General features: G+C 34.9%; 8 protein-coding genes, 1 long non-coding RNA gene, 2 other non-coding genes and 3 pseudogenes across 17 annotated transcripts; 6 read left to right on the forward strand and 8 right to left on the reverse strand.

Annotated features, from left to right (window-relative positions):
- Positions 1–10,424: 10,424 nt before the first annotated feature.
- On the reverse strand, positions 10,425–14,023 carry LOC132619008 (pentatricopeptide repeat-containing protein At3g20730-like). Of its 2 annotated transcripts, none has more exons than XM_060333996.1 (3): positions 11,898–14,023; positions 11,314–11,579; positions 10,425–11,003 (listed from the first exon to the last, which is right to left on the reverse strand). In XM_060333996.1, the coding sequence occupies exon 1, from the start codon at positions 13,821–13,823 to the stop codon at positions 12,033–12,035; it is 1,791 nt and encodes a 596-aa protein (XP_060189979.1). In that variant the 5' UTR covers positions 13,824–14,023; the 3' UTR covers positions 10,425–11,003; positions 11,314–11,579; positions 11,898–12,032. The 2 variants fall into 2 exon arrangements, with proteins under 2 accessions (XP_060189979.1, XP_060189980.1); XM_060333997.1 differs by having other exon boundaries at positions 11,299–11,579.
- Positions 14,024–24,401: 10,378 nt separating this feature from the next.
- On the forward strand, positions 24,402–42,945 carry LOC132620451 (probable serine/threonine-protein kinase SIS8). Of its 3 annotated transcripts, none has more exons than XM_060335128.1 (17): positions 24,404–24,676; positions 26,573–26,966; positions 28,722–28,925; positions 30,583–30,774; positions 30,963–31,222; positions 31,417–31,536; positions 31,694–31,783; positions 34,308–34,403; positions 35,459–35,545; positions 35,870–35,984; positions 36,346–36,631; positions 40,996–41,119; positions 41,208–41,227; positions 41,326–41,482; positions 42,085–42,373; positions 42,499–42,571; positions 42,696–42,945. In XM_060335128.1, exons 2-17 carry the CDS (start codon positions 26,718–26,720, stop codon positions 42,776–42,778), a joined length of 2,445 nt encoding a protein of 814 aa, XP_060191111.1. In that variant the 5' UTR covers positions 24,404–24,676; positions 26,573–26,717; the 3' UTR covers positions 42,779–42,945. The 3 variants fall into 3 exon arrangements, with proteins under 3 accessions (XP_060191112.1, XP_060191111.1, XP_060191110.1); XM_060335127.1 differs by having other exon boundaries at positions 24,404–24,628; XM_060335129.1 differs by lacking the exons at positions 42,499–42,571; positions 42,696–42,945 and having other exon boundaries at positions 24,402–24,628; positions 42,042–42,266.
- A 21-nt stretch (positions 42,946–42,966) lies between these two features.
- LOC132620452 (F-box/LRR-repeat MAX2 homolog A-like) lies at positions 42,967–45,743 on the reverse strand (annotated as a pseudogene).
- A 157-nt stretch (positions 45,744–45,900) lies between these two features.
- Positions 45,901–47,044, forward strand: LOC132620453 (pelargonidin 3-O-(6-caffeoylglucoside) 5-O-(6-O-malonylglucoside) 4'''-malonyltransferase-like). The gene has a single exon (XM_060335130.1). The coding sequence runs from the start codon at positions 46,457–46,459 to the stop codon at positions 46,964–46,966; it is 510 nt and encodes a 169-aa protein (XP_060191113.1). The 5' UTR covers positions 45,901–46,456; the 3' UTR covers positions 46,967–47,044.
- A 1,140-nt stretch (positions 47,045–48,184) lies between these two features.
- LOC132616990 (cytochrome P450 CYP72A219-like) lies at positions 48,185–70,750 on the reverse strand (annotated as a pseudogene).
- LOC132616991 (cytochrome P450 CYP72A219-like) lies at positions 61,447–67,617 on the reverse strand (annotated as a pseudogene).
- A 1,419-nt stretch (positions 70,751–72,169) lies between the features above and the next one.
- Positions 72,170–72,934, reverse strand: LOC132619436 (cytochrome P450 CYP72A219-like). The gene is made up of 2 exons (XM_060334343.1): positions 72,727–72,934; positions 72,170–72,594 (listed from the first exon to the last, which is right to left on the reverse strand). The coding sequence occupies exons 1-2, from the start codon at positions 72,932–72,934 to the stop codon at positions 72,170–72,172; spliced, it is 633 nt and encodes a 210-aa protein (XP_060190326.1).
- A 9,680-nt stretch (positions 72,935–82,614) lies between these two features.
- LOC132617478 (protein PATRONUS 2-like) lies at positions 82,615–85,900 on the forward strand. Of its 3 annotated transcripts, none has more exons than XM_060332482.1 (5): positions 82,615–82,768; positions 83,910–84,002; positions 84,333–84,614; positions 85,375–85,418; positions 85,527–85,900. In XM_060332482.1, the coding sequence occupies exons 2-5, from the start codon at positions 83,936–83,938 to the stop codon at positions 85,710–85,712; spliced, it is 579 nt and encodes a 192-aa protein (XP_060188465.1). In that variant the 5' UTR covers positions 82,615–82,768; positions 83,910–83,935; the 3' UTR covers positions 85,713–85,900. The 3 variants fall into 3 exon arrangements, with proteins under 3 accessions (XP_060188465.1, XP_060188463.1, XP_060188464.1); XM_060332480.1 differs by having other exon boundaries at positions 82,616–82,768; positions 84,330–84,614; XM_060332481.1 differs by lacking the exon at positions 82,615–82,768 and adding an exon at positions 82,848–82,951 and having other exon boundaries at positions 84,330–84,614.
- An 11,946-nt stretch (positions 85,901–97,846) lies between these two features.
- Positions 97,847–100,638, forward strand: LOC132619136 (trihelix transcription factor ASIL2-like). The gene is made up of 2 exons (XM_060334090.1): positions 97,847–98,977; positions 100,319–100,638. Coding segments are annotated over exons 1-2 (1,059 nt in total). The 5' UTR covers positions 97,847–97,919; the 3' UTR covers positions 100,320–100,638.
- A 2,207-nt stretch (positions 100,639–102,845) lies between these two features.
- On the reverse strand, positions 102,846–103,062 carry LOC132620735 (small nucleolar RNA U3). The gene has a single exon (XR_009575167.1). It is a non-coding gene; the product is annotated as a small nucleolar RNA U3 (small nucleolar RNA).
- Positions 103,063–108,861: 5,799 nt separating this feature from the next.
- Positions 108,862–111,650, forward strand: LOC132618334 (uncharacterized). The gene is made up of 3 exons (XR_009574061.1): positions 108,862–108,977; positions 109,641–110,000; positions 111,331–111,650. It is a non-coding gene; the product is annotated as an uncharacterized LOC132618334 (long non-coding RNA).
- Positions 111,651–113,822: 2,172 nt separating this feature from the next.
- Positions 113,823–113,896, reverse strand: TRNAT-AGU (transfer RNA threonine (anticodon AGU)). Its single transcript has one exon. It is a non-coding gene; the product is annotated as a tRNA-Thr (tRNA).
- Positions 113,897–115,302: 1,406 nt separating this feature from the next.
- On the forward strand, positions 115,303–115,732 carry LOC132617067 (zinc finger A20 and AN1 domain-containing stress-associated protein 6-like). Its single transcript, XM_060331954.1, has one exon. It carries the CDS (start codon positions 115,319–115,321, stop codon positions 115,730–115,732), a length of 414 nt encoding a protein of 137 aa, XP_060187937.1. The 5' UTR covers positions 115,303–115,318.
- Positions 115,733–119,939: 4,207 nt separating this feature from the next.
- LOC132617341 (proteasome subunit alpha type-2-B) lies at positions 119,940–127,583 on the reverse strand. Of its 2 annotated transcripts, none has more exons than XM_060332332.1 (12): positions 127,434–127,583; positions 126,784–126,855; positions 126,620–126,696; positions 125,894–125,958; positions 125,228–125,274; positions 123,574–123,649; positions 123,147–123,214; positions 122,012–122,081; positions 121,677–121,762; positions 120,753–120,815; positions 120,402–120,467; positions 119,940–120,321 (listed from the first exon to the last, which is right to left on the reverse strand). In XM_060332332.1, the coding sequence occupies exons 2-12, from the start codon at positions 126,822–126,824 to the stop codon at positions 120,273–120,275; spliced, it is 708 nt and encodes a 235-aa protein (XP_060188315.1). In that variant the 5' UTR covers positions 126,825–126,855; positions 127,434–127,583; the 3' UTR covers positions 119,940–120,272. The 2 variants fall into 2 exon arrangements, with proteins under 2 accessions (XP_060188315.1, XP_060188316.1); XM_060332333.1 differs by lacking the exon at positions 127,434–127,583 and adding an exon at positions 127,309–127,388.
- Positions 127,584–144,179: the final 16,596 nt, after the last annotated feature.

The raw sequence follows: 144,179 nt of genomic DNA on the forward strand, positions 1-144,179 counted from the left end.
AAAAAAAAAATCTTTAGAAAAAAGAGTTTCTAAAAATGAGGAATATAATTTTCTTGCTGGTGTAGGGAAGAAAGTTTCATAAATACCCTTTCACTCTAATTTTCTCGGGTGATTCGCACAAACGGCCCTCAAATTTGTTTTTTTTCTCAGGTGGTCTTTAATTTTTTCCCCTCAAATTTGTGGTCTTTAATTTTTTCCCCTCAAATTTGTGGTCTTGAATTTTCACGCTTATCACTTTTTGCGCAGCATAAATTTATTTTTCATTCCCCCCACTTATGTCGGACATAGTAAAATTTTCAAAATTCAACATAAAAATAATAAAAAATACATCAAATTCCTCAAAAACATGCACTGTCACGCCCCGAACCATGGCCTGGGCGTAACACGGCACTCGGGCCTTGCTTGCATGTGTCCGAGCGAACCTCATAGCTTGCTTGTCAACATGGGCATCAAAACAACATAATCTATATGATGCAATTTAAATAAATCATGAAAATATAATTTGCGGAATAAAGTCTTGAAATTATCTCATAGCATGAAATATCATGAAAACACAATAGTTTGCAAACATAAAAGCATAACTGACTCTGTGAACTAACATCTGTCTATGAAACCTCTAAAACATGTCTGAATACTAACTACCAGGACATGGCCCTGGACTACCATAAGCTGAATACTAATGCAGACTCCATATTGAACCCCGAGAGAAGTGGGGCTCACCAATAAGCTGATATCTGAAGTGATCCTACTGCGCAGCTGTATGCTCCTGAAAACCGGTATCTGCACCGTGAAGTGCAGGCCCCGGGCAAAAGGGACGTTAGTACATAGTGAATAGTACTAGTATGTAAAACCTGCTGAAATGAAGAACATGGCACAACATAGATATAGGATATGAACTGAAACTGAATGTAACTTGAACATGAACATGAAACGTGAGTGAAGTCTTAAAACAGTAATCAATAGAAATACTTGTATGTAAAACTACTTGTAACGTGGGGAATGCTATAATATAACCGATAACATGGTCTGGTACTTGCGTCCTACCAGCAGAACACTCACAACCTTGCCAGGGTTATGAGATTTAAGTAATAATAAGCATGTAAGGATCCAAACTGGATAATGAAGGTGTTGTCTCCTTGCTGACAACCCTTATCCTACGGTGGCTACGTAAGTGTCACACCCTAACCGTACTAGTGTGTGATGGGCACCCGACCCCATATCCGGAGCCGAGCGAACCCACAGACTCTCATTACACACATAATTTCTTCGGACTCTGAAATCAAATAAAAGTGAAATACATAGTAAGCTTTCAAAATCTTTCTTTCATCGATGTTTTCAAATCAGACAAAACCTGTAATCATATAGAGTTTATCACATAATACGGAATGACATATCGGCTGATGGAGCCGCTTACAAAACCGACAACCAATACCCACGACTCTGTCTGCAAAGTCTCTAACATCAATCCAGAAAGCATATCATACAAACTCAGACTCAGCAACACTCCAGGAACAAATGGAGCTTGCCATCTCCGCTGGGACATCTTCTATAATGGCTTCAACTCATCTGGGTGTACCTGCGCGGCATGAAACGCAGCCCCCGAAGAAGAGGGGGTCAGTACGGAATATGTACTGAGTATATAAAGCATGAAATACAGAAAACAGAACTATAATCGAACAACAGTACAAGAGTGAGTACATTATCCAGATTACCAAAGCGCTTAGTTTCCAATCACAAATCGTGTATGCAGAGGTCATATGTCAGAAATAGTGCAGATCCAGAATATCAGAATGGTTGTCTCCGAGACACAGATCATATATGTCGAAATCATATGTCAGAAGAAGTACGGATCCAGAATATCAAAATGTTGGTTTTCCGGACATAGATCATGTATACCGAATTCATATGTCAGAAGAAGTACAGAAGGTACAGAACGCCGAAATGCTTACTTTCCAGACACAGATCATACATGTCAGAATTATATGTCGTATACATGCTTATAACAGATCCCGACCCTTTCGTGAGGGACGCGGTGAACAGAATCATATAACAGATCCCGGCCCTCTAATAAGGGACGCGGTGGACAGAATCATAATATGCCAGAATCATATATCATATATGCAAATAACGTGCCCCGGCCCTCCAAGGAGGGACGCGGTAAATCATATATCATGTAAGCATATAACAGAGCCCGGCCCTATGATAAGGGATGCGGTATAACAGAATCATCATATGCCAAAATCATATGTTATATATGCAGGTAACAGAACCCGGCCCTCTAGTGCGGGACGCGGTGGACAGAATCATCATGTGTCATCCTGGCCATCACTCCCAACTCATGATGATATAGATATGCATATAACAGATCACGGCCCGCCTATGAGGGACGCGGTGAACAATGCAGTGGAGGGCGCACGATAACATGTCCTGGCCCGGGACTCAGTGAATCATACCGTGGAGTATGCACGAGAACATAACATGCCCTGGCCCGGGACTCAGTGAAAGATACATTGAGTCATGCACGAGCAGAGTCGTGAGAAACCATATGCATACAAATCAAGACTCGATAGATACGTACACTTACCGACATCTGAAGGCTCAGAAACAAGTTTCGGGTCAATCGGACTAAGTATGCGAAAGTTATAAGCGTTTGAAGTACAGAACCTTCTACAAACGTTTCAGAAGCCATTTTTTGGAAAATCAAAGCCATAATCGTGTCAAGTACCTTTCGAATATCGTTATGGATCAAATCAAATGGGGCTTTTGGGACCTTGTATACATATCAAATTACATCACAGACTCGATGGAATAATCGAACGAACTATCATTTGAGAATCAAGACATTTGTCATATCAAATATCCTCCGAACGCCACTCGGAAACATATCAAACATCATAAGCACATCAAGAGCCATAGGGATCGTAGTCATATATCAAACCGATCCGAGATCATATACCAAAGTTAGGGACATTGATACTTACGGAATTCTTTTAGGAACATAAACTCTTTGAACGTTTCAGAAGCTTTCTTTGAAGGATCAAAACAATAGTCATATCAGGAGCTTTTTTTTTTTAATCTCATTATGGATCAAATCAGATAGGTCTTTTGGAACCATACATACGTATCAGAATATAGCAGACTGTTTTCAAAGTCGAGCACATCAATTCTTACAGAACTCTTTTAAGAACGTATCAAAAGTGCATACGAATCATAAACAAGCTCGGAACCACAGAATAGAGTAATCCCAATGTACATATCAATATCATACCTTACTTGGCTCTAGGACATTCCAAAGAAAGAAAGGGTAAGTCTTACATAACTGTGCCACGCCTTATTAGCTACGCCTATTTTATCCCAACCTTGCTAATCTACATACAAAAGAATTCACATAATCATTAGATTCATCGACATATACTCGTCTTAGTCTTTCAAATGAGTTCATTTATATTCTACCGAAATTTCGGCAGCACTTCCCCTGTAAATACACCATCCCCGAGAATCTAACTCGGCCAATTTATCAACAACAATCCGAGAATTCAACTCGGCCACATTATCAACAACAATACCAACAATCGTATTTCCAACTTCAACAATTGTTTCAAAATACATTCTAACATGATTCAAGAACACTTTAAACAATTCCCACAATATTCAAACAACCCAATTATCATACTACTTCATCCGAAACCCTCCAAATTCCACAAGAACAATTACAACACATTTCTTCTCTTCCAAGCTCATGAACTATTTTTACAACTCTCACATTAGCAATATCATTCATACAAATATAAGAAACCATACTAATATCACCTTAACTTCTTCCATAATCCACAAACGATTACAACTTCATTTTCAACCATTACATCCTCATTTTACATCATAGAATCTACCACAACAACAATTAAAATACTAAGTTAAATCAATTCATTTGTTCTACATAACACCACCATATTCGGCCATAACATCAACACACACATGTACCATGAATTCCATCCATTTCTACATACTTCAACATACATAAATCATCCATAACACAAGTAAAAGAAGATTGAACATATACCTTTCTCCACACATCCTTTTGCTCGGCTAGGGTTATGGATTGCTCAAATGGGTGCTTTGCTTGTCCCAACAACTACTCCATGTTAACAAGGACCTTCCAATTAGTTAAAATGCTAAAGGAAAATATTTTTTTCTTGAACACCTTCCACATGGACAAATTCGGCCAGCCTCTTGGCCGAATGCCCTTCATGCTTCTTTCTTTTCTTTCTTTCTTGTTCCTTGAGTTGGAAGAATAATATGTCTTATTTTGTCCACCTCTCTCTCTATATATATACTTAGCCCCCTCCAATTGCAAAGTGGACACATGCCCTCCTTCTTGGCTTAAATTAATTTGTCCAACAAAAGGGATGGGACCCACATACACACACACGCTCTCACGGCCAACTTGGCCTTTTTCTTGAATCTTCTTGAACTTTGTGAAATTCCCGTTTTACCCCTAGCCTTTCCATAGTATTACCATGAACCATTTCGCGAATTTCTCTTTTTACCCTTAGCCTTTCTCAACATTTTCATACTAATAAACAACTTGTATATTAAAATAGTGTTGGAACATAGTCTTGCACTTAGCCTACCACGACCACCTTCAAATATTCGAATGTATAAAATACGGGATATAACACTAAGCAATTCCCAAAACATGAACATAATATAGTTGGCTAAGAAGCCCATGATTTTCGTGAAATAACTTGTAAATAACTTGTAATCATGATTTCACGAAATAACTTGTAACTTGGTTTCATGAAATATCTTGTAATATGGTTTCATGTGATAACTTGTCATAGTCTTGCAAACATGTTCTTGATTCATGAGTAATAACAATAGTTCATAATTATATATATATAATTGACTTGAAAACATGCTTGTAACTTGCTACGTAAAATCATAAAGTTTCATATAAACATAATGAGAATACATGAGGAAGAATTCATGATTCATGGATTAAGCTAGGGTTCCTAATAACCGTAATGGAAGATTAGGAATACAATAACGAATATAGATACAAAATTCATGTACATAAATACATAAATACGGGCTACCAATATGTTGGGTTTAATGCCCTAGGGTTTGAACTTCATGGATATCAAGAAACTGAGCATGGGGAAGAACGTAGAGATTCCCACATGTGGATGGAAGTTCTACATACCTTAATTGCTCCAAAACTTGAATTAAAGACTTGAGCTTTGAAGAAGATTTCCAAAATCTTGAATTCTTGAACCTTGAGATGGGTTTTCTTGAAAACCCTAATTTTAGAATGATAATTTCTTGTTTAGATTACAAGGATAGGTATTAGAATTGAGTTGGAATAATTAGGGTAGGTTTACCTTGGTGTTCTTGATGATGGAAGAGGGTAGGAAGTAGTTCTAGGGCTTAAAGGAATGAAAAATAATGATTTGAACTGGTATGGACGAATATATACTGTCCTGGGAAAATGCAGTTTACGTCCAGCACTGTGCTGGCCGTATTTTCAGTTTACGGATCGTAAACTGCAATACGGGTCGTATTTTGCAATACGGACTGCACTGCGTCTGTTCAGTAAAATGGTCATAACTCTTTTCACAGATGTCCGTTTGACCCCCATAATATACCGTTGGAAAGGTATTTCAAAGATCTACAACTTTCATCAAGGAAGTTTTCCCAAATTCCAAATACATTTTGAAATACGGACCGTAAATCAAAATACGGTCCGTTTTTAACCATGTGACATCAAAATGCCAAATTCCAGAATGTTCAGAAATTCTTGGTTTCAGTTTACGACTTGGTTTACGGCACGTAAATTGAAATACGTCCACTGTTCATGGGCGTAAACCACTATCTCACAACTGAACAGGAAATTCCAATTCCCACATTCTTTATCTGATTTTCCAAGTCTAGGATCATGGTTAAAGCTTACGTTAAAAGTACGAGGTGTTACATGCACGAAAAAGGATAAATAGCATATGCCCCAAAAGGTATAATTCCGATTGTATGCTACATCAAATTCTAAAACTATTACAAGCATAATTTAATTCCTATAAAACCTATGTCGAGAGAGGCAAAAGTTTAGTTTCTGAAAATAAATGACCCGCAAGGACAAAAATAAAAAATCGTAGATACAAAAGGGCAAAAACTAAGAGGGTGTTTGGATTGACTTTTTAAAAGTAGTATATAAGCTAAAAGTCATAAGATGAGAATACCTAATTTTTAGCTTTTGACTTATTTTTATATTTTTTTAGCCTAAAAGTAAGTGCTTAAAAGTAGGGTTGTTCACGGTTTTGGGTAAAACCAAAACCAAACCGATATTTGATTAGGTTTGGTTTGATTTGGTTTTAAATTGTAAAAACCGATAATATTTGGTTTGGTTATGATTCTATTAAAAAATAACCGAACCAAACCGATAAATTATATACATAAATTTTATAATTATTTATATGTATAATATTAGTTTTTCATAAATAATTATAAATATTTGATACCTTTTAATCATTAATTTGATTTTTGGTCTACTTATTTCACATGATTGTTTAAGGCCCATGTTTTTAAGAATATGTCCAAGTCCATGTCTTTTAAGTCTTTTAACTCTTTAAGTGTTAAGTGTAAATCTACTAACAAAAGCTCACGTTAGAGTCTAATGTCTTTAACTTAAATTTTTAGCCTTTCTTTATCAGCCATTTGATTTTAGGTTGTTTCTTTTTTTTTTTCGAATTTATACCTTTCTTTTTTCTTGTCTGAATGGGTCCTAAACTTCTAATATTTTTCATATGAAAAGGACAGAGGTTGTAGAGTTGGAGTTTCCTATAGAAGATACTTCAGTAACATCAGAATTTGCTGCAACTCAAGCACATGGTAATGCCCTAATACTTCTTCCATGAGTAATCCTCCTAAAAAGCAGAAAAGAACAACTTTTTGTAGTCGAGACCCTAGCCTTGGGGATAATAATAGAAAAACATATGAAGTTTGGAATCATTACACAAAGTTTTTTCAATAAAATGGGAGAATTAAGGGCAAAATGCAAGTACTGCCCCAAAGTTTGGGATCATTACACAAAGTTTTTTTATTTCATATGTTTTCATTTTAATTTTAGGTAGTCTTTATGTTTAATTAATATGTATATTTGTAACAACAACTAAAAGCTCCTATGCTCTACCTTATTTCCAGGTATGTGTATTAAGATGACAAAAATGGTGCAGCCACTACTAAGTTAGTTTTTTGCTCTTATGTAATAGTTTAGCAACTTTGAGTAATTTGAGTACTACACTATCACTAATAGTAAAAATGTTTGTATGATGTATGTTTCACCTTAAATTATAAATAAAAATTATCGTTTGAACAAAAAAAAAGACATGTCTTTTTCAACTTTTTAATGTTTTACTGATAAGTCTCATGGCTGCTATTCATAAATCGAAAAATCGAACCAAACCGATAATAACCAAACCGGTGGTTATTATTTGATTTGATTTGGTTATGGTTTTAGACATTTAAAAACCGACTAAATTAGTTTGGTTATGATTTTAATCAATAACCAACCCAAACCGAACTATGAACAACCCTACTTAGGAGCACTTTTCATCATTCCAAAAAATTATAAAAACTAGAAAAAAGCTTAAAAGCGGATAAGCACTTAAAATAAGTCAATCCAAACACGCTCAAAAGACCAGTGCATTTGAAGGACAATCGGTGCAGAAACTTCAACTGTCTCCTTTTACCCCCAACAGGCCAACACCCCACCCCTTATATAATTGGTCGTCTATTTAAGAAGTGATTAAGGTTTTTCCCATGATATACTATTGCTTTTTATCCTTTTGGGACAATAACTTCATCTCCAAATTTTTTTGCATGTTTAAAATGTCTCTTTCTTGCTAAAGTGCCAATAATTTCCCTCATATAACCGTACAGGTGACATAAAATAAAGCTGTGGGCTCCAAAAAAAGGTTCAACGAAAGGAAATTTTAGGGGAAGATATTCTTTACTTTTTTGTCTTATACTCCGATGGAGACAGGTGAAATTCATAATTTAAATTAACATTAACACACCAAATATTCTATCATAACGAATACGGATTTTATTTTGGCGAACGAGACGACCATGTCTTTTGTCAGTTGAAAAAACTACAGAAGTAAAAACATAAACATAGACAATAACAAATTGGTAGGTCCGATGGAAAATTACACTTCATCGCAGTAGTGAATTGTTTTGTGATGAAATGTATGTAAAACAGAGGAAATAGCCTACTTAATTATTCGACGATCAAGCGTCGGCAAGAGGGTTCCTTCGTTGGTAAGGATGGCAAGTAATGCGGTGCGGGTTCTGTAGGCGTTTGGACAACGAGATGAAACCAGGTTTCAACATGCATTTCGTCTCATGATTTCGAATCATGGTTTGAAATTCCAAATCATTCAAAAAGGCATGATTTTGAGTTTCAAACCATGGTTTTAAAAAATTTAAATATAAAACTTGACTCATAAGTTTATATTTTGTAAAAAAAAATCATAAGTTGTAGTTATTTTTAATAATTCCAACCATAACAACCTTTATTTATGTCTACCATGTGGGAGGATTATATTAAAGAGTAGTTACATTACTATTCATGTTAAATTTTCTTTTTTATTGAACTAAAGTTTGAACAATTGATATTGTATTTTTTAGAAAGGCCTTCTAGTAGAGTATTAATTTTGTTATGAACTATGACTTACTCATTTGGTAAGATTGTATAAGAATTGAGAATATTTTAATAATTTTCACAGCTTGTGGGGTTTTTATGTCTATTAGAAAAAATACAACTTAAGAAATCCAAATTGCATGTTCAAACATGATTTCAAATTATGGTTTCATCTCATAGTTTCAAACCATGTCCAACCGGCTGCTTAACTAGGGCAGAGCCGGGTATGGGCAATGAGGTTCATCCGAGCCCCTTCAACAGAAAATTACATTGTTTATACATAGTTAAATATATTTTTTATGTATATACGTATGTTTACTTTTTCATATTTTGAAAAATTCTGCCGCCGCCACTGGCCTTAACCCCCCCCCCCCTATTAGTAGAAAGAGAAGCTTTATAAAGCTTTTGCAATCCTTATACTCAGCCTCAAATTATTTGTCATTTTTAAAAGTTCAAGACAAAATTAATAAAAAATAAATGATTTTCATTTAATGCTCGGTAATAATTGTTCTCGAAGACCACACGTCTTAATAGAGTAAATATTTAATGAAGAGATTATATCTTAAGACATAAATAAGGGTAAAATAGTTTTAAAAAATCTCCTAAGTGAGTATTTTCTTAAGAGACATATAAAAAAATCAGTACAAATAATTTGAGGTACGGGGACTTTGACTTTTGGGATATTATTTTTGAACTCTCTTCATTTTGTTATCCATTCTTGAACTCTCTTCATTTTGTTATCCATTCTTCTGACTACTGGGGATACTCCGGTGTTTGAACTTTGAAATATACCAATATTACATAAGGTTGACATAGCACTGTGAAATCACTTCGCATAGCATTGCCTTGTGTTGTCAAGAGAGTTTCACCAAAGTTATTTCAGCTTTAAAAAGTTGAGATACCAGTTTTTCAACGAGGTACACCATGCAAGTTTGCATAGAATTGTCCTGTCTTTTCAAGATTGTTTAACAATCAGATGCTGAGAAAGCAGATTATCTTAATTATAAAGTGTTCAGATTTAACATCTAGTAATCGGGTGTTTGTTTGCACTTATTGAAAGTCTGACTTTAGGTTATTAAGTCCATTTGTTTGTATTAAAATCTAAGCACTTATTGGGTCTGAATAGATCTTAATCGTTAAAATCTTAAATCTAGTCTTAAGAGGTATTCTTGTATGAATTTTTTTTTTTACCACAAGCTCCACCCCAATTCCAACCCCAACCCCAACCCCACCACCCACTCTCCACCCCAACCCACCCCCACCCCAACCCTCAACCCCACCCTAACACCCACCCTCCCCTCAACCCCACCCACCTTCCACTCCAACCCCCCCTCCCAATCACCCCCACCCGACCAACCCCAATCCCACCCCACACCAACCACCCCGCTCCCCACCACCCACCTCACACCACCCACCCCCACCCCCACCCCCACCCCACCCCCACTCTCACTCCCCACTACCCTCACCTCCCACCACCAACCCCACTCCACACCACGCCCACCACCAACGCCACCCCCACTACCCTTCACCCCAACCACCCACCCCTCCACCTCCACTCACCACCCACCACGACTACAAATCATCTTCACCATTACTAGTGGATATAAGTGTTTCATTTTTTATCAAATAATATTTTATTTTATTTTATCTATTTTCTAATATTTAGTTATTTTTTATTTGAATTGTATATTTATTATATTTAAATTAATACATTATGCATCTTCAGATGTTGAAAAACAAACAGTCTTAATCATTCAGTATTCAGACCTAGAGACAACATCTTAATCATTCAGATGTGCATTCAGATTCAGACGTCTTAACCTTAATGAAAACAAATAAAACCTTAAGAATACTTACTGTCAAAAGTTTAGTCAACTTGCTTATACAGTACCTTTTATCCCTTGTGCATTTCTTTGTTTCACCGAAAATTAAATCTAGCTTCTTAAAAATTGTTCTCAGAAATCGACTCAAACTGATCTCGGCATCCAAAAATGTATTGAGAGTGAAATCTACTTTCTAGATCCAGCTTTCCCTGATTGGAAACAGTAATCCCCTCAGAAACAATCTACTCTGTGTCACGGCACAATAAATACAGCATCCTTTCATCCATTTGCCTGAAACCTCAACCAATTGTTCGTATTTAAATGGACTGTATTTCTCCTTATATGTACAGGAAAATGTTTTACGATCAATAGCTTCTGGTCTGGCTCAGTGGATCACATCACCAGCCTTGACAAACCGTCCCTTCACACACCTTCTCACGTCGGTCCTTGCCTTGTGAGGAACATATCTCTCTCGCTTCTCGAATCTATAAAAAGGAAAGTTTCAAAAAAGGAGAAACGAGAAAAGCAAAAAGCCTACAACCAAGAGATCTTCTTGAACCATGGTCTACATAACCTACATGGCCAAGATATCTTAATCAGTTTAAAATGCAGCACATAATGGTAGGAAAAGTTTATTGGGATTGAGTGTTGGATAGAAGGAATTGAAATTAGATGAGGAAAATTTGAGGACGAATAAAATGCCTAAACTCCACGAAATTCGGGTTGTGTGTGCCAAACCAGGGAGTGCATAATCACTAACTAGCTTTTTGATGTACTTACTAAAAGAAAACGTACTGTTGTGTCTTCTTCTTTTCCTTGTAGCGCAATACAGCATTGCTCCTGCTAGTTAATGGCGTTGAATTTTCAGGACACCTGGTGACTCTCCCATGAGAAGCATTGAGGAGGCTCCACAGTCTTGATCATCTCCAGCGCTGCTCTCTCCAGTGACTTAGTAGCATATGGCTCCCAATAAGTGTCTTATACGTGCACCAGGTTGCTGTCTATCAATCCATTTCCAGTGCATTCAAATTTCAAAGTTTCAATTGCCCCCATAGGTCCACCTGCAAGATAGCTTAACACTCATTATCCTCATTAGCAATCTTTCAAATAACCTTTTTCTAGCTTAAATCTAGCCAACATCATCTAAAAGCTAGAAAATCCATAATTATAGAAGCAGTTTTTACTTTGTCAGAAAAGAAAAATCTACTTATAGGAGCAGATAACAGCTACATAATCTACAACCTATAGGAGCCACTAAAAGAACAATCTATTCCTATTTTTTTCTTCCTTTTCTCCATTTTCTTTCTTGGTAGATTTTTCTTTAAAACGAATTGCACATAAATAGGGGGAAATGCAAAAAGGGGAAAGAACCTTGGTACCTTATGAATATCCATAGCTGCATTGCATCATCGCTGCATGCTGAAACTACTATCAAAACTCACATTCAAAAAATACTTCCCAAAAATCTAGGTAGTATGAAACATTACAAGGAAGATCTGGATTAATTTTACGTATCAGCCAGTAGGAATAAGGGCTACCATATCATTGCCAGAATGAAAAAGGCTGTAACCAGGATCTTTTGGTAACCTTCTAGTTTGAACCACATCTCGTGCATTCCAAGCAATATCCCACAAGCCAGCTCCAGAATACATACTTGCTAGAACCACATAGCTAATGGCATTCGTAGGTTCGATATTGCATAAATGCTTGGCTGCTACCTCTCCAAGGTGCATATTTCCATATATGCTACATGCCCCAAGGACTGAACCCCAAAGAGAGGCACTGGGCTTTATATTAATCCTGCAAATCAAATCATATGATTCATCCAAACAGCCGCTGCGCGCAAAAAGGTCCACAAGGCAAGAGTAATGCTCATCTCTTGGAACAATTTTATATTTTCTAACCATCATAGTGAAACATTCCCATCCTTCAGCAGTCAACCCATTATGGCTACAAGCAAACAGGAGAGACAAGAATGTTACATCATTTGGCTCAAAACCTTCACACTCCATCTTCTTAAAATATGAAACTGCATAGACTCCTTGACCATGCGCGCCATATGCAGAGATCATTGACGTCCATGATATTACATTTTTCTCTGTCATGTGATGAAAAACAATGTTGGCATCTTCAATTTCTCCTGTTTTTGCATACATATCAACCAAAGCATTACTCATAGCCACATCAACATTGCTCTGATATTTTATGGCAATAGCATGTAGCTGTCTCCCCAAAGACAGTGACGCTGTATTGGCACATATGTTGATCATAGAGCATAAAATAATGCTATCGATTTCCCTATGATCCCGATGTAATTGACAAAAGAGTTGCAGACACTCACTGCTATTTTTACCTTCACGTGCATATCCAGTAATTAGGGCAGTGCATGAAATCCTGTCTTTGTTTTGCATCTTCTTATATACATAATTTGCATTGGCCAAGTTTCCACATTTCACATAGGCATCAACTAATGATCCACTAATAATACTATACGACTCATAACCAAGTCGAATAATACATCCATGTATCATACTTACTTTCGCTAGTCCACCACACTTGCCATCTCCTACAGACGCTTTGAGAACACTTCCCAATGTGAAGCAATCAGGGAGTATACCTTGTCTGAACATCCAACGAAACAATAAAACCGCATCAATATCATAACCTCGAAAAGCATATCCAGAAATCATGACATTCCAAGAAACCAAATCTCTCTCTGACATCGACTCAAAAACACGAAAAGCATCCTCCATATCTCCACATTTGGCGTTAAAATCAACCAACGCACTCTGAACATACAAATTATCCACAAACCTACTCTTCTGAACACACCCTTGTATTTGTTTTCCTAATTTCATACACGACAAACTAGTACACACCCTCAAGACACTTCCATAAGTAAACTGATTCCCCCTCATACCTTCCCTACGCATATCAACAAACACATTAATCGCTTCTTGTGAATACCCATTACGAGAATACCCCGATAAAAGTGAAGTCCATGAAACCACATTCCTTTCAGGCATTTTATCAAACACTTTGCGTGCAGACACCATGTCATCAAACATTGTATAGAAAATGATCAATTTGGTTCCCAAATGAACATTTGAAGGAAACCCACTAGTTATAATATGGGAATGAACCAAACGACCTTGTTTATGAGCCTTTAGATCAATACAAAGCTGAATTATATTTGAGTAAATAGTATAATCTGCTTTGATGGGGTTGTTAAAAGCAAGTATTAAAGCTTCTGTAAGCCTTTTAGCGTTCAAGTTCACTAAATTTCTATACGTTATATTCATCATTCTTTTGCATGGATAACTTTTTGCTTTCTGCACAGAAGAAACCGCTATAGTAGATGAATTAAAATTGAAGAAAGAGAAGAATCACTTACATTGTGCTTAAGGCACAAGTATTACTAGTTGTGTGAGAGAATCAAATTTCTTAATATTTTTTCACTGTAACCATAGATTCCGCTGGCCAGATTCAACTGACGTGAAAAGGAGCTTTGTTTTACGGTGGTTGATTGACTTTAGAATTTTTAGATGTCTATTTTAAGTCCTTTTAATATAATCATAAGCATTTTAGTCCCTTAAATTTGCTAAAGTAAAACACTTTTAGTCCAACTAACCTAATGAATTTAAAAATTGCTGTAACTGCAACTACCAAAAAGGTACTGCTAAAAACACAACACTATGAGTCCGGTTGGATTAGCCGAAAAAAGTGCTTTTAATTATAAGTGTTTAAAGTATTTTTTAAGTGCTGAAAGTTATTTTATAAATAAGCAATTACGTTGTTGGAGAAAAGTGCTTAAAGGAGTTTTAGAGGTAAGGGTAATATTGAAATTAACAGAAAATATAAAGAATAAAGTTGTTAGTCAAATCAAAATGACTTTTAAGAGAAAAAAAATAAGTTGGAGTTGAGCAACTTCTTGATTTTGGCTTATTTTAAGTACTTTTTAACTTAATTTAAATTATTTTCTATTTTATCAAACACTCAAATAAGTTAAAAATAACTTATAAGCTGGACCAGCTTATAAGCTAATCCAAACGGGCTCTATTTGATCGGAAAAAACCAACTAGCTCTCATACCAATCAAAAAACCCGACCGAACATGCAAAAATTTAGGAACTTAGGCTACGGCTTAAATATGAGTTTTGAAATCAACTATTTGTGCATTTCATCCTTGAAAATCCATATTAAAAAAATAGTTAAGGTTAATCGTTTTAAAATCAACTTCAGACTCGCGAAGCTAAAGTTTTTAAAACTTCAACATGTAGATCCAAGCCTAACTTCATATATGGACGTCTAAACTTTTTTTACTGCAAATCTGTATATCTAAAAGTTTTTATCAACTTCATTTGAAGCAGCTCAGCATGTAAAAAGTTACTATAAATTTTGAGTATGCCTTTAAATGGTGATCCTCAAACCGGCTATCTTTCTGCAAAATACATCACTTTTACGTCTTTTATATTTTATGTCAAATCTCAATCTTTTTGACAGATGTTATCCTACATCGCTTTGCTCCTTTTTTAAAAAGAAATTATGTTAATGACATTTAAGATTAACATTTAAGAAAATATATTATATTATGTATATATGTAATAGACAGATACCGTTAATAATGCAAATCTATATATATAATAAAGTTAGGCATAGATAAAGTGATGTGACACCTCTCTAGGATCACCTTTGCTATTTATCTTTTTTCTCAAATTTTTGACATTTTTCTCTTCATTTCTCTATTTTACAAAATAAAATAAAATATTAAAGGCTTCATCCCTCCACCCATAATAAAGACTCACTCACCATTTAATAACATTATTTGTCATCATTTTCCCTATAATTATTGTGATTACTTTGTATTAAATTTATTAGTAAATGCAATGAACCACCCCTCATTCTACTCATTCAATTCAATTTGAAGGATGCAAAAATCACAAAAAACAGACAACCGTTTCCTATGGAGAAGTAGCAACGTGCAAAAGCCTCCTCAAATTTTACATTGTACTACTAGAAAGTCTAAAAGTCTTAATTTGAAAATCCAAAGGTCACTATAAGAAACGTTCATTGGTATTAATATTAACATTTAATAACTAATGATAAAAGAAATAAGAAAAACGGCACTTCACAACACCATAATGGTGATATATATCTATATAAAAGGGTCTTGGATGTTTGTTTTTGGGTATTCAAATTAAAATATGCGTAAGTTTTGGTGCACCATTGCTCCTCTTTCTGCATGTGTATATATCATATGTAATTTATCCGTTATATGCTGGATTCTTGAATTCTCATATTAGGTTGTAATGCTGAATTTTACTGCTCTGGATATTTTACTTCCTCAAACCTATGATTGTCTTCAAAAAAATTTTTGTTTCTTTCTTTTCCTTTTAGTTTCTATAAACAAAATTGTGTCTTTAGTTACTGGAATTGTGTATTCTTATCAATAAAAAATTAACAACTATATGACTTATTGTTAGGAGGAGGTTGAGAAGTTGAGAAGAGGTTAGAGTCAATTTGTGAGTCGCGAGTGGGAGATTATTGAGGAGTCCCAACAACTCTATCTCTTTACCTTTCCTATTTTTCTATTTTAATATTTCTGTTGTTTGAGTGTAGTTCCTTTGTTGGATTTGTTAATGCTTAGATTATTTGTGATTTAACGTTGCTGATGAATATTTGTATGATTTTAGTGATTTTGCAATTGCAAGAGTTTGGAAGAATTCATCATCAATTGCGTCATGTATGTTGACCTATTTGTCTTTTTTCCCCTTGTGATCTCCCTACGTATTTTGTTTATTCTGTTACTTTTTTTCCTTTTTTGTGTTTTTTCACTATTTCTTTAGATGACGAAATTAGTTATGTAGATTTATAGACTGGTTCTTGGATATAGAGTATTTCAAAATTGTTGAGAAGAACAAGTAAAGATTGAATAGCTCAACTTATGGTGCAAATATTGTTTGGTCGTGTATTCAGATTGCAGAAGATCAGAATATGTTAGTGTATTTCGTCGGAAAAGAGTGATTCAACTCCTAAGAATAACAAAGCAGATCAAGATCATTTAAAACTCTCATGTGTAAGCGTTTCTTGAGAATGCTTATGTAATAATTCAATATTCTTGGAGTTCCTAATTGAGATACGTGTGACAGCGCCAAATATTTTATCAAGAGCAATACTCTTATATGTAATCATTGGTTGGAGTTCCTTGTGACATGCCTGGCAAATTTTATAACTCAAACATATATCTATATATGATATCACTATAAGTTTCACTTTTAGATGGAAATATATTTTCATCTCATCCCAATTTCTTATCATTTGGGTCATGATCTTATTGTTTAATGAAATATTTTTAATATCTTATATATGAATCTTGGACTTTTTTGTTATTCTTTGATATTCGAATATTACAAAAAGATTATTGGTAAATTAAAAATTATTGTGTCTTTTATGACCGCGAGAAGTACGGACAAATTCCCTAGTTAAATATCAATTAGAGACAGGGAAAAATACCTTATGACTTCTACATGCCCAATTGGCCAATTCAAAATCACATACAAATTGAGTTGAACAGTAGACCAACAGCACTTACACAAAAAGATGCACATGCCATTTTATATAATCATTCCAGCATATTGGCAATTCCAAAAAGTAGATCATATTATGATCCTATTCATCACATGAAGGAGGAATGGCCAAGCCAGCCCCTATCATTCAGTGGATTAAGATATTTATCTTTCGAGTATGTCGCGACATATTCGAATTCCATTGTGGATATATAATGCATCAATTAGAAGTTGATTTATTTAGTTTAATTGTCATTTCTTAGGATTTCATTATATCCAAGAAAAAGAAATCAAAACTCATTCTTACTGAAAAATAGAGGAAAACCCCCTAATAAGAGAACTTTAAGAAAACCTCAAGAACAATTAAATAGAACGAATAAGTTAAATTACTTTAACTAAAACATTTAATTTTGGTTAAATCAATGACTATTTTTTATACTTTTATCAACTCAGATGAATATTTTTGTTAAATCAGTGGCTAAGGAATGGATAAGAGGTTTGAAATTCTCTCAGACTTTCCGTAATGACACTCTAGGACCAATATGCTACAATTCAAATTGCATCGGTAAAAATTTATTCGCGTGTGTCTCTACTGAATCATAAGTACTACTACTTTATTATGGTTAAGTAAAAACTCAAGGTTAGAATATGAGTATCATGTATTCTTTCAATTCGTAGTGTTACGAGTTTGAATTTTAACCTATTCAGTTGGTATTCTCCGTTCATCTACTTACTACCTAGAATTTATAGAAAAATATTTGAAAATGAATCTGGAAATTTTAAAAAATATGTTAGTTAGACCTATTTTTAATCAACACAGACTTTGAGCAAGTTGAGTCAATATTTATTTTTCTATACAAATTCTTTTAACTCGTTTAAATTTGACCTTAGCTTATTTGTGTATATTCCTACTGATGATCGCCAACTTGACGTCATATATATGACTTGGACTTGTTTGTTCTAAGAACAAACAATTAATCTTCGTGAAGAAATTATTAAACATGTTTGCATTAAAAAATAATTTATTTTCAAGGTATCTTGGTTTACCTAATGATCCTTGCTTTGCACTCAACTCTCTAATTTATTTTCATATCCTTTTTATCCCAAATTAAAGTTAAATTTTGAAGGAAATGAAATACATTTTGGATTCCGACATTTTTTGGAATTGGAATCTAACTAATTAGACTAGAAGAGAAAAGATTGTATATTTCCTTCATTACAACCAATAATTCAGTAGGAACTATGTGACATATCCAGATACTTGCTGGTTACTACACTCAGAGAAAACATGGTTTAGAAAATTGCATGTTATATCAGTCCAAAATAAGTAGGTGACGAAAATGATTGAAACCATAATAAGGACTAGACGGCGTATGCCCGTGTTGTGCACGGACCCAACACTTTGGATTATCGTGTATCTATGTGTATGTAGTTGTGTTAGGATAGTGATAATATATATATTTTATATTGCTAATAAACATACATAAGTTTGCACTGTTTATATATATACTATGTTCAAAACACAATTAATATAACATTATATTTTGTGCTCCGTATTCAAAACTTTATTATATTAATGTTTGCTACAAATACAAAGTTGGCAAAAATTTATTAATACTTTTTAAAAGAGAAGACTTGTTTAAAAGGAAACTATTTTCCTCACTTTGAGATAAAACAATAGCAATATTTAAGCATCAGTTGATACTTTGAATTTTAATTAGATTAATTTAAACGTGTAAAATATTCTATTGTTAATGTATGTAGATTGGACTTAAACAATACTTATTATTTTTTTATCAAATTTTGATTTGGATAATTCTAATTCAAATTATTAAATTAATTTTACATGTTTAAACGAAACAAAGTAGAAATTTGATTTTCTATTTAAACGAAGAACTACTATTTTTTAATTTTTGGTAAATATTCTTGGTTTAGCTCATTTTACTTGTCATATTGTCTTTTGCACGGTTTTTTAAGAAAACGTCAATTAAAATTATAATTTGACTAATTTACCTTATTGATTGTTTGATCTCTATTTAATATTATTTTTTATTTTACGACATTAATATCCTTTCACATTTATTAGAGTAAGAATAAAAATAAAAAAGTAATTAAATTCTATCTTATTTTAAAATATAAATATTTTATGCTACGAATACAAAGTTGGCAAAAATTTATTAATACTTTTTAAAAGAGAAGAATTGTTTAAAAGGAAATTATTTTCCTCTCTTTGAGATAAAACAATAGCAATATTTAAGTATCAGTTGATACTTTGAATTTTAATTCGATTAATTTAAAGTTGTAAAATATTCTATTGTTAATGTATGTAGATTGGACCTAAACAATACTTATTATTTTTTATCAAATTTTGATTTGGATAATTCTAATTCAAATTATTAAATTAATTTTACATGTTTAAAACGAAACAAAGTAGAAATTTGATTTTCTATTTAAACGAAGAACTACTATTTTTTAATTTTTGGTAAATATTCTTGGTTTAGCTCATTTTACTTGTCATGTTGTCTTTTGCACAATTTTTTAAGGAAACGTCAATTAGAATTAGAATTTGACTAATTTACCTTATTAATTATTTGATCTCCATTTAATATTATTTTTTCTTTTATGACATAAATCTCTTTTCACATTTATTAGAGTAAGAATAAAAATAAAAAAGTAATTAAATTCTATCTTATTTTAAAATATAAATATTTTAAGTATATTTATTTTAGTAAACATAACAAATAAATGACATGGCGGAATAGCAAATACAACAGTTAAATATCTAGATTAGATCTCAGGCTAATATAAGAAAAGAAATAAAATTGTATGGTTTGACTACTTAACCTTTTGAAGAAAAACAATAATAGGAGGTCCATATTTTTTGTTGTACAATAATTTCATTTACTCCCATTAATGGGTTGATACACATGTGGAAATGAATCCACCATTATTGACTTAATGAGATACTTTGGGAATTACATGAATATTGTTTGATTTTTTAATATGGGGTGCACTTTTTTTTATATTGCTTGATTTTTTTAATATGGGGTCCATTTTTTTTTTTACATGAGTTTGGAGATGATGGGGTCAATTTTTTCTTTAATATTGCTTGGTGTTTTTAGTATGAGGCCCACCTTATAATATATATATTTTTTTAAGATGACTGACGACGAAGCAACCCATGCTTCTATATAGCAGTAAAGTAATATGTTATGTCATATGAGGTACTCTTTCTGGAAATACCATTTGCACATTTAATTTGCACCTATTACTATTGGATGAACAATTATTTCCTTTCGTCTTTTGCAGGAAGAACTAGTAGATATATCCAAACAAGAGTAGGTAAATTAAAGAAACAGGTATTTTTCTCAAACTTTGCATTTCCTTTCCACATTTGGGTATGAAATAAACAGTTTTGCTGAAATTATTAGTGGTACATGTATGGCACGAGGCTATATCAGTTATTCGTTTTTTTAAGTTACATCAAAGGAGGGAAGGAGAAAAGATAAAGGAAATGCTTATGGGTCCAAGTAGCTATTGAATTCATTGATAGTTTTGGGGTACAGGGTTAGAAATTCAATGGATATATATTTAGTAAATTTCTTACCACCTATATATAGAAGTTTTAAGTCCAAACTATTAAATTCGGCTGAACCTGTAACTTTTAGTGTGCATCTGCCTTAGGCTACCACTAATTGGTTTGAATCATCCCCTCAGCTGAATAAAATAGAGAGTTAGATCAAATGAGTTAGCTCTCAAACCCATTGTAAATTTGTTTGAAAGCGTAAAAATGAAGGGAAAAAGATTCTTTTTCTTTTAAATTTGGCCTGTTAGTTTTCTTCCTAGGCTGGATCAAGGAATACTCCAGTTTTCACTTTGAACAAAACAAAGCAAATTTGTTGCTATTCCGTTTTTGTTTAAAAATTGTGTTATATAGAATGACAATAACATTCGTTACTATGCTTTTACATTTTTTGATATGTCGTTTTAATCTACTTTCTTCTTGAAATTGCAATTGGCTTATAAGTTGTACTAATTCCACAACATAAACATGCACTCGTAAATTGCATAGTGTGGATTGGACCCAGTCAAATAGAGGCAGCCTTTCCTTGATCTCGAAAGGCAAAATTGACTTGAGCACTGTTTGGTGAAGATCGAGGATTACTTTTCACGTTTTTCTAAAAGAAAATACTGACTTAAGCCTGATTTGGCTTCTTGTTCACGTCGGTCCATGATTTAGCAAAGTTTGTTTCCTAAGTCATAGCCACTTGGCAGAACTTGACAAATAATCATTTTCGACCGTTAATCAAATTTAGTTAACGTTTTAAAATTATTCAATATTTAGCCATTTTTTATTGTGATATTTTTGGCAAAAATATCTGTAATTTAAATATGAATAAATTCAGGAACATTTATCATTTTGAACTCCATGAATCGTTCTTGGAATTCAAATTGTTTAAGGTTTGAAACTCCGGCAAATTGTCATACTTAGCCCCCGTTTGGCCATAAAAATTATTTACTTTATTCCGGATTTTTTTTTCCACTTTTTTTCGAAATCAGCGTTTGACCATGAGAATCCGAATAGTTGAAGTTGTATTCTGGAATACCAAAAACTCAATATTTTTTTTTTTTTTTAAATTCGCTTTTTTCACTTTTTTACAACTATAATTTCAAAAACTATGGCCAAATACAACTCCAACTTCAAAATTCCAAACTAAAAAGTAAAAATGTTTTTGGTATCTATGGACAAACGGAGCCTTAGATTGTAAAACTTTGAACTCCGCGTTCCATTTCTAATGTATGAATTGATAAATGCTTAAACTCCATGAACTGTTCATGAAATGTGAAACTTCAGCAATTTTCAGTGTGAAAGCTAGAACTTTATGAATCGTTCCTTGAGCACAACTTTTCAAAGCTTCCCACTCTAGCACCATGTGTTGGAGTTGTTTAGCTAGGAGTATTTTCGACTAAAATTTTGTCTTTGCGTTAAGAAATGACTATTTCCCAATTACATTTGAAATGATGGCTAAACTTTGATTGCCGAGAAAAAAATTGTCAAGTTCACCTAATTTTTGTCACTGGTGGGCGTCTGGACATTATTTGGTTGAGACTTGAAATTTTGGAAAAAGTAGTAGGCGTTTGGCCATGATAATCAATATTTTTTACTTTATTTGGAATTTTGAAGTTAGAGTTGTGTTTGGTTATATTTTTTGCAAAATAAATTTGATTGTGTGAATGTATTGAAAGTGAAAAAGTGAAAAGCAAGGTTTTAGGTGTTTTTCAAATTCCAAACACAACTTCAAGTTGTAGTTGTTGGAATTTTCATGGCCAAACGCTGATTTTCAAATAAAGTGAAATAAATTTTCAGAAAAAAATGAAAAATTCTCATGGCCAAACAGGTTCGTAGTATATCAAGTTAGGTGAAAATGACCATTTGAAGGTTGAACTTGCGTTATAACACAAAAACGAAGTTGTATAGTGAGTCGAAATTTGAAAAACTTTGAACACCTGATATTTCAAACTCCAAATTATATTTTTAAGTTTGAAATTACAACAACATATTAATTTGACAAATAAAAACTCACTTATTTGAAATATCATTTTAAATATTTCAAATTTTCTTAATGTCCAAACATTTCCTTAATATCCACCACTTTATATGACGATAGTTAATGGCTCATGTAGAAGGAATTTTTACAAGTTAAACATTTAAACAGACAAAAGGTATTCGTAATGATTTTTGTAACCTTTAACATGTATACTGTAATGTAGTTTAAGGTAAGGGATTTTTAATATAGAAAAATTTCAATTCTGTTGGATATAAACTACAAGTGTATAAAAATGATGATACAGAGAAAATACGATTGAAACAAAAGATTAGACCATATCTAACCTCGTATTTTCAGTTCTTATCAATTTTTTTTTAGCATTTACTCCTCGACAGCAATGCACGACTCTATTCTTTAATACCTCAACTTAAATTGATGTGAAATAAAGTTAGACTAGGTTGGTGTGATTTAATTCAACACTGTAATCCTTTTGTGCCAGCTGAGAGAGAGGCTGAATAATAAATAATGCTCCCTCTATTTCAATTTATTTAAACACATTTCTTTTTTAATTCATATCAAAATGAACGATCTTTTTCCTAATTTGAAAATAAATTCATTTTATGAATGATTTACAACCATACAAATTTTCAAAGCTTATTTTGAACTACAAATTTTAAAATTTTTTCCTCTTTCTTAAATATTGTGTGCAGTTAAATAGGTTCATATAAATTGAAACGGAGAGAGTAAAAAAGAGAAACTGTGTGTGTTAAAGTTTAAAAGGATTCACGCGGATGAAGATGTGGATGTTGGTAAGCCACCCCCCACTTTGCCAGCTGCCTTGTCGGAGTTTAACAGCCAAACTTCCCACGCACGTGACTCACACCTCTTTTCTCCTTCAAATCAGATACTTTTTTCTTCTTTTTCTTTATTCATTATGTTGTACTATATTCCTACGAACTAGATCTATAGGAGAATGGTATATATTCATTTATTTTTAATCAATATTTTTGAATTGGAGTCTTAATTTGAAAATTATCTTTGTTAGGGAGTATTTATTCTCAATGTGGAATTTTACGACATGCTTCCGTATTTAGTCGAGTCTCAGTATTGATATCAGTAAAATAAATGAGAAACTACAAAAATATATACTTCCATCGTTTCAATTTGATTGTTTGGTTTTAATTTCGCAAAGTATATAATAAAGCAAAAACGACTCCTGAATCTTATTATTTTAAATTAATGATATGTCGAAACAAAATATCATTTAATGTTGTTGTCTTAAACATGTTATGTGGAACGATATAATTAAGAAGTTTTTTTTAAAAAAAAGAGACATTCTTTTTGAAACATATTAATAAGAAAAATAAGACAAACAAATTAAAACAGAGAGAGTGCAATAATGTACATTCCTTCATTTTTGAAATTATGGAATTTAATTCCCAATTTCCTTGACTATTGAACTTTTACGACGTCCTTTTAAATTTAGTCGGACCTCAATATGAATATCGGATATAAAATGAGAAACAAAAAATAAACGTGTTGTATATTCCTTCATTTCCCGAAATTATGGAATTTTAATTCCCAATTGCGATGACCATTGACTAAAACCAACTCTCTTTGCGGCTGCCGAATCTTGTACAATACGCTTCACTACTTGTACCTCATTGCTTTCGCAAGATAGATCACAAGTTCAAGAAATCAATGTATATAAATAAAATAAATACGAAATAAAACGCCATCGCTCTCTTGGTGGATGCATCAAAATTGTAACAATTACTAATACGAACACATAGACGGACCCAAAAATATAATCAAACACAATCCCCGCCTCTCTCTCTCTCTCCCCTCTTCTTCACTTTCTCTCTCTAGAATTTGGTAACTTTCGATTGAGACAATATAAAGCTTAATCTTCAAGAGATGTAGGATTTAAAATGCGATAATCGCTTGTTTAGTGAAGTAACTCCAGATTCATTTTTTTCTAAGATCTACTCTGCTGGTAATTAAACTCTCCGATCACATTAATCATCAATTCTAGATTTGATAGGTATTATTTGCATGCGTTTTTGTTAAAATTCAGCTTGTTGATTATCTAATTGTCGATGTTATCTTGCTTACGTGTCCTCCGTGAGTTGTTATGAGGAGTTCTGATTAAATTGTCCTGTTTAGTCTAGTTAACGGTCAATGTTCTAATTAAATTGTTATGTTAAGTCTAGTCAGCGGTCAATGTTCTAATTAGATTGTTATGTTAAGTCTAGTGAATGGTCAATGTTCTAATTAGATTGTTATGTTAAGTCTAGTGAATGGTCAATGTTCTAATTAAATTGTTATGTTAAGCTGAATTTTGACTGCACTAGAGTTCATGAGAGATGAATTGCGAATAAATTTATCTGTTTCTTAGGCAGTTAGAATCTAGAAGATATCGAGCTTATTGTGAATTAATATTGCGTTGTGTAGTGTAGTTTGATGTGATTTGGGTAGTACATTTTTTTAGTTTTGATGCTTTTGAAGAAATTCATTTGTCGGTAAAGTAGGGTTGGTTTGGGAAATAATTAGTAATGTTTGTAATTCTACTCATGAAAGTTGAATTGCGAATCTGTTGCTTTGGCAGTTAGAACCTAGAAGATATCGAACTTTTTTTGAATTATGATTGTGATTTCGATGTGATTTGGGTAGTGCATTTGTTAGTTTTGGTGCTTTTGAGGAAATTCATTTGTCGGTAAAGTAGGGTTGGTTTGGGAAATAAATGTAGTGTTTGTAATTCTACTCATGAAAGTTGAATTGCGAATCTGTTGCTTTGGCAGTTAGAACCTAGAAGATATCGAACTTTTTTTGAATTAAGATTGTGATTTCGATGTGATTTGGGTAGTGCATTTGTTAGTTTTGGTGCTTTTGAGGAAATTCATTTGTCGGTAAAGTAGGGTTGGTTTGGGAAATAAATGTAGTGTTTGTAATTCTACTCATGAAAGTTGAATTGCGAATCTGTTGCTTTGGCTGTTAGAACCTAGAAGATATCGAACTTTTTTTGAATTAATATTGTGTAGTATAGTGTATTTCGATGTGATTTGGGCAGTACATTTGTTAGTTTTGATGCTTCTGAGGAAATATATTCGTCAGTAAAGTAGGGTTGGTTTGAGAAATAAATGGTATGTTTGTAATTCTACTCATGAAGGTCTATTCTATAGGCTTAATGCGTATAATGTTTCTTTTCTTTCATCTGAGCTGGTGTAAAACTATTTGACAAACGGAAAAACTCGGCACATTTTGAGGGTTAACCATAGTGCATTGGACTTTAAACTTTGCGTACCGGAGGAGCAATCTGATGCAATCTCTTAGCAGTGGGATTTCGTATATCTTGTTTTTATGTTGATCATTTTTCTAATGCACTGTACTTTTCCAGTTTAGATAGTTAAACACAACAATAATCTAAGTTAAATCCAGATAGAGATCATTGAACTTCATCTTTGGTTAATGTGCCCACTGCCTACAACTTCTCATAGGTGGAGTTCTAGTTCCAGTAGCGGTGAAAAACACAAATAAAAGGCACTAGCATCGCTGTATATTATTGTGGTGTGAGGAGATCAGGAGACAAATTGAAAAGACCATTTTGGAAGCCAAAGGCTCAAGCAGCTTTGTAAAGCTGTAGTGTCGCTATCTACTTTCATCAGTATAAAGTGGTAGTGTTAATCTTTTCAGATGTCATCCTTGTTAGTTGTCTGATTCTTGAAATAGAGATTGTTTATCTACTTTGGTTATTTCCCTTATTTCTATTCTTTTGGAAGCGGCAGAAGTTCCCATACTTTGGTGGTCCTTAAGTAGTTTTCGCTGCTGTTCCTGATCGTTTTCCTTTATGAGTCATCTTAGTACCTTTTAAAGTAATCATATAGATCCATCTGTTTTTAGAAGCATGTTTGCGCTCATTCAAACATTTTTTACTTTGCAGATCTTACGGCATCCAGCTTGGGCAGGTTGGAGGAGGACAAGCTCGTTAATAATGATAGTTTGTCTAAAAATAAACTGTGAGATGAATAAGCTCTTTTATGGGGTAGCAGTGTCAAGGAGATGGTATTGCAATTAAACTTACTGACATGGAAGAGACACGAGATGAAGTTGGGCCTTCAGAGCAGAGGTCCCCAGGGGCTGCATGGTGGCCTTCAGATTTCGTTGAAAAGTTTGGATCTGTTAACCTTGATAGTAAAGAAGAAAATATGAGGAAAAAGGAACTAAGTGAAAATGAAGTATATGATAGGCTTCCATGTCAGACTGCTTCACAGATTCTCTGGAAAACTGGAACACTGTCAGAACCAATTCCAAATGGTTTCTACTCTGTTGTTGCTGTGAGCACCATAAATTCTTCCTTTTGTTTCTATTCGTCATTGCTTGTTATGGCTTTGATTTTATTTTAATAATATATATACCTTTTCATGTCTGCAACACCTATAGCAGAGGATGTAGTGTTGCCGTCAGTTTCTTTTTGCTTCCTTGAGAAAGGTAGTCTATATTCGTTTTTTCCTCTTCCAGACAATATTAGTTTAGGATGGGTAGAAAGCAGAAGTATCTCCAGTATAAGTCTCAAAAACAGGAAACAAAAAGAAAGAAGAAGAGAAATCATGCATTTGAACCTTTGTTTTTTGTAAATGGCAAAAGTCTAATTTGAAAATTGGGAGTTTTTTAATCCCACAGTATAATTTTTCCCATATTATCTTTCTTGACTTTATGTTGTTATTCAGGATGCTTGTAGCTTGATTTTATTATAATTTTCACTCTATGGTTCCCCTTCCTCTCTAGGGTATGCGTTAGCCTTCCTTTCCTTTCATATCTACAACTCCTATAGCAAAGGATGTAATGTTGCCGTCAGTTTCTTTTTGCTTCTTGAGAAAGGTAGTCTATATCCGTTTTTTTCTCTTTCAGAATCCCGACAGTGTTAGGGTAGGATGGGGAGAAAGCAGAAATATCTTCAGTATAAGTCTTAAAAACAGAGAAAGAAAAGAAAGAAGCAGAGAAATCATGCATTTGAACCTTTGTTTGTCCTAAATGTCAAAAATCTAATTTGAAAACTTGGGAGTTCTGTTATCCCACAGTATAATTTTTCTCATATTCTCTTTCTTGACTTTACGTTGTTATTCTGGATGTTTGTAGCTTGATTTTATTATAATTTCACTCTTTTTTCCGTACTTGTAGACAAATTATGTAGTATTGGAATGAAATGGGCTAGACTAGAACACATTGAGTCAACATTCATTATGGTCGTTATTCATTTGAAAATAAAAAGCCGTTCCAAAACCATGAGTGAGATTGTCATCTCATCCAGTCATACCTTATATGCATAATGAGAATAGTTCTGGAATATAAAAGATTCAAAGATGAGAATATTCTCATTATGAATTCACAAAAACTAGTGGATTTACTAGAAAATCTCTACCCAAACTTCCCGGCAAGATATCTTTTGCAACTAGATATAAATAACGAACACAGAGGATTAATGTAGCCAATCCCAACTAGTTTGGGGTTGAGGTGGTGCAGTTGTTTATTTGTTTTTTATACTCCGCATGACGATATCTGATGCTATAAATGTAGAAATGCCAATTTTGACCTCCTATTAACATGTATTTATCCTCATGTTGGAACTGATGTATGTACTTGCATGAGTGAGAAACATTTGGTACCTCAGTGTTATCACTTCAGAATCTAGATTCTATATTCTTTAATAAGTAAAGCATCTATATTCTGTATTTCCACATGACTATGATCTTCTTGAGGTTTTGGATGGCCATAGTTTTTAGCTGTCTGGCGATCGACATTTTTAAGCAGCATATTTTGGGTTTCCTGTAAACCCCTTTTTTTTTTTTTTTGGGGGGGGGGGGGGGGGGGGGAGGGGGGAGATGGTAACATCTTTGTATATTGATATATAGACTACACAAAATGTGTGTAGTCACCCATAATATTTTCCTGTAAACTTCTGTGACTGACACATTTCTCATAGTCAGTTGTTCAGATTTTGTATCTCCTAATGTTGATGCTGGTATGTAATTTTGACTAGCACTTGCTTTGATTTTATTTGAATGCTTTTTTCTTTGTCCTTTTTGGCTCAGGAGAAAAGGCTCAAAGAGCTTTTTGAAGATATTCCCACTTTTGATGAACTTCAGGCACTGGAGCTGGAGGGTTTAAGAGCAGATATTATACTCGTGGATGCTGAGAAAGACAAGAAACTTTCTAAGCTAAAGCAACTGATTGTTGCACTAGTGAAAGGTTTAAGCTCAAATCCTGCAGCTACTATAAAAAAGATAGCTGGATTGGTGAGTTTTTCATATTTCCTTACTTTTTCTTCACTGTGCTATAAAATGACACAATATTTTTCCTTTCCTTTATTTTTCTGTTTGTTTCTATGTCAATTTACTTGGTTTCTTTATGGGGATGTTTCTTGAGTGGCCGTCCTGTGAATTTGTCTCTGGTTTTCTAGGTTGCACAGAGATTATTAGAACATATTCTGGCGATTATTGTTTTGTTGCTGCAGTTCTGTCCAGAACTTTTTCTTTCCCTAAGAGCCCCCTATGTTATGTTTATTTTCCAATACACTCACAGCAATCTGCCATATGATTTGACGGATTATTAATAGCTTAGGTCTAACTCCTGAAATTACGTCTAGACCTCTTTAACTTTTTTGTTGATCTCATGAGACATTTCTTTAAATATATTTTCAGTAGTTCTGATAACATCCTCAGTTTTTTTTAATGCTGAAATTCCAACCAATACTTTACAAATCACTGAATCAACAAATAGTGAAGTGTTCAAGTCTCTACGTATGAAAGCAAAATCGTAGAAGGGGAAGATATCGATCTATCCTGTGGGCTGTTTAGCTACCTCATAATTTTTTCTTCTTCTTCTTCTTCAAGTTTAGTACCCAAAAATCGGCTCACGTATCTTTTGTTGGGATAAACTTAATTGGTGATTTAAACTTACATAAAATTATACAGTTCCATTTATCATTCTACCTGCTAAATTTTAACTCGCCTTATTAAATTTCAGCCCCAGTGCCTTCGCGTTTCCTTCAATCTTGACTACGTTGTCACTTATATTTTGCAATAAGATCCCCTTTCTTTCCTTGTCAAAGAAAATTCTTCTTTCTTTAATAACATTACAGTATGAAGATCCTCTCACTTAGTTACCAAAAGATAAGTAAATAATCTGTGTTACTGTTCTTTCTGATTTCAGTGGGTTAGCTGACCTGATATTTATGTAGAATTATCCCAAGTAATTCTATTGGTGATTTAAACTTACATAAAATTATACAGTTCCATTTATCATTCTACCTGCTAATTTTTAACTCGCCTTATTAAATTTCAGCCCCAGTGCCTTCGCGTTTCCTTCAATCTTGACTACGTTGTCACTTATATTTTGCAATAAGATCCCCTTTCTTTCCTTGTCAAAGAAAATTCTTCTTTCTTTAATAACATTACAGTATGAAGATCCTCTCACTTAGTTACCAAAAGATAAGTAAATAATCTGTGTTACTGTTCTTTCTGATTTCAGTGGGTTAGCTGACCTGATATTTATGTAGAATTATCCCAAGTAATTCTATTTGTAAAGAGCATGAATTTCTTCTGTTCGATTAACTTGTGAGTTGTTATGATGGGTAAACTACTATAAGATTTACTTCTCATTTGAAGGAGAATATTTGGTCTTGGCTTGTTTTTTAGGAGAAGAGTTCAATATGTGTTGCTTACTGTTAAATGAATATGTGGGTCCATGGATTGCATCTTAGATTTTTTGTCAGAGACAAAGGACGAAGTCGATATTAAGCATCTTCCATGGACATATCTTATAAAAAAGGGTGATGACAAAGGACGAAGTCGATATTAAGCATCTTCCATGGACATATCTTATAAAAAAGGGTGATGTTATGCATCTTCCATGTTATCATTTTATCTGTTGTTTGTATGACTCCTTACATAGGTGTCTGATGTTTACAAACGATCAAACTCTGAACTAAGTCCTGCTAAAGCTGCTCTTGAGGAAAGCTCACACATTTCTGATATCCGAGGCATCCAGATGTTGGGTCAAATAAAGCATGGCTCATGCCGTTCTCGAGCAATATTATTCAAAGTATTGGCGGATACTGTAGGTCTTGAAAGTTGGCTTGTTGTGGTAAGCTTTGCTTTGAAGGAAAAAAAATAAAATTTAGTTCCCTCGTTTTTGTGAATGAATTCCATTTCTGACCTCTAAACTCTACTGAAAAATGTTCCACTGCTAGTGTTTATGAATTCTCACTTTATTTTCTTTTGCCATATTTTTCGTGAAATTTAACTTATAATATTTTTATATTTCCTAATTAGGGGTTACCAACTGAAGGAGCTTATGAATGTGTAGACTCATATAGACATATGTCTGTTATAGTTGTGTTAAATTCTGTGGAACTGCTTGTCGACCTTATACGTTTTCCTGGTCAACTTATTCCTCGATCAACGAAGGCTATTTTCATGACCCACATATCTGCTGCTGGAGAGAGTGATTCTGCAGAAAATGATTCCTGTGATTCACCATTGGAGCCTAACAGTCCTCTTTGTGGGTTTTCAGAGAGAATTGATCCTGAGAGGTTAGATAGAAATCTTTCTCACTTTGTATTTGATATTGTATAAGTTTAATTGCTATAATCCTTTTCATCTTTTCTGTTGCATTATCATTGTCGACACGTTGTAATCTGCAGGAAGTTCGTTTTTTGCTGGTGAAGATCCAGTTTCATGTCTTCTTTTCCCTAATTCATTTTTAATTTATCTTTTCTTTCTACAGTTCCGAGAAAGATGATGCCCTTCAATGCCAGAGGAGACTAGAAGCATCTTCAAATGCTGCAGGTCCTTCATTGAGGAATATGATGTTGCGGTCTAGCACTTCAATTGACAGAAAATTGAGGTATTATTTAGCACCTAAAAAACCATGCTTTTACAAAATAATATTGACATTTCATTGGATCCTGTTTGAGCAAAGAAAATTCGGAACGTTCATCTGTTTCTTTACTCGTTCTGTTCTGTGGATCTTATTGTCTATTGGATCTATTTCTGTGTATCAGTTTCTCGCACAGTGAACCCAATATTGCTACTGCAGCTTGGAGGAGGAGCCGGAGGAAAGTTATTACTGAACAAAGGACTGCGAGTTCAAGGTTTGCTTTTCTATGGCCACAACTCCTATTCAATTGACTTTTCCTTACATATCCAATAAAGCTCTTTATTAGTTTTCCAATTTTTGATGCGACAAGAACACACTCGAGATCAATCAGTTTTCCGATCTTTACAATTAACTAATTGAAAATTAAAATCTCTTGAAGTCCTCTGATTGTAGTTTTTCCTTGCACCTCTGTCTCACTGTGTTTCTGCTGTGACTGTTGGAGATGTGTATATAATGGACATGCGAATGGATGTTCTATTTCTAGCAGGTTTTCTGGTAAAGTTATTTTTAAATTTTGATTAGAACTTAATGAACAAAAAAAATGTCCTTGCACAAGCATGTGTGACATGTGGGTAGTCAGACTGATGTTGTAGGGCAAGCAATGTTTTGCTTAAAATGAAGTCAATTTATAATGCTGGGTAACTCAGACTGTAGAGGTTGATGCGCCTTTGAAACATGGTATTTGAGGTCTTTGTGTTCTGAGATCATGTATACAATGTGCGTTTATATTGGCGAATTTTCAAGTGTCTAAAAAATACTTGGCTTTCATTACACAGTGCTGAATCCTTAGTTAAAAATCAGAAGTTTATATGGTGATGCAATAGTGTGGCTTTTTGGAAATGATCCTGAAAATGGAGAGCAAACATGTGTATGTGCAATTTCACCGTACTTAGATACTGGAAAGTGATAAATCAAATTTACTAGCTTTCTGGATTGATCTAAAAGCAGCTCGTTGAGCACTTATACTCAAGGGAAAGTTCTACAAAGTGGTGGTTAGACCGACTATATTGTATGGGGCGGAGTGTTGGCCAATTAAGATCTCTCACGTTCAAAAGATGAAAGTTGCAGAGATGAGAATGTAGAAATGGATATGTGGGCACACTAAGAGTGACAGGATTAGGAATGAGGCTATCCGGGACAAGGTGGGAGTGGTCTCGGTGGAAGACAAGATGTGGGAAGCGAGACTGAGATGGTTTGGGCATGTGAAGAGGAGAGACACAGATGCCCCAGTGCGGAGGTGTGAGAGGTTGGCCATGGATGGTTTCAGAAGAGGTAGGGGTAGGCCGAAGAAGTATTGGGGAGAGGTGATTAGACATGACATGACGCATTTACAGCTTACCGAGGACATGACCTTAGATAGGAGGGTATGAAGGACTCATATTAGGTTAGAAGGCTAGTAGATCAGATTAGGGTAGAAGGCTAGTAGATAGTCTTGTTTATCCTTTCATATTAGTAGTCGCATTATCGCGCTATAATTTCTTGTGCTTTGATTTCTGCTACTAAGCCTACTATCTGTTACTGTACTTTGATTATCTTATTTTATTTGTGATAGCTACTGTCCCTTTGCAAATTGCTTCATCATGGCTTTGTTGCTTTCGTTATTTTCATTTCCATATCGCTTTGAATTTCTTGGCCTTATCTGACCTCTTTTTATGCTTTCTATTGAGCTGAGGGTCTTTCGGAAACAGCCGTCCTACCTTGGTAGGAGTAAGGTCTGCGTACACTCTACCCTCCCCAGACCCCACGTTGTGGGATCACTGGGTTGTTGTTGTTGTATATTCATGGGGAACAAGTAATTCTCAGTTTAGAAAAGGTAAGGTAACAAAGGGAACTAAGTACTTGTGAACAGCCTTTCAAGCTTGGCATAAAGGTTGTCATGCACCACTTGCATAGGTTTGTGAGGTTGTTTTAAAACTATGATTTTCTTGTTTCCGAATAGTTAGCTTGGTTTTTTCTTTTTTAGCTGGTTGTTATATTGAGACTAGCCGGATTTTTGACTTGTTTTAATTTTTCTCCGTTGGTCTTTTTCTCATTTAGCCGAGGGTCTCTCGGAAACAGCCATCCTACCTTGTTAGGAGTAAGGTCTGCGTACATTATACCCTCCCCAGACCCCAAGATGTGGGATTTCACTGGGCTGTTGTTGTTGTTGTTGGTCTTTTTCTCATTTATTTAGTACTTTTTTTTAAAACTATTTATTTAGTACTTTTATTACTGCTGTTTTTTTTTTTTTTGGGGTGATTAATTTGTAACACCACTTTGAATAAACTATATTGAACTAGCATTAGTTTTAGAAGACTTTATGATTTCCCTTCTTTTCGTTTTTTTAAGCATGTCTTCTGATCCATGAAAAAGGACCTGGCATCTCGCATGTACTTGTATACCATTTATTTATTTACTTTTATGACTGCTGCATTTTGTGGTTAAATTGTAACCCCAGTTTGAATCAACTAATACTTAAAAAAAAAATGGGCAGCCCGGTGCACTAAGCTCCCGCTATGTGTGGGGTCCGGGGAAGGTCCGGACCACAAGGTTTTATTGTACGCAGCCTTACTCTGCATTTCTGTGAAAGGCTGTTTCCACGACTCGTACCCTTGACCTCCTGGTCACATGGCAACAACTTTACTAGTTGGAATCAACTAATGCTGAACTTGCAAATTTTCGAAGGCTCTTTAATTTCCCTTCTTTTCTTTGATTTTAAGCATGTCTAATTATGTACTTCTCTCACGTCAAATCTTTAGTCCGGAGCATCCTTCATTTCGAGCACGTGCCAGGTCTATGCTTAGTGGTGATACCAAAACATTCAGAGATTGTTCAGATGATGTTGCTACATCAAGGTATTTCATTCTAGTCTTGTTTTCGGTTTCCTACGAGTTTATACCAGTATATCTGTAGTTTATACCAGTATATCTGTAGAATATTGACATGTATGAAGCACTCAAATTATTCTTTTTGTTCCTTCCTTTATTTTTGGTTAATGTCACATATTATTGTCATTCATATATAGGGGTTCCCAGTTCACAATCCTTTGGTTCATTCGCTTGAGTTGTCATTCAGAGTGGGCAATGATGCTTAAATGAACTGCTGAATGCAATATTTTAATGTTCTTACTGCGTGCTTTCTGTAGAAGACAAAAGTGCACTACCTCAGTAGCCACCTCATGTGAAATATCTCTGTTGATGAGATTCCATTATGTTAATAGTATCTTAAACATGGGTTTTAGACTTTTTAATCAGTTGTCTAGCTACTATATTTTGATGAAAGTGCTTCATAGCTGTTGAGGATGGGTTTTACATAGCTTATAATTAGTACAGAGTGCATATGTATACTAATCTAGAGTTCTAGTGTGTTTGGTATTTGGTTCTGTTACCCTTATAATTTTTATAAATTATGCTACAATAATGACAAACACATTTCATTTTAGGAATCATAAAAGAGAATAAAGAACAGATTGAACAAAAATAAGTATCCTTTACAAAGGAACTAATAAGAGATAACAATTGACATGAAATGGCCATTAGTTTCTTGGTAAAAGAATTTTGAATAGGGTGTTCCATGCTATGTCTTCTGTTTACCTTCTCTTTCTGGGGAGTATCTCAGGGTAGAGTTATAAAGTTACACAATTTCTCCCTTTAAAATGGGATAATGTTCTAAACTTTATTCATCTTTAGTCTATTTGACACAAACATTACCTTTTGATGTTATATGGGATGGGTAACACAGAATTATAAGTGTCTATCTGAGTTAATATTTTTATAATCTCTTCTCTTCTAATATATGCGCACTCACTAGATTTACCTGTTTAATAGTGGATTGATTTGTGAAGACTTTTGAACGTACAACCTGCATCATTGTCAGAAAACATTGCTGAATCGACTGTTTCTATCCACAGGTCAGAAGGTGCATCAACATCAGAACCACGTAGATTACGAAGAAGAAGTATTAGTATTACTCCAGAAATTGGTGATGACATCGTAAGGTAGATATTGTAATTATAATGGGTCAACATCATAAATGTATTTACTCGTAATTCATAGGCTTATCTTTTTGGTATTAATTTGTACGAGTATGAATTTATTTGATGCTAAATTGCTTTATTATCTTTCTTTCCTGGAATATTCTGAGAATGTAAGTAAAAACCTAATGTTTTCTGTATGAAAAAAGAAGAATTTACTGCTTAAACTTGTGCTGGATTTAGGTGTACTTCATCGCTATATGGATGTTGTCGGAAATATTGCTAAAAAGACTAAGCAACCATTTCCTTCTTTCACTTATGCCATTTTTGTGTCATAAACAAAACCAGGGCGGTTCGAGCAATGAATGAAGCATCAAAGCAGAATCGAAGAGAACAAGGGGAAAATAGCACATCCCCTCATACTTCAAATGACAGAGACCGGGCATTAGATCTTCAAAAAAATGTATGCTACCTTTTCTCTCTGGTTTTAAGGTTCCTAATAGGTTGATGTCTTTCACTCTGGAAACAGTTAGGTTTGTTCAAATGAGGGGCAGTATATATTCTTGTTGCATTTTTTTCCTTGATTTGGTGGCTGGCCTTTTCTCAAGTAATCTTGCATTCTTTTATTTTTGCCTGAATGAAGTTGCATATGAGTATCTTTGGAGTTAAATTTCCTCTTAAAAAATGGTTGTTATAATATTAGTTCATGGTGAAAAATAATGGGAACTCTGGTTATTAGAATACTCTATAAGTGCGAAACAGTAATTTGATGCAATCGTCTTTTTTGTATTTCATTGTGTTGGCTAAATGATTTGTACTTTTAGGTGTCTGATTTTCACCATGACGACCATGAAATATCGGGTGGACAGTCTTCAATGTTTGCATTGTCAAGAGAGCACATGAGCTCCCAGAAGGCAATATCGTTACCCTCGTCTCCGCATGAATTCAGGAGTCAAGCTCCAGAAGGAAGGGAGCGGGTGAATGACAAAATGGTCTCAACCTGGAATAGGATTCTGGAATCGCCGATGTTCATGAATAAGCCTCTTCTACCTTTTGAAGAATGGAATATAGACTTCTCAGAGTTGACTGTTGGCACTCGTGTTGGGATTGGTGAGTTTGTTTTAAATCATTTTTCCAAGTAGCACTGTTGTATATTATGCTTCATTTTTTTTTTGTTTGCTAAATCATTTGGTTGCACTTATTGCTTTAGTACCACTATCGAGTCCACAAACCACAATGAGCTGATTTGAGACTGTTGTCATTGCTCCTTGGGTTATAACGCCTGCCATCGATTATACTATTGCTGATGGATCATGCTCTGTGAACTTTGATGTGTGAGAAGCCTTGGCTCATGTTCATCATAATATGTTTGATCGTTTTTTTGCTTTGCGTTTGGTATAGAACACAGCTTAGATTTGCCACTTTCATCAAGCTATCCTAGGAAAGTGGTTAGGGAGATTTTTATGCAAAGAGCATGCTCTGAGAAGGAGAGATTCAATGTAAAATAGAGATGTAGTCTATAGGGTTGGTTATCTATGAGGTCACATCATCATACGTGATAAGTTTGTGATAAGTTTGTGGAACTGCATGATGAAAGAGAGGTTCATTTTTCCACTATGGGCTTTAAGGAACGGGAATATAATATGGTTTTGGCTTGATATACGGTGTGGTCAACTACATTGAAAAGTGAAGTCCTTTATCTATTCTCCATAAAGACTTTTTAGCTACAGAAATGTTGGGGAGGTGATTAGTTGTTTTGGGAATGATCTTCTAACCATTTTCTGGAAAATTTATATCATACTCACCTAGTGGCAGATTCAAGACTTTCTGGGAAATCATCAAAGGCACCTAAAAAGTGGCCTGCTTTTGTGGAGAGTCCTTAGTTAGCTTAGGAAGGAGAAGATTAATTGTAACTAGTTGGCGTTGTTCGAGTAAGGAGCATGGATAGTCTGTTGGTCACCTTCTTTAATTGTAGGTCCACCTCATATTTATGGGCTGTGATTATTCTGTATTAAACATTTGGTGGATGCTCCCAAGAACAGTGGCAGATACATGTCTAGTGGTAAGAGTGCAATACGTGATGTGTGGTTAGGCGCACGCCATGGGTTCGAACTCTGCCACAGACAAAAGCCTGGTATTTAAGTGGAGAAGGGTATAAGGCCGTGTTCATTATCCCCGGAGTTGTAAAACCAGGCCGTTACTGACCCTTGGGATTTCTCAGTTATAAAAAAGAAAAGAATAGTGACAGATACATTGTCAAGTTTGCAGGACAATTAAATATGACCTAAAGAGGAAAACTGTGAGGTTTCTATCTTTTAGTTATTATTGTGGGTGAGGAATAGAACCTCTGAAAGAGTTCAAATCCAATACTCAGCCACAAAATAATATTCCCTCCATCCCAATTTATGTGACATTCTTTCCTTTTTAGTCAATCCCAAAAAAGAATATCACATTTGTATAATTAGTAACAATTTAACTTTAAACTTTCCATTTCACCCTTAATGATGATTTGTCAGACCCTGAACCATGGCCTGGGCGTAACACGACACTCGGTGTCTGACTGCATGTGACTGAGCGAACCACATGGCTTGCTGAATCAACATGGGGCATAAACATGAGCGGAATATAACATGATAAGTCTTAACAAAACATGAGAAGTCATAATATATTTAATAAAATACTTGTATAAAAAGTTGAAAGGGTTGGTTTTTGTTATGTGATAGAATAACTCATGTGTTGGATGATTTCTATTACTTGGAGCCAAAGGATGATTTACTTGGAGCCAAAGATGCATTGCTTGGAGCCAAAGATGTGGAGGAGAATTGAAATGCCATGTAGCACACTTGGAGCCCAAGTCATTTTATGCCTATAAAATGAGAGGCAATTCTTCTTTGTTCATCATCCCAGAATTCATAGAATTCTTTGTAGTGAGTAGAGAGTTGAGAGAGCAATTCTCTTAAGTGTAATTGGGAAGTCTCCCCTTCCTTTGTTAATAATAAAAGGCAACCGTTCTCTGGTGGACGTAGGATCATTTTGATCTGAACCACGTTAAATCTTGTTTCTTTCTTTTACGTTTCCGCTAACAAAAGTGAATGCAGAAATATCACAAACTGAGCCAAAGATGGCTACACAACTCTGAGTATTGACATAAATGACTGACTAGCCTATGAAACCTCTATCATGAATCTGAACTGAAAAACATACTTGCTGGGACAAGGCCCCGAGCATACCTTAACTTGCTAAACATGACATGAAAATAAATTAGTATAACACCCCGAATAAGATGGGGCTCACCAACAAGCTGATATGAGCAAATCCTACTGAGCAGATGCGGCATCTTGTAAACCCGTACCTCCATCGTGAAATGCAGGCCCCCCGGGCAATAGAAAAGGAGCGTCAGCACATTGAATGTACTAGTATGTAAAGCAACTGAATGAATAAGTATGGTACATGAAATAACATGATAAAAGCTGAAATTGAAACTTAAACCTGGTCATGAGGATGGACATGAATACGTATGTAAATAACATGACTAAAAATATTTGTGGGAGAGCATTAGTATAACCGACATGTAACCACCACGTTGACACGTGGCGTCTGATCTCTGCCTGATCAGCTAAGCCATTTTGTACCTTGTCGGGGTACAAGACATGAACATGACATGAATGGATCCATATTGGATCCATATCCCTCAATGGGGAAATATGAAGGAATCGTCCTACTGGGCGGAGCGGTCCTTATCCTACGTTGGCATACGTAGTTTCAGGTATAAAACCTTCTCGATAATCTGTGCAACTCCCAAAAACATGAACATGATATAGTTGGCTGAGAAGCCCATGAATTTCGTAAAAACATGACTTGTAGTATAACATGAATATCTTGTTTCATAATCACGGATAAAGATTATATAATTCATGACCTGTAGACATGTAGGATATTCATGAAAGTAAGCATAATATTTAATGACTTGCATGTAAGAACCCATGGAATGCAATATATGGGTTTTCATGGGTTACAGATGGATTCCCAATAGCCAAAATGGAAGATTAGGAATACAACAACAGATATATATATTTCAAACATGGTAAATCATGGTGCATGGACTTAGGGTTATCATGAACTTGGCTAAAAACCCTAGTTTAGTGAACTCTTGCATAATTATGGAAGAACGTGGCGTGGGAAACAAAGATGTTCCCACACGTAGATAGAAGCCCTATATACCTGGTAATGCTACAAAACTTGTATCAATAATATGAACTTGAAGAAGAATCCGTAAAGCTTTAGTCTTGAATCCTTTAAATGGGTTTTCTTGAAAACCCTAGGTTAGGAATGATGAACTTCTCATTAGATCACATGAATACATGTTAGAATTGACTTGGAATGATTAGAATAGGCTTACCTTGGTGTTTTGGATTGATGGGAGAAGAAAACCTTTGTTCTAGGGCTTGAATAATGTGAAAAGTGGGAAAAGAACTGAACATAACGTATTTATACTTAACTGAGTCGGGAAATTATACGGTCAACTTATACGGTCCGTATAAACTGACCGTATTTGGCAATACATAAAATTCCAGAAACTGGGACTTCCCAAACGAGTTTCACGGACTGAAAATATGGTCCGTATAACATTATACGGTCCGTATATCATTATACGGTCCGTATCTAAGCATTTCAAAAAGTTGGCAGAAACTGGGATTTTTCCACCTACTAAACACGGTCTGAAAGTATGGGCCGTATAATAATATACGGTCCGTATAGATGGTCGTGAAAATGGGATTTTGTTGAACTGCGGCAAATTAAATTCCAACACTTCCCGTCTGATATTCTAAGTCCCAAATCATGAATCATAGCCTAGTTTAAAGGTACGAGGTGGCACAATTTATAGCCACACAAGTTTCAAAAGTTTTCTTTTCATTCTTAAACTTCGTGCCTAGTCAAAACCATCACATAAATTGCGACGAAGGAGTATATCTTTCTACTTGTATTTGTGGTATGAGGAGGAATTCCTTGTTGTATAGATAGATCATTGAAATTTTAGGAGGTTTGCCTTTGTACAGTCGAACACCATCTTAGCATCCACCAACAAAAGGTACTTGATCTATAAGAAAAAAAAGATCAAATGGAATGCACATCAGAGATAACACCACACCAGGGAATGGTGTTATGCCTACACCTTATAGAGAGCAAACTGTCTTACAACGTTAGAGCTGAAAAGAATAAATGATGTGGATACATCTGGAGCCATAGAATTAATATGGGTAACATACTAAAAGTTAGGTACATTACTATAAAAATTGAGAAGTCTTCTATTTAAATGTATCTTCAAAGTGATCAAGGATCAAATATATACTTTCATATGTTCTGTCCATCTGCATTTTCTTTCACCACCCCGAATTTGTATTTGGTAGTTTGAGGTCTAAACAATCTGGCTATATTTGCTTCATCAAAAAAAAACAATCTGGCTATATTTGAAGGATTCTTTGGAGAAGTTTTTCGAGGTATTTGGAATGGAACTGATGTTGCTATTAAAGTTTTCCTGGAGCAAGATCTTACAGAGGAAAACATGGAGGACTTCTGCAATGAGATCTCTATCCTTAGGTATTGTGCCTTTCTAGCATTGGGGCTCAACTCCTTCTGGCTTCGAAATGTTCTAACATTAAGTTTTTCTTTTCTTTTTTGCTTTCAGCCGTCTTCGGCATCCAAATGGTATATCTCCTCTTTTCCTTTCAAGTATTGTTTTTTTATTTCTTACATTGCTTTATATTTTGGACTACTGTACATCTAACTTCAGCCAACGGTTGCAGTTATATTGTTTCTTGGTGCATGCACAAGGCCTCCTCATTTGTCCATGGTTACTGAATACATGGAGATGGGATCTCTATATTATTTGATACATTTAAGTGGTCAAAAGAAGAGACTTAGCTGGCGGAGGAGACTCAAGATGCTTCGTGACATATGCAGGTTGGTTTGTTGATAATCTTTGGTGTTGCTAAATAACTTGGTTATCCTTAATGTTTTTTTAGTGATTTTCTTTTAATTGATGCTCCTGTAAAATTCTGGTTTAAAGCTTCAATGATATGTGAAGCGGTCTCGAAACACAAAATTATAAAATGTAGGAAAGCTCTATAAATGTGACTTGACAGAATTGATTGGCCTTGATATGCTTTTGGGAGGCATCCTTATAACACTGGTAGCAAATACTTATAAAGTTCTGTGGAGAAATGCAACTACTATTACCTTTTTATACTTATATAAATAAATTAACATTCTCTTTTGCATGCCTTAGTACAAACTTATGATGCTGATTGTTTAATTTTGATTAATCTTTGTTTGTGCAATTAAATAATGTTTTGCATGAAGTTCCATGTCCTTTGAGACGAATTATTTTTGTATGAATGCTGATTACAATCCCTTTAACACATGTTAATTACAAACCCTCTATTGTTTTTTAATTACACAATGCTTCAAATGCTTCTAAATAAAATACCTCAACTGTGCTTCTACTTGTATATTTCTCAAGGACGGGATTTATGATTAGTTTCTTGCTTCTGTTGGCAACTAAGAGGGTTGATGTGCATACATCGGATGAAGATAGTCCATCGTGATCTAAAAAGTGCAAACTGCCTAGTGAACAAGCACTGGAGTATCAAAATATGTGATTTTGGGCTCTCGAGAATAATGACAGATGAACCCATGAAAGATACGACATCAGCTGGCACTCCTGAATGGATGGCTCCAGAACTCATCCGTAACGAGTCTTTTACAGAGAAATGTGACATTTTTAGTCTTGGCGTGATAATGTGGGAGCTTTGTACCTTACACAGACCATGGGAGGGTGTGCCACAGGAGAGGGTATGCTAAATTTCACCTTGTAATTTTTGTCACGGTTTGTTGGTTTTTCTTATGTCTTGGAAGTTAGTGTCTTATTTCCATATGGCTACATCAAGTAACGGCAACGGCTTTGTGGCCATTTTCAGGTAGGTTATGCTGTTGCCAATGAAGGATCAAGGCTAGAGATACCTGAAGGACCCCTAGGCAGACTAATTGCAGGTATTTGTGGTGAAACGTATAACTAAATGCAAAAGACCCATGTATTTCCCCATTCTTCTATTCCTATCCATAATCTTCTCCTTTTTAGTTTAGATGTCCCTGACTCATAGTTTTTCCGTTTCAGACTGTTGGGCAGAGCCTAACGAAAGACCAAGTTGCGGGGAAATTCTCACCCGACTGTTAGAGTGCGAGTATTCACTCTGCTAGTGCAATCTGTTTTGTCTGTACAGAAACACATGGTAGAGGTGTAAACAATGTCCGGCTCAAGTTGTAACTTCTGTGTGATTTTCCAGTTTTAGAAATATCGTGTTTGTAGAAATATAGTTGAAACATCCAGCCTTTTTGTGAAATCAAAAGCAGAGTTCGTTTACCTATTTCTACGCTCTTCAAGCAACACTTGGACCCAAATTTGGTATATAGAAGTCATCATCCTCTTTTTCCCAATTTGCGCGAAGTGCATCAGTAACCAATGGACAAATGACAAAACCATAATGTATATAAAGGGATCTGTTTATTTAATACATAGTCTGACGAAATAAAACTCTTGAGGCACTGGACGTGGGAAACTTGTGTAGATTGTGTTCGTTGCATCAATCAGATATTGGGCGCTGTTTAGGGCAGCTTCAAGCGGCTCAAAGAGTCTGCCGCCCTCATCTCTGTACTCATGTCATTCTCTGGTGCTGGATAGTAATCCTCTCTCAGTTGTACATCTCTGAAGTTCGGGATTCTAAGAAGGAACATCATGAAATGTTCATGCGCTGTTCCACGGATGAACAGTGTTCTGAGCGTGACGCATTCTTGCAGCAGCCCGGCTGCTGGTAGGGATAGACAACTTTGGTTAACGTCTCTTATCTTGTGGCGGCCAGTAATCAAGTTCGTTAAGGTTCAAATTTCCAATCCCAAACAGATAAAACCTTTCCCACAAGCTCAAATCCATCTGTCCTGATGGTGCCGTGTGTGCGTAACCTATGGTATCTCCACAATCCAAATGCATATTGGATAGCATAGGATAGTGTAGAAGTGTGCTCAGCTCAAATGCTCGCTCCGAAGGTTTTGACCATAGCCTGCAATCTCCTTCGACCCTAATTTTGATCTCCTCCAAGTTAGGACAGTCTTCAAGACCTGCAGCTGTTAAAGGAGTCAAAAGCTCACCTACACCAATCCAAAGAGAAAGGGATTGTAACTGATCCCATGATCGTCCGCTATATCCATTGGGATGCCCATTGACTTCCTTATACAAACTATTAACATCATAAGAGAACTTGCATCTTTTCTTCTGTTTAAACAATCTTCCTCGCATCCAAATGTGTCTCCGGAACCAGCAAAGTTGCTCGATGCCTCACCTCCATCGCTCCTGTTAAGATCAAACCCGTATCCATAGCCATCAAGATCCTCAAATTCATCAGTACCATCCCACACTCAATCAATGTGAAGATTTTGAATCCGTACTTGTATTGGTTCCAATGCTTTCAATGAACAAGAGACTCCAAGATTCCTGCAGCAAGATATCTTGACATCAACCAACGGTTTCTTAAGCAAAGAAACTGGTGTCTTCATGCCTCTCATGGTAATCTTCTTTACAACCTTGAATCTCAAACTAAGCTGACCTCGAACACCCTCTATGGATAGCTATCAAACCCATATCATTCAAGTCACCCACATTCCTTATCGACAAAGATTTAAGCCCTTGACAAAGACCAACCCCATCCAACTTCGATTCAATTGGCGTAGAAACGCCATAAATTGCCCCAACTTCAACGATCTCAATTTGGGGCGTTTTTTATTCAGAATTTCCAAAGCAGGACCGGTATCTTTAACATTATTACAAACATCTAAAACAAGGTCTTCAAGTAATGGAAGACCAGAAAATACCTCAATCAAAGTCGAAACACTAAACTTCGCGTCCTCTTGAGTAAACCCCTCATCAGTCGGATCACCCCTAGCGTTCGACAAAGCTGAGGTATCCGCCAAATGATGAACTGATAATTTAGGACAATTGGTAGCTAGAGAAACCAAGCCTTCATCACCAACAAACCCAATGTACCTGTTGGTGTTTAACAAAGAAATTAGGGAAATAACAGAGAAAGGGTGAGAGCAAAATACTGCAATGCAGTCGAAGAGAATTGTCGTATTATTTAGCTATGTTTAGCTCTACATTTATAGGAACAAAAACACGGTAAAAATAATAATCATAACCTATTAAAAATGCAGTTTGATAAGGCATAAAAGACAATTAAATATGCGTAGAGAGGTAAGAAGGTATCTTTGTGGTTACCAAATCCACCAATCCATTCAAATCCTCCCTGTGCAACAACATAATCTCCATAGTAAAGTTTAACCAAATGAATGGAAAGCATAACATAAATTCATGTTTCTGTGTGATGAGCAGAAACAGCATGCTGACTAATTTTGGGTGGGGGAAATAATTTTGTGGGTCGGGTCGGTCTAAGTGATGGGGCATGGGTAAGTTTTGATAAATGGGTAATTTGGTCTGATTTGGGATTTTCCATCCATTGAGGGGTATATCTTTGTACTTTGGCTAACAGAGGAGTATATCTGACCCTACCTTGGCTAACGAAGGGCAAATTTAGCCAATAAACTAAAGTAGAGGAGTATATCTGACCCTACCTTGGCTAACGAAGGGCAAAGTTAGCCAATAAACTAAAGTAGAGGGGTATATTTGACCCTTTTATGCCATGTTTTGTTGAAGGCAATAAACTAATGCATGTCAACTCATACCAAGTTGACAAACAGCATAACATGTTCAAAAGTTGGCCGAAGCCTATATAAGAGAAATTTGAAAAGCATACGAGAAATTTGAAATTTCATAATGTTTGCTCCTTTTCGTTTCCGGATGTATTCTATTAAGCAAAATTAAGTGTTGTTTTTTCACCTCATCAGCAGACTCAAATCCAGATGAGAAAAACATTAAAGCCTTCAACTCCTACCCCGAATCATCTTCGGAGTCTCAAGCTTTCGTTGTTTGATCAGCTGGCTCCGCCTATATATGCACCCAGGGGCGGACGCACCTTAAGCTAAGGGGTGCTATCCGACACCGTTTCGTCGGAAAATTTTGATAAATATATGTATGTATATAATCTGAAAAACAGAATATATGGTAGATATAATATAAATGACATTGCTTTGCACAAAGCATGTTGTGGCTCACTGGCGAAGCCCCTTGATAGTTCGGCCACTACTGCGGGGTTCGAACCTCTGCAACGCGTTTGTGCTAGTTTTTTTTTTTTTTTGAAAAATAATAATTTGTAAGGGCTCATTCCTTTGTCTAGAAGAGCACCTTGAATGAGGTTCGAACCCAACAGCCAACACTTCTCATTGTAAGGAAGGATGATACAAAACTAGTCAACCTACATTCATTTTAAAATAAGGCTTATACATTAATATAAGTTACTTAAATGCAATTTGGAACTGGATTATAACTCTAGAGGTGAAAAAATTATTCATTCTTCTCTCCAATTTGTTCATATGTTTTCCTCTTTAAATATCGAAACTACTTACGAAAAATCCTGCGTACGCCATGCACCAGTACTGTTCCACTACTTGCCGAGTAGTGGGTGGAAAAGGAAAGAAAATACCGAAAGATGTAATAAGTTGCAAAAATCTTTGGCGGAGATGTTAGCCTAGTTTTACCCTCTAGCAGGGAGATATAGAAAAGATGACTTGTCAATTCATTGCAATGATGAAGGCGTTGAGTATGTCGAAACCAAAGTCAACACGGATCTTGCTGAATTTCTCCATGAAGGACCCAATAACATTGAGCTTTTCGATGATCATCTTCCATGGCGTGTTCCTCCGATAAGAGATCTGTCGTCAAGTCCATTACTTGGAATCCAAGTGAACAAATTCAATTGTGGAGGACTAGTCATGGCGATACAAATTTCACACATCTTAGCGGATGGTTTCACATTAGGAACATTTGTCAACGAATGGGCGCACATTAACAAAACAGGGACAACAAAAGGTTGTGTCCCGAGTTTTGGTCAGTTGTCATCACTCTTTCCTGCAAGAGTGCTACCAGAACCTCAGTTCTCACTACCTTCCAACATGAGTGCTAAGATTGTCACAAGGAGGTTTATGTTTGATGCATTGGCAATAGCAGAGCTCAAAGACAAAATCGACTCAAATAGTGTCACAGTGGCGAAATCTACTAGAATGGTGTCTGTTATGGCGTTAATATGGAAGGTTCTTACGAGCATTTCCTCAGCCAAACATGGACATTCAAGGGACTCAACTTTAATAGTTGCAATGAATTTGAGGGGGAAAACAAAGTTACCATCTTTAGAACATGCTCTAGGGAATTTCTGTGCGGCTGGATTTCCCACTCGAGGCAAACCATGTTTGGGTGTGCAAACAAAGTATCACATTTGTAGCTGAAAAGAAAAAAGAGCTACTTATATGGTGTTGGATACTCTTAATGATGTGAGTCCTTTTAGGGAAAACCGTGCGGGCTTGCCCAAAGCGGACAATATCAAATCATGTTAAGAGTATGTAAGAAGTAATTCAAGAGACACATCCCACATTGGTAAGGCAAGCGTCGAGGATATTACTTCCATGTTTGTTAAGTGTAACCCACTTGTTCAGAAAGACGAGATGGATATTTATCTTTGCTCTAGTTTGTGTCGATTCCCATGGTATGAAGCCGACTTTGGACAAAAATGAAACTGCATTATGTATCCTCCCATTCCCCTACTGTCCCTATACTTCTCAACCCTTTTTCATTTGATGCTTTCCTTGTTTTATTCTGTTTCCATCATTGTAATTGTTCTAGTTGATTGTCAATTCCAATTATGATTTCTGCTTCCTAACTGTATCTGGAGTGTTAAGTTGAATCCATTTTATTGGTGCTCTCATTCGGAGGTCTCTTGTTGGACCAGCTTTCTATTTTGCTTGGAATATGATATAAAAGGGAAAATATATTGAGAGTGATGTTGTGTTTCTTGCAAATGGTTTCCTTTTGGCTTTTGAGAGCTAAAGAAATAATTTTCTGGACAAGATGGATTCTAGGCTTCAATTCCTGTTATTCTCTGAAGATCTTTTGTGAAACTAAAAAAAGAAGGAGATGAACAAATAGCATGTGAGAAAAGAAGGCTCCATCAGAAAAGGACGGGAAAAAGTTGACATTGTCAATGGTTTTTGAAAATCAATCGAACGTTACCACGCCGATTACTAGATTTTTTCAATAAGATCGTTGGTTTCCCCATAATCTATGGGAATTTGATTAAAAGTCTTCTCAACTAGCTAGTTTTGACATTTTAAAAAATTTGAACTACAACTATGGGAGTTCTAGTAGAACAGTCTTCGATTCTCCTCACCTGGTGGCGCAGTTTGGAAATTTGAAGTTGGAGTTGTTTTGGACGTTAAATCCTAGATTTTCACCGCACTACGCACACATACCTTGGTTTGATACAAATATTGCGTGCGAGTAAATTTTTGGCGATTTAATTAGATTTTGACCTTATGAGTAAAAACAAACTTGTAGGACTGAGAGTGAACAATAAATATCCACAACATAATGCGGTTTATATAGATCTTCATTATATAGTTAAAGGCTTGACTTGGATCAACAGCAACCACTGATATAAACTCTTCACGTGACAAGATGGAGCATTTAGCATTATAACAAGTTTAAACTATTCACCCTCAATAGAAAAGTGAAAAAAGAAAGTGAACAACATTGATAACATTTCAAAACTAACGCATTGAAATTCGAAAAGAGTGACTTCAGCCATAACCCAAGTATTTAGTATTATTCGAGCTGATACACGGAGAACACAACATTGATCTTAAACATCAGCAAAATCCATTTCAAAGTTTGCGCATAAGCAGAGGAGCACCATACTGTGGATGAATTGTCACTATTGCAAATGGAGCATGTGTATAAGATGGCGATAGTTCAAAGGAGAATTTTTGTAGTATCATTGCTATTGCCATTTTTGCTTCCATCATTGCAAAGTTTTGTCCGATGCAAACACGGGGTCCCCCGCTAAATGGGATATATGAGAACTGTCCGTTTGTTGCCTTTGACACTCCTTCACTGAATCTTTCTGGTTTGAATTCTTTCGCGTCTTCACCCCAAATTTCCTTATTATAATGAATTAAGATTGTGGGTATAATGAGTAGCACTCCACCTGGTAGATGTAGCTTCCCTAATTTGACTTCTTCTTTGTTCCTTCTACCAAATACTGGTAATGGGGGGAATAGCCTTAACGTCTCGTACAAGATCATTGTTACCTATGAAAAAGAGTAGTGCATAAATTGGCAGTAGAATAATTAGTACTTAGTCACACTTATCAACTATGTTACTCAGACTCTTCAAAAATGGACAAGGGTGCGTGTCGAATCCTCCAAAAGTAGTGTATTTTTGAAGGATCCGACACGGGTGCGGCATCATTTTTGGAGAGTCCTAGCAACATAGCTTATCAAAGATCTTGAGAGAAGTACTTACAATTTTGAGGCGACTAAGTCCCTCTAAATCTGGTTTTTCATTTCCGAAGACCTGCAAGACCTCCTCTCTAGCACGTACTTGCCACTCCGGATGTAGACACAGCAAAATCATAGTCCATACGAGCAACACTGACGTGGTCTCTTGTCCAGCAAAATAGAATAATTTGCACTCTTCAATCACTTCTGTTGTTGTCATTCCGAAATCGTTGCTTCCGTGTTTTTCAATTTCTTTCATATTGGATTCAAGTAATATGCCTAATAAGTCATCTTTACTAGTCTCCCCTTCTTCCATTGCCCTCAATCTTTTCTCGATGATACGCCTAATCGTTGTCTGGACCTGCTTTTCGATTTCCAGCATTCTTTTGTTCCTTTTAGTAGGCAAGAACCTAACAAAACAAATTTAAAAGAAAACAAGATATGCAAGCACAAAGAAAGTAAAACATGTGATTTTCCATATTAATTAGAAATTTGAGAGTAATACATGATTACATACCTTGATCCTGGTATATAAATTGACCGACCTATGTCCATTACATACTCAGCTTGTTCTTTCTGAAGTTCAAATACTATTCTTCCTTCTTCATAGCTACTCCCAAATGCTGTGCGAGAAATGACTTCACTGGTCATTATTTGAAGGTCTGGCCATACATCGAGCTCGAATGATGTTTCATTTGGAACAATCTCCTCCCATTTGCTTAGCATTTCACTACAACTCAGATAAAATGCTGGCAGCATATGCTAAACAAAACAAATGGAAAACCATAAAATTGAATCTTCTTTGTCAGAAAATTATACTGCACAAATAGGGTAATTTTTTTTTTTTTGCATATATAACCTTTTGAATCTTTTCGACATAAAGTAGGTTTTAATATCATGACAAAGATGGTTCAACAATTGTTTTAGATTACATGTTCAAATCCCAAGTGTGTCGATTTTTCAAATCCCTTTATTAGAATTCCTGGAGCCGCCATTGTTTGTTATTGCAAGTGTGCATATAAATTCACAACTTCTTAGGGGTCGTTTGGTTCAAAAATAAATTACGTTGGGATAAGTTATGCTGAGATTAATTATGTTGGGATAAGTTATGCTGGGATTAGTTATTCTGGAGTTATTTTTTACTGATTGTTTGGTATGTTGAACTAAAAGTATTATACATTGGATAATTTTTAAAAGAAAGGGTTTCTTTCTTATCCCGGGATAACTTATCCGGGGATAACTTATTCCACCCTATGGCAGGTATAAGTTATCCCAGCACTATTTTTACTCCTGGGATAACTTTTACTAGCCAAACAAGGGATAAAGAATTGCTAAATTCTTATCCCAGGACTATTTATGTTTATCCTTCGTACCAAATGACCCCTTAGTGTTAAAGACATTTCAATATGAAGTCTTAAGCCAAAGGCATGAGAATTTACCAATGTTTGCTAAATTTAGTAGTAATAAGAAACAGAAGTGAATATATATAACCTTTAACTTCTCAACATGGAAAGCAGGGTTGATGATTTTTCTGTGTTTGGCCCATTTGTCTTCCTCAAGGCTTACAAGACCTTGAGCTAATAACTTGCCAAGTGGATTGGGATGTGTTTGCTTTTGGTACACATAATTCTTTGTCAAAATCTCTTTTACATGGTCAGGATCTGTAATCAACACAATTGGATTTGGGCCTAGCCACACAAAAGAATTTTTACCTGCGAGTAATCAGTTTTAGATTAGAAAAAAATCTAGCTTTTTACTGTTCTTGATTTGGTAATCTTACAAGAAAACAAAGGCAAGGAAGAAAAGTCAAAAAGATTGATTGTAGTTGAATATGCAGTGGCCATTACTATGAGTTCGTAGGACTCTAATATCTTAGGTAACGGATTAAAAAGGAGGTGATCTAGTGATCAATAAAGTAAATGAAAACTTTAAGATTTCAGGTTTAACTTTTAGCGGAGACAAGAAAATATTACACTTCATATGTATGGACTAAGTACTATAGGTGATTTCTTCTCATTTATTTAATTTTTGGTGGATAGAGTTATCCAATACTTGTGATAGATATAGTTAATGTACGTGCAAATTGATCCGGACAAAACCATTAAAAATTCTGTTTAGCTAATCGCTTCAGCGAACTATAGTCTTGAGAACTCCCCTTCCCCGCGGTACCATGACTTCGTTTCTTATTTTCTCATATGGGGCACTCTCTTTTCATTACTCTAGCTTTAACTAATAAAAAAATTGAGTTAATACCTCGAATTATCATTCAATTTATATATATATATATATTTTTTTATAAAAGTTACTAAATTAATTTTTTTTATTATTATAAACTACTCAACTTATAGATAATTTCTCAGAAAATAACTATGACCGGAGAAGCAATTAACTCTCACTTGAAAACAACATAAGCAAGCTAAAATACCTTACTAGATTAAATTAGAGTATACGTAACTTTATTTCCTTTTTAGTTCGTCTAAAAAGGAGCAACTCGTCTTTAAATTTGGAAACTATTTAACTTAAGCTTCTTCTCTTTTTAATGTAAACTTCTCTTTTATCACACAAATTATATTACATATTTACGATCACTAGATTTAAAAGATTTCATTTCTTTCTTAAGTTCTGATCGTGGGGTAGAAAATCAGTGACTACCTAAAAGAAAAAATGCATGTATAAGAAAAACTAGTTTCTTGAAATATTTACTCTTTTAAAGAAAGAGGAACATACCATTTTTGTTGATGGAGTTAAGGAAAAAAGGGACGAGCCTTTGAGCTATATCATCAGAAAAATTCATAGGCTTAGATTTGGCTTCTACTATACTTTTTGTCAGCTCATTCAAATCTCCATAGAATAACTTATATGGATTTCCCTTGAGACCCCTCTCTCTTAAGCAATTCTCCAATTTCTTTGGTGTAAACCATGCCCAAATCAGTACTTTCCATGCATTTACCAACAAAATTGCAACACAAATTGCTGATATTATATTGTACAAAATCTCCATGAAATTAATCAAAGGCTTCTTTCAGCTGCTTGAAGAAGGGAAGGTGTATAACCTTTTAATTTGTTGGACAAGATAAGGCCACCTATTCTCTCTATATTATCGACGACAAAAATCATTGTCCTATACTAGTAAAGACCTTTGTCCAATCGCTCTGGACCCAGTCAAAAGAGGATGGAATTAATGTTTACATGCCAAAATTTTCCACGTCAAATCAGTAAATGTAATGATTTCAGAATTTAAAATTTGTTAAATTCAGCGCTGTGGTATCAAACTGTCACCACTTAACTCATTGCACAAATTTATAATTATGGGTGAGTTTATTGCTTAAATGGTTACTGAACTATTGAAAGTAGGTAAACAAAATTACTTTCTTTCTTTTGTATATGATAAGTCATTTATTTACTCTTCTTTCACTCAAAAATCACTTTTTTATATCAGAAAAACCACTTATTTTTTGCTATTTTTTTCCTCGAAAGATAGCTAAAAGTCAAAAAAATAATATATCCAGCAACTTTTTAATTATGTGACACCTGATTTTTAATCCAAAAAGTAGAAAGCACTAAATCCAATATATACAATCTTAATTAACAGTTTAACACTGTTTTTATGATTGACTAAACATAATTTTGATGCAAACTTTTTTTGGAATAATGTGTGAACGAGGATAGACTTTTTCAATGATTTTACATCAGCATAGCTGGGAGTGGAAGAAAGTATATATATAAATAAATGGAATTGTCATTTTTCCACAAACCGGACAAAAAGGCTCGTCAAGCGTGCCGTCTCGAGCATAACCTTAACTAGGACTAGGAAATATACTTATTAAGGATCTTTGGATTATCTAATTTACATTTTAAATATTCTTTATATTTTGCACCGAAGAAGCATAATTTTTAGCAATTTACTTTTTTGAAAAACACCTTGTTAATTGAACATCAAAATATACATGGGAGGATAGACGGCATGACTCCCTCTTTACACATATGAGGATAGTCCTCTCTAAGAAGTTAGTCCCTAAAACCATTGAGAATATTACTAATTAGAAGGAGGTCTAATTAGCTATGCTCTCGTTACAAAAGACATTCTATACACTTATGGGACATCATAATCAAAGTAAAAGAAAAGCCTACTCATTTTACTATGGACTTGTAACACATTCATAATGAAGGTTCTACCAATTGTCCGGCAAAAATGACTACCATTTTACACAAACAATCCAGCTCCTTCCTGCTATACTTCTTTCTCCTCTTCTTCTTCTGCATGCAGCTTCTCCACTTCCTTTTATATTTGCGCTTCATTTTATCTTGTATGTCTGATTCTGAAGTTTTTCATTTGAGCTTTGTCCATCCTCAATGCTCCCCTAGCTTCTCTTGGTATTTCTTGTATAGAATTAAACAAATTAGCTATGAAACTATATTGAGAATTGCTACCACATTTAGCCAAAGAATCAGCTACAGTATTGACTTCCCTGAAATAGTGTTGGATCTTGATGTTTCTTTTGTCAATAATTCTCTTCACATGCTTCACCTCTTGATCAAATTCCCAAGGGGTGGAATAACATCCGTCCAGCTATTTAAAAACAAGCATTGAATCAACTTCCACAATGCCATTGTTGATATCATTAAAGTCCATCCAATTGATGCCAAAGCTAGCAGCTTTAATTTCAGCATTGTTATTGGAGCAAAAAAGAATAGCTTTAGCAACAGCCATTATGATATCCCCTCTAGAATCTCTGGCAATCCCTCCAATTCCAGCTTTGTTGTTTTGAGCAATGCTGCTCCCATCAGTATTAAACTTGATGATATTATCTGGAGGCTTGCTCCAAGTTATAAGAATGCTAGTAAGCCTGGCCTTATAAGCCTCCATAGTTCTTCATATCCTGTTCCAGTAGTAGTTAGCATCCATTTTGTATCCTTTCTTGATCATAAAGCATTTTAAATGTTGAGTAACTTTATAGCAAATTTTGGCCACTGAATAATTCTTTTGGCCATACTTTACTGAACTCCAAGCCTTCTACAGTTCCCTACAGATGAATATAGGAATGCTTTGAGCAGCCACTCTTATCATAGAAAACCTAGTGTTGAAATTCATGCTAATATTCTGGAATGGAGATTTTGATTCAGCATGTTGATGTCCATAAAGTTTCCAAAGAAATTCCAAACTTTCATGGCCATGTCTCCATCAATAAACAAATGATCTATGGTTTCTTCTTTAGGATGATCACAACAAATACACATAGGGTCAATATTTCTGGCCTATTTCTTGATTCTGTCATACATAGGTAGTTTCCTTTTGATGGCTCTCCAGGTAATCATAGACATTTTGAAAGGAATTCCCTTATTCCAGATGCATTTCTAGATAGGAAGTTCTGGTGCTTGTTACTTTAGAATTTGAAAAGCACAGGAACAAGTAAATTTTTCAGATGAATTATCAGTCCGGATGGCTTGATCTTTTTTGTTCCCAGGGCCAATGTCCACCTTATGGATAATATTACATATCTCAGTAGGCAACAGATTGGATATGTAATCCATATCCCAATTATCACCCTTTAAACAGTCTGCTACACTGAGAGTACCAGGATTGCTTTCATTATGGTGATGCGGGGCCAAAGGACCAACACCAGTCCAGTTATCCCACCAAAAAGATATCTGAGCTTCACTGATCTTCCACAAAATATGTGGTTCAACTTCTGCTTTTATTCTCACCAGCCCATTCCAAATAAAGGAATGACTTTCTTGAACATTTCTAGCTACCACATGACCCCTTTGTCAATACTTAGACATCATAAATTGAGCTCATAAGTTGTTTTCTACTCTCAGTCTCCACCATGTTTTAGTAGCTAATACTTTATAGATATCCTCCAAATTTTTGAAACCAGTTGGCCCCTCAGAATATGGATAGCACATATTAGCCCAAGAGCTCCAGTGATACCTCTTTTTGTTATCAGTTTGACCTAGAAAAAATCAGCAAAATAGCCTTCTAACTGTTTAATGATGCCCTTAGGAGGTGACATTGCAGTTAGAGTATGGAGTGTTTGAGATTGGAGTACATATTTGATGATGACAGCTCTCCCTCCCGGAGAAAGAATATTGCCTTTCCAACCTTGGGCTTTGTTCATAATTCTCTTAAGCAATATCAGCAAAGTAGGATAATCTCTTCCTGCCAGGAAAAATAGGACAACTAAGGTATTTCATGGGGAAAAATTGGTGCTTGTACCCAGTGATTCTACTGGTCATCCTTCTTCTTCATTCAGATGAGTGTGCACTCTTGTCAATATAGATTCCCTAACTAGATTCTTTTTCATACTGCCTCAAAATTTTGATAATCATTTTGATGGATCTCTTGTTACCAGATGAGAAGATAACAAGTTCATCTGCATAACAAAGATGGTTGATCAAAGGGCCCTTTTGTTGCATTGTGTATCCAATATACCTTTCTTTGTCATGGAGCTGATTTAAAGCCTTGGAAAGAGTCTAAGCAAAACAAACAAACCAAGAGACAGAGGGCCTACTTGCTTAAGCCCTCTGGTAGAATGGAAGAAGCGATGTCTTAGTCCATTGATCATAACTGAATACCATACATCTGAAATGAGCCTGTGAATAAGATCTATAAAAATTTCGGAGAATCCCACTTTCTGATAGCAGCCTTAAGGAACAACCAAGATACCTTGTCATAAGCCTTAGCCACATCAAGTTTCATAACTATGTTTCCATATCTGTTGTTATTCTTAATGCCCTGGACCAGCTCTTGAGTGAGTAAACTATTCTCTGTGATCAGTCTGCTAAACTATTCTCTGTGATCAGTTTGCCTCTGATGAAACCAATCTAATTTTGAGAAATCAACTTAGGCAAGATGTTGGTAAGCCTGTTGGAAATAACCTTTGAAAGGATCTTGTTGGAAAAATTGCTCAAACTGATGGGCCTCAGTTGAGAAAAGTTGCTTGGAGAATCTACTTTAGGCAGTAGAATTAGACAGGTGTGTGTATGAAACTTGGTGAGTTTGCCCCTTCTAAAGAAATCCTTGACCATGTTGTGCACATATTCTTTGATGATTTCCCAAGTAGCTTGATAAAATTTGCCATTATATCCATCAAGACCCGGAGCACTATCAGGATCTAGAGAAATAACAGCCTGATCAATTTCCTCAAGTCTGGGAATACTAGCAAGGATCTCATTATCCTCTGTGTTCACCACTCTCTCAAGGTTATCCAAAATCTTGAAATCTGTCTGTTGATCAGGCTGGGAAAAAAGATTGTTGAAATGTTTGATGGCAGCTTGAGCTATTCTTTCATCCCCCTGGATCCGGTCATCTTTCTCATCCTTAATCCTATGTATATGAGCTCTCTTCCTTTTATGTCTAATAACACTATGAAAATACTTAGTGTTATTGTCACTCTTTTCTTGCCATTTAATTTTGGCTTTCTGTCTTAGCAAAGAAGACTCTTTGCTAAGCTAGAAGATTTGCTTGGCATACTTGGAATGAAGAAAACTTATGTTCTGATAATTGTTTTGAGAAGAGTATAGAGCTTCAGCATTCCAACTCCTTTACCTTATCAAACACGTTGCCAATATTGTTTCTTGAGCACTGACTAAGACAATTGCTTAGTCTTTTAAGTTTTTGTTGAAGAATCCACATGGGGTTGCCCCTAATTTCAGCTTGTCAAAATTCTCTCACAGTGTCCATGAAGTCCTCTTGCTCAGTCCAAAAATTGAGAAACTCGAAATATTTAATCTTTGGAGGTTCAACTGTGCCACATTTCATCAACAAAAATCTGTGATCTGACTCAGTTCTTGGTAAATGACTGATATTGACAATAGGAAACTTCAGAGACCAGCAGTCATTATATATTACCTTGTCTAGCCTCATAAGAATCCTCTTCCTCAATTTTCTAGCATTAATCCAGGTGAACTTGTCCCCAATATAACTAGCATCCATCATGTTGCAGTCCTCCATATATTTCACAAAATCTAGACTCCTACTAACTCTGTGTTGTCTTCCCCCTTGCTTCTCATCTACTTCCATAATAATATTAAAATCTCCCAGAATAGCCCAAGCTTTATTAATGTGACTGTTAAGGGTGCTAATATTTTCCCATAACCATTGCCTCTTCCTGGATGTAGTCTTAGCATAAACAATAGTCACAAAGAAGGATCATTGTTGCTACTGTGTTGAACTTCTAAAGATAGTTGTTGTCTATGATCACTAATGACATTACAACTGAAGTCAGCATCCCAAAAACACCATATATTCCCATTTTTATTAGACACAACATTAGCAAATCCCAACTTTCTTCTGTAGTTTTGAATCTTGGTTTTGTTGATAATGGCATTATGTACAAATGGTTCTTGAAATGCCACAAAAGTGACTTTGCGAATGTGAATGATCTTCTCGAGTCTGTCAAGAGCCCCCTTGGAGCTTACCCCCCTTATATTCCATATGATTGTATTAATCATAAGGAACATATCATTGTTGCTTCTTTAATCCCCTTCCCTGCCTCTTGTGATCACAGCAGGGGTTGAAGTACTAGGCTTGGCTTGAAGTGACTAAAATACCCCTAAACTTGATACGAATTGCGACTTTAGTCTCTGAACTATTGCCACACTTAAAAACACTCCTGATCTTGACTAAATGGATTTTAATTCACCCCGCGTAGACATGCCACGACAAGTGGAATGCACTCGCTGTCCACTTGACATTTTCGTCTTATGTATCCTCCACATAGATAAAAATTTTTTTTTTTTAAAATGTAAAACTGATTCTTTTTTATTAAAAAATGGTAAAACTAATTTTTTGTAATAAAAAAATCTGGAACAATGGAATATTTGTTTTAAATCTGGAAAATTTGATTTAAAAAAAAAAAACTAAAACACTAGAGTTTTAATTAAAATATCTGTAAAAAATGGATTTAAAAAAAATGAAAACTTGATATTTTTTTTGAAGTGTCCTAAAAAATACAGATTTTCATGATTCTTTTAAGATATTTCTTTTAAAAAAGAATTAGAAAAACAGTGGATTAAAACTGGAGTTTTATACAAATATGGAAAAACTGATATTTTTAAAAAAAATGTGGAAAACTCTTTTTTAAAAAAAAAAAAATCCCGGAAAATTAAAGTATTTTTTAAATCTAGAAAAAAATTATCAGTTTTCCACTTTATTCTTAAAATAAATCAGTATTCCCTATTTTAAAAAAGTCTAGGTTTTTAATCAAAAATTCAATTTTCCAGATTCGTTTTTAGAAAAATGGGTTTATTTAGTTTTCCAGATTTAAAAAAAGTCTAGGTCTTTAAATTAAAAAAAAAACAATTTTCTAGATTTTTTTTAAAAAATAACGGGTTTTGCACATTTAAAAAAAAAAAATCAGTTTTCAAGATTTAAAAAGTTTCACATTTTTTAAATAAAAAATCCAGTCCAGATTTATTTTTTAAAAAAATAGGTTTTCCACATTTTGTAAAAAAATAGTTTTTTCTGATTTAAAAATATATATACTTTTTAATGAATTTTCCAAAATTGATTTTTTTAAAAAAAAAAAAAAACTAATGTGGAGCCTCCCACGCGCCTGAAAGTATTTGTGCACGCTTGTTGTGCCATGTGGCAATGCGGGGATGAATTAAAATTCAGTTAGCCAAGATTAGGGGTGTTTTTAAGTGTCGCAATAGTTCAAGAACTAAAGTTGCAATTTGTGTCAAGTTTAGGAGTGTTTTAGTCGCTTCATTATTATTCTTTCCCTTTGGAATTTCAGTTCCTCTAGGGGATAAACTCCCCTTTTCAACAACTTCCTTGAACTGATTTTCCACTTCTGATATCACTATAGGCTCAGGAGCAAAAACATTAATAAGGCTGTCAGCCACATCCTCATCAGATAAACTATCTTCCTGGGACTACTCTGCTACTTTGTGATCTTTGGATTGGCCTTCATCTAACATCCTCCTTCTTATAGTTGCTTGAATCTGTTCCTGATTTTCCAGGAGATTCTTCATTCTGCTCCTTATGCATTATTCTCCTTTGGTTCTCTCCTGGATCAACGTCTTCTGAGATGGTGTTCTCAGTGTCTCGCCATTTTTCTTTCTCATCTTCAAACTTTCTAGTATCATCAGCAATACTTTGGAAAATATTATGAATCTTGATTGGTAGATTGATGGGAACACTAATATTTTGAGTATTATACTCCTCATTGTCATTGGTAGTAATGACCACCACTGTTTTCAAAAGCTGCATTTCCTTTGAATTCTCATGCTGCTCATTTGCTGGACTTGCCCTCTCTATTTGCTTGTTATTCTTATTTCCTTTTCCATTCGTTTGATTCTCTCCTTCCACTGAAGGTGTAGACTGCTTTTCAGTTCCAGTTTGATTACCCTTGTGTTCATTGTTGTTGTTAGTATCTTGAGGCTGATCCCTAGTTTTCTCCCCAAGGTTTTCATCCCTCTTCTCTCACTCTTTGCTTGTTCTCCTTATTTTTTTAGTTCCTTTGCCATTGTTCCTCAAAACTTTCAAAGCATTTCTCCTTCTTCTTTGTTTTCTTTTCCCCCTGTGTTTCTCACCCTTGGTCTTAACAGCTTGTACATCAGCTGCTGCTTCTTCAACCTGTCTATCATCTTCTACTTCTACAGCCTTGCCCTCCTCCTCAACATCATTATTCCTACTTGTCTCAGCTTGCTCAGTATTTTCATGATTAGTCTCTTCTTTTCTAGCCTCTTTCTTCTTATTAAAAAATCGACAAAGAGCTAAAGAATGTCCTAATTTTTTGCAATGAGTTCAAAATTTCGGAACACTCTTATATTCAAGCTTTTGGTAGAATCCCTTTAGAGGATGAGATTCATCCTCCATTCCCACCCATATTTTATCAAGAAGAGGTTTAGTTAAGTCTCGTACCTTAGCTAAACCTAGTCGACTTCTACTGAATGTAGCAAGATCCATATTAAGAGGATGCCCAACTGGTTCCAGAATTTGTCTCACATAGTGCCATGCGTGACAATGAAAAGGGAGTTTAGGAAGAAGTACCAAAATCGGCACCATGGGTGAGTCTTCCTCTAGTTTGAAATCTGGATGCCACATTTGGAGCCATATGTAGACCCCATTGATATCGACTGATCGCCTGAAGTATGTTCTTTTGCAATCGTCTTCATTGGTAAAATCAATGAAAACCAAGTTGTGATAGCCCCAATAACAGTAGTCCCTTTCACTGTGACTTTTTGGAGGAAGCAGCTCGTATGACTTCAATCTTTGGCCGACCTCTCAGAAATTATCCAATTAGGGTAAATTTACACTCTTTAGCCATGATTCCATAGCAGTCTTTGGATTTGAAGATAACAACAGGAATTCCGTTGTGATTGGTTCTTCTAGTCTTAACCGATGGATAACCATGTCGATTATCCGGCGGTGGAATTGATGGTGGTGTCACAATCGTATTCGCGTAAGAAGTTTTCTGTGCAATTTCCTCCGTAAATGTAGTCGCCCCTGTGGTATGGGCCTGTTCCCCCACCGGACGCGCCGTATTAGGGCCGCCGGGAGGCTCCATAAGGCAGCGCGTGGGATTCACACGGCTGGACTTTTGAGAGAGAAATTTACCGTTGTATTTTTTGTACTATAGTGCAACAAGTCGAAAAATACTATTTCAATTTATGTGACACATTTTTAGTTTTAGTAAGTCCTAAAAAGAATGCCATATATCTAGATATAAAAATAATTTAATATTAACTTGGGTATGAAACATGATCATCCAATAATTAGGTACGAAACTCGCACATGTTTAGGCTAGCTTTAACCTATTCACTCAAAAATAAAATCGCATACACTATTACTTGGAAATTTTTTGAGGAGCTTTTGGGTGATGTTCACGTAGCATGTCATATTTCTCCGGGGGATATTTTAATATGAGTTCATGGTAGTTTAAGGGGTTTTTGTTAAAATCCAATAATTTATGTATGAAACTCGCAAAACAGGGATAATATTTAGTTTAAGGGAATTTTAAACTATTCATTCAACTGTTTTCTTTTGAAGTGGAAAATGAGCACCTACCAAGGAGAAATATATACAGGCCAAAGAAAATAAGGAAATAGCACATAAGAAACATTGCAGTAGTTGTTTTGGTTGATTCCTATAACCAAGAACATGGAGGTGCAATTAAAGTATGGTACAGAACTTTAAGAAGTTGAATCTTATGGTACAAAACTTTAAGAAGTTGAATCTTTTTCTCCGCCAAGTGGCTATTTTATATGAGGTTCATAAGAGATACCTATGAATAAGAGTATTTTACGGATATTCCTTGTTGAAAATCTACTAATTAATACTAAGTTCGCATCATTATCACAAACACTTCACACGACTAGATGGAATGTAACGTTATAAAAAGCTAAACAAATACATTATACATCCACTAAAAAAAGGAAAAAACATTAAGAAGCGAACAATTTTGATAATGTTAACCAAACTGCAATTAATGTTTAAATTCGAAGCATGATTTCAGCCATCACGAGACAATTTAGTATCGATTATTTGAATGATGCATGGAGATTAATACAATGCCAGTGATGTGAAATATCAATTTAAAGTTTGCGCATAAGCAGAGGAGCACCATACAGCGGATGAATCGTCGCTACTGCAAATGGAGCATGTGCATAAGATGGTGATAGTTCAAAGGAGAATTTTTGTAGTATCATTGCTATTGCCATTTTTGCTTCCATCATTGCAAAGTTTTGTCCGATGCAAACACGGGGTCCCCAGCTAAATGGGATAAATGAGACCTGTCCATTTGTTGCCTTTGACACTCCTTCACGGAATCTTTCTGGTTTGAATTCCTTTGCGGCTTCACCCCATATCTCCTTATCATAATGTACTAGGATTGCGGGTATAACAAGTACCACTCCGGCTGGTAGATTTAGCTCTCCCAATTTCACTTCTTCTTGAGTCCTTCTACCAAATACTGGAAATGGGGGGAATAGCCTTAACGTCTCGTACAAGATCATCGTTACCTAAGGAAAAAGTGGTGCATTAAGTTGGCAGCAGGATGAGAATGTTTGGGTAAAGCTTTGACAATCGTATAAGATTTTTTGGTGAAATATACGCGTCTCATAAACACCAAAAGTGCTTATAACCCAAAATTAGCCAAAAGTTACAAGTTGATTAACCCGGATTTATGTTTTATATATATATATATATATATATATATTTTGGCTTGTAAGCACTTTTGGTCTTACCACAATGTTATACCCCGTACATTTATACGACGAATTATCCGCAAGCAAATCGACTCAAGTTAAAGGCGGAATTATTTTTGGACATGAAATAAGAGCTTTTAATTTTCAACTTTGATTATCACAAAAATTGCTTATAAATTTTATTTAGCATAAAAATATTAATATTGGAGATTAGAAATTAATTTAATTATCGAAAGTGGGCCCCACGACACGTGGCGAGATTTGGTTGGCCTTGAATAAAGATGGACACATGTCATGAAAATTGACACATGTCCACTTTGTAAAGATTATATAAATGAGCATAAGTGGATGACAACACTATAATTAATCTTGCAAATTAGGTTTTAGAGAGAGGGGTTCGGGCACTGTTCACGGCGACTGTTCACAGCGGCGCCACTGTTCACGGGCACTGTTCACGGCCAGCCCATTTTTGCCCCCTTCTACACAATTAATTGGAGAGATTTGAAGATCAAGAGGAGGAAAAGATGGAGCTCATGGTAGCCATGGCAACTCACGACCATGGCTTTCTTGAAGACATTTCATGGTGAAAAATTAGAGCTTGTCTCTAAGGTAAGATTTAATTCTTTTCTACATGTTTTGGAGGTAGTTTAGACTTGTATAGCTTAGTAGATGTGTGTTGAATACAAACGGGTTATGTATGTTGATGTTGAATTATAAATTGAGTTGTGTAAGGGGGGTGTTTTGAGTAAGAATGAGGAATTGATTTTAGTAGCATTATGTAGGAATTAAATGGTTAAATTTAAAGTTGTGTTATGGACATATTGCTATCCTTGCTAAATTGAAAGGATTGAGGGTATGATTATGTTCATATGATTATTGTTGTTGTTATCATGGGTTATGTGATGAGAATGAAGGAAATTAATGGTTAGAAACTTTATAGAGATCGTGTGGATGTGTGAAGAGGAGTGTGGCCGTGAGCCATAGTAATGAAAGAGAATGGTGAATTAAAATTTATTTAGCTTGTTAGAGGTGTCGTTGTGACATTGATGACGTAGATAAAGGGTTAACGAGTTGAGTTGGTGTTGAAATTGGTTGTATGTTGTTATGAGAAATTATGTGATTTTTATATAATTTTTATGCAATTATGAAAGTAAGATGCTAAATGTGAACTATGGTTGTTATTAATGAATTTGGAAGAAAACAATGCGATTTGGTAGTTTCGTTGCAATTGTAGAAGTTTCGAATGGAATATGGAAATGGGCGGAATGGTTTGAATCCTTGGATATTGTTTAAAATGTTATTGAAATATGTTTGGGTAATCTTGAGTTAGTTAATGAATATGGAAAAATGTTGATATTAGTTGGGTGGTGTGAATTTAGAATGGAAGAGTTACATTATGTGGAAAAGAAGGGAAATTTTTTGGATTGTTGGAAATGTTGTATGAATTGCTTAGAATGTCTTTAAGTATTGTTGGTATGGATTCGGGTTAGTATTTAAATATATAAGCATCGATGTTGGCTTGAAGGTAAGTCGTCGAGTTGAATTTATGAAAGTTGTTGAATGATGTAAAAGAGAGTTACTATTATTATTTTACCTTTCGAATTGGTTATCAATGTTACTAGGTTGGTTATTGTGGTTGTTGTTGTTGATTTTGAGCGAGATAAATTCTCGGGATGGCCTATTTACAGGGGAAGTGCTGCCGAATTTTCTGTAGAATTTAATGATTAGTTTGGAATGAATGGCTTAAGTGCCCTTAGCTAATGATTGTTATTCGTTGGCGTAATTGTAGACCTTGGGGAGCCCGAGGCGTAGATTTAGATTGGCTATCTTGGAAGTGCGTTCGAGGTATGTAAAGCTATCCCTTTTCTTCTTTTGGCATGTCCTAGGTGTACTAGGATTGGATTCGAGCCTCGGAAAATATTCTGCTCATCGGAATCCGCATTTGAAAATATTCCTCTTTCATTCAATAGAATTGAACCCTTTTTGTATGCTTTCTTGAAAATTATGCAAACCTTCCCCAAACTTTATGAAAAGTTATAAAATGTCCGTAGAACCTTCGTAGGTGACCCCATAAGCCTAAAATGCGTAATTTGAGCCCACCGCCTTGCTTGTCCCAAGGTGGGACCACTAGTCCCGGTTTTACCCTTATTGTACTTAAGGCTCGTTTTCGAGCAGTTTTTGGAAAGAAATGTTCTGACTACTCTTTTAACTACTAAACAAAAAAAATTGTTTTAAATAATTCATTAAGTCTTATAAATTGTTTTGGCACTCGGAACGACTTCAGAAAGGTTATGCTTCTGTAATTCATTATGACATCCGAAACTCACTTATTATGATCCCGTCTGACTTCATTGAATTGGTTTGTCATTGATATGCCTCATCGAGTCTCTGAAAATATTTATGATATTTTAACTGCATTTAGTTTCTCACTACTCCACTCGTGGATGCCCCAATGTTTCCCACACTGAGCCCGGGCCAGGATATGTTGTCAAGCGTAATCCTCTGCATTGTTCGCCGTGCCTCGATGTGAGGGGGCAGGTATACGTGTACATGGGTTTGTGGAGTATGTTGTGCCATGTACACATGTTCTGATATGATTTGCCATAGCCATCTGATATGATATACTATGTTACGGGGTTATGCCCCTATTCTGATTCTTCTGTGTTGTGGCACCAGCGTCGGGAGGGTGGCCACGTTCTGTCTGCCGAGTCCCTTGGCAGGGGTCGGATTTGATATGACATATGTTTATGTACACACTCCGCATGTTTTGAAAATATGTATTTGATACTTTGGATTTTCTACTCACTTTTTCTGTACGTTCTGTACCAGTTATGATTTTGTTTCTGTAATTTAGGCTTTACATATTTCGTACTGACCCCCTTTCTTCGGGGGCTGCGTTTTCATGCCGCGCAGGTACCGACGACAGGTTTGCTGATCCGTCCGTCTAGGATATTTTTCTGCCATTTGGAGCACTCTTTTATTCAGAGCCCATCTTTTGGTACAGTCTGTCACTACTGTATTTATATATTCTCGTTCATGGGTACGGCGGGGCCCTGTCCCGTCATATGATTATGTCGGTCTGTTTAGAGGTCTGTAGACATGTTTGTGGGTTGGGGTCTTTCTGTACGGATGCGTGTATATGTTGTGTTTGGGCGATCTCATTCGCCGCGGCGGCCGGTCCGCATATGTTTAAATGTTGCTTTGTTGGCCCTAGGTGGTCATTGTTGGTATTATCTGTGCGCAGGGTTAATTTGGATAGTCTATAAAACAAAGGAAACTCTGCCGAAATTTTTCTGGAAATCATTTAAATTTGAAATATAGCCTTGTCGGCTTCTGCTATATACTTGAATGCGTTTGATAAAAATTTGAGATAGCATTTGATAGATGTGTTTGGGTGCCCAGATCGGGCACTAGTCACGGCCTACGGGGTTGGGTCGTGAAAGTTACAAGTTGATTAACCCGGATTTATGTTTTATATATATATATATATATATATATATATATATATTTTGTTTGGCTTGTAAGCACTTTTGGTCTTACCACAACTTTTAAGTACTACTTTATCCCTAATATATTTTGAAATCCAGTAAATACCTTCTCAAAAAAAAAAAAAAAAAAAAACCGACTAACTCCTCCGTTCCATTTTCGTCGTTCGTCCTTCTCCTTTTAAATATACTTTTTTTTATTTATATCTTTTGTAAATAGCTCTGAGGGTGTTTTAGTCATTTTAAACACAAATCCTTATGGACTCTTCTTTACCTAACATATTAGTTGTTTGTGCTTCTACCTAAACACGTAACTATGTATTTGCAAAATCTAATTCTAACACATAAAAATGGTTTTCAATGCTTAATGTTTATCAACTACTCTCGATTAGTTAAGCCAGTCAGGCTCTTAGTTCACTCCTTCTCAACTTCGGCAGTCCTATAGGATCACTATATTGAGGACAAACATACTCATGAAAAGATTGGAAGAATGGAACTTGTGAAAAGTACTTACAATTTTCAAGCGATTTAGTCCTTCCAAATCTGGTTTATCATTTCCAAAGACCTGCAACACCTCCTCTCTGGCACTACTTGCCACTCCAGATGTAAGCACAACAAAATCATTGTCCATACGAGCAACACTGAAGTTGTCTCTTGTCCAGCAAAATAGAATAGTTTGCACTCGTCTACCACTTCTGATATAGTCATTCCAAAATCTTTCTACCATGAAGTTTAATTTCTTTCAAATTGGATTCAAGTAATATGCCCAATAAGTCATCTTTACTAGTCTCCCCTCGTTCCATTGCCCTCAATTTTTTGTCAATGATACGCCTAATTGTCGTTTGAATTTCCTTTTCGATTTCCAGCATTCTTTTGTTTCTTTTGGTAGGCAAGAACCTACGCAGACAAATTAATTCAAACAAGAAAAGTCTTCTTTTAGTAGAGAGGCCGAGCACATTTTCTTTTGTATTGGAATAATTTGTTAAGGGCCATATTTTTCATATTTAATGACAGAGAGATTTGCAAGCACAAAAGGAAATTTTGAACGTGGAAATGTGATGTACATAAATTATTGTACCTTGATCCTGGTATATAAATTGAACGTGCCTTTTTCCATTACATACTCAGTTTGTTCTTTCTGAAGTTCAAATACTGTTCTTCCTTCTTCATAGCTACTCCCAAATGCTGTGCGAGAAATGACTTCACTAGTCATTATTTGAAGATCAGGCCACACATCGAGCTCGAACGATGTTTCATTTGGAACAATGTCCTCTCATTTTCTTAGCATTTCACTACAACTCAGATAAAATGCTGGCAGCATATGCTGTATAAAAATGAAAAAACAAGCAAGTGCTTGTTATAAATGGATAACTTAATGTTAAGGTATCTCAATATGCAATCTTAAGTCAAAAGGCATGTGAAATGTACCATGTTCTTTAAATTTGTTACTCCCTCAGATTCAATTTAATGTCTTACTTTCCGTTTTAGCTATTTAAGAAAGAACGTCGCTTTCTATATTTGGTAATTCTTTGATTTCATATCCAATTACAAGATTCAAAAGACATTTTGGTACATTATAATTATACACATCTTTAATTAAGACCACAAGATTCAAAAGTCTTCGTTATTTTCTTAAAATCTGCGCACAGTCAAACTAAGACACATAAAATACAATGGAGGGAGCAAAAAAAGTATAACCTTTAACTTCTCAATATGGAAGGCAGGTTTGATGATTTTCCTGTGTTTGGCCCATTTGTCTACCTCAATATTTGCAAGACCTTGAACCAACAACTTGGTCAATGGATTGGGATGAGTTCGCTTTAGATACACATAATTCTTTGTGAAAATCTCCTTTACATGTTCAGGATCTGTGATCAACACCAATGGGTCTGGGCCTAGCCAGATGAAAGAACTTTTACCCACGAGTAATCACTTTTGGGTTAGAAAAAATCTAAAATCTTGAGTTTTCGCTGAGCCTTATTGCAATTTGCAAGTGAAACTAGGTCATATAAAAAAAAAAAAAAATTGTTAACACTATTAGTATACTCCTTGTTCCATTTTATTATATGACACTCTTTTCTTTTTAAGTATGTTACCTTTCTATATTTGAAAAATCTTTACATTCAAACTTTCCACTTTACCCTTTATGAAATGCTCTCATAGCCATAGAAACATCATGACATATTTAAAACCACAAGTTCCAATTGTACTACCAAATGTCATTTTTTGCTTTCTCAAGCATGCATCTAGTCATACATTGCTATGTCAAACGAAACGGAGGGAATACAGCCAAATCCTCGTTTGCAAAATCTAAAAGTACAAGCATGTTACGATTAGAGACTTCAGTGAAAAGTGTTGGCAACGTTCAAGCAACCTACAAGGGAAACATATGCAAGAAAGAAAAGTCAAGAAATTTGTAGTGGATAATCAAAGAAGATTAATAGGTTGAAGATCTCCAAACTATACAGGGAACTTACTTCTCATCCTTTATTAACCTTGTGAACAGAAAACATCTCTAAATTAGGCAATATACATCTTACAGTTCCTCTAATGTTAAAAACTAATGGTTGTGCAACCATACGTGCACTGTACGTGAAGTCTCTCAAACTCACTACAACTGGAAACATCCATTGCGACCTACGAACTAAGCTCTCTCACTTCTCTCAATCCTGAAGAACTTGAAAAATTTAAGGCTTTTATTGGTCTTCTTTTGCCCTGTCAAATCTTTTGCAGTTTCTCAACTAATAGGAATTATATGCTATCTGAATCGCAAAATAATAGAATGATCAACATATAAATCTAAAGCCAAGCAATCGACTCAATTAGGCATTTTCCAGCAAGGAACTCCAACAACAAAATCACTAATGAAAGCAAATAAAGGAATAGACATTTCACTACTAAATTAAACAGTTCATTTAGGCATTTTACATAACAGATAATATGCATTTCACAACTCACTATTTTGAATCAAACAGCTCATTCAGACAGCTCGAAGTGTTTACAATGAAATCAATGATAAAGTGTTCATATTAGACACTTCCAGCTCAAATGTTTTTCTTTTAATTTATTACATAGATAAATTAATCATTTTAAAATACTTTACTTCATTTAATTATATGCATTAGGCTCAATAAGTCATAAAACCTCAGGCCTATTTGGCTAACGCATATAATAAAAGGAGGTGAATTTTTTTATGTGGTTCACTTAGATATGTAAAAGGAGCTTGAGAAGACTCGCAAAAGCTTTTCCAAAATTTGAGTCTAAAATGTCTAATAAGAACACTTTATTATGTACTCAAGTGTTTAATTGAAACAAAGCGTAGTCCGAGTGTGTAAGTGAAATTTTCAAGCAAATTTAAAGGGTTCTCAATTTATTTTACCCTTTTTGTTATATTTATAAAGGATGTAATTTAAATATGAGGTATAATTTAAAAATCACGGTCATAATGAATTTAGAAATCTCCATCTCAATCATAATGAATACTTACTATTTGTTGCAAAGATTAATCTTTTAGGGAAAATCACGGTCAAACCCCATTTCATCATTTAATTTGTAAAATATGTACACAGTGTATATGTAGTGTATACTTTATATTAAATATACATATATTATACATACCAATATATTTAATATACACAGCTATACACACAATATACAACAGAAGTGTATAGATAGTGTATACAATCCTGCCATATTAATAAACTAATTGACCGAAGGATATATGTACGTAAGTTCCCCCCCCCCCCCCCCCCCTTTTTTTTTTTTTTTTAAATCACTACTCTATTCATTGTCCATCTCTTCCAATTATCTTTTTCACCATACCTTCTTCACTTACCACCATTGCTCAACTTCCATCCCATGCCATTAGTACTTGCGGCCACCTTCATCACTAGCTATTACCACCACACAATTACTACTCCCTCTGTCTCAATTTATATGACACTTTTCGCTTCCCGAGATTCAAACGGCATGAAATTTGATCAATATTTTAAGATGTATTTTTTCACCAAATTGATATGAGAAAAGTTGCAACTTATAGTTCTTTCCACGTAGTTTTCAAATATATAAATTTTAATGTTAAAATATTAAGTTAATCTAATCTAATTTAGCTTTAAAATTTAGTCAAATTGACTCCCAAAAAACGAAAGGTGCCACATAAATGGGACGGAGGGAGAATTAAAATTATTCTCACGGTAGTTATCACTCAATAGCCATCATATGGTAGCAACTACTGCAAAAACACTACCAATCACAGAGAACTATGATCACCTTACCACCATCATAGGCAATTCTTTACTGCTAATTTTTAGAGTGTTTCATCAAACAAACACTTTTTGTAACACCATTTCATTTAAAATTTTAGTAGACATATTCAAATGCTACAAGCAACAAGACGTGTTAATTATCCCGATAATATTTTAATAATCAGATATGATTCAGACATCTTTTAGTTTCTTTATTTTTTTTCATGTACACAATGTGAGTATGCTAAGGCACTCAAAAAAGAATAAGAATTGTAAAATTAGGGACTACATAAAGAACAAAATTAGTTTTTTAAAAAAAGGTAGTCCGGTGTACAAAGCATCTCACATTAGCAGAGTTCGGACCATATCTTAAGGGTGTGATGTGGACAGCCTAACCCAATATAAATATTAGTGGCTACTTCCACGACTCGAACTCGTAACTTATAGATCACACGGAATTAACTTTATAGTTGCTCCGAGACTCCCCTTCAAAGAACAAAATTAGTAAGTTGAAAAAAGAAAAAAGAAAAAGAGAGACATACCATTTTTGTTGATGGCGTTAAGGAAAAAGGGGATGAGCCTTTGAGCTATATCATCAGTGAATTTGATGGGCTTAGACTTTGCTTCAATGACACTTTTTGCTAGCTCCTTCCAATCTCCATACAGTAACTTGTATGGATTTCCCTTAAGACCACTTTGTCTTAAGTATTTCTCCACTTTCTTTGGTTTAAACCATGCCCAATTCAACACTTTCCATGTATATACCAATTTATTGCAACACATATTGTTGCTATCATGTTGCTTAACATCTCCATTTTCAGAAGTGATAAGTACTCCATTTGAGGCTTCTTTCAGCTGCTTCCTCTTAATTACGTGTATACAGTACAAAAATGAGACGAAGTCAACGGAATCTTTCTTGCTAATGTAAGTTGGGGGTGTGTGTATTTTAATTCATTGATAGATAAGATCCATTTATCCTTAATTTGAGGTTTCGAAGTTCGAGTACTGAGAATTAAAAATTATCTGTGTTTCCTTCCTTTAATGAGCCTTATAAAATACAATTCGGATTAGTCGGCATCTAAACGTGAATATTTTACCTCGAGCGGGAATTTTTTTTTTTTTTAAAAAAGAAGAAGTTATAACCGTTCTTACTTTGCTTGTTTAGTAGGGAAGTCTTTAGTAGTTTAATTGACTCACTAGCTACTTGTATATTCACCTAGTGGTTGAGGATTTTGTTCCCACCTTATAATTATCTCATCCTTATTTCTCTTCCCCTCTCCTCTATATATAGTTTGAAAAAAATTATAAAATATGTGTTTGTTTAAATCTCTTTCTAAATTAAATCGTCAAGTCTTCCTACTTCTCTATTATTACAATCAGATCCAAAAATTGAGAAATTCATCAAAATGGACTGATTTGAATCATGACTATAGAACCTATTCTATATCACTATATATATTTTTTTCATAATTGTCCGGCCAAGCCCAGTCTTTCTGTACATAGTTAATGTTAAATGTTTGGCCATTATATTTGTATCATCTTCGTTATTGTCCAACCTTTTCGCAATAGTTTTAAATTCATCTTTTGCACTAATGATTTGAAAAAATGAAACTAAGAAAGGACATCAGCTTATAAGTTAAAACCAAGTTATGGAATAAATATTGTTTAAATTACTCTTTCGCTTATAAAAAGAAAACTAAATTAGACTAGTTGTGCTATTGTGTCCTCTCTTGATTCCATCAAAATATGCTAGTTAGAGCTCTTTAGAGAAATGACGAGTATATAATTACGCTACATTTTGAACCGAAGTTTAACAAAGGTTATGAATGACTAATTTTGCAATATTCATAACCTTTTTAAAAATAAAACTAATTCCTGAGGTCTTGACCACTGCTAATTTTCTAAGAAATTTTTAAAAATTGATTAAATCCTCAATTTGCAGAGGTTAAACTGCTGGAAATTGGTTACGGCGAAGCCTATTGTAGGAGTTCTGGAATAGAGTAGAGTGAGATTTAGAATTTTTAGGAAATAAAAAGAACTTCGAGTTAAATTTTTTGCCAATAAACTACATGCATCTTTTATGATATTTAAATGTTAAGACACAAATGAAGAGAGACCTATATACAGGCCAAAGAAAACAAGAAAGTACATAGAGAACTTAAGAAACATAGCAGTTGTTGTTTTAGTTGATTTTATATATGGACAAACCAAACGACCATAGAAGTTCATCAGAAGATACCTATGAATGAACCTATTCTTCTGGATATTCCATCTTAAAGTTTGCGCATAAGCAGAGGAGCACCATATTGAGGATGAATAGTCATGACTGCAAATGGAGCATGTGCATAAGATGGAGATAGTTCTAAAGAGAAGTGTTGAAGTATCATAGTTATTGCCATTTTTGCTTCGAACATTGCAAAGTTTTGTCCAATGCAAATTCGAGGTCCCCCGCCAAATGGGATAAATGAGAATTGTCCTTTTGTTGCCTTTGACACTCCTTCACTGAATCTTTCTGGTTTGAATTCCTTTGCGTCTTCACCCCATATTTCCTTATCATAATGTACTAAGATTGCGGGTATAATGAGTACCACTCCAGCTGGTAGATATAGCTCCCCCAATTTCATTTCTTCGTTATTCCTTCTACCAAATGTTGGTAACAGGGGAATAGCCTTAACTTCTCGTACAAGATCATGGTCACCTGTGAAAAAATTATCGCATATATTGGCAGTAGAATTAGAGAGTGTTTTGGTTTTGACAAGCTTATAAGTATTTCTTGGCTAATATACGCGTTAAGTAAATACTTAATATATTTTTTTAATCCAGTAGATACCTTTTTTTAAATAATCGTGGTGTTCGGGCCAGCTTGCATGCATCTCAACTAATTCCACGAGATACCTGCCAGGCTGCCACCTCTCACCAACAACAGGTATAACGTAGCTATGTCCGCCAAGGCTAAGACAAATGGGAAGAAAGCACCTAGTATTTTCGTCTCTGTTAGAATTTAAACCTGAGATCTCACGATTCTCAACCCACTTCATTACCTACTAGGCCACACCCTTGGGTGCTAATCCAGTAGATACCCTCTTCCTAAAACAAAACGTCCAACTCCCTCTCCTTCTATTTCCGTCATTCGTCCTTCTCCTTGTAAAAATACTTTTTAATTGATGTCTTCTATAAATAACTTTAAGGGCATTTTAACCATTCAACAAAAATGGTTATGAATACTTCGTTACCGAACAAGCAGGAGGTAGCAGAGTTCTACTGCAATCTTGCATGCATTGATAACTCAACCCTAACATGCTCTGTGAGTGAGGTAGTGTTTGAATTGAATGAAGAAATACTTGGGGAGATTCTTGGAGTTCCCACAGATGGAGTAAAAACTGTTGGAGGAAAGGCTTCTAATGGGTTCAAAATCATGATAGTAAGGATTAAGGGTTCAGTGACAACCGAGACACTATTCAAGAAGCTACTCAAGGGCCAATATCAACTTTTGTTTGAGTTTGTAAACAAAGTGGTGCTTCCAAGGACTAAGGGCAGGTGCGTTGCTTCTATCCCGGACCTGGTCCTTTTAGAGCTGTTAACCGGTTTCACTTCCATTAGCTTACCCGCTATAATGATTGAACACATGATTAAGGTGGAAAATGCTAGAGAAGGCAAGCATGGTCTACCATATGGGTTCTTCCTGACTAAAGTCTTCAATCACTTCAAGATACCAACAGGTAAGGCCACCAAAGGAGATTGCAAGCGGGTGTTCACAATGTCCACACTGGAGGAATTTGAATGCGTGCTAAGGAAGGATAGAATGGGCAACAAATCCACTATCTCCAGCTTGATTGAAGCCCAATAAAAGGCTACTACAGATATTGTGCACCTACAAGCTGAGAATGCCTTGCTCAAAGCTCAGTTGGTAAAGCAAGCAGGAGAACCTGGTGCAAATAACGAACTGGTAGCTGTTATATCCCGCATTTTTGTGCAATCGGATGATTCAAGATAACTGCGGGAAGATAACAAGTAAGGCCTTATTTTCATTTTGTTTGACATACAAGTTGCTTATGAAGAATTTTGAAGTGGAAACGTTAAGGAAGGCTAGGGGCAAAAAGGGAAATTCGCGATATGACTCATGGAAATATGGAGAGAGACTAAGGGTAAATTTGGAATTTGAAAAACAAAAATCCTTCATGAGTTGTAAGACCCAAATGCATATATGGACTTGGGAATTAAAATGGGCCATTTGAGTCATCCAATTGGAGTGGGCTTAGGCCCAACTAGAAGTTTAAGAGACCAAATAAAAGATGACTTAGTCATCTTTTCCATGGGACTTTCTAGACTTTTCAAGAAAACAAAGAACAAGAGAAAAAGGAGAAATTTCCAAGGCCATTCGGCCAAGAGCAAGTTCCACAAGAAACTTGGAATTTTTTTTCTTTAAAAATCATTTTCTACTAATTGAAGGGTTCCTAGCAAAGTGAAGTGGTCTTTGGAGCAAGAAAAACCCATATTCTTGCAAGTTGTGAGTTCTATCCAAGTGAAGAAGTGAGGAAGAAGGTAAGGTTTAATTCTTTCTTTATATGTTATGGATATTGGTGCATGTTGTAGTGTACAAAAAATGGATGAAATTCATGAGGAATATGAATATAGGGGTGTGGCCGTGCATGTATGTGTGTGTGTAGAAATCATGTTTTAATTATTTTATCTAGTATTGGGTTGTTATTGTTGTGGGTGTTATGTTAATAATGGAAGTTGGATGATTTTAGTGAAGTTGTAGCCATGTGTGCATGATGTTGGCCGTGAGTTGTATATTATATGTATAGCCGTGTATATTTGGTGAATCATGAAGGAATGGTGAGCAAGTTTATTTAGTATTTTGGTTGTTGTGTTGTGGATTTTTTTTTTTGTTGCAAATAAAAGCTTAATGAGCTTAGTGAAGTTTAGTAGTTGGAGGCTTGTTTTGGGAGAATGTGTAAATTGAATATGATGTTCTTGCGTGTATGGAATATGATGTTGTTAGTGCGTAAATTATTAAGTTGTTATTGTTTTTATTGGGGCTGAAAGGTCTTGAAGGAAGTGGTATATTGATTGAGTTGTTAGAATGTATCTTGGATTGAATATGGAAATTGTTAGAATGGTTGTTGACATTATGTTGATAGTTTGGCCGGGTTGAATTCCCGGATTGTTGTTGATTGAAATTGGCCAAATTAGATTTTGGGGATGGTGTATTTACAGGGGAAGTGCTGCCGAAATTTCGGTAGACAAGTGTTACTTTAAGATTCCACTTCTAAATGCTCTAATTAAGGTTTGGTAAATGTGACCAATTTGTAGATTTTGGAGGATTTGGAACTTGAATTTGGAATAGCATAAGGAGCGGAAAAAGGTATGTAAGGATTTGTAACACCCCGCATCTTGAAACTGAGTCAAAGCTCATATCATTAGAGTTCTAGTGGAAACATTGAAGGTTTGAACGTTTTGCAAAAATGGTTGATAGGCCTATTTCGGGCAGCGATAACTCCTTGATCGGTTTGGAATTTGGGAAGGTACTATCAATGAAGTTGTAGTATGTAGAAATACCTTTCTAACGATATAAGGACCAAGCCAATCAAAGATCGGAGCAAGGAGATATGATCGTTTCAATATGGCTAATAGTAAGGCACTTGAAATCCTATAGAATCGGCTAAGTTTTCGATACATCTGCCTTCCAGTCGAATTTCGTGAAAATATGTTGGGAATTTGAGAACACTTACTTGATGAAAGTTGTATCCCTTTGCAATAGCTTTCCAACGGTATCTTACGGGGGTCAAACGGACATCTGTGCAAAGCGTTATGCCCATTTTACTGAAGCCTACTCGCTGGAAAATTTTGCCAGCGTAACGGTGACGTTACGGGCCGTACTTCGTGTTACGGGCCGTAACAGTGGACCGTAACGCATCGAAAATTTCCAGAACCTCACTGGAAATTTTCACCAAGTTACGGTCCGTCCCTTGTGTTACGGGACCGTAACAGTGACCGTATCTTGGTCCGTATATACGTTTCGGGTCACCTGACTTCGGGAGGCCATAACCCTATCATAACTTGGGAATTTGGGAAAACTCAAAGAACGAAAGTTGTATATAATTGAAATACCTTTCCAACAATAGGTCGTGGGTTCACAGGAGACATCGGGATAGGGAGATATGGACGTTTTAAGACAGAAAGGTCCCAACCCGTTTTCAAGTTGGGTCAACCCATTTTCCCATTGGTATATAAAGAAAATAAAAACCCTAGCAGCCTCCATATTCACAAATTTCAGATTTTTAGAGAGATAAAGTGAGAGAGAGGAGAGATAGAGAGAGAAAGTAGAGAATCAACCAAGTTTAAGGCCCCGAATCCCGAAGCTCATGAAGGATTTAGTGTAGTACAAGTTGTTGTCGTCATTTTAAGCTAAAGATCGGATTTGGGGGTGTTGATTTCGTGGTGACTACCCAAAAGGTAATATTTCTACTCCCTAATCACTTATAATTGTGAATTGATGAATTCTTGGAAGAATAATAATTGGGTTTGTTGAAGAGGATTATATGAACTATGCTAGAATTGTTGGATTGTTGACTTGGGATTGTTGTATTCATATGGGTGATGAAGAATGATGTTAATTGCATCTAATTGGGATTGTAGAAATGACTAGAAGTAAAATAATGGGGATTTGGTGAAGAAAACACCATTAATGAGGGTTATAGAGCTTCATGCCCACTAAGTGTTTGATAAAATGCTTAGATGAACAAAACATGGATATTGTTGCTAATATAGAATCCCTATGACTTGTATTGCTATAGATTGAAGTTGAAGGGGGTTGAAGAACATTGTGATAAGCTCAAAAGCGGGAAGTTAAGGTATGTAGAACTTCCATCCACATGTGGGAATCTCTACGTTCTTCCCCATGATCCGTTTCGTAAAATTCATGAAATTCAAATCCTAGGGCATTAAACCCAACATATTGGTAGCCCGTAATTATGTATTTATGTACATGAATTTTGTATCTATATTCGTTATTGTATTCCTAATCTTCCATTACGGTTATTAGGAATCCTAGCTAAATCCATGAATCATGAATTCTTCCTCATGCGTTCTCATTATGTTTATATGAAACTTTATGATTTCATCCGGCATGTTACAAGTATGTTTTCAAGACAAGTATATATATATGATTTCGATTTATTGTTATTTGCTCATGAACCAAAAACATGTTTTGTAAGACTATGACAAGTTATCTTATGAAACTATACAAGCAAGTTAAGATTCATGAAAACCATGTACAAGCAAGTTATGATTCATGAACACTATGTACAAGCAAGTTATGATTCATGATATACCATGGGCAGCAAGTGCCACTATTTTACATGTTCATGTTTTGGGAGTTGCATTAACTACCGAGGAGGGCTTCAGATAGCCTGAAACTACGTAGCCACCGTAGGATGAGGATCGCTCCACCCATGTCCCGACGATCTCTCATAATGACTGGATCCTTTCATATTTTATCAAATCTCATGTTCCCTGGCAAGGACTGAGTGTTCTGCTGGCGGGACGCAAGCACCAGACCATGGATCGGTTATAAGTTATTGTTCTCCCTACTTATCATGTTTTACTAATGTTATACATATACATATGTACTCATGCTCATGTTCATGTCCAGGTTTTCAGTTTCAGTTCTTATCATGTTATTCCCTGTCCCATGTTATTTATTTCGGTTGCTTTACATACCAGTACATTCAATGTGCTGACGTCCCCTTTTATTGCCCGGGGGGCCTGCATTTCACGATGCAGGTACAAACTTACAGGACGACGCCTCTGCTCATTAGGATCTGCACGTACCAGCTTATTGGTGAGCCCCATCTCATTCGGGGTTTACTTAATTGTTGTTTATGATTAGTTATGCATCTGAGGTATGCTGGGGGCCTTGTCCCAGTAAGTATGTATTCCAATCAGACTCATGATAGAGGTTTCATAGACTAGACGAGTCAGTTATGTCATGTCAGACATTTGGAGTCGTATAGCCATTTTGGCTCACTCATGTTTAAACAAGTATTTTATTAAGTATTATGACTCACCATGTTTTATAAAGGCTCATTATGCATTCATGTTATATTCCGCTTATGTTATGTATTATGATGATTCAGCAAGCCATGTGGTTCGCTCGGTCATATACAGTCAGGCATCGAGTGCCGTGTTACGTCCAGACCATGGTTCAGGGCGTGACAGGATTCACCCTTCCTTCTTTGGCATGTCTTAGACATACTAGGTTTGAATACAAGCCTCGGGGACGATCCTATTCCTAGAAATCCGAGATTGAAATTGGCCATTTTTCATTCAATAGAATTGAATTAAGTTTTTCTTATCTTATTGAAATAATTGCATCTAACATCTACAACTTGTTAAATGAAATCGGATTACACTAAAGCCTTCACAAGTGTCGTAATTATTCTAATGAGAATATTTCTATGACGACTACGATGAATATGTTCTACAATGACATGGATGATGTCAAGGAAGAAAATGTTTATATGAAGAATATGACAATGATGATTCCATGATTAAAGGTTCCAAGTTCATGATTTCAGTGACGATATGAGAACATTGAGCTATTTCTTGAATTCTCAACTCTATTCATGAATGATGACTATTTTTAAAGATTCCAAAGTATACGAAACGACACCTTATGATCCTGTTTTATGTTTTCTCATGATATTACTCTCCATTAGTAGTCTCGCCTTATAATATTAGTTCCTTCAAGGTGAGACATGACGATCATGATTATTCCATAATGTAATCGGGGGCTACCGACCTTACGTCACTCCGACGCGAACATGGTTTTCTTGGACTCTCATGCATGCTGTATACATGTTATAAGTATATGTAAATGTATATGGGGAAGATGGGGAAAGGTAAGGCGCTATAGACGCATAGCCATCTGATCAGTTGGAGTATGGTACATGATATCGTCCCGGACGCGGGATATATGGTTAAATGGACCGGAGCCGACGCCTCGGCAATATGATATGATCTATGTTATATATATATATATATATATATATGAAAAGAAATGTTTTCCAAGAAAGCAAAGTATTATATGTATATGGATCGGGCTGCACGTGCCGCAGCAATATGTTATAGTATATGCACATATGGATCGGGCTACACGTTCCGCAGCGCTAAACATGCATGGTATCCGCCAACGTGCACTTATATGTACAGGTTATGTTTCTACCTCATGACATGCGCTATATCTCTTTTATGTCATTATCCCTGTTCTATATTTGTCGTATGTTATTATTCATGCCTTATATACTCGGTACATTACTCGTACTGACGTCCCTTCTTGTGGACGCTGCGTTTCATGCTGCGCAGGTCAGCAGGTAGACAGATTTGACTCCTAGGAGCTCCATCAGCAGTACTGTGGCAGCGCTCCAGTTGTTCCGGAGCCTCAGTTTCTTGGTACTACTTTTGTGTATATATTCGGGCACGGTAGAACCCGGCCCTTCTTGTATATGTGGATGTACTTTGTTTAGAGGCTCGTAGACAGATATGTACAGTCAGATGTTTTGTACGTTTGTTGTCCTCGTCGTTGTATAAGGTGCTAGCAAAGTTTATTAGTCCATGTTTACAATTATGCTATTAATGTTAGCGTTAAGTAACAGAAAAAAAAAAAGGATACGGTATAGTCTATACAGCCCACCTAGTAGTAAAAGTGCGATACGAGATAAGGGGTGCTCGGTACAAGTATCGGGTACCCGTCGCTGCCCCTAGTTGGGTCGTGACAGTAGCAGTGTCACAGGCTGAGAACGCCAGATTAAAGCAACAGAATGAGGAACTACGAGATCAAATAGTTAAAGATCAAAGGGCTGCCAATGACCGAATTGATCTGATCCTTCAAGCCCTCAAGAAAAATTGATCTGTCCCATCTTGCCTATCCCTGCTCTTTCAACTCATCTTCTTTCCTCTCAAACACTCTCCTGATTACTCCCTCTCTTATTGACATTGGTACTCATTGCAATTGGTTAATTTTCTTTTGTGCTGTTCAGAATACTAATTAATCCTATTATTTTTACAATTTTTTATCTTCGACAATTTACTCTAAATATTCAATGCTTGCCTGTTATATGCTTTGCTGCTCCTGATTATGTGCATTGTGTATTGGCCATATAGCTCTGAGTTTATGCCGCTAAACTTCTTTTTACTTGTCCTGTCTTGTGTTTCTCTTTTCGATGATGCCAAAAGGGGGAAAAGAAAAGAATATATATGTGATATAGACGTGTTCCTCTTAATGACAAATGGCTTAATAACAAATGGTAGAGGAAATTGTACGAAGTAGTTGATAGGTAATGTGTAAGGGGAGTAAGAGAGAAGAACCTCAGATAATGATATGGTTGTTATTCCTTGAAGAACAAGTGGGATCTGGTTCTCAGGGGAAACATCACTTACAAGTATGTCTGGTTCTCTGGGGGAACATTAGTTCGAAGTTTGTCTTCATAAAAAATGGGAAAACTGATAAGTTATGCTGTATTTTTTTATTGTTTTGATGATTTGACAAATATGTATAAAGAACCAAATACACTCGCAGGGGGATATAGTTGTCTAGTTATTTCAGACTTGTGATATCATGAGAGACCGTGTAAGGGATCAGATCTCTGTCCGTACAAAGGTCAACATTACAACTATAAAGCTGCTGGCACATCAACAGCAGTACAACAACGCAACAGCAGAGTTGCTGCGTCTTGACCAATGGTCCAATGTTTACGACTTGTCACTCTCACCTTGCTTCTCCTCTTATATACACAACATATCCCAAGGGAAACATCATTCTTGCAAATCCAAAAATTGTTCAGATCTTAAGTGCAAGTCTCCACCTTTCAAGGTGTGTTCAAGAACAAAGCTTCAATAGATCCAAGGACCTGTTCCCTACAACTAAAGATGTGTTAAGTCCTAGGAGAGTTAAGTCTTTCGTTCTTTTGTTCCTACTCTTCTCAAAAGGAAGTTGTTTTGTAGGTAGCTTAAATTCTCAGAAGGAGTTGTTGTAGGTAGTTTTCCTCTTCACGCTTTTGAGTGGTACACTTGTCTAGAAGTAGTCAAGGTGTATTAGTTTGTTTGGCTAGAGGTAGTCAAATCTTGTTGAGTGCTTGGCTAGAGGTAGTCAAGAGTTGCTTACAATAGGTTATTGTAAGGGTAAGGAATTAAAAGGTTAATTCCTAGATTACGATAGGTTGTAATTTGAAAGTTGCTCAGTGTAGTGGAATTGAAATCCTACATGGTAGATCGTGATCTTTAATCCCTTGAATAAGGAATTTTTCATGCGATTAGTCTGTATCATTTACTTTGTGCACTGCATAAGGAAACTGGTAGATAACCAGGTCCCTTCATACATTGTTTGGTGTACGCATAGCTTTTAACAACTAGGCTCGACGATGTCCACTCTTATGCACTTCCTAACAACATTCGTCTGTTTGCACATTGGGCCAGCAACGAGAAAACTTTTTTATTAATTCATTCATTTCACTTTTATATACATGATTTGGGGTACAAAAGTCAAGACCATTTTTGGTATTAATTCAAACAGAATAGTCAAGTTTTTCTTTTGAAATACTACTAAGTCATACTAATGATTAACGACTTAAAATTCTTAAAAATTATTCGAAAAAGTCACAGTAAAAAAAAAAAAAATTGCTTTCAGTATTAATTCTATCAGATAAAGTAATACAGAATATTATCTTCCCCCCTCCCCCCCCTCTCCCAATTTATGTGACACTTTTCGCTTTTCGAAAGTCAATTTGACTAAACTTTAAAGTTAAATTGGATTAGATTAACTCAATAATTTAACATTAAATTTTATACATTTGAAAACTACATGAAAAATACTATAAGTTACAACTTTTCTCATATCAATTTGGTGAAAAAATAGATTTAAAATGTTGGTCAAAGTTCATACAGTTTATCGGAAAGCGAAAAGTGCCACATAAATTGTGACAGAGGAGTATATTTTTTTGGGTTGATAGATTCCATGGTGACCCCGTGCATTTTTTTTGCGCATATTTCCCTTCTTTTGGGGTGGTCTTTAAATTTTGCCCTTCGCGTTGCAATCCTGAGCGTTCACGTAGAAATCATGAGGTTCTGGGTTCGAACCCCCGCTCAAGCATAAATTAAAAAAAAAATTGCATGGCAAGGTTTGGGTCACGTGTATGCCGGACCCGGCATACACTTGTTAAAGAATTATGAAAGTTATGCCGGACCCGGCATAAACTTGTGAAGGAATTACCAAAGTTATGACGGACCCGGCATACTTATGCCAAGTCTACCTATAAGGCATAAGTATGCCGGATCCGGCATAACTTTGGTAATTCCTTCACAAGTTTATGCCGGACCCGGCATAAACTTGTGAAGGAATTACCAAAGTTATGACGGACCCGGCATACTTATGCCAAGTCTACCTATAAGGCATAAGTATGCCGGATCCGGCATAACTTTGGTAATTCCTTCACAAGTTTATGCCGGTGGGGGCACAACGAAATTTAAACTCTGTCTTGCGAATTTTTTTAAAATTTTTGACTGAGTGGGGGGTTCGAACCTGAAACCCATAGATTTTAGGCGAATGGCAAAATTTAAAGATTTCAAATATGAAGGGCAAAATTTAAAGACCACCCCAAAAGAAGGGCAATTCGCATTGCCCGACCACGTGAGTCATTAAAACTGTTTATTCGTTTTTTGGCCCAATTCTAATTTTGGATGGAATCTTGGAATTGGGCTTCAACTTCCAATTAAAGATCGGGTTCATTTTAGCACTGCAATTTCCCAAATTTGAATTGTATTCATCTCCCGCCCTTGCCCTAATTGACACCACTATCAGGCGAAATCGAATTGTAAGTTTCGTGTAATTTTCTACTTGAATTATGTTATACCTTGTCAAGACGATTAATACATGTTGCACTTTTCTATAAGTAAAATCTATATATTTTCCTAAATTAACTCTTTTGTTTTTTCTATTGCGAACGGACTGGCCCAAATGCTGCATTTCGTCATTCAATACTTATTTCAATATTCTGGTATTTGAAATTAGGGAATAACTTTTGTTTTAAATACTCATTCTGCGTTTGCACTTTGAAACATTTCCATTGATTGTAATCTCTTCTTAAATCTAGTTGTGTTTTTAAGTATAATTGGACTCCACATATATTGGGACAGATGAAATTTGCAATTCTTCTTTGTTTTTTATGTGATAATGAATCTGAAGTTGTTGAGTGTACTCATTTTATCATAATTCATAATCAATTTTTTGAGAAACAGATATTATGGAAGAAGGGGACAAACATATTAATGCCTTGAAAATGGATTTTTTTTTTAAGGGTAAAGGTGCAAATATACCCCTATTAAAAAAGTGGTGTATATATACCCTTACCGTTGCAAAATGGTGCAAATATACCCTTTTCGCTAACAGATTTTTTTTTTAAAATCATTTGACTTATTTTTTAATTAAAAAAAATGTCATGTCACTTTAAAAAAAAGTCTGCCCATTTTTTTTGAGTAGACATATTTTTCTAATGCCACATAGTAAATTTTTTTCTGGTGGGTCTGGTCTAGTTTGTTTAAAGAAATATCCCCGTGGCTTTTTAAAAAAATAAGTCTACCCATTTTTTTAAAGAACCAGACCCCACTCACCAGAATTTTTTTTTATCATGCGGCTTTAGAAAAATATGTCTACTCAAAAAAAATGGATAGACTTTTTTTTAAGGCCACGTGGTTTTTTTTTTAATTAAAAAATAAACTAAATGACTTTTAAAAAAATTGTCAGCAAAAATGGTATATTTGCACCATTTTGTAACGGCAGGAGTATATTTACACCACTTTTATAACGGGGTTATATCTGTTCTAAATCGCAAAGTTAAGGGGTATATTGGCACCTTTTTTTAATATTGCGAGTTATCAGCCCTTCAAAAGTAAATGTTAATTTCAATTCGTTTACTGAGTATTTCTGCTTTGTATGGGAACACTGTAATGTTGCAGGCATCATTTGATCGAGAGCTGTCATTATGGCGAAGAATCTCATCCAGAGGCCTTTAATCTTTCAAGATGAAAACTCAGACTTATACCTCAAAAGTACGATTTAGTTTAGTTTTTTTTTTTTTTTTTTCATTTTTGGCCAGTCGGCCAAAATTAATTACAGGTGCTAGCCAAATTGTACAAAACATATACACTGATCATATATATAATATGTTTATTATACGTATATTTATGTATATTTGTACTTAATATACAAAACATATACATTTTCCGGCTATTGTTTTTGAGACAGGTCCAAAAATGTAATTATTTATCCATTTTTGTCTTGTCCAAGATACTGATGCCAAAATTTTACCTGTCTATCTGGAAGATTTGTTAAGCTATGCAGCTATGCTTAGGGGTTATTTCATTTTTTCTTTGTAGAAGGTTTGATAACTGGAAAATCAAAGAGTGGTAAACCAGAAGCAGTTATTAAGAAAGGTACGGCAGGGCTTAAAAGACGTAATGCCCTCAATGACATCACGAACAAGTCGAATGCCCTTCCTGAAGAAGCAACAAGGAAAAAGAGTTCACAGAAGGAGCTTAAAGTTCCAAGTGAGTTTAACATTGCAGAGGAGACATTTCAACATGATCACAAAAAATGCATAGAGGCACAAAGATCAGCGATGACGCGAAAACATTTCTTGGAATCAGTTCTGCCTGGATGTGGTAAACTTCTTCTTTCTTGTGGGATGTGTATTCTGTGAGTTTCCAATAAGTCCGTTCAATTAATTTGGTCCTTCAGTCTGTTCCAATCACCTGCTGGAATAGATTCAATGCGGCCCAATTTTTTCCTTTTCAGTTTCTTCTTGAGCTTCTAATCAAATGATTGAATTCAACCTTTTTGTGTTAAACTCGTTGAAATTTATTGTCATATTCTTGCTAATAGTTATCGTTCGATATTTATGCATAAAATCTTAAAAAGGTTTTTGGATAGCAAAACAAATAAACAAATAAATAAGAAGGATCTCATTAATCTTCATCTTTCTTCAGTATTTCGTTTTTCCCCAAAACTAAAAACCAAAAGACTGAACTTTGAGAAATGAATGCCAATACCCAAAAGAGAACCAATTTTTTTAGTTTGATCAGTTATTTTTTCCAAGGTTAAAACTAACTAGTGACACAGCCCCTAATCATTATTATAGTTCTGCAGCTGCAAATTGTTATCGATATTACTTTCAAGTTTTGATTCTTCAGATTTTTTTGTTTGGGTTGTAATTGCTCCATTTTTTGGAAAAAAATTAGTTATCGGATTCAGAAAATTAGTATTGCATTGGTGCACTATGATTGTCGCCGCTATTTTCTTTATACATTTTTTGCTCTGGTTGCTCCTCTTTCACATGTAAATACAGTTAAACGGTACATGTATCATGCTTTGTATCCAATTAGATACTTGAGGAAAACCTTAAAGCACATTTTCCTGCTGCAGATTCAGCTTCTCCTATTGACATACCAAAATCAGAAACTGGAATGGTGAGTCTAGTACTTCATTCTTCTATATTTTCACATGCATAGTGTGGTCTGGAAGGAGCAATCTGAAAGTACTAGTGATTTCATACTCCTTTCTTTTTGCCTCCGCAGAGTGACAAAGGAATTGATAGCCCACACTGCTACCCTATGCTAGAAGAATTGCCTATGTCAGAGTTCTCTTGGTTGAAATCTTCATGGAAGTCTCCTCCAAAGAAGAGGGATTCTCCACCCTCCTCTCCTTTTGAGTTGGAGTTTGAGCCGGTTGAATTTACATTGAAGGAAGTAAAAGATTGCTGAAATGGCCAGTGAGCTGCTCTATTAGGTTAATGACATGTACATGACATTAGGTAATTAACATTCTGAATTTGGCACTGGTGATTCAATAGTTTTGGAGTATATTTAATCATTCATTTTATCACTAACTGTGGGGCGGAATATTTAATCATTCAGTTTATCACTAACTGTGGGGCGGACTTGTCTTTCTACTTCTAAGAAATTCGTTTGTGCTAATGCAAGGGAATTGGTTATGCTTGGTGGTTGTTGTAGATTGTGTGAGTTTGTAATCTGAAATGACATTAGTCGTGTGTGAATTCATGATGATTTGCCATGGTTTGTGCCCTATAAATGGTCACAAATGAAGGACCGTTACAAAAATATTTCGGAGGGAAGTGCCACATCCTATGGTTATCAAATAGATTCAAGTGAAACTAAATCGACCTGGTTGTCATATTTGGATTGGAAAAAGGGGCAACCCAATGCATGAAGCTTTTTGTGTTCACGCATGGTCCGGGGAAGGGCCACGCCAAGGAGGTGTAATGTAGGCAGGCTATCTTGGCAAAAGTATCAGGGACTGATTCTACAATTCGAACCCGTGACCTATACTACTAGACTACTTAAGACCTCCCTCATTTTTGAGTTCTCAAAAATTACTAGTTTCACTGCTTTGGGTGCAGAGCACTTGGTACTTTTGGCTTGAATGGGTTGTATATTAATACAGATCAATTAGCTCGTGTGCATGATATATCCACTTGCTCCCTAATTAGGACCCCATGAATTCCTCACAATTCAACAATCTTCACCATTTTCTGTTTCATAGCCAACAATAATATCTACACCATGGTCTAGTTGCATTCCACCATATCCAATGAAGACACCCCTGCATGATTTAAAGAGGAAAAAAATAATTATAAATGAGTATGGTAGTTTTAAGTAGAAACACAAAGCATCGTGTGCTTGCAGATTAGGCATACTAAAATTACATTAACTGGTTGAATGTTCATGAGCTAATTAATTCACTTATCTTACATCTCCCCTTTGCAACTTTTTCTAGAGCCCGTTTGGATTGACTTATAAGTTGTTTTCAGCTTTTTTGAGTGTTTGGCTGGCCAGCTTAAAGTCATTTTGTGCTTAAAATAAGCTCAAAAAAATAATTGGACCCATTTGACTTAGCTTATCTAAAGCAGCTTATAAGCTGAAAACAGCTTATAAGCCAAAAGAAATAAGTTAGACTACCCCAACTTATTTTTTTAGCTTATAAGCTGTTTGCAGCTATTATATAGGCTATCCAAACAGGCTCTAGATGATATTTACTAATTGAAAACATGTTTATCAGCATCATGCTACTTAGATTCTAAAATAGTAACACACCAAGACCCTATTCTAGATCTATGGCGAAGATTCTCATGGAACCCCTAATGTTTCTTTTACCCCTATTTAATTATTGAATGAAATCTAACCGAATAAATTATGGGGAAAACATCACTGAATACCCTAAAATATAAAATATTTATCCGTCCATGTTCCCTCCCAAATTATTTCGCTTCTACCCCCACCGGTTAGAAATATTTGCCTGACACACCCCTCGGCCAAATTCCTTCTTCCGTGATATCATCGCAGTATGTTTATATATCACGACGGTATTACGGAGGACTAAGAGAAGGACTGAAACAGTCCTCCATGATACCATCTCATTGTATTTATATACCATGATGGTACCGTGGTCCTGAGGAGTGTCTCATTGAAGGACTGAAGCAGTCCTTCATGATACCATCACGGTATATTTATATGAGACGATAGTATCATAGAGATTTTTTTTTGAGAAAAATGTGTCATTTTTAATAAATGAACATGATCATTCATAATACCGTCTATGATACAAGAATGGATATGCGAAACGAGAAATTAAGAAGATAAACAAAAGGATAAGAAAAGTAGATAATTTGAAACAACTTAAGATTCAATTTAGCAACCAAAGTTATATAAAACTAAGACCTCTAAATTATCATCAAAAGAAACACCAAATTCTTAAGTTGACCTCAAGGGAATCGAATCCCAAGCAACCAACCTCTCAACAACACAAGAATCAACAAGAGCCTACCAAAGGCTTCTCACAAGTTTCTCTCTTTAGAGATAACCCTAAAACACTCAAAATATTCATAATTCATCAAAAGCTAAGTAAATCAAATGAAAGACAAGCTATATATACAAGCTAAATAAAGAAGACTAATAGGCAATTACAATGCTACCCTTAATGAAGTAAGGGCCTTATTTGGCTAGTCTTCTTATTGTAGTCTTCATTCAAGAATTGGCCTTCAATGGCCAAACACGCCCCTCCTTGCATAGATGACCCTCTAATCAACCTTGCATGCATGACCTTCTTGCAAGCATAACCTTCCTTGCATAAATAGCCAACTCCCGATCTTGTCGAAGTTTGCAAGTGTAGCCAATTTACAGAAATGTCCCTGTTTGCACGTTTGGCCACTTTGCGCATTTGGTCCCCTTTCTAGTAGCTTCTTCTTCAATCAACTCCCAAGCCACCTTCCACACATCATAAGCCATCTTGTGTGGCTTGTAGGATCCTCTAAAGGCTTTCCATGCCATCCTTGTCATCCACGCCGCTTGTAGAGTTTGAAGTTCCATGACTTGGCCTTGGATGGATGTCTTGAAGTGAAGTGTGCCAAGTAGGATCATATCATCCTTCCCTTCTTCAAAAGGATTCGTCCTCGAATTCGAACCTAGCAAAACCCAAGGGAAGACATACGAAAACATACTCCTCAAGGATTGAGGGTTAGCACACAACGCAATAATCACATATTCATGCCAAGGATGAACAAACTTGTGGTACAACCACACATCTATGACAATCATGACTAACATTTGCATACATGAGGTATCAAGAAGTTGATTCCTCCAAGGTTCATGACATAAGGATAGAGTAATAAAACCAATGGATTCAAAATACGAAGTATGCAACTCGACATTGGTTCTATTTGACATGTAGCATAATGTCCAAACAAGAACACTCTCATTTTTCAAATAAGGACTCCCCCAAGATAGTGCTCTCAAATCACACAAGGTGTCACCCGGATCAAAGGGGACGAACATCCATCTAGTATGGTCAAGAACACAATCGGCTAGATCATAAGAGCCTTCTCCCACATAAGATGCACTCCCTATATGCTCAAGAATGTCATCATATGCAAACAAGTAATAAAGAAAGGTATCACGTAAAATAACTTCCTCACCCAATATCACTCCCCAATGTAACCTCACCATACGGTTCAAGGAAAAGATTATCCAAGGGGCTACTATGAAGTTGAACATGAAAGGAAGAATTTGCAATTTCTAGACAAGAATCACCTTTCTTTGTAACACTTTCCTTCCCCACAAATGGATCACAATTCCTCAAAGGAAGATCTCCATCATGGGAAAGAGTGTCTTCATCCCATAGTGGGTTACATATCACATTATAGTCTCCAAAGGAAACTAAACGTTCAACATTACCAAATACCCCACTAGGTTCATCACTCTCAATAGTCATGTCATCCTCAAATAAAACATTATCCTTTAAAAGAGAGTAATCCATGAACAATGAGGAGTCAAAGCATGTCATTTCACTCTCAAAAGAACCAATGTCATCTTTCAATGCATTTTCGCTCACATGACTATCTACATGACACACATCACCACTACAAATTGGAGTCTTATCACATGACACTAAAGTACGATCAAGAGACCTATTTTGACATGAAACAAACAAGGGTGAGATGCCACATTCTTTCAATTGACCAACTATATCAACATTATCACTAACTAGAGGTACATTAAACACATCACAAGGATCCTCAAGTAGTGAATTATCATTACAAGCAAGTTGATCAACACTAGTTGTAGTATGTCAAACTCGCAAGAATTACTAACATGATGACCACATGACATTGTACTACCATTTAATTCACAAGTGTCAACACTAGGTGGACACAAATCGATCTTGCAAGAAGAATCAATTTGGTCATCTAAAGGATCAACTAGTGTTTGAGCACCCGCATTCGATAATGCACTATCATTCAAAGCACAAATGTAAACACTAGATGGACACAAATCGACCTTGCAAGAAGGATCAATTCAGTCATCAATAGGATCAACTAGTGTAGGGACACTTTCAACAATGACATTATCAAGACATGGCAAGGATTCACCAGGCTCAATGCAAGGTAAACTAACTTTCATACTCAAATTGGCATTAAGATCATTCAACAAAGTAAGAGTATTAGGATAAGTAATTTTACCTTGATTCTCATGTAAGGGATCTTCCTTGCTTTGAGACAACAAACGGAAGCTCATTTAACCACGTGAATTAATGGTCTTGTCCGTTGTTCCTACTTTCAACCACTTCCTTGTCAATGCCACCCAAATCTCACTTGGGGTTTCTATAGGTGAGGGAATATGTTGAATTTGTGGCATCTCACAAGAGGGACTTTGCTTTTTCCTTTTTGACTTTTTCTCTTGGGAAGTGGTTTTGCTCCTATAACCCTTTTCATGTGGTTCGGGATAATGGCCTCTCAAGCTCTCTTTCATTGCATCCCAAGTAGTGATTGGATCTCCCCTCTTGTACGCCCAATAGTGTGCAAGCTTCTTCTTAAAAGTCCCAATAGCCAATTTCATCTTCCCTTCTTGGGAATAAGGGTAACTAGTAAAGATTTCTTCCATCATGAACTCCCATTTCACATACTCTTCTCTACTAGCTTCCATAATCAAGATAGACCATCTCACATTGGGCTCTTGCACTGTTATACTTGGATTCGTTCTACGAAGTACGTATAGAAATAGAGGTTTCCTCCTTTCATCCACGACATACTTATGCCACTCTTGCTTATATGGGATCTCATGCCTTTGAAACCAAGGGCCACCTAAACATACGTGACAAGTATCCATTAGAAGCACATCGCACCAAACCTCCTCTTGGTACTCGCCAAGTGAAATGAATACCAGCACTCTCTTATCAACCCAATACCCTCCCTCGTCATAGTAAGGATTTCGCCTAATCACACAAGGTAGCCTTAACTCTTCAACCGCACGAGGGGTGATGAAATTGGTGTAACAATCATCATCAAGCACAAGGATTCCCTCTCTAACACAAAGATTTACCTTGGTCTCCATGAATCGCCTCTTTGGAATCACATTCTTTAGCATAGGATGACTCCAACTAGTACTCACATTCCCACCCATGCCATTTTGCTTCGGATAGGAAGTACTACAAGGCGTAGCATATGCATGCCCACTAGAAGTCCTTCCACTACCTTCATAGCCATACCCTCCACAAGTCTTATTTGTATAAGGATTTTCCCCATAAGACCCATAAGACACGTGTGAAGGAGAGTCATATCTCGAGTCGTCTTCATTATCATGATGTATAGCACAAGACCCTTCACCTTCATTATATTCATCATACGAAGCATAACAAGGTTCTTCTTTATCCCCATCTTCCTCATAAGACACATGAGTACCACTTTCTTATATTCTTCTTCAGAATAGTCCCCGAACTTCCTCATGATCACCATTCCCCATATAGCCTTCATATTCCCCATCGTCACACCCTAGATAGCTCCCATAGTCCTCCCCTTCATAACTACAACTATCATCGTCATGACAATCATAATCGCCACCACATGAATTGGAATCCATGGAGAAGTACCTGCAAATAACACTTAGCAAACACGTTAGTAGTAAAGAAACCTCACTACACTCGTGTTTACACTCGTTTGTGCTCGGCTAGCACCACTCAAATGAACTCATACACTCCTGCCTTTTACCACTCAAATTGATTGGCCAACGTCGATTCTCGATTGGATTCGGTTGCTTGCAAGGTGCACAATTGCTACTTGAGGTCGAAATGGATTCTTTTTAGACTCGAAGAAAGAGGACGACTCAATTCAAAATGAATGCACTTGAGCCAAGAAATTAACAATGAGGTAAAAAACGAAGAAAAGAACGAAAAGAATTGGTACGAATGAAATGGGACTCAAGAACTAATTAGCAACTAATAAGATCGATTACTAGTTGTTAACTAGTTGTAAGAATCAAAGAAGGGAAGTTAAGAAGGAATCAAATCATTTTCGAGCACTTAGACAATCTTCTGCAGGTCGTGCGTTAGCTATATATCGCACACCCATCGCGCAAAACACCCCTCTCTGAATCTGACACTTAGAAAATTTTTTGGAGTTTTCAGAGTCGTGCAATGGCCATGCGTCGCACAAGGATCGCACAAAATATCCCTTTCTGAATTTGTGCAACACACGTTCTGTAGAGAATAAAAAAAATTGGATTTTGTTTGGGTCGTGCGATGGTCGTGCGTTGCACGTGCAGCGCACTCACGTGCAGTGAATTTTTTTTTTTTTTTTTTTTTTGCAAAAATCAGAAAATAAGACTTCAGTATTTCTGATTTTTTTTTCTTTTGAATACTTACTTGGGCCCACAAACACTTTTTGACCCTTTAACTAAAATTTTGAAGATCAAACCCCCTTCTTAGGTCATCTTCTTCCTTTGAAGATATGAACAATCTCAAGAACACAAGAACAATTCAAAATTTTATCTACCTTCAATTCAACTCCAAATTCACTCAAATTTCGGATGTAGGCTCTCTTTGATATGGAGAACAAAGCCCACTAGAAATTAGCCTTCAATTTCAAACAAATCACAAGACCCACTTTTCAAGTTTTTGAGTTCTTCAAATATAAAAAATGGTAGATCCTTAAATTCTTAGTCAAATGCCTCCAAATTTCGGATTCCTACCCTCCTTTACTAGAAGAACAAAGCCCAATAACTTTCAATCTCTAATATCAACTCAATCACCAAACCCACTTTTTGATTTTTTTTTTGAAAGCTCAACAATGGTGATTTCAAAACCCTAACTCCAATTAGCTCGAAATGGAAGATTTGTGACTTTAGAAACACTAAGAAACTCTAATCTAACACTAGATCCAACAAAATCAACAAAAACTCAGATTTTTTTTTTTGAATTTCGATTTTTTTTTTGTTGAATCAAAACCCAAGACTAGATTTGATGGAACAAACCTAAGCTAAGCTCTGATACCAATTGATACAAGAATGGATACGCGAAAACGAGAAATTAAGAAGATAAACAAAAGGAAAAGAAAAAATAGATATTTTGACACAACTTAAGATTCAATTTAGCAACCAAGGTTATATAAAACTAAGACCTCTAAATTATCATCAAAAGAAATACCAAATTCTTAAGTTGACCTCAAGGGAATCGAATCCCAAGCAACCAACCTCTCAACAACACAAGAACAACAAGAGCCTACCAAAGGCCTCTCACAAGTTTCTCTCTCTAGAGATAACCCTAAAACACTCAAAATATTCATAATTCATCAAAAGCTAAGTAAATCAAATGAAAGACAAGCTATATATACAAGCTAAATAAAGAAGACTAGTAGGCAATTACAATGCTACCCTTAATGAAGTAAGGGCCTTGTTTGGCTAGTCTTCTTATTATAGTCTTCAATTCAAGAATTGGCCTTCAATGGCCAAACACGCCCCTCCTTGCATAGATAACCCTCTAATAAACCTTGCATGCATGGCCTTCTTCTCCAAATATCCTCTTTTTACAAACAGCCTCCCAAGCTATCTTCCATATCTTGAATGTCATCATCTTGAAGCCTTCCATCCAAGCTATCTCCCATATCTTGAAGACCGTCTTATATTGACCTCCCATGATCTTCAAAGGCTCCATCTTCATGAAGCTCGATGGAGTTGGGCTTGCATCAGTCTAAGTATATTTATATACCATGATGGTATCATGGAGGACTAAGAGAAGGACTGAAGCCTCTTCCATGATACTAGCTCAGTATATTTATATACCATGATGGTATCATGGAGGACTAAGAGAAGGACCAAAGCATCTTTCATGACACCATCTCAATATATTTATATATTATGTTGGTATCATAACTGGGGGCTTCTCGGATAAATATTTTTTATTTTTTCTGGGGGTACGTAAGTAATGGAGGTATGGGCAGGTAATTATTTTGATTTGAGGGGGCGTGCGTGATCTTTCCCCTAACATAATTTAGGTTATTTATAACATGACATCATTGTCAACCTATTTTCTTAAATTTTAGTGAAGTTTTTCTTTAAAGGAACATTCAGACGCCTATATGGATATCGAAGTCAATAAGGACGCTCACGAAAGTTGACGAGAACATGTTTTGCAGTGGAAGCGAGGAAGGAGAAAGTTAATTAAAAGATTGTAGGAAAGGGAAATCGGTAAAACTTTAATGATAATAGCTTAAAACAATTGATACAAAGAAATCAAAATAAGAGAGGTATGTGTAATATTGTAAAACACAAGAGAATTTATTGTTATGAAGCGAAACTTGAGAGGAGATCTATGAAATTATCCAAAAACAAAAAAAGAGATCTTACTGAATTAACGAAAAAGAGATCTTACTGAATTGTAGTAATATTTTGGGAGTCTCTTTGTTTCGTTGTTAATTTGTTCATATGCACTTACCAGTAATATTAGGGTCATTCGCACAAATGCCCCTATTTTGAGGTGGTCTTTAATTTTTGAAAAATTTACCTGCCATAGCTACCTCTAAGACTTATTTATGAATAATAACTACCTTATTTTTTATTTAATTTTTGTAGCTTTATTTTTTCAAAATTACATTTTATAACTAGTCCAGTAACTTTTGAAATTCATGTACCTCTCTATTCTCCCTCACTACACATTTAAGATTTATCATCTTCTTCAAACCCTAAAAAAAATTCTCTTTCCTCTCTCCCCTTCCCCTCACGTACGCCTCTCTCCCTCCCTTTCTCTATCTCCAGCCTCTCTTCTCCTTCCCGTCACGTACCCCTCCCTCCTTTCTCTATCTACACCACCCACGCTGCTGTCAACACCAGCACCACCACCACCACTATTACTACCGTCTTCGTCTCCAAACTCAAAAAAAAGCTTAAGCTTCTAGTTCTTCAGATCTGAACTCCGACATAGATAGTATATCAGATTTATACAACAAAATTGCTGAATCTTAGAATTATTTTAATTGTGGAAAAAGAGGAAGCAGTTGGTTTCACCGGAGCCGCCACCACCACCATCACTATTACTATAATCTCCATCTCCAAACTCGAAAAAAAACCTTAAGGTTCTAGCTCTTCAGATCTGAACTCCATATACTTCATGTATTAATGGTTTTTGGTGGTGGTTCAGTATTGTTTTTGGAGTGAAGGAGGATAGTGGTGGATCGAAGAAAGGCGGCGGAGGAAGGAGGAGGTTTTTTCCAATTTGTTGTGGTGATTCGGTAGGTTTTTTGGAGTGAAGCAGAATGGTGGATCGGAAGAAAGGCAGCGGAGGAAGGAGGAGGGTTTTTCCAGTTATTGTGGTGGTTCGGTAGAGTTTGTGGTTGTGGTGTTTCAGTATATTTCAGTATATTTCGTTATATTTCAATGTACTGTTTTAGTATATTTCAGTGTACTGTTTTAGTATATTTCGCTATATTTCAATGTATTTCTAATTTACGACACACTTTCTGATACATTTCATTGTATTCCATTGTATATACGCATACTACAATTTTATATTTCTTAAACAATCAACCATATTTCATTGTATTCGAGTGTATATTTTTCTGTATTTGGACGTATTTCTAAAAGTTTGGAATGGAGCAATTTGGAGAGAGAAACGTGGGTTGTTATGGAACTTCAGTCGTTGCGTGATACATGGTTGATTTAATTTGACTTACCATTTAAAATGAAAGAAGATAATATGTTCCATAAATACAGCCTATGTTTACTCTGCCAAATTTTGTATTTTCGTGTATTTCAAAAACACGAAATACAACCGAATACAACAAAAACCAGCAAAAAACTTTTGAATAGAGTGATTTTTGATAGAGAGACGTTAGCTGTAATGGAACCTCACGAGGTTTGCATGAATCATGGAACCATTAATACAAATTACCATATAATTTGAAAAAGATTTTTATTGCCATAAATATAGCTTTTTTTTATTCAATAGTCACGTTGTATTGCATGAATCATGGAACCATTAATACAAATTACCATATAATTTGAAAAAGATTTTTATTGCCATAAATATAGCCTTTTTTTATTCAACAGTCACGCTGTATTTCACTGTATTTCGCTATATTTCACTGTATTTCAAAAATGCGAGATACAACTGACATACAGCCAAAAGCAGCTACGAATTGTAAATCTTCAACTTATAGCTATAGATTGTTAGAAGCTGTTAAAAGGTAGTTATTTGTGTAAGTTTTACTTAATTTTTGTCCCTTAAATATGTGGGCTTTAACTTTTGTCATTCAGCACTGTAAATCGCAAATAAGAGGATGAAAATATTCTTGACACCGAAATATAAAATTGCGTAATTTTTTTGTGGGGCATAAGTTATAGCCCGCTCAACAAAATTAATGTCCACTTCATTACAACAACTTATGCTGCCTAAATTACTTCCTAGAGAACTTATGCCTAGAAATGCAAAAGTTCAGTTTCAGAAATGTTACACAACTTATGCAGGAGGGCATAATGTATTATTTCATAGCAACACATAGACCCCCACTCTAGATAACTTATTCCTAGAGGAGCAAAAGTTCTTTTTTAGAAGATCAAAAAACGCTATAAGTGTTACACGACTTATGTCGGGGAGGACATAATGTATCTACACACATGCAGGAAACATAGTCAGTTCTGCCTAGCGGGATACAACTTATGTGATATTATGATGCGAAAATATAAATTTTATGTCTCGCAAAAAAGTTATGTAACTGTTGGAAATTTTTGTCCCCAAATACTCATTAAATGATGAACAACAAACACAAAAATTAAAGACCACAAATAGAGGAGAGACAAAAATTAACGACCAGTACATTTAAAGAACAATCCGTGTAAAAACGTCGTAATGTATCTGGTAGGGATTGGATTCCCTTTGGATTGGGCTATATATGACAAAAAATATGTTAATGATTCATATGTTTTCGAATCTTGATGGAATAGCCTAAGGGACGAACTTGTAAAGGATTAGGCAGGAGTAAACAATACATGTCATGATAATCATCATTACCTTTTTCTACTTGAGATGAATTTCACATTGAAAGAGATTGAGAAGTAGTAAGTGAATAAAAAATTCTTAGATATCTATACATACAAGATTAGATGCAAACATATACGACTGCTGCTAAACAATTACTACCATATGATTAACGTAAAAACATGTAGGTAAAATGAATTTGTACAAGTGGAAACCTTTTTTTTTCCAAGTGAGAGTTTGAATTGTTATCCCCCCAAAATTATAATTATTTTCCTTTTCCCTCCAAAACATACAGCCAAGCACACTAGCTCAAAATCCCAAATCCAAACAGCCCCTTACATCCCCCTACACCCCTCGTCGGCGCCCAATGTTCCGTCGCCACAACCATACTATACCCTTTCACCGATCTCTTCTTCTAACCCTAATACTCTTTGTACGAATTATTTCAAAATGTATCGTATTATATTATATTGTGTTGTATTATTTGTATTGTATTATTTTGATGGATAAATATTTAAATAAATTGTATCGTTTCCCTTCGTTATATAATATCACATATCTGCAATTCAAAAAATAAGCCTACAAAACAAGTAGATATGGAGTAAAATTACTATAAATAGGCAGGGTAGAATAAAATATAATTACTAAATAAAAGGTAAAGAAAAAAAATAAGATAACAACACCATCATATCAAATCAATCGTTACACAAAATGAAACTTTTCGTCATTACATAATAATGAATTTAACGATAGAAATTTTCAAAAATATACCGCCCAACGCGATAATGTCAAATTGATCGTTACCCAAAATGAGTTTTGTCATTACATAAAGATGCATTTAACGATAGAAATTTTTAAAAACATACAACTCGACATAAACCATTACGTCACGTAGCTCAACATACAATATCATCTCAATATTATACAACATTTATAATAATGAATCAACCTCATATAAAAGATATCTATAAATAAATATGAGCTAAACCGAATGCGTATCAATATTTTTCTCCCATTAAACATAGAGCGTAGGGTAACAATCAAAATAAATATTAGATTTAAACTAGACACTAGAATAGGTAACAACCATCCAAACAGAGTGTAATTCCTCCACTACTTGTCATTCCCTCGCCGCCGTCTCACATTCCGTCACAATGTCCGACGAGGACGATCACTTAGCTCCTCCCTTGTCCAACAACAACTCTCCACCGTCATCGCCGCCGTGTACGGACAACAATCAACTAGCACTAGTTCCAACTCCGTCACTTACACCGGCGCTGGCGTCATCCCGAACGCCAGTTTTTCCGTCACGAGAAGATTGCTGGTTAGAATCAGCAACACACACATTAATACAAGCGTGGGGTTCCAAATACGTTGAACTCAACCGAGGTAACCTCCGTCATCACCACTGGGAACAAGTCGCTAATGCCGTTAACGCATTACACGCCCATACTAAAAAACAATACCGTACTGATATACAGTGCAAAAACCGCATCGATACCTTGAAAAAGAAGTACAAAATTGAAAGAGCTAAAGTTTCTCAATCTAACGGCCGGTATGTATCCACGTGGCCTTTCTTCAACAGCCTCAACGCCCTAATCGGCGTCAACTTTAAAGTTTCTCCGTCGCCGCCGCAGACGGCAACATTTCCTCCTCATCGAAGAACGCCGCCGCCGGTGACGTCATCTCTTCAATGGAGAACACCGAAGACGGAAACTCCTCTTCAATGGAGATCGCCGCCGCCATTACCATCGTCGCCGCCGGCGGAAAAACCTATTCAATGGAGAGAGCCGCCGTCATTTGGCGTACCGGTAGGTGTCCGGTCGACAGTATCACGGAGGAATTTCTCGGCGATGGCGGCGGCAGCGGCGGGGATTAGTGATTCCGGCGAAGAGGCGGCGGCGGCGGCGGCGGCGGAGGAGGAGGAGGAATCGGAGACGTCGAGTTTGGCAGCGTCGGCTATGGCAATTAATGCTAGTGGTAGAAGCAAGAGAAAGAGGAATAATGGTTATAATTTGGTGGCTGAGGCAATAGGGAGGTTTTCGGAGATATATGAAAGAGTTGAGAAGGCGAAACAGAGACAAATGGTGGAGTTGGAGAAGCAAAGAATGCAATTTGCTAAAGATTTGGAGATACAGAGAATGAAACTGATTATGGAGTCACAAGTGCACCTTGAAAAGCTTAAATGCTCTAAAATGCAGTTCAGGAGATGGTGAGTGACTCTTTTAAGTTTTTCTTTTCTTCATTATTTGTGATTTTGGATTGCAATCCAATTTACACAAGTGCTTGTGTTTGTATCCTATGTTGCTCGGACTCTCAAAAAATGTCGAAATCCTTGAAAAGTAGTGCATTTTTGGAGGATCTGACAAAGGTATGTTAGTATTTTTGGAGAGTATGAGCAACACAACGTGTATCTGTGTGTGCAGTCTTTGAATGTAAAGGATGGCATTAACATTCCAATCTAGTTTCGGATTCATATAGCTGACCTGAACTTTGTTTGGGAGTGAGGCGCGTAGTTGATTGGTAATAACTTTCATCTTAGCTTTCCAGAAATACGAATACCTTTCTTTTTAATGTGGCATTGCTAGTTGATATACCATCTTTGTTAGATTTGTCAATTTTTGGATATTGATGGTATGATCTTCCAGCAGCTGTTAATTTATTGTTTCTGGTTTTCTGGGGTTCCTTAATTTACTTTATCCTTCTTGGTTTGGAGTTTTATGAGGGGAAGGATATTTGGAGTTAGTTTAGCTCAAATCTTGCTCTCCCTTGGACGTGCAATATGTGGAGATCTTTTTCAATTATGGCCTGTCGAAACATGAAAAAATCTTAAAGGCAAAAGGGAAATTTAGGATTCGTGGGAATTGGTGGCTTCCCTTCAATCCTTAACTGTGCTAGAAAGAGAGAAGTGAAGTTGACAATGATTGGAATGACTTTGGCTAACCAAGGAGATGGAACTGGGGCCTGTCCTCTGGTTGTGAACTGGACTGTCTTTGCTGAATTATTTCTTAATTATGTCTCAGTGAGAGAGTTGATGTAGAGATATTCATCAGCTTAATTATGTCTCAGTTAACCGAGGGATGTTTTTGGTCAAGTTTTTAAAACTTTAAGGGATGTTTTTGGTTAAGTGAGATATTATAAGGATGTAATGAAAGTTTAGTTGATACAACAGGGATAATTTTGGTCAAAAGCTCTCTTATAATATGTGACACTAAGTTACTAGAAGTTTTGGAACTGATATTGTATGACTTAAATATCTCATAAGTTGTTCTTGATGAAGGAGGAAGTGAATTCTCTCATGTAAACTCACTTACTATGAGGCAAATATTTGAGGAACAGATACATGGCAATCTTTCAGAGTCACGTCTGCGTTAAACTAGCTATTACGTTAAAACCGCAGATGGACACTTCCGTATTAGCTATAAAACATCACCTATGAAGTTAATTGGTGTGGATAAGAGATGAGTGTTTTTCCCATTTCTGCTGCCTTTTCTCTTTTTTTTTTTTTTTTTGAATGGTGGTCAGCTAACGACCCTGCGTCCTTGATGATCAGATAATTGCTTGTAGATGGAGGGTGGTGACATGCTCTACAATATGTGGATCTTTTTTGGAAGCTTTATATATATGTTGATTAGCGTCTTCAAAAGGATACAAAAATGCTACCTTGAAGATGATACAAATATGCTAGTTCCAGGCTTGATTTGCTTGGTTGTTGCTTAAGAACTTGTATCTAGCTGCTTGAGAATCTGGAGTAATTTTGTAACTTACCTTTCTCTAGATTACATGTTTTTTGCACTTCGGCTAGGTGAAAATGTTGACTTGAGACTGACCTTACCATGTTCCTAGTTATATATTACTTCAAGCTGTTCATGATGACTTGCCTATGCACTAAATAGATGCATATGAAGGTGCAGTCTTAAGTACCTCGGTTATCAATTGCGACTGGATTGGACCGTAATTCATTTTTTTGTTTTTTTGGGATAAATCAAAAATATGAATATTTTGAAATTGCAGAACCTACAGAAAACACATAAATTCGTGAGAAAGTATTAAAACATGGATCCTACTTCATCCTTTAAACTTGTGTTTTTGGCTTTTTTGGTGGATTGTTGTAAGTAGGGTGGGCGTTTGGTTTTTCGGTTCGGTTTTATCAAACTTCAGTTTGGCTATTTCGGGTTCGGTTTTTTGAAGGTGGACACCGAATACCGAACCAAACTAGTTTGGTTCGGTTCTTTCGGTTTCGGTTTTTTAAAGTTCAGTTCGGTTCGATTCGGTTTTTTTAATTTGTTTTTTTGATATGATATTAGAAGCGATTCCATTAACACTAATTCGTATTCCTAAAAGCAATAAAACATAGAACTGATAAATTGAAATCAAAATCAAACAAACAGGATATACAAGAACAGAAAACTATAATCATGATATAGGATTAACAGGTGTTATATACATACCGTAAGAATAATTAAGAAAACACATAAAATAATTAAGAAAACACATAAAGGACATACATTAATCCTAAAGACACATCCTAGTTACCTTCCTTTGTTAAGAATATTTGATTTTCTTAACTGAAGTGGAAAATTAGGGATATAAATGCAAAAGAGGACTTGTTACAATTGTGTTTTTTCTGGCTTTAAACTTAATGGGCTTGGACTATTTTAATTTTTTTGGGTAATGTATTAAATTTCGGTGTGCATTCGGTTTTTCGGTTCGGCTTTTTAACAGTGGACACCAAACACCGAACCAAACTAGTTCGGTTCGATTCGTTGAAATTTCGATTCGATTTTTCGATTTTCGGTATTTATGCCCTAGTTGTAAGTGAGCCAGACAGGAGATTTTATTTCTCACTCCTACAACTTTGCCGAGGCTTGGTCATTATCTATGTTTCCACATGATATGACAATAATCTACAAATGCATGTCACTGACCTGAGAGAGGGACCTTTAAATCAAGTTGCTTTGTTTTCTTCTGGGAATGCTATTTTATTAGTTGGCTAGTTAGGGGTTGTTCTCTTAACCTTTGATCAGTGGAGTCGTGGAGAGTGAAAAAGTATGTAACAATAATAACTATGCTTCAGTACTAAGCAACTTAGGGTCTGATAACATGAATTCAATTTTTTCATTTAAGCTTACTTCATATCATCATCATACTAAATAAAATAAAAGTGAAAAATAAGTATTAAATAATAGTAATAATAAGAGATAAGGGTTAAAAACACACACCTCAACTATCACTTTTTTTTTTTGAGTTTCCATACCTAAACTTTGAGAAGGTTGAGAAAACTACCTAAACTATCGCTATCTAGTTTGCAAAACACACATCAAATTATTCTTGAATGACATGTGATCTACACTCTCCATTTTATATAAAAATGTTGTCAAGTGTTGTCCACATGAATAAATAATGTCACAATGGCATCTACATGAAAATTTGTTTTAAAAAACAAATAATAGAAAATTAAAAAAATAGTTTAAAAAATGGAAAAGTTATTTTTTTTAAAAAAATAAGAAAACTGATTATTTAGTTTTCACATTTTAAAAAAAGAAAAATCAACATTTAATTGAGAGATTATAGTTTAGACGTAAATAAGGATAAATTTAGTCAAATATCCTTCTAAATTAATATTTTTTAAGGAATATATAAAAAAAAACATAAATAATTTGAGAAAAGAAGACCACCGATAATTTGAGACGGAGAGAGTACGTAACAATGAATATTTCGAAAGATCAAAATCTCGTAAGCAAAGTAATACAATATAATACTACAACAACAATAACATACCTAATTGGATCCCACGAGCTCAATACAATATAATACTAATAAGTAATACCTTTGAAATCCAAAAGAAAGAGAGAGAAGTAATTCGAACATTTATTAAATTCTGTCAAGTATCTGGAAGGTTCTCCTTTCCATTAAGATTTTAGTCATATGCAAATTCAGTTCTGCTCTCGTAGATTTTGCTTAGTTCATACAGATTGTTGTTACCCAGAAAATTTCTTCTATCTGCTTTGTGCCCAACAGCCATGGAAACAGTCCTCAATTGGGAAAATTACAAAATGTGTGCGGCAAAACAAAGTGAGAATCTGTCAGACAGCCATTTAAGACCATCCCAACACCGTTGACGGAGCTGAGAACGATCATCTACGGCGGCCATGAACCCGAAGGCCATGGGTGCTGTTAATCACGCTCTGGTCAAATGGCCACATGTCATCAACCAGACTTAGTTTCCTGTCTCCTTAGAACTCAAGGATACAGTGGTACGAGCCTATAGAACAGATCCTGTTCAAGTAAGGTCGTGACATTCCTTGTCACGACTCTTGGTTAAGTAGCAATTTCCAGCATAGTGTTCTGCCGATGTGGGACGCGGAGCAATTACAGGTACAATTTTTATGACAAGAAAAAAAGGAGCAGTTTTGCTTGGTTAGTATTCCTTCGCATGCTAATACCGTTGATTTAAGAAATTCTTGAATATTGAATATCGGAAGATTTGAGAAGTTCCCCAAGATGGGAAAGAGAAGAAATTTGGGGTGTGGAAATTATTTTCATACAAAATGTTTTATTGGAAAATAAGAGTCTGTTTAAATGAGCTCATGACTTTTAACTTATATTTTGACATTTTGGGTTAAAAATAAGTGTTTGTTTTTATTTTATCCAAACACTATAAAAATACTTAAAAGCTATTTTGGCTTAAAAGCACCCAAAATAAGTCAATCCAAACAGGCTCTAAGTGGGTTTTTACTTATTTTTTAGTATTTGGTAATTAATCAAAAAATATTGTCCCAAGAGCATTTATATTTTCTCTAGCAAAACACTATCGGGTTGGGGACCGGGGCTCGGCAAAAAAATTATACCGTATATATAAGGTAATTTCTTATTTTTTATGTACATATATAGATTTTGAATACCCTAAACACAAGAGAAGTGGTTGTTTCAGTGGTTTAGGAGGTTCAAAATTCACCTTGAGATACTAAGTTTAAAATCCAGACACTACATTTTTATTTTTCGAATTCCTCAGTGAAAATTCTGAATCCGCCACTGGGTTCGGGGTGGCGGGGGTGGGATGGTCAAGCGGTGGGTTTGGGGGTGTTGGGTGGATGTAGGAGACAATGAACTTAGAATGCCACTTATGCAACACAGCCATTAAATGAAATGCCGAAAACAATTCCTATGTATCTGTGTGAAGTTGGAAGAGTTAGTTTTGAAAGTTAGAAAGTTTTTGTCTATGTGTTTTTGATATGCAATTTTTTCTCCTAATGTTCTTTCACCTAAATGATGGGCTGAAGAAAATGGATGAACAGCTAAAAAATGACAGAAGCTTTTCTTGTAAGCAAGGTCTCAGTCTCCTTTAAGCTCAGAGGCGTACGTAGCCTGTAAGGTTGGGGTTTAGTTGAACCCCAAACTTTGGATGCGGAGCCTAAACTTAAGTGTAAAAAATTATTAAAATTGCAATAAATAGTAGATAGGAACCCCTAACTTTAAAAATATAATAGATTTAATGCTAAAAATCTATAGATTGAACCCATAAAATTTAAATCTTGGACCCGCCTCTATTTAAGCTAAAAGATTACGTGTGTAAAAAATTATAATTGTAATTGTAATGCTAAAGGGTACAATTGAAATAAGCAGAGCTCAAAATTTTGGCACCTAAGTTTTAAGACAAAGGGGAGCTTCTGATAAATTATTTTTGAATGACAAGTTCATAAAGCTAAATTATTTTGACTACCATTACCCAAAAACTAAGATAAGTGATTTCATTTCAATTGTATTGCACTACCAAACTATGCCTAGATATGACTAAGAATCTGATACAACCATATGCCAACGCCTTGTATTCAAATGTTTGAACTTTGAATTGAGCAAATAATTTGTCCTGAAAATACAAACCAGCTTCACTAATACACTGGGGTGTTCTTTATTGATCTTATGGATAGTGAAGAACAGCAGTATTCCTTTAATTAGCAGATGTGCAGAGGCCCTTTCAATAGTTTTGATCATGTCTGCAGTTTATAAAGATGTTTATTTGGAGCATTTGGATGTATGTTTGCGTAAACTATGACAATTCATTTCTGATTTTTAGCTAAGGCACAGGGATAAATTTATTTCAACTGTTCTTCAGATAGCTGCAGTTTTTAACTTGATTTTGTCGCTTCTTGATGGATTCTGAATATGAGCTTCTGTTCTACGGTGTTTGAAATGATTATACCATCACCAATGCCTAACAGAACTGTCGACCTTTGTCAACTCCTCTGTTGTTTGCCGGACTTAATGTTGTTTGGTCTCAACGATAACTCCTGTTTGAGGGGTGCCCGCCTTGCTCGTACATAAGTACGATTTAATCTCAAATTAACAGGATGAAACAAATGTGAACTTTTACTTCATGCAACATATTATTGGAATTTCCATTAAAATTCAACGTCAGAATTCACGCAACATATTATTGGAATTTCCATTAAAATTCAATGTCTATAGTGCTAGGCAAAAGAAATATGAGGTGCACCACTCATAGGATTTTTTTAAAGATTTTATGTATTTTTAAAAATATTTTACCTTAAAATTTGTTGAATATTAAAGATGGCCTTATTTATTTATATTATACTAATTAACACTATTAATCTCTTTTCCTGAAACCTTTCCAATCCCTTCGTTGGTATACCCTTTTCCCTCCCATTAACCTCATCATCAATGCTATTCATACCATTTCCTTAAATCACTCTTTTCCTTCTTCGTTTTTATTTATATGTACTTTCTTAGTTTCTTTTACGTATTGTATCCAGTCCAGGCAAAGTAACAAGCCTTGCATTTTCTCTTCTTTTTTGATTATTTTATCTTACAAGTTCAGAGTCTAAATCAGGCACCATCACCTTGAAGAAACGTCTGTTAATTGGAAGTTCCTCTTCCATTGTAGAAGGAGAAGAAGATAGCATTTTTAAGGTTTGCAAATGATGACAATTTTCCCTATATTCGTGGACATGTTTATTATGAAACACAAATATAATACTCGACGTAGAGGTGGAGTAACACTACCAATGTGTTTTTTCCTTATTTAACTACTCTTTCTCAAGACGAAAGTGATTTTGTTAAATCAAAAACTATTTTTAAAATAGGTTTATTGACTAATCAAATTTCATACTTAAACGATGAAATTAAGATTAAAAAGATTGAACAAACTTTAAAAAACCCAGTGATAGAAGGAAAAATAGCAAGTTTTCAAGAAAAACTTGAACAAGAAGTTTGTTCAGAATTACCAAGTGCTTTTTGGGAAAGAAAGCGACACATTGTTGAGTTACCATATATTGATGAATTCAACGAACAGACCATCCCTACTAAAGCAAGGCCTATTCAAATGAACCATGAATTAATGGAAACTTGCAAAAATGAAATCAACGATTTTTTGCAGAAAAAAATAATAAGACCCTCTAGATCCCCTTGGAGCTGTTCAGCATTTTATGTAAATAAAGTTGCCGAAAAAGAAAGAGGATCTCCCAGGTTAGTCATAAACTACAAACCTTTAAACAAGATATTACAATGGATTAGGTACCCGATACCTAATAAAAGAGATTTATTAAAAAGAACTTACAAGGCAAATATCTATAGTAAGTTTGATATGAAATCAAGATTTTGGCAAATACAAGTTGCTGAAAAAGATAAATACAAAACTGCATTCAATGTCCCTTTTGGACAATATGAATGGAATGTTATGCCTTTTGGGTTAAAAAATGCCCCATCTGAATTTTAGAATATTATGAATAATATTTTTAATCCATATAGCAATATGTCTATTGTTTATATTGATGATGTATTAATATTTTCTGAGGACATAGATTCTCATTTCAAACATTTGAATATTTTCTTTAAAATTATTAAACATAATGGTTTAGTGGTAAGTGCTAAAAAGATTAAATTGTTTCAAACAATGATTAGATTTTTCGGACATGACTTATACCAAGGTACTTATAAACCTATTTGCAGAGCCATAGAGTTCTCTTCTAAGTTTCCAGATGAAATACCTGACAAAACCCAGTTGCAAAGGTTTTTAGGAAGTCTTAATTATGTTGCAGACTTTATTCCTAATATCAGGAAAATCTGTGAACCTCTTTACAAGCGTCTTAGGAAGAAACCAGTCCCATGGAGTCTAGAACAAACAGAAACAGTTAAGAAAATCAAGACTGTTGTAAAAAAAACTCCCATGTCTAGGTATTCCAAATCCAGATGCTTTCATGATAGTGGAAACCGATGCTTCTAATGAAGGATACGGTGGAATTCTTAAACAAAGACTTGTCCCAGAGTCTGTAGAACAATTAGTCCGTTTCACATCAGGGATCTGGAATCCTGCACAAAAGAATTATAGTACTGTTAAAAAAGAAATTTTATCTATAGTACTATGTATTACAAAATTCCAAGATGATTTGATAAATAAGAATTTTTCATTAAGAGTTGATTGCAAATCAGCAAAAGACATTTTACAAAAAGATGTTAAAAATATTATTTCTAAACAAATTTTTGCCAGATGGCAAGCTTTATTATCAAGTTTTGATTTTAAAATCGAATTTATAAAAGGAGATTCAAACTCTTTACCAGATTTTCTTACAAGAGAATTTTTACAGGGAAACCATGAGACCAGGAGACCCAAACTCCCCTTTCCAGAAAAAACCAGATAAAAAACCAAATGATAACAGGTATTCAGCCTTAGCTGAATTCCCAAACCTACCCAGGCCCATGAGGCCCACATTTCCAATCCAAAACAAGAAATTAACTATCTTCGGTTCTATTCCCCAAACAGAACCATCATCCCCATTTCAAAAGAACCAACCTTCTACCAGTTCCACAACAGGTAAAGGAAAAGTCCAGACCAGTGAATGTTATAAAATGAAGACCCCAGAGTCTTTTGCTCAAGCAGTTGACCCCAGCACTCCCTCCAAGATGGAAGAACAAGAAGTAACTCCAGAAGAGTTCAAAATCGTTAACAAAGCAATGTTCCCGGTATTAGCATTGGATAAACATTATGAGAATTGGAAGGTTGAGGATTTACTCAAACCTTGCTACACTAATTTTGATTATATTGAAACTAATGATCCTATCAAGACTAGGAGATATTGTGAATTTATCCTGACAGATACAGGATCGATAACATTGAACATACTACAAACAACAAACATGGCCAAGATGGTATTGCATACTCCAAGGTCACCATTAACAAAATTATCAGCCCTTTTGAATGGAAGGTGGATCATCTCCATACTCATATCGTTTTATCAGAACAACATAGGCCCCAGACCTATAATTACTATGATTATGAATGGGCTTGGTACAATTTATGTATGTAAGACCCATTTCTCACACATGGTTCGTAAAATACAACGAACAAATGTCTAAGTCAATCATCTTCTATACCTGGTCGGTAAGGTTTGGAGGCAATGAAGCAACCATGCCCAGAAGTTTCAAAGTCCATTATGAAAAATTTCAGAAGGACCAGGAAATTTCTACCTTACCAGATCATATTAAATTATGTCAATATTACATAAGAAAAAGAATTTCTTATATCATCAGCTGGTCCTTTGACATAGCTGAAATATCAAGGATTAAATATTTAGTTAAAACCATTAAAATTAAATGATGGACACCGGAATCTAAGAATCTGAAAATCAAGAATCCAAAGCCATCCAGCAGCAGGACAGGATCAATAGAGTCCAAAGCAGAATTAAAAAAGAAGCTCTTAGAAGCTTTGAGTAGTATTGATGATGCAGACCCAGCAGATATTCAAGAATTACTGGATACAGCATCTTCATCAGCAGAAGATAATGGCGACATGATGGACCCACAAGGAATGGCCCAAGCATATCTTCATTATCAAGATTTGTGTTAAAGTATTTACCCCTTCAGAAAAGCAAGAGGTAAAGACAAGATGGCCGACAACTTTACAAAAGCAGTCGTCCAAAATTGACAAAAGGAAGGTGGCAAACAACTTTACAAAAGTAGCCGTCCAACTTTCCAACTTTTCAAAAAGCAAAAGCAGAAGTCATCTTTAAAGATAGCCGTCCACTTGTAATCATCAAAAAAATGTTAATTATTTCCGAGGTCTATATAAGACTCTCAAGCTGTAATTAGTAAGGCATTCGAAATTCACCCCCTACTTCGAAATAGCCTTTCCCTTTCCCTCTCTGTAAAATTTCCATGTACTCTTTCAATGTTTGAATAAAAGTCTCCAAGCTTTTGTAAGTATTTTCTCTTTAATTCCGCAATTATTTTACTTACTATTTTAGCCGTAAAAAGTTCCTTAAAATGGTATCAGAGCCAAGTATGAGTGGCTAAGTTCTCATACTATCCTAGGGTTCTGTCGAAATCCTGTTATAATCCAGTCATGTTCTTATATTGCTAAAAGGTCAGGTTTACTGTTCATCTTCCTTAGAGTTTAGTAACTTTATTCTCTTGGTCTAGATGCTGTTAAACCTTTTTCGAGTCTTAGTGTGAGGTCGCCGATTAATATCCGACTAAGACGTTGGCAAGCCTGAATCGACCGCTGTTGCTCAAAGGCTAGGAGTGCCGCTAGGAGCCTAGGTTTGGTGTTCCCGTCCCCAAGACCACATAGATAGAAAAGGTTAAACGTTGTGACATTAGAGAAACAAGTTATTAAGAATTAAGAAAGATAAACAGTAAGCTCTTACTAATTACAATGCTAGAACAAGTAGGATAAACATAACAGAGACAGTAGACGTACCCACATAGGATAGTATCTCCAAAATACAACTCTTTTCTGAAAAGAAAAACATCAATGAAAACCCGTCTTCAAGGCTTTGAAACTTGATACGGTTACTGCTCAGTTTTAATCATGAGTCTCGATAATATGAGAGTTTTGAATAATGTTAACATGTCAACAGAAGCTACTAAGAGGCGGCAGCGGCGGGGATGAGTGATTCCGGCGAAGAGGCGGCGGCGGAGGAGGAGGAATCGGAGACGCCGAGTTTGGAAGCGTCGGCTATGGCAATTAATGCTAGTGGTAGAAGCAAGAGAAAGAGGAATGATGGATTTAATGGTTATAATTTGGTAGCTGAGGCAATAGGGAGGTTTTCTGAGATATATGAAAGAGTTGAGAAGGCGAAACAGAGACAAATGGTGGAGTTGGAGAAGCAAAGAATGCAATTTGCTAAAGATTTGGAGATACAGAGAATGAAACTGATTATGGAGTCACAAGTGCACCGTGAAAAGCTTAAATGCTCTAAAATGCAGTTCAGGAGATGGTGATTGACTCTTTTAAGTTTTTCTTTTCTTCATTATTTGTGATTTAGATTGCAATCCAATTTACGCAAGTGCTTGTGTTTGTATCCTATGTTGCTCGGACTCTCCAAAAATGTCGAAATCCTCGAAAAGTAGTGCATTTTTGGAGGATCTGACATTTTGGAGAGTATGAGCAACACAACGTGTATCTGTGTGTGCAGTCTTTGAATGTAAAGGATGGCATTACCATTCCAATCTAGTTTCGGATTCATATAGCTGACCCAAACTTTGTTTGGGAGTGAGGCGCGTAGTTGATTGGTAATAACTTTCATCTTAGCTTTCCAGAAATACGAATACCTTTCTTTTTAATGTGGCATTGCTAGTTGATATACCATCTTTGTTAGATTTGTCAATTTTTGGATATTGATGGTATGATCTTCTAGCAGCTGTTAATTTATTGTTTCTGGTTTTCTGGGGTTCCTTAATTTACTTTATCCTTCTTGGTTTGGAGTTTTATGAGGGGAAGGATATTTGGAGTTAGTTTAGCTCAAATCTTGCCCTCCCTTGGACGTGCAATATGTGGAGATCTTTTTCAATTATGGCCAGTCAAAACATGAAAAAATCTTAAAGGCAAAAGGGAAATTTAGGATTCGTGGGAATTAGTGGCTTCCCTTCAATCCTTAACTGTGCTAGAAAGAGAGAAGTGAAGTTGACAATGATTGGAATGACTTTGGCTAACCAAGGAGATGGAACTGGGCCTGTCCTCTGGTTGTGAACTGGACTGTCTTTGCTGAATTATTTCTTAATTATGTCTCAGTGAGAGAGTTGATGTAGAGATATTCATCAACTTAATTATGTCTCAGTTAACCGAGGGATGTTTTTGGTCTAGATTTTAAAACTCTAAGGGAAGTTTTTGGTTAAGTGAGATATTATAAGGATGTAATGAAAGTTTAGTTGACACAACAGGGATAATTTTGGTCAAAAGCTCTCTTATAATATGTGACACTAAGTTACTAGAAGTTTTGGAACTGATATTGTATGACTTAAATATCTCATAAGTTGTTCTTGATGAAGGAGGAAGTGAATTCTCTCATGTAAACTCACTCACTATGAGGCAAATATTTGAGGAACAGATACATGGCAATCTTTCAGAGTCACGTCTGCGTTAAACTAGCTATTACGTTAAAACTGCAGATGGACCCTTCCGTAGTAGCTATAAAACATCACCTATGAAGTTAATTGGTGTGGATAAGAGATGAGTGTTTTTCCCATTTCTGCTGCCTTTTCTCTTTTTATTTTTGTTATTTTTTTTGAATGGTGGTCAGCTAACGACTCTGCGTCCTTGATGATCAGATAATTGCTTGTAGATGGAGGGTGGTGACATGCTCTACAATATGTGGATCGTTTTTGGAAGCTTTATATATATGTTGATTAGCGTCTTCAAAAGGATACAAAAATGCTACCTTGAAGATGATACAAATATGCTAGTTCCAGGCTTGATTTGCTTGGTTGTTGCTTAAGTACTTGTATCTAGCTGCTTGAGAATCTGGAGTAATTTTGTAACTTACCTTTCTCTAGATTACATGTTTTTTGCACTTCGGCTAGGTGAAAATGTTGACTTGAGACTGACCTTACCATGTTCCTAGTTATATATTACTTCAAGCTGTTCATGATGACTGCCTATGCACTAAATAGATGCATATGAAGGTGCAGTCTTAAGTACCTCGGTTATCAATTGCGACTGGATTGGACCGTAATTCATTTTTTTGTTTTTTTGGGATAAATCAAAAATATAAATATTTTGAAATTGCAGAACCTACAGAAAACACATAAATTCATGAGAAAGTATTAAAACATGGATCCTACTTCATCCTTTAAACTTGTGTTTTTGGCTTTTTTGGTGGATTGTTGTAAGTGACCCAGAGAGGAGATTTTATTTCTCACTCCTACAACTTTGCTGAGGCTTGGTCATTATCTATGTTTCCACATGATATGACAATAATCTACTAATGCATGTCACTGACCTGAGAGAGGGACCTTTAAATCAAGTTGCTTTGTTTTCTTCTGGGAATGCTATTTTATTTGTTGGCTAGTTAGGGGTTCTCTTAACCTTTGATCAATGGAGTCGCGGAGAGTAAAAAGTATGTAACAATAATAACTATCCTTCAGTACTAAGCAAGTTAGGGTCTGATAACATGAATCAATTTTTTCATTTAAGCTTACTTCATATCATCATCATACTAAATAAAATAAAAGTAGAAAATAAGTGTTAAATAATAGTAATAATAAGAGATAAGGGTCAAAAACACACACCTCAACTATCACTTTTTTTTTTTAGTTTCATACCTAAACTTTCAGAAGGTTGAGAAAACTACCTAAACTATCACTATCTAGTTTGCAAAACACACATCAAATTATTCTTGAATGGCATGTGATCTACACTCTCCATTTTATATAAAAATGTTGCCAAGTGTTGTCCACATGGATAAATAATGTCACAATGGCATCTACATGGAAATTTGTTTTAAAAAACAAATTATAGAAAATAAAAAAATAGCTTATAAAATGGAAAAGTTATTTAAAAAAAATAATAATAAGAAAACTGATTATTTAGTTTTCACATTTAAAAAAAAATCAACTTTTAAATTTTTTAAATCATTTTTTTTCTGATTTTCTAAATTTTTTGATATTTTTTTACAATTTTTTTTTTCATATTTTTAAAATCCATTTTTTTAAAAAAAAAAAGTGCTATTTTTTAAAAAAATAATAATGCATTTTTTAAAAAAATATACAGTTTTATTTTTATAAAAAAATATTATTTTTTAATTTTCATGTAGGTGCCACCGTAGCATTACTTATGCCATGCAGACAATTCTTTTGAGAAAATTTCAGCTTCACTTATCTTTTGGAGAGTGAGTTCACACATTTAGTTCAGGTGTGTTTTGCAAACTAGATAGGGATAGTTTGGGTAGTTTTCTTAATCTTATGATAATTTAGGTATGAAACTAAAAAAAAAAAAAAAGTGATAGTTAGAGTGTGTTTTTGACCCTTATCTCTAATAATAATACAGTATATGTCATGTAAAGAAAGATAAAAAGGGATGATGACCATACTAAATAAAATAAAAGTGGAAAATAAGTGTTAAATAATGGTAATAATAATACAGTATATGTCATGTAAAAAATATTATTTTTTAATTTTCATGTAGGTGCCACCGTAGCATTACTTATGCCATGCGGACAATTTTTTTGAGAAAATTTCAGCTTCACTTGTCTTTTGAAGAGTGAGTTCACACATGTAGTTCAGGTGTGTTTTGCAAACTAGATAGGGATAGTTTGGGTAGTTTTCTTAACCTTATGATAATTTAGGTATGAAACTAAAAAAAAAAAAGTGATAGTTAAAGTGTGTTTTTGACCCTTATCTCTAATAATAATACAGTATATGTCATGTAAAGAAAGATAAAAAGGGATGATGACCATACTAAATAAAATAAAAGTGGAAAATAAGTGTTAAATAATGGTAATAATAATATAGTATATGTCATGTAAAGAAAGATAAAAAAGGATGATGATTGACGCTAAAGCCCAAGACATTGACAAGAGGGGTTGCTCAGATGGTAAGCGTCCTCTACTTTCAACCCGAAGATTGCGAGTTCGAGTCACCAAGGGAGCAAAAGAGGGAGCTCTGGGGGAGGGGGTTTAAAAAAAAAAAAAAAAAAAAGCCCAAGACATTATTTCACAGATTAGATGAGTTCGGAAAGGTAATTTTGACAGGTAACTGACAGTCAGGTGAAAGAAAAAGAAAAAGAAAAAGTAAACACAAAAAAATAGCGAAGTGTTTGCTTCTGCTCTCGGTGAGAGTCGAACTCAAGACCTCCCGCTTACTAAACGGGTGCTCTAACCAACTGAGCTACGAGAGCTGCTTGTTTGATTGGCTGCTATTAACATAGGGAAAAGGGTCACAAATGCCCCTCTACTTTGGAAAAAAGGCTAAAAATATTCGCCAAACTAATTTTTGGTCAAAAATATTCCTCCCGTCATTAAAGTCTTCAAATATACCACTGTCTTAACGGAAATCCGCAACATAACCCGATTTCATTTTTAAACCCGCTCCATTTAAAACCGACCTAACTAAATAAAAAACTCATATGGGTTGCCCGCTCCTATGCCTTGTGGCTCCAGATGTAGGACTCGGGAACAAGTTGGTCGCAAATGAGTTTTTTATGTAGTTGGGTCGGTTTTAAATGGAGCGGGTTTGAAAATGAAATCGGGTTATGTTGTGGATTTCCGTTAAGACAGGAGTATATTTGAAAACTTTAATGACGGGTGGGTATTTTTGACCCAAAATTAGTTTGGAAGATATTCTTAGCTCTTTTCCCAAAATAAATAGAGAGGCATTTTTCACCCTTTTCCCATTAATATATTTATTTAAGTTATAACCGGAAGTAGTTTAGCAGTTATGTTTACACTACTTTAAATAACCTGCAATTTCATCTTCTAGTTAACCACAAGCTCTAGTTTGGAAAGTAATTCTCTCACAAATATACCCTAACAGATCTTCCAATTTTTGTAAAAGATCAAGGTATATCCATTGATTCTTCCACAGGAAAAGGACAGTCAGAACTTCGTCAAAAAAGGAAAAGGACAGTCAGAAACCAAATAAATGCTAACTGTATTGGTCTCATTTATCTATAGTGCTTTCTTCGTCATAGATGTGATCTCGACGAAAAAAATTATACAATTTAAATTCGATTTACTTCTATTTATGCAAGTTTAATTTATCCTATTTATAAACACGTGCAAAAAATCTGCACAAGCTAACGTTATTTACTGTATAGAATCAGGATACTAAATAAAATTTTATTTGGAAAATAAAAATATACTATGGTTGCATGGTGCAAGGGCAAAGATAGAAACCTAAACGCAACCAAGTTTTCCATGCAACTAAGTTTCAAAACTAAAATAGTTTAGTTTGTGTATGACTGCAGAGAGATAGACTCTAATTCCTTCAATAACTTTGCATGATTAATTGAGAAACGAATTCCGGTAACGCGGAAAATATATTTCCTATTAAAATCTTTGTTGAGAAAGGAATATTAGTATTCCCAAACCAAAACCAAAAGAGTATAGGAAAAGGAAACAACAGCCGGTGCCAAATTAGGAAAGTCCTAATTTGATTTCAATATGGAATAGCACCTTAGTCCTATATATATACCACCACCAAAGGCAGGAGCAGCATTCATCAAGTAAGAACTACATACACCATCACCAACACTGATATATAATTTTCTCTAATATCTAAGACTTCAAGAAAAGAGAATTTGTACGTAACTCAAAGGAAGATGGCTTCTTGTGGCAAAGCAGAAAACCCAATTTTATGCGCAAGGGGTTGCGGTTTTTTTGGAACTCCAAGCAATCACAACCTTTGTTCGCAATGCTACAAAGCTTTCTTGAAAGAAGAAGAAGAAGCCAAGAATACAACAATCTTATCCGAGAAAGTATCATCTTTTACTATTGATGATTCTGTTACAACAGAGAAAGTTGGTTCGACGATGAAGATTAAGCAAAGATGCACGATTTGCAAGAAGAAAGTGGGATTAACAGGGTTCAGTTGTAAATGTGGAGGAATGTTTTGTAGGGTTCATAGGTACCCTGAAGAACATGCATGCACATTCAATTTCAAGTCTACAGGCCGTGTGACTTTGGCTAAGGAAAATCCTCTTTGCAAAGCTGATAAACTTGCGTTTAGGATCTAGGACATTGTTGTTGCTTATGTACCAGTTTGTTTGGATTTGCTTTCAAATTTTATCTTCTCTTTGTAGTTTGTAGAATAAATTTTCAATTTGTATCTCTATATTAATGCTTCACCCTCCCAAATTGGGTATATTGTTGCTATTGTTAATGTCAAAGTTTTGCTAATTTATAGATCAATTTTCCTCTCTAACAATTCGGGAAAAAATAAGATAAGATTCTCCTTCGACTCTTGGCTACAGATATCCTGATATAATTTTTCAGTAAAACACTATGTAGCATTGGAATATCCTCTACTTTTCAGTAAACCAAGAACTCAATGCCTCTATCTTTATGGTTAACCAACAACTAATGAATCTCAATATTCATGTAAACGGTATGAATTAAAAAGTAAAATTTAAAGATCTAGAAACTATTAACTAAGTTGATAATTGTCAAAAAAAAAAAAAAAAGACCCAATATAATCGTTTGTATATTACTATATGTAATAAGGGGGAATCCAAATTTTTTGTCGTCCTCACACCACTCCTTGACCCTATAAGGATGATCCACGTGGCTTGTCTTTTCCCCTACATCATTTCCACTTGGGCCTTATCAGGGGGGCATTTTAGGTATTTTCACATTTTTGTACTTTGAGATTTGTCTTATTTGGTAAACAATTTTTTGATTTAACTGTTGGACAAAGTCATTCATCGGGTAACACTTTTTTTGGTCTGAATACGATAGATATTATATATAATCAAAAAGGACTACATGGGAGCGCCCCAAGCTTGATTTAAGTTAATTACAGATATGAGGCAAGATTGGTTAGAATTACTAGCTACATGACTATTAGGTAGAACTTGTGCTTGCCAAAAACAACTGGTGATGTAATGGAGCTGCAGTAGTAGGATGCTCCATTGTAGCAGGAACACTTTTCAAACTTTCTTTGTGCACATGAATTGGTTGCTTTTTTTTTTAACAGAGAATTGGTTCTTTATTACCTCAATATTTTAATGAATTTTATGTAAACTATAAGCAATTTTACTCTACTATTAGTAAGAGAGAAACCCACTTTTGAATGAGAAGAATTGTAATTTATAGTATTTTTCGTATAGTTTTCAAGTATCTCAGTTTTAATTTTAAAATATTAGTCTAATCTAATTCAATTTGGCTTCGAAGATTAGTTAAATTGATTCGAGAAGCGAAACATGATACATATTTTATGCCAGAAGAAAATGCAATTAGATAATTTTATTTTTTAATTATAATTTAGTGGCATAATTTAAGAATTGATTGAATTTTGTGTTTACTAATAATGTCGCAATGTGCATATGATCACAAACACATGTAATCAATAAAGATTTCACTTGGGTAAATTTTAATTTTTTTTTTAAAAAAAAAAAACTGACTTGTAACATTGTTAAATACTTTTAAAATGTATCAAAAATGTAAATCTTAGTTCTTCCGTCTCAATCAAACAAAGGGTTTCAAAGTGAGAAAGTTAACTAATCTAATTTTACGTCCACTCTTTTAACATAAATTTACCTAATAAATGACTACATTGAAACGCGACTATAAAGTATTACTTTCATATATATTTTGAAAATGTTTGAAAAAATAATAGTTATAAAATAGTACAATTTAACTCTTCAAATGGCAATAATACTAAAATTGAAAAAGCAAGTTAAATTTTTTCACATTTTTTAATATTGAAATATTTTGCTAAATGGGACTATCAATGTTTTACATAAATTGGGGGAAAATGGTTTAACGCACTTTTGGAAGGAAAAGCAAAGTTTATAAAGTAAGAAAAAAAAATTATTTGCATGAACTTTTCGAAAAACAATTTTGTTGTTTAATTTGAAGAAACGCTAAAAAATATTTTGCAGTACCAGAACTTATAATTATCTAACTTAAAATTCTATATTTACTTATCAGTTACTTCATTGATTTCATCATATTTTAATAATATTTGTAGCATTAAATATGTTTGATGTTGGCTTGGGCTCGGGCTTAGCACGGGTCAAATGCCAGTAGTTATTACTCCGTATATATAAGGGAGGATTCATGATTTTTGTAGTCCTAACAACCTCAAAACTTTCATTTTTACCCCAATTTTGGCATTTATTTACATAGTTACCTACATGTAATTTGATAACTTTTGAAAAGTTTGATGACAATTATACCCCAAAAGCCAACAAAGGTAGAGGACACTTGGCAATTATCAACAATTTTTTTCAAAAGTTAAGGGCTCCATGTATCCTCATTTAGATAAGTAAATTTTTATATACTATCAAGAAACCATATTAAATTAAATAATATTTAATTAAGGATAATTTAGTGAAAAGACTTCTTAATTTCTAGGTATGAGTGATTTGTTAGAGCCAATTTTTTTTTCCAACTAAAGCCTTTATTAGGTCTTACTTTATATTTAAACATGCCCTACGTCACCTACCGAGACGAAAGCCAAAGGTGAGTCTCCATATGCTTCTCTCTATTAAACATCCAACATTTTACTTCTTTAGTGATATCATATGTGCTTACAAATGTATGAAATGTGTATGTGTGCGCGGAATTTTTAATATAATTTTCATACACAAAATTGTGAGCGAAAACTTTAAGCCTTGAATATTGTATGAAAGTTGTTACAATGTTGTTGTAGTTGTATTTATTTTCCAGAAACCTAATATGAACTTTATATACAAAAAATGTGAATGAAATTCTAAGTCTTAAGCGAGATACACACATTTCATACCATTCTCATACATAAAATTTTGAGCGTAATGTTTAAGCCTTGATCGAAATATACACATTTCATATGTTCTTTATACATAAAATTTGAGCGAACTTTTTAAGTCTTGAGCAAGATATACACATTTCATACACAAAAATTTGAGCGGTTATTTTAAGTCTTGAATGTTGTATCAAAGTTGTATACAATGTTGTTGTAGTTGTATTAATTTTACAGAAATCTAACATGAACTTTATACACGAAAATGTGAGTGAAATTTTAAGACTTGAGCAAGATACAAATTTCATATTGTTTTCATACACACAATTTTGAGCGGATTTTTTAAGCCTTGAACGAGATATACACATTTCATACATTTTTCATACACTAAATTTTGAGCGAACTTTTTAAGCCTTGAGCGAGATATACACATTTCATACATAAATTTTTGAGCGAAAAAAATATTTATAAAAAATATATATATTAATTATTATCTAAAAAAATTAATAATAATAATAATAATAATTTTTTTTTTTTTTTTAAAAAGCATGTTTTGTATAGGGTTTGTAATGTTATGTTTTGTAAATATGAAACTATCGTCACGTTTCGTAAATATTTCTCCTTAAATGTATATATACGTAGTTGTCCCTTTATTGAATTTCACCTGAAACTAAGGTTAAAAAACACATTTGACTAGCATAAAGCCTTGACACATAAAATAATAAGTGAAAAATTAATAAATATCAAAACAAAGCTATTTCTATCTATAAATAACAATCACATGCTCACAAATTCATAAAAATACAAAAATAATTTCAAATTTATGATCTTCGACGAGTTGTAATTATCATACTTTAGCATGTTAGTTTATAAAATATCGAATTACTTGCGCCCTTCTAGTATTTGCTAATTTTCCTACCAAACTTATTTTCTCATAAATATTTTTTTTTTAAAAACTATCCAATTATATGACGCACAAACTTTAATAATTATGAAAATTTATAAACAAAATATGATTAATCTGCAATTACATTAAATTAATTATTTACTAAAAAAAGTGACCCAATTTATACTTATTTCATAAAACTTACGCATTATTTTTATATTTTGAATTTGGACCCAGGCTTAGCATGAACCTTCGGCGACCACGTTTTCCTTACATGTTTTCTAAATTATTTGAATTATAAATTATCACGACTTATAGTATTTTTTAAGTAGTACCTAAATATTAAATTTTATTTTTACAAACTTAAAAAATCTATGTTCAAATTTAAGGTCAAAGTTATAAAATTTAACCCTCATACTCCGATAAGGTTCACATAAATTGAAACGGAAGGAGTATATCTTATAATAATACATGACGTATCTTATAATAATAATACAGGACGACCTTATTGTTTCTATTAATTACTTAATTTCCCAAATTTGCGCTCGTGACGGAGCCCAGAAATTGTTACTACTAGTTGAAAATATTGTTCCAATAACTACATATGCTTCAATAAAAGAAAAATGAAAATGCTGTTCCAATAATTATATATGCCTTCCGTTTTCAAAGACATTGTTCGGACATTAAGAGGGTTGCTCACGCAATGTATCATATGTTTCCTTGAACAATCTGTAAATTCAAGAAACTGAGAAAGCCCACATATTAAACTTTTCAGAGCATCAATCAGGCAATAAACAACCATAACATGGCCAAATATACAACCAAGTTTGGTTTGATTAAAGTCAAATTATAACAAAGCCAACAAGAAGCTCCAATAGTAGAGCCTTCCCCCGTCCGCGCTTCCTACCCAACTACTACTTCCATTTCCTTTCGGCAGAAAGAAAATCTATTCCACTTCTTGTAGGTAATCATCTATTTCAGTTGGCGTGAGAACTCTGCAAGGACACTACTGTTTTAGTAACTGGCTAACAAAGTGAACTAATGTTAAAACTCTAAAGGACAAGAAGACACTTACCTGAATACTTTGTCTGTTCCAATAATGCCAATCTCAATATTTTTGCTGGAGATCTGTCCCTCGAATCTGGATGAACACCGAAAATAAGTTATCTTTAAGAAACCTTTTGGTTGTATTATTGTTCAGGATTTTATTTGTAAGGTCATTACAATTAGGTGTGGGGGGGTGGGGAGGTGGGGGGTGGACGCGTTGATGAAGAAACTTTGCACTGACAACTACAACTGCACAGCAAGCAAGCAATGGTGATGGTGATGGTGGTGCGACTCAGACAATTCAAGTGCATGCGATTTCTGATGTATGTTTGACATGAAGATTAGACAACTCCTGCATAGAGGAATAAGTTAAGCTTACCCCTCTTTCAATGTCAGTATAGCAGTGTGTACAGCGTCATCGAGCTCCATTTCCTCCGTGTACCTGAGCGGAACAGAAACGTTAATAGAAATTCAATAGTAATCAAACAGAGTGAAAAGCACCCCAAATAGGCTCTGTAGTTGGCCACTAAGACAAGGTTCAGTATGCAGACAACGTTTGACATTGTAGGATAAAAAAATGGTTAACATCCTTCATGTCAAAGTTTGACCTATAACTCCAATTGCCAGTGCCCGCTGATGTGACATAGCAGTATGGGCAGAAGCCCCCGCTTCAAACAAAATCATTTGTTCATTACCAACAATCCTCTTCCTAGGTCATTCGTAGAAAGTGCAATTAAGCCCATCCATCATTACAGATTCTCTCCTTTTTCACCGCAACTGCCTTCTGTTGCCATGAGGCGTATAAATTACAACTTGGTTTGGGTAATAACCCTTGTCACAACAAGAAGAATAATAGAATAAAACCAGATGCAAATCATTGACATATTCAAAAAGTGAAAAATGTATTCCCTGCATAAACGCTGTTCCAACTATTTTTTGCAACTTTTGGTAAAAGAAGGGGAAGTACAAGAAGCAGTGTAGAAGCAGGTTGCTACGAAGATGGTGCACAGCAAAAAAAAAAAGTCTATCATCGATGGGATGAAGAATTAGAAATTTGTGGGTCATTGAGGAGTTATCGTCGCTCTCATTTTACCGAAATTATTAGGCGCTAATTCATGAGGTAGCTGCTCAAGATGAGCCTTCTAAAACTGGTAGTAATTTTAATATCAAATCACACAGTAACTTCGAGTGTAGACCAGTATTGAAACGTTAAAAAGATAGCACTAGAAATGAGAAAAAGGGGTTAAACTTTTTTTTTTTTAATGAATAATACAATTAATTTTTTTAATGAATAGTGATTCACCTCTTCTCGAGAAATGTCTTTGCATTAGAGACATTCTTCCCCATAGCCGAAGCCTTCCAAGAGAAGTACGAACCAGATGGATCCACCTAAAATTAGAAAAATAAGCTGAATATGAGAAGAGTTCAAGCAACGAAGGAACCTGCAAGGCTGCAACTCAGTAAACAAGCTTTATAAAGAATAAAAGCTCCCTGCCATAGTCATAAATGAAGCACCATGGAGAAAATCTAAACAAATAATGGAAATTCACCGCACAAAGTATAAACCATCAAATCAGACACACCTCAAGAACAGAAAACGATACTGAGAGATCACACCAGCACTCATAGACAATATACCTGATATAGCTGTGGACCCTTGTCATCAAATCCCGCAACCAAGAGTGAAACACCAAAAGGTCTTACACCACTGCACCGGAAAAACAGAAAAACAAAGGGAAGTAAGGGATTGACCAAGAAGATTGTAGAGTATGAACTCTTTCTTGAACATCCAAAAGAAAATCATGAATAGATACAGATGAAATATTGAAATCTGCATTAGTTTCAAGACATATATGCCTTTGCCTGCTTTACAGTTGATAGTTTGATGGATCTGAAGTGTTGAGGTCAACAGAACATTGAATATCTATTTTAACATGAAAAGAGAGCCCATCAAACGATCAAAAAAAATTAGGGATCAAATTTAAACTCAACTTTCAGAAATGCTTCCGTTCTTCCCGCTTGAAGTACCAAAAAAGTGGCTGAAAATGGGAATTCATGAAAACAAAATTCAAAACTGCAGTACATGTTGCTTCCACCATCCCATGGGACCTCCTCTTATCTCGAGTTTATTAGCTCATCCATAACTAGAGTAAACAAGTAGGGGCTCAATACTGATCCCTGATGTAGAGCTAACGATATGGGAAACTCCTTTGTATCTCCTACTACTGTTCATGCTAGCGATGACTCCTTTATACATGTCCTTTATGACATTTACATATTTAATATGAATTTCTTTCTCTCCTGTTTCATCGTATGACTCGTGATTTTAATGCTACTATAGTTTGAACAACTTATGGCATCCATGAAGCCATAATTACGAATGTTATTTGCAAGATAGAAACTGAAGTGACAAGACGGCTGAATCTAGAACAGCGAACTTCACAAAGATGCTATCCACCCACAGTAATTGGTTTAAATTTCAAAATATTATGAGTAATTATTTTTATACTAGTTCATAAATTCCGCTACAAATCATTGGGGAGCATAAACTTTGTTCAGTTCAGCATCAGTCCGTTATTAATCTAAACTTACGTTAAATACGTGAAAGCAACGGGTCTGCCACTTAGGCTAGGGTAATATCAAAGATAGTCTTGACAATGAGAAGAGAAACACAAGGCAGATAAATACAAGAGGACTAAAGATTTGAAATATGACCAGTACATATTATAGGACCCTTCATGTAAAGTGGAAGCATAGAATAAAAGAGTAGTACCCTGATTGGGTGAATTCCTGCATGACAGCTGCAGTTTCCCTCACCAGCTGTGTGACAGGGATTGGTTCCTATGCAACAACACAGACAAATCAGGCAAATGTAGAAGCAACAAAGTATGCTAAGGAAACATTCACATTAAAGAATTCTCATGTGAGACAAGTAACAATGCACGTTAGAGGAAAAGGGAGATCCAATAGAAAAGGCCTGCCTTCGTAAAGTAAGATTAGATCTTAGCACCAATATGAAGAAGCATATCAGATTATCACAAAATTAGTAGGAGAGTCATATCGACTGCAGGGATCTCAGACCAGCAAAGAAGTACTTGAATCATTTAGGAATTACTGCACTTGAATCATGGAATTCATATTTGATAAAAGCAAATTCATACTTTTTTTTTTTTTTGGGTAAAGTAAAAGCAAATTCATACTTTATAGAGTCGGTGATATTGCTCAGCCGACTTTCTACTTTTCCGAACCAGAACTCGAGAGTCAGGGCCCATGCCACTGCAAGAAAGAAGTAATAAATGTTGGTATAAGATATATTGCCAGAGGTAACCAATAACCACAAGAAACATAAAAAGCATCCCCTGGAAGGATAATCATAGAACTAAGACCATTTGCAAGGCATATATTGATGCTTTACTGACATTGTTGATAATTTAGGGTCAGAGGTAGCACCAAGAGCAAGAAAATAACATCAGCTTACAAAGGTTCCATCCTTCCATGTGTAACAAGTCTTTAGTTATAAGTACTAGTGAATAGAAACTAGCCAAGCAAGGCAAATCGCCAATCGCTTTGTCGACCCAACTACAGAGAAAGCACCACGCCCATAGGCTCGGCCGAACTGAGCTGCCCAGGCTGCTAGCGACAACCAGGTACTTTCATTTCACAATTCAATTCGGTTTAATAAAATGAAAGTGCATAATTCTTCATTACTAACATTTCAATCAAGTTTCTCTATAACTTTATGGATTTTTCCCCTTAAACTAAAGCCTAGTCCTAGCAAACAGTGTTAAAATTTAGGTGTAGCATCTCAGAAATATCTTAGTGTTAACCTGTGCATTAGTAAAATGTTTGATTACTCAAAAAAATTAGGTATCAAATAGCATCTCATCCCACGATATCTATTAGGTTCCACATTTATACTTAGATCAAGAAAGAATCTTTCGATGTAGATCCATGACAATGCATCACGGCTGTCAATTCCAATCATGTGAATGTTACTCGCCAATCATGTGAATGTTCCACATTAAAGCAAAAAAGTATGCTAAGGAAACATTCACATTCACATTAATTAAATATGATTTTGAAGAAATACAACAAATCTGTTGGGACTACTTGATTTGTTACTCGCCCATAATTTCTTCTTTAGAGAAAAGCTCTTTGAGATGATTCTTTACATAAGTTACACAAACCTTGCTCCACAAACTGTCAGTATAAGGCCATTTAAAAGTGCCTCTGCAATTATTTTTCATACTTGGCGGTGCTTAGTATTGTGACTAAACACAAACATATGGCATATCTATGTATGAATCATTGGAAATTACGATAATTAAAATCATTTGCATTCTTTTTTATGATGGGGTGTATTGGCTAGCTCGTGTACAACTCTTTCATTCCACTGAGCACCTACTACCTTCCACTATCACAGGTACATAATAACTTTGATTACCGAGGTTTAGGCAACTTCAAAGAAATCACCTAGTGCCTTTTTGCCACCGCTGGGGATTTAAACCTAAGACCTTATAGTTCTCCTCCCACTTCATTAGCTCACACCCTTGAGTACAACATCATTTTCATTCTTATTTCATGGACACTCAGTTACTGAATCTAGAATTCATACATAAAAGAAAAAGAAAACAAAAAGAATTTGTTATAGGTTAACTAACTAGGCAATAGGAAAGTAACTCAATGGGTCCATTGCGATTTACATAGCCAAGAGCACAACCAGAATTAGTCGTTTAGTCAATCAATACCGATCCATTGTATTGGCATGAAACTTAAACTATAATCATTAAGAAAACTAACGAAAGATCCAACCCGACAGGAAAGTTTTATGCTCTATCATATAAAAGATGGTACCTGTAGACAACTCCAATATTTGGTGTTAAAATCTGAATTTTCTGCACCTGTTATACATTTCAAAGAGTCAAGGATAGATAGGATAACTACAAGGAAATCATAACATGGCAAAGGTTAAGGAATGTCAAGCAAAAACAAAGAAAAAACTATTTGAATTCCATTGCAGTCCCAAACACCGATATGTATGAAACTTAGTGATAAAAGTTCAATAATACTACGAACTTGAATGCACTTGTTGGTATGCAGTAACCTGGCGACTGCATTTTTCAATATTATTGAGAATATAACTTTACAGGGCAGTAAACTAAGCATTACGAATAAATTTATAGATCTTGAACACATACACAAATTCAAAGAGACTGATTATTAACTTAATGAAAAATCATCATATTTTTCAATCTTGACGAAGCTCAATTGGGCGTCAGACCAGGGGATTCATAGATGGACTAAACACAAGATATTCTTCATTTATGCCTAACTTTTTACTAAACTAAAATCTTCTACTCACAGTCATTGGAAATTTTTATCAAGAAAAAGGAACAGTATCAAAATAGAAGAACCTTTATCTTTGATTAGCCATCAACAGTCAGTCTAGCTACTATAATTAACAACGAACATTCACCCATAAGTAGACAACAGAGGATACGTTTAAAAGAATATACTTACAGACGCTTCATCAACTAAGATGGATGGTAATTTCTTCTCAGTAGCAATTACAACACCATTAGCAGCTGCAGTCATCCAGTTGGATATATAAAATCAATACATGAAAACAACTTAAAATCGAGCTAAGAAAACAAAAGAAGTTTGAAGCTTTTCCACGAGGAATCTCTTTAATGATATACAGAATAACACCACAATACCTGAAGGGCATATGTGTATCCTATTATTGCTCTATAAAATCACAACTACATTCCTCAGTCTTCACTAAATTAAAGATCCCAGTATGGAAATGCAAGTCACCCATGTTACAAAGCCATAGACATTTAAATCAAAGACTAAAAGTAAAAGGATATTACAAGATTTGCTTTGAAATGGAGTCAACTTGTTCAGCATCCCTACTCTAATTTTTCTTTATACTACTCCCTCCGTCACAATTTAATTGTCTTACTTCAGAGTGCCTCTTTCTATATTTAGCAAGTTGACAATACAAACATCCTACATGGAAAGTTTATAACCACAAGATTCAAAAGTCTCTCTTTATTTCTTAAACTCCCTGCCTAGTCAAACTAAAACGCTTATATTGGAACGGAGGGAGTATAAAGCAAGTGAACATGTCGAATCGCAATAGTCGTGGGACTTATGTTAAAGCTATTTCTATATCAAATAACTTTGCATGTTAAAGCTATTGCTATATCAACAAATTTGCACTTAAATTAGACCTTTCGTTACCTTTAATTCCTAACGATGTTTGACCAGATCCAACAGCAGTCAAAGCATGCTCAATCTGAACCAACTTTCCAGATGGACTATATGACACAACATATTACAATATCAAACATCACAATCAAAAAGAAATTACTATATAATTAATCCAACACATACAACCTCTATACCTGAAAGTGGTAAGCGAAAAAGAGTACTGACTATCACCCATTGAATTAAAGGACTAGTTTTCAGTTTAATCCCTGTAAAATGATAATATGCAGATCAAAAACATTATAAGTTAAGAGAGTATAATCACTAACATCCTTACTGAAATTTCTAAATCACTATTTTGAACCATGATTAACTAATTCGCCAAAAAGGTAAATCGATCGAACCAATAAAAAGCTCAATTATTTTCTACTTCCCTGCAACTAAATATCATCTTAATTTTTTTTAACAATGTTGCAGCGATCTAACCAAGTATGCTCCCAGGATCTAATTTCTATAACAAAAATAAAAATTGAAAAAAATGTGCGCAATCTACTTTATTCGATACATAAAAATACAAAGATTAGTCAAAAAGAAGGTCAAATTACACATGAATAATTTTTCGTTAAGAAAAAAAAAAAAAAAACTAAGTAAGTGAAAAGTGGATTTAACTAGAAGATGTGCACAATCTACTTTCATCAATACATAAAAACAGAAAAATTAACCTTAAAAAGGTCAAATTACACATGACAAAAAAATTTCGTAAAACCTAAGTAAGTGGAGACTAAAAATTCAAACACATTGTAACAATCTATATTTATGGTTGCATTAGAGATCAAATTTCACATACAATTGAAAGATTATGCAAAGTTTGGGCAGTAAACAGGATTTGCAGAAATTGGGAGTGTAATAAATAGGCTTTGTCGACTGATACTTTTCTTCTGCTTGAGGAACAAGAAATATATATTGGACGAGAAAGATGGCACTTAGCTCCCGAAACTCTTTTCTCAAGTCTAATGTTGTCCCTAAACTAATATTTTAGGCGATTAGGACATCGAACTATACTTGTTTCAGCTTCAACCGTCCATATTTTTAATTTGGTTTAAGGATTTATTAGGAGTGGTAAAATTAGTACACAAAAATATGACCTGCCTAAAAGCCGAAGTTATTATTTGCCTAACCCGCTAAAGATGTTCATGTTTACTAATTCTGTCTATTTTGATCCGTCTAAATTCAACTTATTTAAACATTGTTGGATTGATTAGTATGTAGCTCAATTTATTCATGAGAAACCTTGTTAATACATTTAAAGAAATAAATATCTTTTTTGTTTGATGCTATATATAACTAGAATATAGGAGAAAATAAACTTTTATTAGTTTTTATTTGGTAATTAAACAAATCATAAGAAAACATATAAGAAGTTAAAACTTGGTAAATGAGTTGGACGGATTCGGCTATGTCACATTGTTTAGCCTATCAACACAATTAACTTTTTGGTAGGCTTGATCAATGATCCATTTATTGATTCAACTCATTTTGATCCATTTAAATTCAGTGTACGGTACCCGCTTTGGCGTCCGACTAATCCGAATTCGCTTAAAAAAGTCCTACCTTGGGGGTAATTAAGGCGTATAATGTCTTACCAAATGCGACAATTTTCAAAGTTCGAATCTGAGACCTGTCTTTAGGGAAGAAGGGTACTTACCACCCATTCACGATCTGGGCACTCTCACAACTTTTGTTGAACTTGCCTCCTATCTTCAGGAAAGTTTTATGTTACCAATTAGGCTATATTGTGCAAATCTGTTGCCAATTGTTATTTGAGTAACGTTGAAGTGTAAACTGTTACTTTAACATTTTACAAGATGTGGACGTCTGGGTTGACTTTGATGGTGTTTGGATTGACTTTTAAAAAGTAGCTTATAAGCTAAAAGATCCAACTTTTGACTTATTTTTATACTTTTCATGCCTAAAAGTAAGTGTTTTTAAGCACTTTTTATCTTTGTCAAACACCACAAAAACTAAAAAAGTGCTGCACTTAAAATAAGTCAATCCAAACACCCTCTTTTTTTCAAGTTTTCCTATACGAGTCTATTCCAGCATTTCATTCAGTAACTCTAATGAAAATAAGAAATACGCACCTTTGAATCACCAATTCATCACAAATGAACATGAACACATATTTATGGAACTCGAGATAAACCTGTTAAATTTACTAATTGACCTCTAGGATTTCGGGGGGTAAAAAATCCAACGAAAATGAATACTTTTGGGTTTAGGTCAATACCATTTTCCCCTAATGTCCTCATACCATTAAGAATATCCCTACACTAATTTGAGATTGTGTTGCACATGCAATAATCTCCTCCTCGAACTAAGTTTCAAGTGGCTCATCATCGCAATTCCCAGGTCTCCCGGCCTCTTGAACGAAGTTTCACGTGACCCATTACTATGATCCACGAGTCAGTTTTTGAGATTCACTGTGTGCCACCCACATGATCGAACATTTATGGCCACCGAGGCCCAGAGTTAGTGATATACTCCCTCTTTTTCAATTTATGTGAACCTTTTACTATTTGGGGAGTTTACGAGGTGATTTTTTTACCACGTTTTTTTTATATGTTTTCTAAATTATTTAAATTATAAATTATCATGACTTATAATACTTTATATGTAGTTTCTGAAATAAATTTTATTTTTACAAACTTGAATTTTCTGTACCAATTTTTTTTATTAAAGTTATAAATTTTGATTCTCGTACCCCGAAAAAGCTCACATAAATTGAAACGGAGGGACTATAACTGACTGACCCTTTTGGTGTTATATACTTAATAAATCTTTTTCTATTACATAAGGAAATCTTAGAAGAGAAAGAGGAATTAAGGGAAAGGAAATGGCAGAAAGTGAATCATACTTATTGTGTGATAAACCTTCACTGATATTTAGACTATAAGTGTTTACTCTTTATTATACGTATTATTATTAAGTCGATAAGAAATAGAATTTCGTTAGTTTTGAAAATGTCAGTCAATTTAGTTTAAGATATATGTGTCACTAACCATGGAAATGAAATTTCCTTTGTAGTTTCAACACAACATTTAGAGAAAAAGAATTTGAGAAAGTTTAGTTTGCCAAAAATGAATTGAACTCGAAGATTTATCGATATCAAAATCGTGTGTATATGTATACATATATTACTACTATATATAAGGGATAATCAAAGGCTTTTGTAGTCCTCACAAAAAAAATCAATAAAATATCAAAATTTTCAATTAATTACTTTTAGGTCCTGATCTTATTTTCTAAAGTCAAATTTACTTTAATCTTATGGTCTACTTTTCAAAAGTTGTCGAACTTCCTACCTCATTTCTCCTGTTTTTTGGTTTTCTATCCGGTGCCCGGTATCTGCATTGGAGCTGATTAATCTGGATTTGCGTCGCGTAGGGTGTATTCGAGGGGAGCGCACCCTACCAAGAATTTTTCCATACCCAAGCTCGAACCCGAGAACCTTGGTTAAGGGAGGAACAGCCCCATCTGCTGCACTTTATTTTTCATGTTACTTTTTTCTATTGATCTTATCTATTAACTTAAAAAATAGTCATTTCTTCGCTAGATTTTTGCTTCTTGTTGCTCTCTCGTTTTCTCCTTATTCATTTGTTGCATGAAAAAATTAATTTTTTTTTACATGTAAGCATTTCTTCTACTTTATAATTGCATTATGAAATTTTAGAATTTCTGAAAATTATTTTACTCACATGTAGGCATTCATTTTACTTTATATTTATACTTTAATGAGCTCATATGTGTCTAAAAAGATTGTTACTAAAATGATTTTGGGACAGTTTTAAAAATTATTAAATGATGCCATATAGTGTTGAAAATAACGACAGTGTTATCAGTGAAGATCAATTATCTTTAAAATCTCTTGTTTGGTTAACTAAAATTAATTTTTTAAACACAAAATAAGTTTGAAGCAGGGCGGAGTTAGAGTGTCAGCTACGGATTTGGTCGAATTCGGTAGCGCTTCGGTTCAAATTCTATATTTGTCTTAAAAGTTAATTAAATATGTATAGATTATTAATTTAGAACTGAATAACTTTATAAATTAGGAATCATAACTCATAAACTTTAAATTCTGGCTCCACATCTGATTTAAAGTAAATAATTTCATCAAAACTGAAATTTAAAATATTAAAGGAGTGAAATGAAAGTTTTGCTTTTATATATTGAAAATATACTTATTTGAAATTTAACTACAAATAACATAAATTATATTTCTTTGGGGAAAAAACATAAACGGACAATACTTAGAAAATATTTACGAACTTATAGCAGTATTATTTGTTTAACATTTTGTAACAGTTGCATTTCATAAGAGAATTCCTGTTCCAAAATATGAGGGAATGCTATGCTAATCTATATCTATATTATTATTACTAGTGAATTTATCCGCGCTTCGCGCGGTGTTAAAAATCGTAGTAATAGATATTTAAAATAAACCTTCTCTAATATTTGAATATAAAAAAAAATTATCCTTTTTAGTTTCAAATTATAATAGATTAAATTTTAATTTTAATTATTATTAGCGGTATAAAATGACCTTTTTTTGTAAATTTATTCGAGATAGAAGAGATAAAAAAATTTCATATATAAACAATAGTTCTATTTGATTAAATTACAAATAATAAATAATTTCATCAAAATTAGAGTTAAAAATGTGAGTTCATACAATCTTTTGTAAATATGGTTGAGAAATAATTATTTAATAGATATGCATTACCAGGATAATTGAACCTACTATCTTTCAATTTTTATTTTTAGTGATGTTTTTTACATCCAAATGATCTTACATTTTCTCTTGGGAGTATAATTGTTGTGCTTTTATCTCTTTTATATTCTCTAACAATAACAATGAGTGTATCACCTACACCTCGATGAAGCTTCCTTTTAAATTTGAGTACTCTCTCTCTCTCTCATATTTCAACTCTTAATTTCCTGATGATTTATACATAACTCAAAGTATTGTAGACCTTTATTATTTTTGTACTTGTAGGCTGTAGATGCAGTACTCCATGTAGGCTATTTAGTTAAGTATAATTTATATAATCTCTATTTATATGGTAGTAGTTAGTTTTAACTTTCAAGTCACATTTTAAGCAAGATAAACTTAATCAATAACAGTTGAAATAACATTGTAGGAGTGAATTTGTTGTTATTGATTACAACCGTAATTTAAAACAACAAAATAATTTCTTAGTTGATTAACAATCGTTAGGGTGAATGAACAAAGTTTTATTGTTGATGAACTTGAAAAGAAAAACAGTAATAATGTACAACACGAGATGAAAAAGAGAGGCAAATCTTTATATGAAAAAAAATTACATGGAACATTTCATCCCAAAAGATGTTAAAAGTTAAAACTTACATGATAGGCATTTAGAAGATAGGAAATTATACAAAGTAAGGTATTTGAAAAATAATATTGAAAAAGCACATAACCAATATGATGCAAAGCTTCTAATGAAAGCTAACAGTATTGTTTGAAGAATGCACAAGCACGCTGATCACAAATGGACGTGGATGATGGAATTAAAATGGGGAAATTTTGTAAAATTTATCCTCTTTTCTTTCTTATTTTTCCTCTCTTTCCTCAAAATCACTCATCACCTCTTAATTTATTTTCGCGCAAGATCAATAAAAATTTATTTTACTACAAAATTTATGCAAAATCCCCGTAATTTTTTTTTTTTTTTTTTAAATCATCTAAATACTTCCATGACCATCCACCCATTCATTACATATAGTATAACATCAATGAGGAGAACAGGAAAATAAAAAAAGTGTCCGATGAAATTTTAAATACACTTACTTCCGCTACATTCCATTTGAAATTTTATACCCTATCAAACTCATCTCTACCTTCCATGGCAAACCTTTTATTTCATCCTCATATTCATTAATTAAAGTTGACGAACAGGGTGCGAAGGCAGGCTTCCGGAAAATAATGGTGAATTCTCTACACGTGATTCTTTCCCTATTAATTCTTGCTAATCTTTGAAGGTGCAGACCCACAAAAACAAAAACAAAAACAAAAAAGTGAGACAAAAATCTCATATGTATAAAGCCGGAAACAAAGCTGATTTTGAAGTGGAAGAGAATGTACGTGTAATTGAAATCAAAGTTCTACATGAGTAATATTTATAGGTTAAAGTTGGTTGCAATTAAATTTACATTATCAATAGTCTTAGCAATGGAATGCAACGTTACAGAAACGTGTGTATAGAAAAAAGGAGTAAATGACATACTCATCAGTCATCAAGGTATAGAACGTGGGTATGAAACTTTAATGTTAATATGAAATTTTAATGTTAAACAATAAATGACAGACATGTGTATTCAATTTTTTTATGCAGTTTTTTTGCACCATCAAATAAGAGAAAAATTCAAAAAAAGATAAATAGGAATGGAGGTCATAGAGAGGTACCACATCACTTTATCTATGTCGAACTTTATAATATATATAGATTAAGTGATGGTCTCATTAATTGAGAAAAAAAAATGTTTCAACTTCTCATTGATTGAAAGAAAACATTTCAACTCCTATATTAATTGAAACCACATGTTTAGCCGTTCCTCTCAGAAGGAAGAAAACAAATGGAGTATTTAAACTGGCAATACGTACGTTTGTGATCATACTTGGAAAAGAAACAATATAGTACAATGAGGAAGGAGAAAAATTAAGAGCACCTAATTTTCTAAACATAAAAAAGATAAAAATTCAAAAAGTTGAGAAAAAAGATAAATAGGAATGGTGGCTATAGAGAGGTGTCACATTACTTTGTCTATGCCTAGTTTTATATTATAAAGCTAGGCATTGTTCGAACCTTGTCTGTTCTTAACAACATTCTTGACTGTTACTAATTACACAACCATTATAAGATATTTTCAGTTTTGTTTCTAAAAGGTTCTTTTTTATTAAATCCATTGCTGGAAAGAGAGTTCAATGGTTGAAAAAGAAGAAAATTGCTTGCAGGCATTGCACTACGTCGTATGCAAGTATTTTTTTTTTTAGAATTAGATGTACTGAAGAACAATTGAACCGAGAGAGATAAGCACCCACCTTTATAGTGAAAACTTTAAGGAAATTCCATAAAAGCTCGATTCCTGTAACGGGGTTTTCATTTTCAATACTGCAAGGAAAAAAAGTAGAACTAAGAGACACATTCTCAAAACTAAAACTAGTTTCCCACCTTATAGTAAGATAAAATTTCAATACTTATGTCTCGAGATAAATCCTCATATCATTTCAAAACTTTTATCTTAAAACTTATAGATACCAAAACACACACCTCAAAGAAATAGGCGATAGCAAAAGTCGAAAATGTTGTATCACTATATTAAAATCCAAAGATTTAGAAGCTTCACTTTAAGTTTATGTGAAGGTTGTTCAACGTAAATTCAACTTCTTTAGGATGTCACTAGTAAAGTTGCTCGCGCTTCGTGCGATCATAAAAGTCATTAATTAAGGAATGTCTAATTAATTATACTATTATATCAAGGAAGCTTTTTAACTTTTATGTAATTAAGAAAGATTCAAGGAGATCTAGAAATAATAAACGAACTCAAATTAAAGTATTTAAATTCTTATTAATCATATATCAGAAGATAATAAAGCATAATCGCTTGAATTCTTTCAACCTTCTTTTTTCAAAGTTGTCAGAACTTCGAAATGCCTAAAACAAAACAAATAATCATCAGTTAGTCAATTATTTTTGAAGAAGAGATGCTAATTCATTAATTTTTTTTTATTGCAAACAGAAAATGAAAAAGAAACTACACTAAGTTAACTAAAAGGCAAAAAAGGCTATAAAGAATGTAATTTTAAAAATAATATTCAAAATTAGTACCTGGTACCTGTTGATGGTGGCAAGTGACAGGTATCCCGTAAAATTAGTCGAGGTGCGTGAAAGTTGACTTAGACACCACGGTTATTTAAAAAAAAAAAAACTGAAGATTAGGTGTGCAAATTCACAAAGCAAATGAGTGTCATCTGAGTAAGTAAAAAGTAAATGAAACGAAAAGGACAAAGAAGAAAGAGAACAAAGCAGCATCAAAGGCAAAACACAGTAATAAAGAAGATAAATAGAGTGTACATACTAAACAATCGTGTAAATTCTTCCGGCATTTTCCTTTTCAAAAGAAATACTCCAAAATGCCTTAAATAAAATAAATAATCGTCCATTAGGTAATTAAGTCAGAAGCAAAAAATGTTAGTAAATCAATCGTGAGTAAAATGAACCAAGAAATTGCTTAGACAATTAAAAGACTACAAATAGGTAAAGAATAGAACTTTTTCTGGAAAAAGAGGAAAGGAAAATAGTTATTTGGCGATACCTTATTATCTCCATGGTATCCTTTTCGAAACTTAAGTGGAAAAAAGAAGACTGAAGTTATTTTGTGGCAACCCTCAATTTGGAGCCATAACTATCCAAAGAATCAATAGTAATGCCACAATATGTAAAAGTATAAGAAAGAACCTGCAACTGCAAAAACCAATGATGAAATCAAGGGAAGAAAATGGATAGGAGGAAAATAAAGAGTAAAAACGCAAAATAAAGAAAAGGGAAAAAGAAAAGCAAGCAAAAGCAAACCTGTTCTTCAAGTTGACGTAATGATGATGCTATTTTTGCTAAAGTAAGAAATAGCAAACTTACTGTGACTTGATTTCTTTTAATCAGATAAGTTGGTCAGATGATAGAGGTTGGAGAAAGAGGAAACCGGTTTCATATTAATTGGTATGTTGACACCCATTCCGAACGGCTATGTATTTTTTTTCGTTTGCGACTCTTCGGAGTTACTGTTTTTTTTTTTTTTTTTTTTAAATAGTGTTGGTTTTCTGTTTTAAGAAAATAGAAGGAAAACTCCAAAATTTTGAAAAAATAGATAAATCTATTTCCTCATCAATGAGAGATGCCACGTGGCGGGCCTAGTGTCCTGCTTTATATAGATATATAATATAAAGCTAGACATAGATAAGGTGATGTGACACCTCTCTATAGCCACCATTCCTATTTATCTTTTTTCTCATTTTATTTTTTTGTAATTTTCCCCTTATTTGATGTCCAAAAAATCTAGAAAAATATATAAATTCAATACATCTTCTCTATATCATTCATTATTACTCCAATCCATTATTTTCAGTTACTATTGTAATTTTCCCCTTAATTGATGTCCATAAAATCTAGAAAAATATATAAATTCAATAAATCTGACTTTTCTTCTACTGAAAACGTTTCATTTAAGTTAGATTTTAAATGTGCTCCTTAAACCTGTAAATGACTGCTTACATAACATATACACGGGTGGTTAATTTATTTCTCATCCATTGGGTAGGTGTGTACATATTCCAAACGTCTATACTATACTATAACTAAATGTCAAGAAAGTATCAGTTCTCCCACATTTTTTTTTAAAATTGTTTTTTATTACTTAGGGGTAGGGAAAGGGGAAATGGGGGAAGGGGATTACAATGTGGGGATTCGAACCCTCACCAACAAGGTGAGAGTTTAGGTAGCCAACCAACTGAGCTACTAGATTCCTACTTCTCCCACATCCTTGCAAGAATTTGTTGCCTTTTAGCGTTTTTATTCCATCACTAGTAAATTGACCCACGCTTCGCGCGGTAATTAAAATCTTATTAAATTTTTGAAATTGATCCCTACATTTAGCTCAAATAATTTTTTCAATAAAGAAAATGCATAATACAATTATAATATGCATGAAAAATTGAACTAATGTGGTGATAAGCATAAGCCTTAGATTAACAGAAAGGAAAGAACTACACAAAAAGCGAGCAATAAAAGAGAAATAAGAAAAAAAAATTGTCTACACCTTTGCTTGATAAACACTTCCAATTGAGACGAACATATAACAATGAAAATTAAATCTATCTTTAAATAAGTTGTAATACTACAACAACATTCAATATATATCTTTCCTTCATTCTCCTTAAATCTTCCATTTATTTTCTTATCTCCACCCTCCTTCAAAATACATTCAACCATTTCTCATTCACTTTTCAAATCAATTGAACGGGAAAAAAAAAACTTCTAAGGAATACATATATGTGAGGAGATTCCAACGTTTCTTTTGAATTATAAGTTAAGGTTGTTACACATAAGCTTGCTTTAAATGTCTTAAGGTTGCCACATCACTTTTCTATTGCCGACAATTATATATCACTTATTCATGAAATTAAAAGAAAGTGAGATAAAATATAAATAATTAATGATAAAGTAAAATAGAATAAGGAAATTAGATGGATTTAAAGAGAATTTTGAATGAATACATTATCTCTTTAATTAAAGAGTTTGGGTGATTTTTGGGGGAATTATGTGAACGTATGTATCATCTTCAACAATGCTAATTATGGGGAAGTTAATGCTGATTATAGGGAATTAGTGGGTTCAAATAAAAGGACTAAAAAGCAAAAACATTGAGTGAAATCATATATGCACAACAGAGAAAATTTTAAAAGGGAAGAAACTGTATATTAATATCTCAATAATGCAAAAAGAAATGACAGTGTAAAACCATAAAGGAAAAGGAACTGTACATATATTGAAACAAATCATTATTGAAGTAAGTAATACTAATGATATTAATCGGAGAAAGGCGATAAGGAAGAGGTATTGTAGCCTGTGGGTTTTGTTGGTAGTAATGAAGTGAGAGACTCCGGACAACTTTTGACTTTTAAAAAGGTAGCGTATGGAAACGTCACAAAAATCTGCCGAAAGGACACGTCCCCCCCCCCCCCCCCCCCCCCTCCCCTTTTTGACTAATTAACTAATAGGAGGTTAAATGGATTAAAAGGCCAAAATTATGAGAAAAAGGATAAATGAAAACTCTGCATTTGTGTTGCGCCACGTCAGCGGGCCTTTGACCTATATATATATATAAAAGAATAAGATTTACGTACTTTCTTTTTGTTTTTTCAATTCAAACATTTTTTATTTTCTTCTTGATGTTAGATCCTTATCTTCCTCAACTTTTGCTTTATGTGGCGTTAGTAACAGTATTGTAAATTATTAGGTGGAGATGTAGTTTGAAGAAAATACTCCCTGTGTAAATATTTTTAATTGTTAATTATTGTGTCTTATAATACCTTATCTATTGTGAAGTCAAAATCTTTTTTTTCCCTTTCCCTCTGTGCAATATATACATAGTATTTTACTTTTTAATTTGACTCATGCTTGCTTGTAATTTTTCTGGGGAAACAAAAGGAAACGCGCCCATAGATAAGTTGGCCAGTTTAGGAAAAAGTCTTTCACCGAGAATGATTCACTGCGGCAGCCTTTGTGAATCATTGCGAGAAACTTGAATATACATTCCACGAGAAGTCGCGAGAGTTTTTTTTTAGGTATGCTGTGATTGTTTTTTCGTTTTCTTCTTGTATCAAATAGTGATGTTACTGTTGTATAAACCAATGCTTCCATAGATTCGATCGTGGTTTACAATTATAGCTTTCATACCTGTTTGTTTGTTTGTTTGTTTTTTTATCATCCTCCGGATAAAGAACGAACAAGAGTAAAAACGAAGTTGATTCAAATAAAGATTTCTCTGGTACCCTATGTCAATAAAAGTAAAAGAAAGAAAATAAGGGCGAAAGAAAGATACCAAAGCAATGTTGTATCAGGTTGCCTGTCTTTTTGTAGTTGGATCTCCAAGTTTTTGGAATGCTCCAAATTCAACTCAATTACTCATTTATAGCTTGCTGAAATTATAATCCATTATTATTTCCTTCTTTGTTCCTTGAGGCGAAGCATATATGATCCAGAGGGGTGTTATATTATTTATTGAGTTGTGTTTTTGTTAAGGCTTGCTAAAAATACCTTAGTTACCACTAATGATGTGAAATGTGTGTTAATGAGTCCTTGATGGTAGGCTATTATTGAGTGGGTGTTTGGACATAAGTATCATGAAACTTGAAAAAAAATTGTAGTTGTTTCCAAGTTGAAAATGGTATTTTAAAATTGGAGTTGTGTTTGGACATGTATGAATACAAACTAGAGTTGTTTTTGAATTTTTGTGAGTGATTTAGAGTGAAAATTGTTTTTTGAGTTCTTCGAATTCCAAAAGTTGCGAAGTTGAATTTCGAAATAAAGTAGCAATTAAGTTAAGTTAATTTATCAAAAGATATTTGAAATTGAAGCAAAAAAAAAAAAAAAAAAAAAAGTTTAGTTGTATGTGGATATGTACTTCACTGGGCAAGAAAAAATTGTGAAATATGAAACATGAGCCGATAAGAAATTGTTTGTTTTGTTTCCTATATGTTTTCAGTTTTATTTGTTTTTCTTTTATTTGAATTGTAAAGTTGTTGTCTGTTGCTTTACTTTTTTTTTTTTTTAGAAAAAAACCTGGTAATAAAAAATACAGTTAATCCCAACTCTAATTAATTCCAATAAAAAATTAAAATTTATCTATTTTATCTCAACTAATTTATATAAAATTATTAGTTTCAAATTTATTGATATTTTTAAAATCACGTGAAGCGCAAACAAGTTCACTAGTTACACGCTCAAACTCAACAAATGGGTTTTACCGTTTACCCCTCTTCCAAAGTATGACTATGCCATATATAATACTAACTCATTAATAAATGTAATTTTACTTTCTCTCTCTTTCAATATATATAGTGGCAAACTGGCAATAAATAATGATTTTATTAAAATATTATATGTATATAAACAATATACCTTTTATTTATATAGACAATACATATGATATATTTTCTTTCTGTAAAACATATATAAATTATACCAAATATATATCCTAGTATAATTAGTAATATACAACTCCTATTATAATTATACTCATGATATTATTGGTATATTTAGTTATATCATTATTAATAACTAATTGGCAAGTTCTCTCTCTACTTTTTCCTCTCGGCGCACGATAGAGTGTACTATCTTACGCCTCACCGGAAATGGGGAAGGGGAGGCCTCGGAAAACAGTACAGATTATGGAAGAGATTCAACATGGAATCGAAGCTAGTTCATTATCAGTAACACAGATGAAATCGACGGAGAAGGTAAACGCACAACAAAAAACCCCAGTTGGAAACTTGATTTCTCCGCCGATAAACACCTCAAGTGGTAAGGGGAAGAAGACGAGTGCAGAACCATGGCCTACTCTCCCTAGTCAAGAGAAACAAGGTCAAACCCCAATCGTATTTACGCCAGCTGATGCAAATGGAACTAGTGTCACTAGTTCGAACCCTAGTGGCGCACAAAGGAAATTGCAACTCCCACTAGAACAAACTCCGGCAAAACCCTAGGCAACCATGTTTGCAACCAATCGATTGGCTGCTAGAGGTATGAGCTTAGCATATATCCTACCCATACTTGTCGAAGGAGAGAAAGTTGTAGAGATCCTACAGGAAGATGTTGCTGGTGAGGATGTGAAATGGAGGTTGGCAATTGTTGTGTACGTAGTGGGTGCAATACCGTCAATTGGGGCTATGGAACGGTTCATTTTAGCACAAGGTAAGTTTCCCACAAAACCACCAGTTTCCTATCACACAGACGGGTACTTTGTTATTAGATTTAATAATAAGGACGATAGAGATATGGTGCTATGTGCTGGACCACACACGCTGAATAAGAGATCAGTGATAATGAAACCATGGACACCAGACTTTAATTTCAATGAGGAAATCCTAACTACCATTCCTCTTTGGATTAAATTACCAAACCTTCCTCTTAGCTGCTGGACTGCTGCGGCTCTGAGTAAAATAGGAAGTAACTTGGGGAAACCATTATATGCAGATGACTGCACCACACAAGCAAGCAGAATCTCCTTCGCTAGAATTCTTATGGAAGTGGATATAACTAGGCCATTACCAAAGACCACTAAGGTTAAAGACCCAAAGGGCAAGGTGTTTGACAAAACTATGGTACGATTGGAAGCCTATCTACTATCAAACGTGTCTGCAAGTGGGTCACTCATGCCAACCAAAACCACCACCAAGTCAACCGAACCCAACCCAATCGAAGCACCAAAAACAAGCTAAAAGGAAAGAATGGCAACAAACAGGGGAGAAAATGATGGAGGTAGCAGAAAGTAGTGTCATACCAGATGCACAGGCACCAGGAAACACACAAAATCAGCAGGCAATTGAGATATTTCCACAAGAACAAGGGTGGAAAACTGTACAAGGTAAATCAGCAGCAAGGAAAAACAAGCAGCACGTAGCAGGGGCACAATCAAGTTTGCCAAATGATCCCAAACCTATGCCAGCAGCAGTGGGCCAACAGGTTACACATATGGTAAGAGAAGCAATGCCGCAGTGTAGTAGTAGCTTAGCTACAGGGGAAGAAACAGTGATACCACCTAAACCTCCTATATCAAAATGTTAGTCACCAGGAATATTAGAGGCTTCAATAAAGTAGTAAAACACAATGAGATGAAGGAATTTTTGAGGAAGAATAAAGTAAGGTTGATTTTAATAAGTGAACACAGAGTTCAAGATAATAAAGCTAAGGGAATTATTAGTAAAGTGTTTCCTGGGTGGGACTGGTGTTCAAATACAACAAATACAAAAAGAGGAAGGCTATGGGTGATATGGAACCCAAATACAATGATATTTACTAAAGTTGAAAGTTCTACTCAGCACATTCATGGAGCAGTTAGCTGTCATGCTAGTGGAAGGGACTTTCAGTTTACAGCAGTCTACAGATTACATACCATCGCTACAAGGGGGCCTTTATGGACATCATTAAGGAACCTTGAAGCACAGATCACTCAACCTTGGCTAATAATGGTTGATTTCAACTCTATCCTTGAGGAGGAAGATAAGATCAGTGGGAGCCAAGTGCAAGAATTAGAAACAAGAGACTTGAATTTTTTTTAGAAGACTGCACCATGACTGAACTGTCAACTGTAGGAAGAAACTTCACCTGGACAAATAGTCATGTGTATAGCAAAATGGATAGGGCTCTTATGAACGATAGTTGGATGGTCCAGATGCCCTCACTACAGGTATTGATAATGGACCCTTTATTTTCAGACCATTCACCTCTAAGTATTACAGTTGAGGAGCACAGGGACACTAAGAAAAAACCATTCAGATTTTACAATTGTCTAGCCCAACACCTTGAATTTAAAGTTAAAGTTAGAGACCAATGGTTGGTTCATGGGGGAGATATGCAAGGAGTAAGGAAAAATCTTAAAACTTTTAAAAAGGCGATGCAAACACTAAACACGAAGGAATTTATGGGGGTAGCTGACAAAATACATCAGCTAAGGGAAACACTAAATAGCAAACAAAGCCAAATGAGAGATGCCCCTGTACAACCAACACTATTTGATGAAGAAAAACAGACCTGAGAGCAATTGGAGAAGTGGGTGTTAATTGAAGAAAGCATATATAAACAAAAGTCGAGAGTGCATTGGCTTAGGTTGGGTGATTCAAATACTTCTTACTTTTTTGCTAACATGAAGGGCAGAAGAACTCAAAACCAAATCAGAGTTCTCACAAATTTTGAAGGTGTTGTGCTTAGAAACACAGCTGAAATTAGAGAGGAGGTAGTGGGATATTACTAGAATTTATTGGCTAATGCAACTCCACATTTGCCAACCATCCGTCCTGAAATCATACAAAATGGACCTATACTAAGCAGGACCCAACAACTGCAACTGATCAGACCTTTCACAGTTGAAGATGTCACACAAGCTCTCAAAGGTATTGATGATGCAAAGGCCCCTGGAGGTGATGGTTTCAATTCCTATTTCTTCAAACAAGAATGGAGTGAAATTGGTGAAGAGGTAACAAGTACTGTCCTTAGTTTTTTTGACACGAACCTTTTGTATAAGCCTATCAACAGTACCTCTGTCACTTTGATCCCCAAAGTGAAAAACCCCACATCAATTAAAGAATATAGGCCCATCTCCTGTTGTACCACTTTATATAAAAATATCTCTAAAATGCTCACACATAGACTACAACCAGTGATGGAATACTTAGTCGATCAGAGCCAAACTGCCTTTGTGCCAGGAAGAATGTTGACTGATAATGTGATACTAAGCCATGAATTAGTGAAGGGATATGGGAGGAAAGGGATATCACCTAGATGCATGATTAAAATAGACATGCAAAGGCCTATGATTCTATAGAATGGCCTTTCCTTAAGCAAGTACTAGTTGGTATGAACTTCCCTACAAAATTTGTCCAATGGATAATGTGTTGTGTTAGAACTGTGTCATATTCAATTGTGATCAATGGCTGCCTAACTAATCCTTTTGATGCTAGAAGAGGAGTCAGGCAGGGGGATCCTCTGTGCCCCTACCTGTTTGTGCTTGGCATGGATTGTTTGACAAGACTACTGAAAAATCTGAGGCTAAACCATGAATTCAAATTTCATCCAAGATACAAGAAACTGAACATTACTCAGCTAAGTTTTGCTGATGATCTATTGTTGTTCTGTAGAGGAGATACAATTTCTACCAAGCTACTGTTTGACTGCTTTCAGCAATTCTCAAAAGCTTCAGGTCTGATTGCTAATCAGAGTAAGAGTAGTATCTACTTTAGAGGGGTACCAGAAGATGTAAAGCAGAATATACTACAACAGCTTGGATTTACATTAGGACACCTACCTTTTAGGTACCTAGTGTTCACCCAAGCTCAAAGAAACTTTCAGTTGCTCAGTGTCAACCTTTGCTTGACAAAATGGTGGGAAGAATTACAAGCTGGACAGTAAAATTTTTCTCATATGCAGGCAGAATCCAGTTAATAAAGAGTGTTTTGATTGCTGTGCAAGCTTTCTGGACACAAATCTTTCCCTCGCCTAAGAAGATATTGAAACAAATAGAAGCCATATGTAGAAGATTTTTGTGGACTGGAGATGTGCACAACAAAAAGAAAGCTTTAGTGGCATGGGAGAAATTGTGCTGGCCTCAGTCTGCAGGTGGGCTCAACATAACAGATATTTACACTTGGAATAGGGCAGCCATACTCAAACATCTATGGAATTTGAATGAGAAGAAAGACAAGTTATCGATTGTCTGGGTGCACACATATTATTTGAAGGACATAGAACCGTGGATAGTGGTGGTAAAGCAAGCCTCTTGGATCATTAGGAAAATTCTCCAAGCAGCGAAGTGCATTCCTATAGCTAGGCTGAGCATATATGAAGTCATGGGAGCAGAAGATTTCTTCATTAGGGATACGTATAATCAAATGAGGGGGCAGTTTCAAAAGGTGGATTGGAGGAGAATCCCATGTAGTAATCAAGGCAGTCCAAAATGGATTTTCATACTATATTTAGCAATCCAGGGAAAGCTATACACTAGAGATAGGCTACATAAATGGGGTATTCAGACGAGCTTGACATGTCCACTTTGTGAGGAGGAAGAAGAAGACCACCAGCACCTCTTCTTCAAGTGTACTGTATCAGCAATGATTTGGCAACAAATCTTAACATGGCAAGGAATTACTAGAAGACCACTTGAGTAGGCTGAGGAAGTGACAAGGGCAATATCATATACAAGGGGCAGAAGTTCAACAACAGCAGTATATATGATGGCTTTGGCA

The sequence above is a fragment of the Lycium barbarum genome, chromosome 11, assembly GCF_019175385.1.
Source record: "Lycium barbarum isolate Lr01 chromosome 11, ASM1917538v2, whole genome shotgun sequence".
NCBI classification, from domain to species: Eukaryota; Viridiplantae; Streptophyta; class Magnoliopsida; order Solanales; family Solanaceae; genus Lycium; species Lycium barbarum.

Excerpts from the sequence above, each read along its gene's own strand:
- LOC132619008 (XM_060333996.1), bottom strand. The coding sequence starts at position 13,823 with ATGATGAATATAACGTATAGAAATTTAGTGAACTTGAACGCTAAAAGG.
- LOC132620451 (XM_060335128.1), top strand. The coding sequence starts at position 26,718 with ATGGAAGAGACACGAGATGAAGTTGGGCCTTCAGAGCAGAGGTCCCCA. Across the intron at positions 31,784-34,307 it reads CAAAGGACTGCGAGTTCAAG|TCCGGAGCATCCTTCATTTC; the intron begins GTTTGCTTTTCT and ends TCAAATCTTTAG. Across the intron at positions 42,572-42,695 it reads CCTAGGCAGACTAATTGCAG|ACTGTTGGGCAGAGCCTAAC; the intron begins GTATTTGTGGTG and ends TTTCCGTTTCAG.
- LOC132620453 (XM_060335130.1), top strand. The coding sequence starts at position 46,457 with ATGGCGATACAAATTTCACACATCTTAGCGGATGGTTTCACATTAGGA.
- LOC132619436 (XM_060334343.1), bottom strand. The coding sequence starts at position 72,934 with ATGAAGTGGGTTGAGAATCGTGAGATCTCAGGTTTAAATTCTAACAGA. Across the intron at positions 72,595-72,726 it reads CCACGATTATTTAAAAAAAG|GTGACCATGATCTTGTACGA; the intron begins GTATCTACTGGA and ends ATTTTTTCACAG.
- LOC132617478 (XM_060332480.1), top strand. The coding sequence starts at position 83,936 with ATGGCGAAGAATCTCATCCAGAGGCCTTTAATCTTTCAAGATGAAAAC. Across the intron at positions 84,003-84,329 it reads CTCAGACTTATACCTCAAAA|AAGGTTTGATAACTGGAAAA; the intron begins GTACGATTTAGT and ends TTTTCTTTGTAG. Across the intron at positions 84,615-85,374 it reads ATCAGTTCTGCCTGGATGTG|ATTCAGCTTCTCCTATTGAC; the intron begins GTAAACTTCTTC and ends TTCCTGCTGCAG.
- LOC132619136 (XM_060334090.1), top strand. The coding sequence starts at position 97,920 with ATGTCCGACGAGGACGATCACTTAGCTCCTCCCTTGTCCAACAACAAC.
- LOC132617067 (XM_060331954.1), top strand. The coding sequence starts at position 115,319 with ATGGCTTCTTGTGGCAAAGCAGAAAACCCAATTTTATGCGCAAGGGGT.
- LOC132617341 (XM_060332332.1), bottom strand. The coding sequence starts at position 126,824 with ATGGGTGATAGTCAGTACTCTTTTTCGCTTACCACTTTCAG. Across the intron at positions 123,215-123,573 it reads AATATCACCGACTCTATAAA|GAACCAATCCCTGTCACACA; the intron begins GTATGAATTTGC and ends GTTGTTGCATAG. Across the intron at positions 121,763-122,011 it reads AGGGTCCACAGCTATATCAG|GTGGATCCATCTGGTTCGTA; the intron begins GTATATTGTCTA and ends TTCTAATTTTAG.